The following is a 132242-nucleotide window of genomic DNA, read 5'->3' as shown; positions in this document are numbered from 1 at the left end:
GCATGCCCCAGTGGCCTAATGGATAAGGCACTGGCCTCCTAAGCCAGGGATTGTGGGTTCGAGTCCCATCTGGGGTGGCACAATCCTTCTTTGGCCCTTACATGTAGCATACCAACACACATTGTACTCTGATACAAATGACTTGGATTCTCATGGCTGCCAAAGGCTTTTAAAGTGGACCAGAACTCTTGCACAGGAAAGAAGGAAAACATAGAGAAATGCACCCTGTGTATGTATTTAGAGACTTTAGCCTGTCCCCCTCATTTGTGTCTAATCACTAGTTGTGGTGATCACCCTGGGTCACATGACTGCCAATGGCAGATAAGCTCATTTGAAAGCACAGCCTGTTAACAATATGTCTGCTTCCATCAGTCAGGAAGTAGAAACAGTGCAGATTTATCTTAGGATTTCTATTAGCTGTAACAAAGAAATGTTTCTTGTTTAAAGGTTGTTATGCTGTTGCGTATCTTTTAGAGCAGAAAGGACGTTCTGAGTTCAGGTCCACTTGAAATTCGACAAGGCTTTCAATGGGTATCCCACATCTCGTTACAAAAGGTCAAAGAAATGTAAAGTCACTATCATGTCACCACACTATGGAAAATCATAGCAAATCCACCTTCAAAATGCACTTCCTGCTGATTTTCACGGACCCACTTCAAAGCTAGATGCAACGCGCAATTGTGAACATCTCAATTGGCCGGCTCTGCTGTCATATATATTTATATCTTCTATAATAATAAATTCAATCTGTCATTTTGGGTGCTGTGTGTAAGATACGCCTTGCCCAGTAAATACCCCAGGGATTCCCTGCATCATGCCTGCATGTGTAGTCTGCCCAACTCAGCCGACTGCATTGCGACTCTGGAGGAGTGGCACCTGCTGGGGATAAAACATGACTTGAGATAGGTGTGCTTTTCCTTATTATCGCCTTATATGCAGTAGGAACATGCACATTTAGCAGCAGACCAGAATGATCTCACACCTTTTCAGAGGTATTCATGGCTTTCAAAGCCTGCTCTCATGGCCTATTCTCTCACCACCACAAAAAAAGTGTGATTGTGTGCTCCTAGTCTGTGTCAAGCCTCCATTGAAGTCCACTCACCTCTATGGAGATGATCTTAATAGTCACCTTGGCTTGCTGATTTGGACAAACGCTCCCTGTCTTCTACCGGTTTTCTTCTTAACAAACAATTGACTTGGTCTTATAATGATTTATGACATGTGCTTCATTTTAACGAGTTACGCATCACAGGCCAAGTGTCCTGGTGATAAAGGCACCTCCCCAACAGCAGCAACGGAGCTCCAGTGGCGCAATCGGTTAGCGCGCGGTACTTATAAGACAGTATCTGTTGAGCAATGCCGAGGTTGTGAGTTCGAGCCTCACCTGGAGCAGAGATAGTTGCCTTTTTGCTTCCTTTAATCACCTTTCTCCTATGACCCAAAACATTCAAGCCAAAGGGTGCCAGTATGCCACTGCTACACGCAGGAGCTGTCATTGCCCAACAAGGGAAGCTTGTTTTGAGTGAGGACCAAAAAGAATGAGACCAATGCTTTTGCTTGTTGAAGAGCAGTGGAGGAAGCTGGCAAGAGCTATATCACCTGCAAAATCCATGGCACAACACAAGGAAAAGAAGTACGTCCATTTGCAACTCATTTGCTGCAAGAGGCATTGTGCAGTCTCTGTGGAGCAAAAGCCTACTTGCTGCACTTCTACAGCATGCCCCAGTGGCCTAATGGATAAGGCACTGGCCTCCTAAGCCAGGGATTGTGGGTTCGAGTCCCATCTGGGGTGGCACATTCCTTCTTTGGCCCTTACATGTAGCATACCAACACACATTGTACTCTGATACAAATGACTTGGATTCTCATGGCTGCCAAAGGCTTTTAAAGTGGACCAGAACTCTTGCACAGGAAAGAAGGAGAACATAGAGAAATGCATCCTGTGTATGTATTTAGAGACTTTAGCCTGTCCCCCTCATTTGTGTCTAATCACTAGTTGTGGTGATCACCCTGGGTCACATGACTGCCAATGGCAGATAAGCTCATTTGAAAGCACAGCCTGTTAACAATATGTCTGCTTCCATCAGTCAGGAAGTAGAAACAGTGCAGATTTATCTTAGGATTTCTATTAGCTGTAACAAAGAAATGTTTCTTGTTTAAAGGTTGTTATGCTGTTGCGTATCTTTTAGAGCAGAAAGGACGTTCTGAGTTCAGGTCCACTTGAAATTCGACAAGGCTTTCAATGGGTATCCCACATCTCGTTACAAAAGGTCAAAGAAATGTAAAGTCACTATCATGTCACCACACTATGGAAAATCATAGCAAATCCACCTTCAAAATGCACTTCCTGCTGATTTTCACGGACCCACTTCAAAGCTAGATGCAACGCGCAATTGTGAACATCTCAATTGGCCGGCTCTGCTGTCATATATATTTATATCTTCTATAATAATAAATTCAATCTGTCATTTTGGGTGCTGTGTGTAAGATACGCCTTGCCCAGTAAATACCCCAGGGATTCCCTGCATCATGCCTGCATGTGTAGTCTGCCCAACTCAGCCGACTGCATTGCGACTCTGGAGGAGTGGCACCTGCTGGGGATAAAACATGACTTGAGATAGGTGTGCTTTTCCTTATTATCGCCTTATATGCAGTAGGAACATGCACATTTAGCAGCAGACCAGAATGATCTCACACCTTTTCAGAGGTATTCATGGCTTTCAAAGCCTGCTCTCATGGCCTATTCTCTCACCACCACAAAAAAAGTGTGATTGTGTGCTCCTAGTCTGTGTCAAGCCTCCATTGAAGTCCACTCACCTCTATGGAGATGATCTTAATAGTCACCTTGGCTTGCTGATTTGGACAAACGCTCCCTGTCTTCTACCAGTTTTCTTCTTAACAAACAATTGACTTGGTCTTATAATGATTTATGACATGTGCTTCATTTTAACGAGTTACGCATCACAGGCCAAGTGTCCTGGTGATAAAGGCACCTCCCCAACAGCAGCAACGGAGCTCCAGTGGTGCAATCGGTTAGCGCGCGGTACTTATAAGACAGTATCTGTTGAGCAATGCCGAGGTTGTGAGTTTGAGCCTCACCTGGAGCAGAGATAGTTGCCCTTTTGCTTCCTTTAATCACCTTTCTCCTATGACCCAAAACATTCAAGCCAAAGGGTGCCAGTATGCCACTGCTACACGCAGGAGCTGTCATTGCCCAACAAGGGAAGCTTGTTTTGAGTGAGGACCAAAAAGAATGAGACCAATGCTTTTGCTTGTTGAAGAGCAGTGGAGGAAGCTGGCAAGAGCTATATCACCTGCAAAATCCATGGCACAACACAAGGAAAAGAAGTACGTCCATTTGCAACTCATTTGTTACAAGAGGCATTGTGCAGTCTCTGTGGAGCAAAAGCCTACTTGCTGCACTTGTACAGCATGCCCCAGTGGCCTAATGGATAAGGCACTGGCCTCCTAAGCCAGGGATTGTGGGTTTGAGTCCCATCTGGGGTGGCACAATCCTTCTTTGGCCCTTACATGTAGCATACCAACACACATTGTACTCTGATACAAATGACTTGGATTCTCATGGCTGCCAAAGGCTTTTAAAGTGGACCAGAACTCTTGCACAGGAAAGAAGGAGAACATAGAGAAATGCACCCTGTGTATGTATTTAGAGACTTTAGCCTGTCCCCCTCATTTGTGTCTAATCACTAGTTGTGGTGATCACCCTGGGTCACATGACTGCCAATGGCAGATAAGCTCATTTGAAAGCACAGCCTGTTAACAATATGTCTGCTTCCATCAGTCAGGAAGTAGAAACAGTGCAGATTTATCTTAGGATTTCTATTAGCTGTAACAAAGAAATGTTTCTTGTTTAAAGGTTGTTATGCTGTTGCGTATCTTTTAGAGCAGAAAGGACGTTCTGAGTTCAGGTCCACTTGAAATTCGACAAGGCTTTCAATGGGTATCCCACATCTCGTTACAAAAGGTCAAAGAAATGTAAAGTCACTATCATGTCACCACACTATGGAAAATCATAGCAAATCCACCTTCAAAATGCACTTCCTGCTGATTTTCACGGACCCACTTCAAAGCTAGATGCAACGCGCAATTGTGAACATCTCAATTGGCCGGCTCTGCTGTCATATATATTTATATCTTCTATAATAATAAATTCAATCTGTCATTTTGGGTGCTGTGTGTAAGATACGCCTTGCCCAGTAAATACCCCAGGGATTCCCTGCATCATGCCTGCATGTGTAGTCTGCCCAACTCAGCCGACTGCATTGCGACTCTGGAGGAGTGGCACCTGCTGGGGATAAAACATGACTTGAGATAGGTGTGCTTTTCCTTATTATCGCCTTATATGCAGTAGGAACATGCACATTTAGCAGCAGACCAGAATGATCTCACACCTTTTCAGAGGTATTCATGGCTTTCAAAGCCTGCTCTCATGGCCTATTCTCTCACCACCACAAAAAAAGTGTGATTGTGTGCTCCTAGTCTGTGTCAAGCCTCCATTGAAGTCCACTCACCTCTATGGAGATGATCTTAATAGTCACCTTGGCTTGCTGATTTGGACAAACGCTCCCTGTCTTCTACCGGTTTTCTTCTTAACAAACAATTGACTTGGTCTTATAATGATTTATGACATGTGCTTCATTTTAACGAGTTACGCATCACAGGCCAAGTGTCCTGGTGATAAAGGCACCTCCCCAACAGCAGCAACGGAGCTCCAGTGGCGCAATCGGTTAGCGCGCGGTACTTATAAGACAGTATCTGTTGAGCAATGCTGAGGTTGTGAGTTCGAGCCTCACCTGGAGCAGAGATAGTTGCCTTTTTGCTTCCTTTAATCACCTTTCTCCTATGACCCAAAACATTCAAGCCAAAGGGTGCCAGTATGCCACTGCTACACGCAGGAGCTGTCATTGCCCAACAAGGGAAGCTTGTTTTGAGTGAGGACCAAAAAGAATGAGACCAATGCTTTTGCTTGTTGAAGAGCAGTGGAGGAAGCTGGCAAGAGCTATATCACCTGCAAAATCCATGGCACAACACAAGGAAAAGAAGTACGTCCATTTGCAACTCATTTGCTGCAAGAGGCATTGTGCAGTCTCTGTGGAGCAAAAGCCTACTTGCTGCACTTCTACAGCATGCCCCAGTGGCCTAATGGATAAGGCACTGGCCTCCTAAGCCAGGGATTGTGGGTTCGAGTCCCATCTGGGGTGGCACATTCCTTCTTTGGCCCTTACATGTAGCATACCAACACACATTGTACTCTGATACAAATGACTTGGATTCTCATGGCTGCCAAAGGCTTTTAAAGTGGACCAGAACTCTTGCACAGGAAAGAAGGAGAACATAGAGAAATGCATCCTGTGTATGTATTTAGAGACTTTAGCCTGTCCCCCTCATTTGTGTCTAATCACTAGTTGTGGTGATCACCCTGGGTCACATGACTGCCAATGGCAGATAAGCTCATTTGAAAGCACAGCCTGTTAACAATATGTCTGCTTCCATCAGTCAGGAAGTAGAAACAGTGCAGATTTATCTTAGGATTTCTATTAGCTGTAACAAAGAAATGTTTCTTGTTTAAAGGTTGTTATGCTGTTGCGTATCTTTTAGAGCAGAAAGGACGTTCTGAGTTCAGGTCCACTTGAAATTCGACAAGGCTTTCAATGGGTATCCCACATCTCGTTACAAAAGGTCAAAGAAATGTAAAGTCACTATCATGTCACCACACTATGGAAAATCATAGCAAATCCACCTTCAAAATGCACTTCCTGCTGATTTTCACGGACCCACTTCAAAGCTAGATGCAACGCGCAATTGTGAACATCTCAATTGGCCGGCTCTGCTGTCATATATATTTATATCTTCTATAATAATAAATTCAATCTGTCATTTTGGGTGCTGTGTGTAAGATACGCCTTGCCCAGTAAATACCCCAGGGATTCCCTGCATCATGCCTGCATGTGTAGTCTGCCCAACTCAGCCGACTGCATTGCGACTCTGGAGGAGTGGCACCTGCTGGGGATAAAACATGACTTGAGATAGGTGTGCTTTTCCTTATTATCGCCTTATATGCAGTAGGAACATGCACATTTAGCAGCAGACCAGAATGATCTCACACCTTTTCAGAGGTATTCATGGCTTTCAAAGCCTGCTCTCATGGCCTATTCTCTCACCACCACAAAAAAAGTGTGATTGTGTGCTCCTAGTCTGTGTCAAGCCTCCATTGAAGTCCACTCACCTCTATGGAGATGATCTTAATAGTCACCTTGGCTTGCTGATTTGGACAAACGCTCCCTGTCTTCTACCGGTTTTCTTCTTAACAAACAATTGACTTGGTCTTATAATGATTTATGACATGTGCTTCATTTTAACGAGTTACGCATCACAGGCCAAGTGTCCTGGTGATAAAGGCACCTCCCCAACAGCAGCAACGGAGCTCCAGTGGTGCAATCGGTTAGCGCGCGGTACTTATAAGACAGTATCTGTTGAGCAATGCCGAGGTTGTGAGTTTGAGCCTCACCTGGAGCAGAGATAGTTGCCCTTTTGCTTCCTTTAATCACCTTTCTCCTATGACCCAAAACATTCAAGCCAAAGGGTGCCAGTATGCCACTGCTACACGCAGGAGCTGTCATTGCCCAACAAGGGAAGCTTGTTTTGAGTGAGGACCAAAAAGAATGAGACCAATGCTTTTGCTTGTTGAAGAGCAGTGGAGGAAGCTGGCAAGAGCTATATCACCTGCAAAATCCATGGCACAACACAAGGAAAAGAAGTACGTCCATTTGCAACTCATTTGTTACAAGAGGCATTGTGCAGTCTCTGTGGAGCAAAAGCCTACTTGCTGCACTTGTACAGCATGCCCCAGTGGCCTAATGGATAAGGCACTGGCCTCCTAAGCCAGGGATTGTGGGTTTGAGTCCCATCTGGGGTGGCACAATCCTTCTTTGGCCCTTACATGTAGCATACCAACACACATTGTACTCTGATACAAATGACTTGGATTCTCATGGCTGCCAAAGGCTTTTAAAGTGGACCAGAACTCTTGCACAGGAAAGAAGGAGAACATAGAGAAATGCACCCTGTGTATGTATTTAGAGACTTTAGCCTGTCCCCCTCATTTGTGTCTAATCACTAGTTGTGGTGATCACCCTGGGTCACATGACTGCCAATGGCAGATAAGCTCATTTGAAAGCACAGCCTGTTAACAATATGTCTGCTTCCATCAGTCAGGAAGTAGAAACAGTGCAGATTTATCTTAGGATTTCTATTAGCTGTAACAAAGAAATGTTTCTTGTTTAAAGGTTGTTATGCTGTTGCGTATCTTTTAGAGCAGAAAGGACGTTCTGAGTTCAGGTCCACTTGAAATTCGACAAGGCTTTCAATGGGTATCCCACATCTCGTTACAAAAGGTCAAAGAAATGTAAAGTCACTATCATGTCACCACACTATGGAAAATCATAGCAAATCCACCTTCAAAATGCACTTCCTGCTGATTTTCACGGACCCACTTCAAAGCTAGATGCAACGCGCAATTGTGAACATCTCAATTGGCCGGCTCTGCTGTCATATATATTTATATCTTCTATAATAATAAATTCAATCTGTCATTTTGGGTGCTGTGTGTAAGATACGCCTTGCCCAGTAAATACCCCAGGGATTCCCTGCATCATGCCTGCATGTGTAGTCTGCCCAACTCAGCCGACTGCATTGCGACTCTGGAGGAGTGGCACCTGCTGGGGATAAAACATGACTTGAGATAGGTGTGCTTTTCCTTATTATCGCCTTATATGCAGTAGGAACATGCACATTTAGCAGCAGACCAGAATGATCTCACACCTTTTCAGAGGTATTCATGGCTTTCAAAGCCTGCTCTCATGGCCTATTCTCTCACCACCACAAAAAAAGTGTGATTGTGTGCTCCTAGTCTGTGTCAAGCCTCCATTGAAGTCCACTCACCTCTATGGAGATGATCTTAATAGTCACCTTGGCTTGCTGATTTGGACAAACGCTCCCTGTCTTCTACCGGTTTTCTTCTTAACAAACAATTGACTTGGTCTTATAATGATTTATGACATGTGCTTCATTTTAACGAGTTACGCATCACAGGCCAAGTGTCCTGGTGATAAAGGCACCTCCCCAACAGCAGCAACGGAGCTCCAGTGGCGCAATCGGTTAGCGCACGGTACTTATAAGACAGTATCTGTTAAGCAATGCCGAGGTTGTGAGGTCGAGCCTCACCTGGAGCAGAGATAGTTGCCCTTTTGCTTCCTTTAATCACCTTTCTCCTATGACCCAAAACATTCAAGCCAAAGGGTGCCAGTATGCCACTGCTACACGCAGGAGCTGTCATTGCCCAACAAGGGAAGCTTGTTTTGAGTGAGGACCAAAAAGAATGAGACCAATGCTTTTGCTTGTTGAAGAGCAGTGGAGGAAGCTGGCAAGAGCTATATCACCTGCAAAATCCATGGCACAACACAAGGAAAAGAAGTACGTCCATTTGCAACTCATTTGCTACAAGAGGCATTGTGCAGTCTCTGTGGAGCAAAAGCCTACTTGCTGCACTTCTACAGCATGCCCCAGTGGCCTAATGGATAAGGCACTGGCCTCCTAAGCCAGGGATTGTGGGTTCGAGTCCCATCTGGGGTGGCACAATCCTTCTTTGGCCCTTACATGTAGCATACCAACACACATTGTACTCTGATACAAATGACTTGGATTCTCATGGCTGCCAAAGGCTTTTAAAGTGGACCAGAACTCTTGCACAGGAAAGAAGGAAAACATAGAGAAATGCACCCTGTGTATGTATTTAGAGACTTTAGCCTGTCCCCCTCATTTGTGTCTAATCACTAGTTGTGGTGATCACCCTGGGTCACATGACTGCCAATGGCAGATAAGCTCATTTGAAAGCACAGCCTGTTAACAATATGTCTGCTTCCATCAGTCAGGAAGTAGAAACAGTGCAGATTTATCTTAGGATTTCTATTAGCTGTAACAAAGAAATGTTTCTTGTTTAAAGGTTGTTATGCTGTTGCGTATCTTTTAGAGCAGAAAGGACGTTCTGAGTTCAGGTCCACTTGAAATTCGACAAGGCTTTCAATGGGTATCCCACATCTCGTTACAAAAGGTCAAAGAAATGTAAAGTCACTATCATGTCACCACACTATGGAAAATCATAGCAAATCCACCTTCAAAATGCACTTCCTGCTGATTTTCACGGACCCACTTCAAAGCTAGATGCAACGCGCAATTGTGAACATCTCAATTGGCCGGCTCTGCTGTCATATATATTTATATCTTCTATAATAATAAATTCAATCTGTCATTTTGGGTGCTGTGTGTAAGATACGCCTTGCCCAGTAAATACCCCAGGGATTCCCTGCATCATGCCTGCATGTGTAGTCTGCCCAACTCAGCCGACTGCATTGCGACTCTGGAGGAGTGGCACCTGCTGGGGATAAAACATGACTTGAGATAGGTGTGCTTTTCCTTATTATCGCCTTATATGCAGTAGGAACATGCACATTTAGCAGCAGACCAGAATGATCTCACACCTTTTCAGAGGTATTCATGGCTTTCAAAGCCTGCTCTCATGGCCTATTCTCTCACCACCACAAAAAAAGTGTGATTGTGTGCTCCTAGTCTGTGTCAAGCCTCCATTGAAGTCCACTCACCTCTATGGAGATGATCTTAATAGTCACCTTGGCTTGCTGATTTGGACAAACGCTCCCTGTCTTCTACCGGTTTTCTTCTTAACAAACAATTGACTTGGTCTTATAATGATTTATGACATGTGCTTCATTTTAACGAGTTACGCATCACAGGCCAAGTGTCCTGGTGATAAAGGCACCTCCCCAACAGCAGCAACGGAGCTCCAGTGGCGCAATCGGTTAGCGTGCGGTACTTATAAGACAGTATCTGTTGAGCAATGCCGAGGTTGTGAGTTCGAGCCTCACCTGGAGCAGAGATAGTTGCCCTTTTGCTTCCTTTAATCACCTTTCTCCTATGACCCAAAACATTCAAGCCAAAGGGTGCCAGTATGCCACTGCTACACGCAGGAGCTGTCATTGCCCAACAAGGGAAGCTTGTTTTGAGTGAGGACCAAAAAGAATGAGACCAATGCTTTTGCTTGTTGAAGAGCAGTGGAGGAAGCTGGCAAGAGCTATATCACCTGCAAAATCCATGGCACAACACAAGGAAAAGAAGTACGTCCATTTGCAACTCATTTGCTGCAAGAGGCATTGTGCAGTCTCTGTGGAGCAAAAGCCTACTTGCTGCACTTCTACAGCATGCCCCAGTGGCCTAATGGATAAGGCACTGGCCTCCTAAGCCAGGGATTGTGGGTTCGAGTCCCATCTGGGGTGGCACATTCCTTCTTTGGCCCTTACATGTAGCATACCAACACACATTGTACTCTGATACAAATGACTTGGATTCTCATGGCTGCCAAAGGCTTTTAAAGTGGACCAGAACTCTTGCACAGGAAAGAAGGAGAACATAGAGAAATGCATCCTGTGTATGTATTTAGAGACTTTAGCCTGTCCCCCTCATTTGTGTCTAATCACTAGTTGTGGTGATCACCCTGGGTCACATGACTGCCAATGGCAGATAAGCTCATTTGAAAGCACAGCCTGTTAACAATATGTCTGCTTCCATCAGTCAGGAAGTAGAAACAGTGCAGATTTATCTTAGGATTTCTATTAGCTGTAACAAAGAAATGTTTCTTGTTTAAAGGTTGTTATGCTGTTGCGTATCTTTTAGAGCAGAAAGGACGTTCTGAGTTCAGGTCCACTTGAAATTCGACAAGGCTTTCAATGGGTATCCCACATCTCGTTACAAAAGGTCAAAGAAATGTAAAGTCACTATCATGTCACCACACTATGGAAAATCATAGCAAATCCACCTTCAAAATGCACTTCCTGCTGATTTTCACGGACCCACTTCAAAGCTAGATGCAACGCGCAATTGTGAACATCTCAATTGGCCGGCTCTGCTGTCATATATATTTATATCTTCTATAATAATAAATTCAATCTGTCATTTTGGGTGCTGTGTGTAAGATACGCCTTGCCCAATAAATACCCCAGGGATTCCCTGCATCATGCCTGCATGTGTAGTCTGCCCAACTCAGCCGACTGCATTGCGACTCTGGAGGAGTGGCACCTGCTGGGGATAAAACATGACTTGAGATAGGTGTGCTTTTCCTTATTATCGCCTTATATGCAGTAGGAACATGCACATTTAGCAGCAGACCAGAATGATCTCACACCTTTTCAGAGGTATTCATGGCTTTCAAAGCCTGCTCTCATGGCCTATTCTCTCACCACCACAAAAAAAGTGTGATTGTGTGCTCCTAGTCTGTGTCAAGCCTCCATTGAAGTCCACTCACCTCTATGGAGATGATCTTAATAGTCACCTTGGCTTGCTGATTTGGACAAACGCTCCCTGTCTTCTACCGGTTTTCTTCTTAACAAACAATTGACTTGGTCTTATAATGATTTATGACATGTGCTTCATTTTAACGAGTTACGCATCACAGGCCAAGTGTCCTGGTGATAAAGGCACCTCCCCAACAGCAGCAACGGAGCTCCAGTGGCGCAATTGGTTAGCGCGCGGTACTTATAAGACAGTATCTGTTGAGCAATGCCGAGGTTGTGAGTTCGAGCCTCACCTGGAGCAGAGATAGTTGCCCTTTTGCTTCCTTTAATCACCTTTCTCCTATGACCCAAACCATTCAAGCCAAAGGGTGCCAGTATGCCACTGCTACACGCAGGAGCTGTCATTGCCCAACAAGGGAAGCTTGTTTTGAGTGAGGACCAAAAAGAATGAGACCAATGCTTTTGTTTGTTGAAGAGCAGTGGAGGAAGCTGGCAAGAGCTATATCACCTGCAAAATCCATGGCACAACACAAGGAAAAGAAGTACGTCCATTTGCAACTCATTTGCTGCAAGAGGCATTGTGCAGTCTCTGTGGAGCAAAAGCCTACTTGCTGCACTTCTACAGCATGCCCCAGTGGCCTAATGGATAAGGCACTGGCCTCCTAAGCCAGGGATTGTGGGTTCGAGTCCCATCTGGGGTGGCACATTCCTTCTTTGGCCCTTACATGTAGCATACCAACACACATTGTACTCTGATACAAATGACTTGGATTCTCATGGCTGCCAAAGGCTTTTAAAGTGGACCAGAACTCTTGCACAGGAAAGAAGGAGAACATAGAGAAATGCATCCTGTGTATGTATTTAGAGACTTTAGCCTGTCCCCCTCATTTGTGTCTAATCACTAGTTGTGGCGATCACCCTGGGTCACATGACTGCCAATGGCAGATAAGCTCATTTGAAAGCACAGCCTGTTAACAATATGTCTGCTTCCATCAGTCAGGAAGTAGAAACAGTGCAGATTTATCTTAGGATTTCTATTAGCTGTAACAAAGAAATGTTTCTTGTTTAAAGGTTGTTATGCTGTTGCGTATCTTTTAGAGCAGAAAGGACGTTCTGAGTTCAGGTCCACTTGAAATTCGACAAGGCTTTCAATGGGTATCCCACATCTCGTTACAAAAGGTCAAAGAAATGTAAAGTCACTATCATGTCACCACACTATGGAAAATCATAGCAAATCCACCTTCAAAATGCACTTCCTGCTGATTTTCACGGATCCACTTCAAAGCTAGATGCAACGCGCAATTGTGAACATCTCAATTGGCCGGCTCTGCTGTCATATATATTTATATCTTCTATAATAATAAATTCAATCTGTCATTTTGGGTGCTGTGTGTAAGATACGCCTTGCCCAGTAAATACCCCAGGGATTCCCTGCATCATGCCTGCATGTGTAGTCTGCCCAACTCAGCCGACTGCATTGCGACTCTGGAGGAGTGGCACCTGCTGGGGATAAAACATGACTTGAGATAGGTGTGCTTTTCCTTATTATCGCCTTATATGCAGTAGGAACATGCACATTTAGCAGCAGACCAGAATGATCTCACACCTTTTCAGAGGTATTCATGGCTTTCAAAGCCTGCTCTCATGGCCTATTCTCTCACCACCACAAAAAAAGTGTGATTGTGTGCTCCTAGTCTGTGTCAAGCCTCCATTGAAGTCCACTCACCTCTATGGAGATGATCTTAATAGTCACCTTGGCTTGCTGATTTGGACAAACGCTCCCTGTCTTCTACCGGTTTTCTTCTTAACAAACAATTGACTTGGTCTTATAATGATTTATGACATGTGCTTCATTTTAACGAGTTACGCATCACAGGCCAAGTGTCCTGGTGATAAAGGCACCTCCCCAACAGCAGCAACGGAGCTCCAGTGGCGCAATCGGTTAGCGCGCGGTACTTATAAGACAGTATCTGTTGAGCAATGCCGAGGTTGTGAGTTCGAGCCTCACCTGGAGCAGAGATAGTTGCCCTTTTGCTTCCTTTAATCACCTTTCTCCTATGACCCAAAACATTCAAGCCAAAGGGTGCCAGTATGCCACTGCTACACGCAGGAGCTGTCATTGCCCAACAAGGGAAGCTTGTTTTGAGTGAGGACCAAAAAGAATGAGACCAATGCTTTTGCTTGTTGAAGAGCAGTGGAGGAAGCTGGCAAGAGCTATATCACCTGCAAAATCCATGGCACAACACAAGGAAAAGAAGTACGTCCATTTGCAACTCATTTGCTGCAAGAGGCATTGTGCAGTCTCTGTGGAGCAAAAGCCTACTTGCTGCACTTCTACAGCATGCCCCAGTGGCCTAATGGATAAGGCACTGGCCTCCTAAGCCAGGGATTGTGGGTTCGAGTCCCATCTGGGGTGGCACAATCCTTCTTTGGCCCTTACATGTAGCATACCAACACACATTGTACTCTGATACAAATGACTTGGATTCTCATGGCTGCCAAAGGCTTTTAAAGTGGACCAGAACTCTTGCACAGGAAAGAAGGAAAACATAGAGAAATGCACCCTGTGTATGTATTTAGAGACTTTAGCCTGTCCCCCTCATTTGTGTCTAATCACTAGTTGTGGTGATCACCCTGGGTCACATGACTGCCAATGGCAGATAAGCTCATTTGAAAGCACAGCCTGTTAACAATATGTCTGCTTCCATCAGTCAGGAAGTAGAAACAGTGCAGATTTATCTTAGGATTTCTATTAGCTGTAACAAAGAAATGTTTCTTGTTTAAAGGTTGTTATGCTGTTGCGTATCTTTTAGAGCAGAAAGGACGTTCTGAGTTCAGGTCCACTTGAAATTCGACAAGGCTTTCAATGGGTATCCCACATCTCGTTACAAAAGGTCAAAGAAATGTAAAGTCACTATCATGTCACCACACTATGGAAAATCATAGCAAATCCACCTTCAAAATGCACTTCCTGCTGATTTTCACGGACCCACTTCAAAGCTAGATGCAACGCGCAATTGTGAACATCTCAATTGGCCGGCTCTGCTGTCATATATATTTATATCTTCTATAATAATAAATTCAATCTGTCATTTTGGGTGCTGTGTGTAAGATACGCCTTGCCCAGTAAATACCCCAGGGATTCCCTGCATCATGCCTGCATGTGTAGTCTGCCCAACTCAGCCGACTGCATTGCGACTCTGGAGGAGTGGCACCTGCTGGGGATAAAACATGACTTGAGATAGGTGTGCTTTTCCTTATTATCGCCTTATATGCAGTAGGAACATGCACATTTAGCAGCAGACCAGAATGATCTCACACCTTTTCAGAGGTATTCATGGCTTTCAAAGCCTGCTCTCATGGCCTATTCTCTCACCACCACAAAAAAAGTGTGATTGTGTGCTCCTAGTCTGTGTCAAGCCTCCATTGAAGTCCACTCACCTCTATGGAGATGATCTTAATAGTCACCTTGGCTTGCTGATTTGGACAAACGCTCCCTGTCTTCTACCGGTTTTCTTCTTAACAAACAATTGACTTGGTCTTATAATGATTTATGACATGTGCTTCATTTTAACGAGTTACGCATCACAGGCCAAGTGTCCTGGTGATAAAGGCACCTCCCCAACAGCAGCAACGGAGCTCCAGTGGCGCAATCGGTTAGCGCGCGGTACTTATAAGACAGTATCTGTTGAGCAATGCCGAGGTTGTGAGTTCGAGCCTCACCTGGAGCAGAGATAGTTGCCCTTTTGCTTCCTTTAATCACCTTTCTCCTATGACCCAAAACATTCAAGCCAAAGGGTGCCAGTATGCCACTGCTACACGCAGGAGCTGTCATTGCCCAACAAGGGAAGCTTGTTTTGAGTGAGGACCAAAAAGAATGAGACCAATGCTTTTGCTTGTTGAAGAGCAGTGGAGGAAGCTGGCAAGAGCTATATCACCTGCAAAATCCATGGCACAACACAAGGAAAAGAAGTACGTCCATTTGCAACTCATTTGCTGCAAGAGGCATTGTGCAGTCTCTGTGGAGCAAAAGCCTACTTGCTGCACTTCTACAGCATGCCCCAGTGGCCTAATGGATAAGGCACTGGCCTCCTAAGCCAGGGATTGTGGGTTCGAGTCCCATCTGGGGTGGCACAATCCTTCTTTGGCCCTTACATGTAGCATACCAACACACATTGTACTCTGATACAAATGACTTGGATTCTCATGGCTGCCAAAGGCTTTTAAAGTGGACCAGAACTCTTGCACAGGAAAGAAGGAAAACATAGAGAAATGCACCCTGTGTATGTATTTAGAGACTTTAGCCTGTCCCCCTCATTTGTGTCTAATCACTAGTTGTGGTGATCACCCTGGGTCACATGACTGCCAATGGCAGATAAGCTCATTTGAAAGCACAGCCTGTTAACAATATGTCTGCTTCCATCAGTCAGGAAGTAGAAACAGTGCAGATTTATCTTAGGATTTCTATTAGCTGTAACAAAGAAATGTTTCTTGTTTAAAGGTTGTTATGCTGTTGCGTATCTTTTAGAGCAGAAAGGACGTTCTGAGTTCAGGTCCACTTGAAATTCGACAAGGCTTTCAATGGGTATCCCACATCTCGTTACAAAAGGTCAAAGAAATGTAAAGTCACTATCATGTCACCACACTATGGAAAATCATAGCAAATCCACCTTCAAAATGCACTTCCTGCTGATTTTCACGGACCCACTTCAAAGCTAGATGCAACGCGCAATTGTGAACATCTCAATTGGCCGGCTCTGCTGTCATATATATTTATATCTTCTATAATAATAAATTCAATCTGTCATTTTGGGTGCTGTGTGTAAGATACGCCTTGCCCAGTAAATACCCCAGGGATTCCCTGCATCATGCCTGCATGTGTAGTCTGCCCAACTCAGCCGACTGCATTGCGACTCTGGAGGAGTGGCACCTGCTGGGGATAAAACATGACTTGAGATAGGTGTGCTTTTCCTTATTATCGCCTTATATGCAGTAGGAACATGCACATTTAGCAGCAGACCAGAATGATCTCACACCTTTTCAGAGGTATTCATGGCTTTCAAAGCCTGCTCTCATGGCCTATTCTCTCACCACCACAAAAAAAGTGTGATTGTGTGCTCCTAGTCTGTGTCAAGCCTCCATTGAAGTCCACTCACCTCTATGGAGATGATCTTAATAGTCACCTTGGCTTGCTGATTTGGACAAACGCTCCCTGTCTTCTACCGGTTTTCTTCTTAACAAACAATTGACTTGGTCTTATAATGATTTATGACATGTGCTTCATTTTAACGAGTTACGCATCACAGGCCAAGTGTCCTGGTGATAAAGGCACCTCCCCAACAGCAGCAATGGAGCTCCAGTGGCGCAATTGGTTAGCGCGCGGTACTTATAAGACAGTATCTGTTGAGCAATGCTGAGGTTGTGAGTTCGAGCCTCACCTGGAGCAGAGATAGTTGCCCTTTTGCTTCCTTTAATCACCTTTCTCCTATGACCCAAAACATTCAAGCCAAAGGGTGCCAGTATGCCACTGCTACACGCAGGAGCTGTCATTGCCCAACAAGGGAAGCTTGTTTTGAGTGAGGACCAAAAAGAATGAGACCAATGCTTTTGCTTGTTGAAGAGCAGTGGAGGAAGCTGGCAAGAGCTATATCACCTGCAAAATCCATGGCACAACACAAGGAAAAGAAGTACGTCCATTTGCAACTCATTTGCTACAAGAGGCATTGTGCAGTCTCTGTGGAGCAAAAGCCTACTTGCTGCACTTCTACAGCATGCCCCAGTGGCCTAATGGATAAGGCACTGGCCTCCTAAGCCAGGGATTGTGGGTTCGAGTCCCATCTGGGGTGGCACAATCCTTCTTTGGCCCTTACATGTAGCATACCAACACACATTGTACTCTGATACAAATGACTTGGATTCTCATGGCTGCCAAAGGCTTTTAAAGTGGACCAGAACTCTTGCACAGGAAAGAAGGAAAACATAGAGAAATGCACCCTGTGTATGTATTTAGAGACTTTAGCCTGTCCCCCTCATTTGTGTCTAATCACTAGTTGTGGTGATCACCCTGGGTCACATGACTGCCAATGGCAGATAAGCTCATTTGAAAGCACAGCCTGTTAACAATATGTCTGCTTCCATCAGTCAGGAAGTAGAAACAGTGCAGATTTATCTTAGGATTTCTATTAGCTGTAACAAAGAAATGTTTCTTGTTTAAAGGTTGTTATGCTGTTGCGTATCTTTTAGAGCAGAAAGGACGTTCTGAGTTCAGGTCCACTTGAAATTCGACAAGGCTTTCAATGGGTATCCCACATCTCGTTACAAAAGGTCAAAGAAATGTAAAGTCACTATCATGTCACCACACTATGGAAAATCATAGCAAATCCACCTTCAAAATGCACTTCCTGCTGATTTTCACGGACCCACTTCAAAGCTAGATGCAACGCGCAATTGTGAACATCTCAATTGGCCGGCTCTGCTGTCATATATATTTATATCTTCTATAATAATAAATTCAATCTGTCATTTTGGGTGCTGTGTGTAAGATACGCCTTGCCCAGTAAATACCCCAGGGATTCCCTGCATCATGCCTGCATGTGTAGTCTGCCCAACTCAGCCGACTGCATTGCGACTCTGGAGGAGTGGCACCTGCTGGGGATAAAACATGACTTGAGATAGGTGTGCTTTTCCTTATTATCGCCTTATATGCAGTAGGAACATGCACATTTAGCAGCAGACCAGAATGATCTCACACCTTTTCAGAGGTATTCATGGCTTTCAAAGCCTGCTCTCATGGCCTATTCTCTCACCACCACAAAAAAAGTGTGATTGTGTGCTCCTAGTCTGTGTCAAGCCTCCATTGAAGTCCACTCACCTCTATGGAGATGATCTTAATAGTCACCTTGGCTTGCTGATTTGGACAAACGCTCCCTGTCTTCTACCGGTTTTCTTCTTAACAAACAATTGACTTGGTCTTATAATGATTTATGACATGTGCTTCATTTTAACGAGTTACGCATCACAGGCCAAGTGTCCTGGTGATAAAGGCACCTCCCCAACAGCAGCAACGGAGCTCCAGTGGCGCAATCGGTTAGCGCGCGGTACTTATAAGACAGTATCTGTTGAGCAATGCCGAGGTTGTGAGTTCGAGCCTCACCTGGAGCAGAGATAGTTGCCTTTTTGCTTCCTTTAATCACCTTTCTCCTATGACCCAAAACATTCAAGCCAAAGGGTGCCAGTATGCCACTGCTACACGCAGGAGCTGTCATTGCCCAACAAGGGAAGCTTGTTTTGAGTGAGGACCAAAAAGAATGAGACCAATGCTTTTGCTTGTTGAAGAGCAGTGGAGGAAGCTGGCAAGAGCTATATCACCTGCAAAATCCATGGCACAACACAAGGAAAAGAAGTACGTCCATTTGCAACTCATTTGCTGCAAGAGGCATTGTGCAGTCTCTGTGGAGCAAAAGCCTACTTGCTGCACTTCTACAGCATGCCCCAGTGGCCTAATGGATAAGGCACTGGCCTCCTAAGCCAGGGATTGTGGGTTCGAGTCCCATCTGGGGTGGCACATTCCTTCTTTGGCCCTTACATGTAGCATACCAACACACATTGTACTCTGATACAAATGACTTGGATTCTCATGGCTGCCAAAGGCTTTTAAAGTGGACCAGAACTCTTGCACAGGAAAGAAGGAGAACATAGAGAAATGCATCCTGTGTATGTATTTAGAGACTTTAGCCTGTCCCCCTCATTTGTGTCTAATCACTAGTTGTGGTGATCACCCTGGGTCACATGACTGCCAATGGCAGATAAGCTCATTTGAAAGCACAGCCTGTTAACAATATGTCTGCTTCCATCAGTCAGGAAGTAGAAACAGTGCAGATTTATCTTAGGATTTCTATTAGCTGTAACAAAGAAATGTTTCTTGTTTAAAGGTTGTTATGCTGTTGCGTATCTTTTAGAGCAGAAAGGACGTTCTGAGTTCAGGTCCACTTGAAATTCGACAAGGCTTTCAATGGGTATCCCACATCTCGTTACAAAAGGTCAAAGAAATGTAAAGTCACTATCATGTCACCACACTATGGAAAATCATAGCAAATCCACCTTCAAAATGCACTTCCTGCTGATTTTCACGGACCCACTTCAAAGCTAGATGCAACGCGCAATTGTGAACATCTCAATTGGCCGGCTCTGCTGTCATATATATTTATATCTTCTATAATAATAAATTCAATCTGTCATTTTGGGTGCTGTGTGTAAGATACGCCTTGCCCAGTAAATACTCCAGGGATTCCCTGCATCATGCCTGCATGTGTAGTCTGCCCAACTCAGCCGACTGCATTGCGACTCTGGAGGAGTGGCACCTGCTGGGGATAAAACATGACTTGAGATAGGTGTGCTTTTCCTTATTATCGCCTTATATGCAGTAGGAACATGCACATTTAGCAGCAGACCAGAATGATCTCACACCTTTTCAGAGGTATTCATGGCTTTCAAAGCCTGCTCTCATGGCCTATTCTCTCACCACCACAAAAAAAGTGTGATTGTGTGCTCCTAGTCTGTGTCAAGCCTCCATTGAAGTCCACTCACCTCTATGGAGATGATCTTAATAGTCACCTTGGCTTGCTGATTTGGACAAACGCTCCCTGTCTTCTACCGGTTTTCTTCTTAACAAACAATTGACTTGGTCTTATAATGATTTATGACATGTGCTTCATTTTAACGAGTTACGCATCACAGGCCAAGTGTCCTGGTGATAAAGGCACCTCCCCAACAGCAGCAACGGAGCTCCAGTGGCGCAATCGGTTAGCGAGCGGTACTTATAAGACAGTATCTGTTGAGCAATGCCGAGGTTGTGAGTTCGAGCCTCACCTGGAGCAGAGATAGTTGCCTTTTTGCTTCCTTTAATCACCTTTCTCCTATGACCCAAAACATTCAAGCCAAAGGGTGCCAGTATGCCACTGCTACACGCAGGAGCTGTCATTGCCCAACAAGGGAAGCTTGTTTTGAGTGAGGACCAAAAAGAATGAGACCAATGCTTTTGCTTGTTGAAGAGCAGTGGAGGAAGCTGGCAAGAGCTATATCACCTGCAAAATCCATGGCACAACACAAGGAAAAGAAGTACGTCCATTTGCAACTCATTTGCTGCAAGAGGCATTGTGCAGTCTCTGTGGAGCAAAAGCCTACTTGCTGCACTTCTACAGCATGCCCCAGTGGCCTAATGGATAAGGCACTGGCCTCCTAAGCCAGGGATTGTGGGTTCGAGTCCCATCTGGGGTGGCACATTCCTTCTTTGGCCCTTACATGTAGCATACCAACACACATTGTACTCTGATACAAATGACTTGGATTCTCATGGCTGCCAAAGGCTTTTAAAGTGGACCAGAACTCTTGCACAGGAAAGAAGGAGAACATAGAGAAATGCATCCTGTGTATGTATTTAGAGACTTTAGCCTGTCCCCCTCATTTGTGTCTAATCACTAGTTGTGGTGATCACCCTGGGTCACATGACTGCCAATGGCAGATAAGCTCATTTGAAAGCACAGCCTGTTAACAATATGTCTGCTTCCATCAGTCAGGAAGTAGAAACAGTGCAGATTTATCTTAGGATTTCTATTAGCTGTAACAAAGAAATGTTTCTTGTTTAAAGGTTGTTATGCTGTTGCGTATCTTTTAGAGCAGAAAGGACGTTCTGAGTTCAGGTCCACTTGAAATTCGACAAGGCTTTCAATGGGTATCCCACATCTCGTTACAAAAGGTCAAAGAAATGTAAAGTCACTATCATGTCACCACACTATGGAAAATCATAGCAAATCCACCTTCAAAATGCACTTCCTGCTGATTTTCACGGACCCACTTCAAAGCTAGATGCAACGCGCAATTGTGAACATCTCAATTGGCCGGCTCTGCTGTCATATATATTTATATCTTCTATAATAATAAATTCAATCTGTCATTTTGGGTGCTGTGTGTAAGATACGCCTTGCCCAGTAAATACCCCAGGGATTCCCTGCATCATGCCTGCATGTGTAGTCTGCCCAACTCAGCCGACTGCATTGCGACTCTGGAGGAGTGGCACCTGCTGGGGATAAAACATGACTTGAGATAGGTGTGCTTTTCCTTATTATCGCCTTATATGCAGTAGGAACATGCACATTTAGCAGCAGACCAGAATGATCTCACACCTTTTCAGAGGTATTCATGGCTTTCAAAGCCTGCTCTCATGGCCTATTCTCTCACCACCACAAAAAAAGTGTGATTGTGTGCTCCTAGTCTGTGTCAAGCCTCCATTGAAGTCCACTCACCTCTATGGAGATGATCTTAATAGTCACCTTGGCTTGCTGATTTGGACAAACGCTCCCTGTCTTCTACCGGTTTTCTTCTTAACAAACAATTGACTTGGTCTTATAATGGCGTCTAGTTAAAAATGGCGCCAGATACCGTTTTTATAAAAATGGCGCCTCATAGGAAATCATTGCCGAATGCTTATTTTCGTTTTTGACTATTAAAAAATGGCGCCGGTGTCTTAAACGATATTTTTCGTTTATGTGTATGTGTTGTCTATCTTTCCAAACGATATTTTTCGTGTAATGCAATCCATTTAATTAGAGCGTTATTTTACGGGCTAATTCTTTTCCCTTGATCTTACTTCTCTTTAAAAGTTCTTAAAAACGTTAATTTTCGTTCATTAATTCTTGTTACCTTTTTTTTTTTGTGCGCACTTTTAATGTATGTTTAATTCTGCACTCTTGTGTTTATGTGTTATAATGTTTTTTTAAATAATTAGGTAATCTAATCTAAATATATAGATCCATGAAGAAATGAATTTTTTATGTTGGAAATATTATCTTATTTATTGAAAATAAAAATTATTTTTCAATTCTAATGAGACTCGAACCTGCAAATTTAAAAGTCTTTGAACAGAAGCCATCAGACTTACCCACTGTACTACGTTGTTTTTTTTTTTTTTTACTTTTCATTTCCAGTACTTGTCTTCATCGTCATTATTCCAGAAATAGCACCATCTAGTGTTCAAATGAAATATCGTCCTAAATGGCATTGTATTGTTCCAAATAAATGTAGTATTCCCTATCAGTGTCAAATAAAATGTCTAATGAAAATTATTGTATGTATTTTTATTTTATTAATATCATAAAAAAATCCATATTCTACAGTAACAAGAGGGATAATTAATTATGTTAGCATTTATCATTACTTTTTAAATATGGGTCAGTACTTATGCATATGTTTCATTAATTATTTTATATGTGTTCTGATAATAAATTTGTAATCTATCAATAAAATGAAATAAGTGTACTATATGTGTAAAGTATCAATTTTAGTTCTAAAATTAAAAGGTATAATTTTTACTACCATTGAGATTTGAACTGGAAAATTTTAGAGTCTTTTCACATCAGCCCTCTGCCCTAACCAGTATACTACACCTTTTTGTTTACTATACCAGTTCATGTCTAATACTTGTTTTCATATTTTCTTCCCCTACAAATAGCACCCTCTACAGTTTAAATTAAATACTGACCTAAATTGTATTATTTCCACATGAATTGAGTATTGGCCAAAAATTGTAATTAAAATGTTTAATGTACACCAATTTTTATTTATTAGATAAATTAATATGTTCAGAAACAAAAAAAAAATTTAATGTTTCCAATAGGGCTAATGATCATAACTTACTAATATAGCAATATAATTGATGCTTCCTGACCTGCTCTTCCAAGTGATCGATGGCCCACCAGGGCAGGCTGCACCCACCGTAGTCTTCAACAAGCACAGTGATCTGCTCCCCTCCATCCCTCTTATCGCCCACAGCACTAGAGATGGCCCGAACAGTTTGCCGGCGAACGGTTCCCTGCGAGCTTCAGCGTTTTGCGTTTACGAACTTTTGGGGAAGTTTGGTTCTCACCATAATGCACCCTTAGTTGTCAACTTTGACCCTCTACATCACAGTCAGCAGGCCCAGTGTAGCCAATTAGGCTACACTAGCCCCTGGAGCCACCCCCCCCTAATAAAAGGCAGGCAGCGGCCATTACGCTCACTCGTGTGCCTGTGTTAGTGAGAGTAGGGCGAGCTGCTGCAGACTGTCTCTCATAGGGAAAGATTAGTTAGGCTTAGATTGTTCCTGGCTGCATACCTGTTCTGTGTACCCACCACTGCATACCTGTACTGTGAATCCACCCATGTTTGACAAGGCTACCTCTCTCTCCAAAACATTTCCCACACTCAGCACATGAATAGGGCTGCTCACCAGTCTGACATCTCTCATGTTTGACAAGGCTTCCTTTCTCTCCAAAACATTTCCCACGCTCAGCACATGAATAGGGCTTCTCACCAGTCTGACATCTCTCATGTATGACAAGGCTTCCTCTCTCTCCAAAGCATTTCCCACACTCAGCACATGAAAAGGGCTTCTCACCAGTCTGACATCTCTCATGTATGACAAGGCTTCCTCTCTCTCCAAAGCATTTCCCACACTCAGCACATGAAAAGGGCTTCTCACCAGTCTGACATCTCTCATGTTTGACAAGGCTTCCTATCTCTCCAAAACATTTCCCACACTCAGCACATGAATAGGGCTGCTCATCAGTCTGACATTTCTCATGTATGACAAGGCTTCCTCTCTCTCCAAAACATTTCCCACACTCAGCACATGAATAGGGCTGCTCACCAGTCTGACATCTCTCATGTATGACAAGGCTTCCTCTCTCTCCAAAACATTTCCCACACTCAGCACATGAATAGGGCTGCTCACCAGTCTGACATCTCTCATGTATGACAAGGCTTCCTTTCTGCCCAAAACATGTCCCACACTCAGCACACGAAAATGGTTTTTCACCAGTGTGAGATCTCTCAGGCCTGAAAAGATGTGATTTCCATAAAAAAGATTTCCCACATGTGGAACAGGAATGAGACCCTCCATCAGGGGGAGAGCTGTGCTGGGTATGGGGCCCTTCAGGGTTAGACAGGTGAAGGTGAGGGGAGTCTGGGAGAATATTTGGGGTAACCAGGATATCTGCAGGAGACTCTTGTCCAATGACATCATCATCCCTTGTACAGTCTGTGGAGACAGAGAGACGAGTCTCTTAGAGGTTCCTGATGCCTGGACTCCGCCCTGTTTTGCTCTCTGTCACAGTTTACTCCTCTTTATTTGTCCTCATCATGTCACCCTCCTCCACAGACTGCTGATCACTCCTCACATATGTCTCCTCTTCTTCCTCTTTACTTGTCCTCATGTCACCTTCCTCCACAGACTGCTGATCACTCCTCACATACATCTCTTCACAGAACAGGTATGCAGTGGCGGGTTCACTGAACAGAACAGGTATGCAGTGGCGGGTTCACTGAACAGTACAGGTATGCAGTGGTGGGTTCAACTGTTCTGTTCAGTGAACCCGCCACTGCATACTTGTACTGTTCAGTGAACCCGCCACTGCATACCTGTTCTGTTCAGTGAACCTGCCACTGTATACCTGTTCTGTTCAGTGAACCCGCCACTGTATACCAGTTCTGTTCAGTGAACCTGCCACTGCATACCTGTTTTGTTAAGTGAACACGCCACTGCATACCTGTTCTGTGAACCCATCATTGCATACCTGTACTGTTCAGTGAACCCGTCACTGCATACCTGTTCTGTTCAGTGAACCATATGGGCTGTAAATCCACCCAAACCTGCACTCTCGCCATGGTGCAAGCACCAGCCCATCACGGCAGTCACTACACAAACAGCTGTTTGCGGTGCGTTACACAGTGAGTTTGGTGTGTCGGTGTGAAGCAGTACCTTAATTACAGTACCTGATTGATGTATACACATGCAAGAAGTTTTAAAGCACTTTAGGCCTGTCATTTAGCATTCAATGTGATTTCTGCCCTTAAAACGCTGATTTGCGTCAATTCCACATTTTTTTCCGGGACTTTTGGCATGTATCCCACTACGCCATGCTCCCCTCCAGGTGTTAGACCCCTTGAAACATCTTTTCCATCACTTTTGTGGCCAGCATATTTTTTTTTTTTTTCAAAAGTTAGCATCCCCATTGAAGTCTATTGCGGTTTGCGCACTTTAACGCGAACTGAACCTTCCGCGGAAGTTTGCAAACCCGGTTCGCAAACCTTAAATCGGAGGTTTGGCCCATCCCTCATACCTGATTGCACCCAATTACCCATCAATCACTCATCAATCAGTCCCTGTCACTAGCTGTCCACGCTATTCTTTAGATTAGTCCCATAACTGCCCACTTGTGGCTCCTTATCACCCCCACACACCCGCACATCCTCCCTAGACCACCCCTCCGCACAAACACCACCCTCCCCCCACCCTGGGTACTGTACACATCTATCCTTCCCTATAATCACCTGTCAATAACTTATCAATCACCCGTCAATCAGCTATCAATCTACCCCTGTCACCACCTGTCATGGCTATCCATCTTATCATACACTAACCTGCACCCTGCTGGCGTCTGATCAACCATGCACACCCTCAGATATCCCGCAGACACGCTGTCATATCCCCGCACAAGTACATTGTTTACCTCTGTTGTCTCCTCTACACATCCAGTAATCACCCATCAATTACTCATCATTAATTACACCTTCACCACCTGTAACTGCTACTCATCAGATCAGACCATAAACCCCGCTCCCCGTTACCACATGTCACTACTACCCTTTGGATTATAAAATAATCTGCCCTTTGTGGTTAGTAAATCAGCCGCCACACCTTGCTCACTCGGCCACACCCTCACATCCCCCCCTAGATCCCCTTACGATAACCTCCCTAGTATATTGATTGCATCTATTCTCCCCTCCAATCACCTACTGATACATCCATGAAGAGGGCCGTTTCTTGTGCAGTGCGGGCATGGTGATCCATGGTGACCGCCCTGGCCGGAGACCGGTAAGTTTAAGAAAGGGTGCGCAGGCAGCAGTAGAAAACTGCTATGGAGTTGTTGAAGGTCGGTGCAGCATAATGCAAGAAGATTACAAGCTCAATCACCTACCTTGACTCTTCCTAGTCTGCCTGTGTTCAACGTCAAGTCATCATCACTTCAACACCGCGTGATGATACCTTATTTCCTGTAGCGTTACTGCAGGTTGTCAGTGCGCGCCGCCCATGGAGTAGTTTTTTTTTTTCTGTGCTCTCTTCATCATTGTGTTTTCATGCTCCCTGCTTGCTCCTGTATGAGCGGCTGGTCACTAGTAAGTAGGCAGATGTACTTGTGACCTGTACCTGTGTGACTAACCATAAAGACTAAGGGTTCTCAAGTCCACGGGGGAGGGGATGTTTGAAGTTCATACATTTTACGGCCTCGTCCTGGTTGCTATTTGGTATACCCGCTGCCCGGCATATATAGTAACTCCACAAGTGACCCAATTATATAAATAATATTCCTAAAAGGTATTCTGTTAAGAGTATTGTCAGTTAATATAAGATTATATTTTTGATCACATGAGAAATGTATTTCTTTATTATTTTTTCTCAAACTGTATATTTTCTCTAATTACTGCACAGAAATAATAACTACCATGAACTCCTCATACACTTACCTGAAAAACTTTTAGTGCATTTTATGTAATATTTGTTAAATTGTGGGGTTGCTATAGTGCCCTGACAATGTAGGGGCACAAAACCGTGAGTAGTAGTGTAGATAGCAAATTTATTAAAATTATCAGTGATTAGCAGGTTGTGCCACTTACTGTACCTAGTCTGCTTAAAAAAGTTCACCCATGTGGTATTTCTGTGCACAGGAGAAGTAGTATAATGGTTTTTTTGCATGTATTTTTGCACATACCCATGTTGTGCGGCTTAAATATGTCTGTTACCTTTTTATTTTTTAAAGTTACAATGATCAATCTTAAAATAGATATTTCTCATACCAATTGTGCATTTGTACAAAAATTTTTCAAAAAAGATTGTACTAATTCTCCAGAGTAGGGCAATAACACCTTTGTGTTATTGTTTTTCACCATAACTTTTGTAAGGGGCCCAAAGTCAAATGAGTACCTTTATTATTTCACCGTTAATTTTCATCAATTATGTTACAAGTGTACTCCTCACGGTGTCGGTCCCCTGAAATGCTAATGCAGTACAGGAAACCGACAAATGACCCCATTACATAAAGAAGACACCCCAACGTATTCCGTTACGAGTATGGTGACTTCATATAAAATTTCATGTTCTGTGACCAGTGTCAATAAATGTATTTATTTATTTATTTATTTTTTTAAATGATCAATAATCAGTCTTTGCTTTAGAAAAAAAAATGTAGGAACTCACCACAATTTTAACACACAATCTGTTGTTGTATTCTTTCCAAAATCAGGTCACTCATGGGTTTCATACACTGCCCATGCATTGTCGTGGGCCTAAAACGTTAGTAGTAGTTTATTAAAGAAATGCCTCCAAAAGACTTGTCAAATCCTAAATGTAATCATCGTACGTTGGCCCCTTTAGCGCACCGAGCCTGCAAAATAAGTCTCACATATCTGGTTTTTAGGGACTCTTGAGAAGTATTGTAATGTTTTTTGTGGTTTATTTTGACGACGATAACACATGTGTATCATTTTTGGACACCCTATGGGCTTTCAAGGTTTCCGAAGTACTTAGAGCACCTTTTCTATTCCTTACATATGTCACTGCTTCTTAGTGTATATTTCACCAATACTTAAATCTTGATTGTAGCTGCCCTGTGGGCAGTCCTCTACCTCTTTTTTTTCTTTTTAATTATTTAACATACGTTCAATTAATAAAATAATACATCTTATTTCAATTAACAGACATTGTTAATGTTACAGAATGACTCCATTATTGTTTATGTGATCATTGTTATTAAGAAATTAAAGAAATTTTTTTTTCATGGTTTAAACATTTATTCGTTACATTTCCGCTTGGTATGTCAACATTGTACAGAAATCAAGTTCATATTTTGCTTATTACATAAACTGACTATTCTGAATACCTCATTATTACATATAATGTGTTTCAGCTGACACTTTTTCAACTTATGTTTAATAACATAGGTATGTTACATAGATATAATCCATATCAATTTTGTAATGATTCTCTTTTTCTTACTTTTTTTTTTAAGAACACAACTATGGTTTACATACTAACCATGTACATTTGTAGAATTTCATTAAAAATAACATTTTTATTGTTCAATTTGATAAAAGTATAACTGTTTCAACATTGTAATATATTAGTGAAAAAATTAGTTTTGGCTTGGATACTACAATACAAAATTTTAAGTTGCTATTGCGGTACATCTTCTAGGTAGGCTTACTAGTTGCAACCGCTAACTTCACATTTATTTGTACTTAATGTTCACTATATAATACATAGAAATTTTTGGGTCATCTTTGTGACGTAGAAAAATGTGAATATTCTATGCAAGTGTATTCCATTTTTTTTCAAACGAATTTTAGAATTTTTACACATGTTGTGTATGTATACTCATATTTCACGTCTACTTTACGCCTTCATCACATCACGGCTGTATTACTGCAATGCCCTTTATGCTGGCCTCCTCAAAAATGACCTGCGTCTCCTTAAATTATTTCATAATCCTGCAGCCCGATTGCTAATAAACCAGCCTCGCCACTGTCACTTTACACCGATCATTCGCTCACTGCACTGGATACCAGTACATTGTAAAAGAATCTTCAAGATTTGACTGCTGACATTCAAATCCCTGCACAATCTGTGCCCTGGATATATGAAGGACTTGCTGAATCAGCACCACACCTCTCACAAACGCAGATCAGCAAGTTCTATAAACTCGTTACTTCCCAGAGTGCACCTCAAAACATCTGGAGATCGAGTCTTCTGTCATGATGACCCTACTCTTTTGAACTCCCTGCCACACCCAGTAAATACCGCACCATCCCTGGAGCTATTCAAATTCAGAATGAAAAGCCTCCTGTTTAGCATAGCATTTACACAATTTATAAAATTCTTCCTCTGTACCACGATGGTTGTAGCCATGCGTATTCGCTTTGAGTCCCATGGGTGAAAAGCACTATAGAAATGTTATTATTTTTCTTTGTTGATATTTCAAGGACTGTATTGGAAAGTTGGGTAACATCAGTTTTTTTGTTAAAGAAATTTTTTTTGGCGGTGTCCGTTGACATTTTTTCAACATTTTTTTTTTAATAATGATGCTCAAATACGGTACTTTAAAATAGTACTCATGCTGTATTGTTAGTCACGGGTTCGGTTGTAATTTACTATGACATGTCTTTCAATCTGTCTATAAAAACGTATTGCAACAAAAGCAATACATTATTTTGAGATGATGCAATTGGATTTTATTCATATGATATTCAAATTTTTGGGGTGCACACATGTGGTATGTAGTTTGTAGTCTAATAAATTATACACGTAATGTAATTTACAGGTATAATAGTCCTAATTGGAGCCACTTTGCAAAAAAAATTTGTGGACAATTTGCGCATAAGGAATGAATTTTAAGTTTTAGAAAGATAAATTAATTCTCCACAACGATAATAGCTTTGGTGTTTTATGTGGCAATGTTGTTTGCGGTGGTAAAAATAGTCAGGGCTCGAAAAAAAGAAAATATAACAATTGCAACTAGAGATATTTCAAAGACTAAATTAGTCGATGCTTATGTTGAGGGCAATTCCTCGAAGAAATTCAATGAAAGTGCGATGTGGGTATTCTTCCACAATTTTTTTAATTCTCTCGTTGCAATCCTTATATTTTCTTTTTTTCGGAGGAGCAGGTTCTCCCCTCAGGAACTGCTCCATCAAGGCATCTTTACCTTTTTGGATAGTCCGCAGGCCATCAACAAAGCGCCAAAAGGTGCTGTGTTCCACCGCCAATTCAGTACGGAATTGGCGATGGGCAGCTTCCACAACATTGTTTGTCCTATCCCGGCCAGCAAGGGTACGTTCATACACTGACCACCAACTTGGTCTGAATAGTGGTGTATGCAACGTACCCTCGGTGACACCATCATAGACCCGGCTAAACCACCGAATCACTGGTTGAAGCTCGGTACCAATTTCACAACTTAATGAATCTGTAGCTGGTTCAAGGTCATCAATTGGTACAAAAGCGAGCGCTGCAATCATGCGTACATGCAGAGCAAATTCTGCGTCTGCAATGTACAGACGATGCAGGCCCAAAGAGTCAATTTTTCTTTTTATATTCCGCGTCAGATGAAACAGACATCCATCAATGCTGCAGGAGGGGAAGCAAGCTCTAACAGCATTGATGGCCGCTATTTCAAAATCCGTGGAATAGTGTTCGGGGTTTAGTCCTGGCCACAGTTGGCGGATAGCGAGAAATAACTTGCGGTACGTACTTTGGAGTTTGTTCGGCAGCAAACAGTACATTAAGGGAACCACATAGTCTTCTCTTCTTGCCATAAGCACAAACACCTGCTTGAACAGTAGTGGTGTAATTTTAAAGGTACCATCACCGTAAAGAGATTTTACGGTATGTACCCAAGAGCTGATTGTGCTTCTGGCAAAAATGAGAATCCTATGTGGGTCCTCCGGGCCGGAATCATACTGCAAGAACAATTCATATTCATCCTCCGTCACCCAGTATATCTTATATTGATCTGGAATATGTAGATCGTGAAGACAAGTGAGTGCCGGAGGAGTCATATTAATTGTTTTGCGTATGTTCCGGATCATTTGTGTTAAAGAAGTCCGTGCAGGCAATAAACCTAACACGGCCGGAGTGACATTCCTTAATGCACTGTTTATTACTGCCGAAGGTACCTCCAAAGTCCTTTTCGCTCTTTCCTTGATGGCATTACGGACATTGGACACCAGAATTAATTCTGGTGTCGGTCCATGATTATGTTCCCTGACTATTTTTACCACCTGCCTTGTATGTCGTCTAGTGTGAACCCTACCTAAACATTTAGGCTCACAAGATTTCCTCTCACACCGCCAAAAAAGCTTTCTTCGATCCTTGCTCATTTTATCGAAGTAGTATACATAACCGTTGTGTGTGAGTTTTGATCCACCTTTATTACTATTTATAATGTTGCCTTGTCTTTCAGAGGTTTCCTAAAAAAATTAAATAAATAATTTAATTAATTCTAGCACTTAAATAACCAAAGTTTACAAATTGAATTACTTTTTACAAATAATGTAGTTGTGATACACGGTTTATTAAATGTATATTTACAGCGTGAAAAGGCAGCAGGTGAAGATTGTCATTTCATAATTTATTTGTTTATTTAATTAACACTTTTTCTTATTCAACAGCAAACTAAACATCTGTTCATGGTGCAAGGTGTCAGGCTCGCTGTTTAAACGCATACTGTAGTGGGGTCGGTGGAAAATGAGTTCAACTCACCTTGGCCTTCCAATGGTCCCCCGCAGACATCCTGTGCCCGTGCAGCCACTCACTGATGCTCCGTACCAACCTCCAGTTAATTTTGTGAATTTCAGACTTCAAAGTCTTTAAACTACTATGCCTGCGTTGCCGTGTGTCCTTGCTCCAGATGATTTCACCTGTAGCGTACTGCGAAAGTACAGACCATACTGCGCAAGCGCAATACACTCCTGATGACATCAGCGGGACCGAGGACACGGGAACGCACGCGCAGTGGTTTTCAAACTTTTTTGTTTGGAAATTCTAGAAGTGAACAGGATGAGGGGCTGGAGCGTTGGTCAGTGGCTGAGCGGGCACAGTATTTCTGGTGTGGAACATTACAAGCCCATGGTAAGTATAACTCATTTTCCCACAAGCCCCCTGCAGTATTCATTAACTTTTTCAAATTTATTAAAACTGTTACTCTACCTTATTCACACCCTTTTAATTGAATGCAGGAATACTTTACAGTTAAGTGTATTTTAACATTCCATATGTTTTTTAATAAATGTAGTTCATAATCATTATTATAGTAATGATTTAACCGTATGCAAGATAGAGATAATTTTAACAGTGCACATAACATACACCGTATTTATTTATAGTGTAATTTAAAATGATCATGTACACGGTATTCAGTTTATGAACTAACTAAAATATCATTAAAAACAGCAAAGTAATCTTTAATAATCTTCCTTGCATCTACCTAGCACAACTATAGATTTTTCTTGAATATATTTTTTACAGTTGAAAGCAGTGTTACTTATTTATAGAAAACAATTTTTTTCTACCATACTTTTTAAGTTACATGTCTCTCAATGGTACAGTGTGGACCAATCTATTCCATAACTTATATTTTATTAAATAACTCAGTAACCGTTAATTTGGACAACTACACTTTTTTAACTTTGCCTATTTATGCTATTGATTGAGCAATAGCTGTGTACGTGTACTTGTCTATCGATTTAGGAGTACTTGTATGGTCTTAGCGGATAGTGATTGCAAGTAGACAAGAACAGTGATTGCAAGCTATACATTTATCATCCAAAAACATTAATGTGGTGTGTGTGTGTTGAGTCCTTTTTTTTTTATATGTTGTGTGTGTTTTAATATTATTACTGTTTATGAAAACTACATTTATTGTTATATTTTTTAATATATGTATAATCAAATGTTAAGCATAAAAATTGAAATTATGTTCTCACCGCCATCTTGAAAAGGATCTTTAACGGGTTACACTTGAAGACGTTTGAAGTCGGCAGTTATTTTTCCAAAACTCAAGTGGATTCGATCTATGAAAGAAGTACATTTTAATTTTTGTTAAGTTACTAAACACATACCACTTTCAATACATTTATATCCAATAAAAATGGAACCAATGAATTCATTCCTGAAATACTGAAAAGTTTACCTGTAAATGATACATTAAAATCACCTATACGGTTACTCTGAGGCTAATTTCACACCAGGACGTTGCGTTACAGGGGGCGTTAAGGTCGCATAACGTCCCCCTAACTCAACGCCTGGTGGTGCTGGATCTGGATGTCAGAGTGAGCCGCGTTGTGCAGCTCACTCTGGCGTTAGTGATGCCGTGATGTGCATGTGCAAGCAGTCTGCCGCATCCAAAGTACGGCATGAAGAACGTTGTGTTGTGATGCAGCGTTACAATGTAACGCAACGTCGGCAATGTGAACAGCACCATTTAATTTTCACTACTGTGCGGTGGGCTGCGTCACCGGCTGCTCTAACGTGCGCCTGTAACGTCCCACTATGAAACATGCCTCAATCATAAAGGCAGATTTGTAATATGTAAAATATTACATACAATGCATAATTTTTTTTTTTTTTCATGTAAGATGATTGAAAAATTGAAAAATTTAAACTAATTAATGAAACACCAACTTTATGAGCATTGTTTTTCCTTTTTCTCCAAAATAAGGGAGATACAATCATTCATTTCGCTAGTCAAGATCAGACCAGGTTAGCTTACATGAACCGTTACCATTTTTTTTTTTTTTTAATACTTCTGTGTAATAACTTTAAGCATATATTGTCCGCACGCACTTTTCATGGGGGGCGGGGGTGTTCTACTTACCAGGTAACACTTCTCTGACAACTCAAAGGGTGCGGATAGCTTGAAACAAGGTACTTGTAGACTTCGGCGAGGATGAAGCAGATTGGGATCACAGTGAGAAGTCTCGTTGTCAAAGCTGTGTGGAGACACAAACATCAAAGAACACATCATTACACTTTCACTCGGTGTACATTACGCTTGTAACGTCAACCTGCAGGAAGAAGGTGGCAGAAAAAATGCAAGCACTTTTCATGGGGGGCGGGGGTGTTCTACTTACCAGGTAACAATTCTCTGAGAACTCAAAGGGTGCGGAGAGCGTCAACCAAGAGGCTTGTATACTTGGAAAAGGATGAAGCAGATGGCGATCACACGGTGAAGTGGCGCTGTGAAAGCTGTGTGGAGACACAAACATCAAAGAACACATCATTACACTTTCACTCGGGGTACATTACGTTTGTAACGTCAACCTGCAGGAAGAAGGTGGCAGAAAAAATGCAAGAACTTTTCATGGGGGGCGGGGGTGTTCTACTTACCAGCTAACACTTCTCTGACAACTCAAAGGGTGCGGATAGAGTGAACCAAGGGACTGGTAGACTTTCACAAGTATGAAGCAGATTGGGATCACAGTGAGAAGTCTCGTTGTCAAAGCTGTGTGGAGACACAAACATCAACATAGTACTTTTGTTAAAAATGTATAATTACCGATAGCGATGCTTGTGCACACCTAATTCTTAATAACTAAACTTTTGTGTTCAAGTAAACAGTTCATAGTCAAGGCAGTAACTTGGAAGAGCTTTGACTAAGGCATTGAATTAAATAGTAACCTAGGTATTGAGAAGGCAATGTTTCCAATATAGCCTTTTTTTTACTCTATCATAGCTCTCTTTCTTGTCGTGGCTCCCTCCCCACGTTTGAATCACCTGCCCAAAATTATTTTTTTTAGTCTTCATGCACTGTGTCCACAATAAGACTAGCGGCTCCGTAATGCGCATGCCTGAGCGTGATAGATAGCGTGATTAAGCATGCTCAGTACATTGCCTCACGTCTTTATGAGCACTCGGGCTCTATGAAGATTTCTGAAGCGTCCTTCGGCTGGATAAAGCAGTATTTCAATAATTTAATGAAATACTGCTAACGGGCATGCTAGCACTCGAACAAGGTGACCGGGAGAGTAGCAAGATGGCTATATAGGACACAGAGCATTCACTGTAATAGGTTCACTACATAGTACATTTTTAGACAACTTAATTCAATTTTCCATTTTAAAGCGAATATGAACTCTGAAATTATTTTGTTTTAAATCATTTGTATATAGCATGTTCTTTAGTGCCCATGCTACACATACGCTATTCCAAAGACAAATGAAGTATGATTATCTCCCATTAAGCACCACTGAAAATTTAAAAAAATGATAGGCTAGATAGTGTAATGGTTAAGGGCTCTGCCTCTGACACGTGAGTAAGACAGCACCTATTCAGCAGTAGACCTTACTCAAGTTTCACTAAAGTTATCCATGCACTGGTTGATTTCACATCCGATTCGACCAAGAGATATATCCCTCTCTGATCGAATCCGATCATAGAGGGATCGTATGTTTAGCTTTAATTTTGAACAGATTGTGATTCGATTACAGCTTGAAAAATTTCATAACCTGTTGTGGTGCTGCCCTCGCCGCTAAACACGCCCGCATACATTCCCTGCCTTGCAGGCGACACTCCAGGCCCCTGGTCACCGCTGCTCCGTCTGCGCTCTGGTCTCCAGGTCCAGTATTCTTTAAATTTCCTTTACTGGCAGGAAGTTGAAACTGTACACCGCCCTCTACTGTTTAAATTTCCTGCCGGGCAGGAGGAAGTGAAGCATGCCGGACCAGGAGACCAGAAGTGTAGATGGAGCAGCGTTGATAGGGGTGAGTTGCGCCTGCGGAGAAGGTAATATATGCGTGCTCTGTTAACCACTTCACAACCGCCTAACGCACAGGGGCGGACGGGAAGTGGAGCACGCAAGGAACAGCACACCCCCAGAGGCAGCGGTCCTTGTAGGGGCATGGGCAGAGTGAACGCATAATCCGTGACACGATCAAACGCCGACTCCTGTCTACGCTCACCCGCCGCAACATCCAAACCGGCCATACGTAAGCGCCGGCGTGATGTTAACACGACGATCGACGCATATAAAGTGTATACAAAGTGTATTATACAGGCTGCCTCCTGCCGTGGTGGTCCCAGTGTCCGAGGGACCACCAGGGCAGGCTGCAGCCACCATAATATGCACCCAAGCACACTGATCCCAACCCCCCCTGCCCCCTGATGTACCACAGCACCCCTCAGACCCCCCCCTGCCCAGCCCCCAGAACACTGTTTACACCCAATCACCCGCCTAATCAACCCTCAATCACTCCCTATCACTATTTGTCAACGCTACTTATTTTTTAAATACCTAAACTGCCCCCTGTGGACTCCTGATCACCCACCACCACCCCTCAAATTCTCCACAGATAACCCCCCCCCCCCACCCTGTGTACTGTATACCTCTATTCACCTAATCACCTGTCAATCACCTGTCAATCCCCATCAATCACCCCCTATCACCACCTGTCACTGTTACCCATCAACACAGACCCTAATCTGCCCCTTTCGGGCACCCAATCACCCGCCTACATGCTCAGATTGCCCTCAGAACCCCCTTATCAATTCGCAAGTGCATTACTTACATCGGTTCTTCCCTGTAATAACCCACTGATCACCTGTCAATCACCCACCGATCACCCACTTGACACTGCCACCCATCAATCACCCCCTGTCACTGGCACCCATCAATCAGCCCCTATCCTGCCCCTTGCGTGCAATCGGATCAACCACCATCACTAATGGGTCGCCCGCAGATGCAACGTAAGCTCACCTAACAAGTGAATTTTTTACATCTGTTTTCTCCTCCAAACACCCACTACTTACCCATCACTCACCCACAGTCACTGCTATCCATCAGATTAGACCCCTATCTGCCCCTAGTGTACTCAATTACCCGCCCACACCATCAGAACGCCCTCAGACCCCAGCCCTGATCACCTCGCCAGTGCATTGCTTGCATCTATTCCCCCCTCTAATCACACCTTGAGACATCCATCAATCACCTCCTGTGACCCCCTAAGCACACCTACCCATCAGATCAGGCCCTAATTTTGCCTGGTGTGGCCTCCTGATCACTTTGCCAAACACTCAGATTCCCCTCAGACCCCCTTCCGATCACCTCCCCAGTGCATTGATTGCATATAATTTCGCCTCTAATAACCCCCTGAGACACCCATCAATCACCACCTGTCACCCCCTTAGCACTCCTATCCGTCAGATCAGGCCCAATAAAACCGGTCATCTAAAAGTTCACTCTGCTTATGACTGTTTCCACAAAATTCGCCCCTCGTACACCAACTGTGATAAAAATTAGCAGATGCTTATACCCTTCAAAAGTCATTTAGAGACATTTGGTTTCCAGACTACTCAGGGTTTTGGGCCCGTTACATGCCAGGGCGGTATCGGAACCACACAAGTGACTTCATTTTAGAAAGAAGACACCCCAAGGTATTCTGTTAGGTTTGTGACGAGTTAGTTGAATTTCTTTGTTTTTTGTTAAAAGTTAGCGGAAATTGATTTTTATTGTATCCTTTTTCTAACATTGTCATTTTTTAATAACTTGTGAAGAAAAATTAAATCTTCTATCAACTCGAAATACACCAAACGGAATACCTTGGGGTGTCTTCTTTCTAAAATGTGGTCACTTGTGGGGTTCATATACAGCCCTGGCATTTTAGGGGCCCTAAACCGTGAGGATTAGTCTAGAAAACAAATGCCTCAAAAGGATTTGTGAATAGGACGTTGGTCCCCTTAGCGCACCTAGGCTGCAAAAAACTGTCACACATGTGGTATAGCCGTACTCAGAGGAAGTAGTATAATGTCTTTTGTGGTGTATTTTGACACATACCCATGCTTGGTGGCTGAAATATCTCTGTAAATGGTCAATTGTGTTAAAACTACATTAAACAATTGTCATTTACAGAGATATATTTCACACACAGCATCGCTATGTGTAAAAATACACCCCAAAACTCATTATACTACTTCTACTGAGTACGGCAATACCAGATAGGTGGCATTTTTTGGCAGCCTAGGTGCGCTAAGGGTCATAAAGTCCAATGAGCACTTTTAGGCTTTACAGGGGTGCTTACAAATTAGCAACCCCGAAAATGCAAGGCCAGTACACACACCCCACAAATGACCCCATTTTGGAAAGTAGACACTTCAAGGTATTCAGAGAGGGGCATGGTGAGTACTTGGCAGATTTTTTTTTTTTGGGGCGCAATGAATGTATGAAGAAAATGAAAATATTTTTTGGTTTGATTTGTCACAAAGCGTCATTTTCCGCTTAATTGTGAAAAAAATTAATATGTTCTATGAACTCACTATGCTTCTCACTGAATACTTTAGCATGTCTACTTTCCAAAATGAGTTCATTTGGGGGTTATTTATACTATCATGGAATTCTGGACCCTCTGGAAACATGACACGGGGCCATAAAACTCCTAGATGATTGAAAATACGAAAATTAAGTTTTTTGAACATAGTTTATACACGCTATAACGTTTACCAAAACCAATAAATATAAGCTGAATTTTTTTTTTTTTTAAAAAACATGTTGGTCAACATTTTTTGTGCTGCATGTATACAGAAATTTTACTTTATTTGAAAAATTTCAGAACACAAAGTTAAAAAATTCAGTATTTGTCAAAATTCTAGTATTTTTTGATGAATATACTAAAAAGTTGAAATCAGAGCAGCAATCAAATAACACCTAAAGAAAGCTATCTTAGTGATAAGAAAAGCAGCCAAAATTCATTTAGGTGGGAGGTTGTATGAGCGAGCGATAAACCGTGAATGCTGCAGTGGTCTGAATGGAATTAAAAATGCCAGTTCTTAAGGGGGGTAACGCCCACGGTCCTCAAGTGGTTAAGTTGGTCGTCGGGAACTGTAAGGCCGGTATCAACACACTCCCTACCCGGGGTGGACCAACGCTAATTTTCCTACTTGAGCGATCGAGGGGATAGGACAAAATGTATCAAAATTCGGCGTGTTGAGTCAACGGTGTGACAGCAGACTCGATCCCAGTGATAGTAACTGATGTCGATCTGGCGGGGATCGGTCTAGTGTACGGACAGCTAAACACTGCAAATGCCTATAGAGCGAATCCTAGTGATTGCAGCTCTGGCCCTTTGAGTCCAACAGGAGAAAAGCGCTATAGAAGTGTGTGTCTTTGCCTTGATTATATTTACTATAATGAACTATATGTATATTTCCAAACAGTTTTCAAAATATACATATAAAATCTTGTAGTAATTAATCTTTCAATTGATCAAATTAATTATTAAATTTACTATTAACTACATTAATTGTTTCATCCCACGATGAGATAAGTTAAGACAAAAAGAAAAAAGCGTTTTATTACAATTAAAATAAATGAAAAATTTTCATTTTATGATTACAATAAAAATACAAAAAAATTATCCAAAACATTAACATGTTAGGGTTGTGCAATATTATATTTCGCCACTGGATGGAGCTATTATTTAAAACAGTGGTAGGTAACTTTAGACCACGGTTGAGCAACGTAATAGACTACATTTGAAAAATTACATTTACAGCGTTAAAAATAATCTGCAACAAGTCTGAAAAAAGATTTATCTCTTAAATATAGCAGGGTCATGTGTGGCCCTGCAAAACCGCCGCTAGAACTGTGCAGAATGGTGTACCCTTTGCACACACGCAACAACCCCGCCTACGTTATTAAAGGGGATCTCCTCCTCGCGAGATAGTGAAAATGGCTTCCACCCTGCCTAATGGTTACACACTATTCGATTTTATGGTCAATTTCCTGCAAGAACGATTATTTTAAACATGATCCTTTTGTTTTCTTATCGTTTTCAGACCATTTTCCGATTGATTTCCGTGAACTTCAAAAAGAAATGGTTTGGAAAATGGTCTTAAACCGATCTGAAAGCAAATTAAACATGTTTAAAATAATCACTCTGGCAGTAAATAGACAGTAAAATCGAAAATTTTCTACCCGGGGTAGGCCTAGAAGCTCCGATGACAGAATGTGGATGGAGGCAAGGTAGAAAATCACCGACCTGTGTTAATGTGAAGCAAAATGTCCAACCAACTTGCTAGTACATTTTGCAGTCATGGATTTGTAATTTTAGGGACACACATTATTCCACGTGATAGCGACGTTGAACACGGGCAACACATGCTCCGGCTATGTCTTAGAGAAGAATCTACTTTTCTGCACGATTTGAATAGTCTTATTAATAATGTTCACCATTTTTATGTACAAAAAAAAAAAAAAATGGTATATAACGCCACGTGCACATTATGATCGCATTTAGCAATGCTAATAAAGAAAGATAAAAGAGTGAGAGAGAAAAGAAGATAGATATAAAAAGAGAGAAAAATTATGTTAATAGATTATTTTAATATCCTTTATGTGTGCAGTCCAATTCTATTTCACGTAATTCCCACGATTGCTTTACATACGGCTCCTATATTTATATTTGAAATTAATTTTTGGTAAAGATCAGTCACATGTTAAAAAAAAATCGTAATTTTATAGTACATTAATATGTTCAGGTGTTTGCAATTTAAAATAATACATTTACTACGAATAATCAAAAGATATACCTATATTGATCAGCCGTTTTGCTGTACTAACGTTCTGCATGTGCCGAATTCCCTCTTCGTTATGAATGTTGAGCATGTGTCCTATATAATTATTTAAATTTTAAGCCCTCTGATTGGTCATTGCTTATGTCTATGACAGTGCGTCACTGTACTGTAATTGTTCTTGCTTCGACGAATCAATTGTTATTTTATTAGAATTAGAACATTAATTTTGCATTTTAGCGGTATTTTAAAAAATGTGTGTGGTATATATTAACTTTTTTTTATATCTTTCAAATTTTACTATTTTGGACATGAGTGTTCTTCTACATAAAGTTTTCAATTCAAAATTTTAAGTAAGAATTATCAAATGGTTTCAATGACTTAAAAATTCATTAAATTCCTGGCTATATCCATTTTTAGAGCTACTCTAATAAATACGCAGCAAATATAAATCTATTGTTGGGCACCACCAATACTTTTATTTTAGCTGCGCATTTATTTAATTTTATGTAAAAATGGATATAGCCAGCAATTTAATATATATTTCAAAGGCAGGGAAAACTTTAGTATAATCCTTATTAAAGTTTTTAACGGAAATCTTTTTATTAAAAAACTATTATCTCAGCACGTCGTCACCGCTCTTCTACATTTTCGCGCCGATGGGTGGCATCGTTCTCGCGATAAGAAGCGAGAATATAAATAATAGCTGCGCACACGAAACCCCGCGGTTCCACAGTGCATCGGAGGTTTGTCAAGCGACTGCACGTTTGAACTGCGCAACAGGGCTGACCGCGCCCTGAAGACAATATAATGCACAGAAATAATACATTTGAACGGGCAAGAGACGACATGTTGGGGGACGCAGAGGAGGCAACTGTACAAAAAAAACAAGGTACATCAAAAGAGGCTAAAGTGCCATGTGGGCCCGCTACAGCCACCTGTTCCAATAGTAGTTCTGATGGTGAGGGTGCATCCCATTTAGAAAATTCAACACAACAGTTATCTGGAACAGATGAATCAAATTCATGGAACAGTGAGCATCAAACAGATATCGATCACAGTGATTTGTCCAATATATCTGATTATCGAGATCCTAATTTTTACCCATCAGAGGACGATATTGAAGAAATAGAGTCAGATTCTGAAGATGCCTATAGTGAACACAGTAATGGCCCATCTGATCCTGGGTCCAACAATGAAAGCAACAGTGAATCCGGATCGAGTGTTCAAATTGTTGGGGAGTTAGATTGTGATGGGAATCAAAATTCAACTGAACAGGATGTTGCAGGAAACCGTAAAAGAGCATATAAATTTACCAATAGACAAAATGAGGTGTTATGCGACCTAGTATGTCCATGTTTAACTTGGATTTCGACAAGAGACAAAAACAAGAATGAAAATGCTAGAAAAAAAGAACTGTGGGAAAATGTTGCTAAGCAGGTAAGTTTTTTTGTATCTGTTAATAATCTAGCTTATTATTTTAGTTTAAAGTGAACCTGTACTGAGTAAAATTGATTTGAATTAACACGAGGTAACTTCAAAAGAACATTAAATAGTAACCTTGTTATCAGTTCCTCTCAGAAGATCACCATTTTCTTCTTACAGTGATCCCTTCCAGCTCTGAGAACATTTTGTCAGAACTGAAATATATCAGTTGCTGTCAGTTATGTATCAGTAACTCTCAGTTACAACTGAGAGTATAACTGATGTGTGCATGTTTCCCTATGGCTCAAGTGGGCGATGTTACATTTTAACAGTGTGCTGACCTGGAAGCTGTTATAGGGTAATAGCCATTTTCAAAATGGAGGACGTAGAATTCCTTTGATCACAGTGAACAAACAGGACTTGCTTCTATCGGCGGCGCATCGACTCCTCTTCCCCGCCCCTCTCAATGAATGAAGACTGAGAATGGCGGATAAGACTCACAGATACGCCGATGATAAACACGCGTGAGGCAGGGATGTGGCGGATAGCCCTGCATGAAAGACAAATTAACCCCCGCTGCACGGAGGATATTTGGGGGGTCAGGGACCCCCCTTTATCCGCTGGATAGCAGAGAAGTAGCAGGGGAAGACATGACCCTGCTATGTATGCGGTATGAAGCAAGATTTATTATGGCTTCAGACTCTCTTGTAACTATCCTCAAACATGCATATCACGGATGGTTGTAATTTTAAAAACATGATATTCAAGTATGTATGTAGGTTTGTCTGTAAGATTTTTAAAATAATTTTAAACTCAATTACTATGAGATTGTATTGTTTCTTCTATTGCAGATATCAAGCATATCAAAAGTCCCAAGATCACCTTACAACTGCAAACGTCGGTTCCAGGACTGTCAACGAGCTGTTAAAGAAAAGATGGCACGAGAGAAACTATGTACAGTGGAGTTCTGTGAATGGGAAAATATCATGCGCAAAGCTATACTACGCAAACTTCGAACTACAAAGCGAAATGGTAATATTTCACCTATGTTAAAAAAAAACAGAGGTGTGATATAATTCTGTTAATGGGGCACAGAGGCTGGTTGTGCACACTAATACCAGCATCCGTTGCCACAATGTTCTGCCTCAATGTCCCCCCTGCGGCCCGCTATCCCCCCCCCCAGTGCTGGCGTCTATCATTGCGTCGCCAGCACAATGTTTACATAACCGCTGTCTGTCATCGTCGCTCCTCCTCCGTATCTGCGCTACCAGCCCTTGTCCCTTACCTCTCGCTGATAGGAGGGAAGTGACGCTTAAGGGGAGCGCAGAGGGGGGATTGAAGCTGACTCACAGCTCATTGATGAACATTGTGCAGTCGACACACTCTGTGTCGCCAGCACTGCGGGGGGGGGGGGGGTTTGGGGGGTTCGGAGCATTGCGCAGGTGGGACATGGAGGCAAACCATGGGGCGACGGAGGCTGGTCTTACTGTGCACAACCAGGGTCTGTGCCCCACTAGCATAAGTAAATCCCACCTAGGCTTACCTTTAAGTAATTTGATGTAAAATTTTACATGTGCATATATTGTATGTTTTTTTTGTTTGTTTTTTTGAAGTAGTTATGATAATGAAACAAAGCAATCTATGGATAATTATCAGTGCATTCATCCAGATCCAGGCTCCCAGGACGTCACTCTGTCTGCATCCAGCCGTTAGCTGGAGCTCCGACCTGGTCTCCAGGGAGGACGTCATTAAGACCCCGAGGTAGCTCTGTCAGTGGCGTATTTTGAAGGTTGCAGGCATGGATAGTGCTATGGGCACCATAGCACCCATGGGCGCCATGCCTGCCCCCGTTCTGTGCAGCCCGTTGTCTCCTTAGTGATGCTTTAGAGATCAGCGCTGCCCGCTGTCCCCGCTGCCTTGCCTTCCAGTAAGAAGTAGTGTTGTCCGGATCATGAACGATTCTGAGCTTTCATCCGAATCTATTTTGAGAGTCGAATCATCCGAATAATCAAAATGAGTGATTCGAATCTCAAAAGGGGCGGGGCCTGGAGCAAAACGCCCCCTCTCAGCGGGCAGCGGGGTCCTGGTAGGAAGCAGGGCAGAGATGGATCGGTCTGTTTGAGGGGACTCAGGGAAGCCAGCCTTGCATGGACAGGTAGAGGGGACATGGGTGCCACTGCCAGATATGTGTAGAGCACACATACTGGCTGAAATGTGCAGGTCATTACACGCTGGCTGTTCCTAGTTGTGCACAGTGTACACATTGGAAACTTTTGGCTCAGCTCAGTAAATTTGCATGCACTGTGTTAGTAAGGCAATATGATCCTCCTGCACTGCACTTATCTTCTGGGAATGCTTTCTTTCAATGTGCGACGTTTCCATTCAAGGTATACAGAGGAGCATATAGGTGAAATATATGTAAAGCATAAGATTGCAGCATGTGGGTATTGTGTCCAAACATTTATGATCTCTGCTCGTCCCTCCTCCCTTCTCTGTCCACTCCCTGCCCTCTGTCCATTAGAAATGGGAAGTTCTGATCTTTTCATTGATCCGGATGATTCTAATTGGATCATTGAAGAGATCCGGATCTTTTATCCGAATCTCTGATCATTTTACTAACGAAGCTTCGGGGTTGAAATGAGTAGCAGGAAAGGTCTTTCCCTGCAGTGGACAGACAAGGGGAGGGGGTGCACACACAGAGAAGGGGAGAAGATGGACAGAGGGCAGGGAGTGGACAGAGAAGGGAGGAGGGAATAGCATAGAGCATAAATGTTTTTTTTGCACACAATACCCACATGCTGCAATCATATGCTTTACATATATTTCACCTATATGTTCCTCTGTGTACTTTGAAAGCAAACGTCGCAGTGAAAGAAAGTATTCCCAGAAGTAAAGTGCAGCCGTTTAGTGCCAAGTGCAGGAGGATCATATTGCCTTTCAATCACAGTGCCTGCAAAGTTACTGAGCTTAGCCAAAAGCTTCAAATTTATTCACTGTGCACAACTACGGAACAGACAGCCTATAATGAGCAGCACGTTATAGCCAGTATGTGTGCTCTACACATATCTGGCAGTGGCACCGAGGTCCACTCTCTCTCATCTACCTGTCCCTGCAAGGCTGTCTCCTCTCCAACTCAGCGATCCATCTCAGCTCTGCTTTAGTGATGGGTCGTTCAAGAACAAGCCGGCTGTAAGATCCGGCTCTTAGCTGCGAACGACAAGAGCCGGCTCTCAGTTTTGAAAGAGCCGATGCCTCATCCGCCCCACACAGCTCTGCTTTGCTGTGTAATAAAGTGCGCTGAGGCATGTTGGGAGATGTAGTCCTCCTCTTGCAGCTTGTTGGAGTGTATGGGGCGGAGCAGTAGCAGGAGGGTTTTCACCAGTAAGAGAAGCAGTCTGGTTTTTTCATGGAGACGGGGGCGGGGCCTTTACTCCGATTCTGATTAGCGTCTGTTGATATTTAATGAAGAGCTGATTGAGAGCCGTAACAGCCGGCTCTTTAATGGGAGACAATTCTCCAAGAAGAGCCGCAATTCCCATCACTACTCTGCTTCCAGGATCCCGCTGCCAGCTGAGAGGGGGTGTTTCGCTCCTTGCCCCGCCCCTTTTTCCAATCCGAATCACTCATTTTGATGATTCGGATGAATAGACTGTCAAAATACATTCTGATCAAAGATCCGAATCGTTCATGATCCAGACAACAGTAACGTGCATAGTATGGTAGACAGCGTGATGGAGTGCTGGAAACAGAAGGTGCTGGTGTATGTATGTATGCAAAGTGTGCTGTATGTGTGAAAGTATATATGATATGTGTGTGAATATCTACTTGTGTGTTCATATGTTAGATCGGTGTGTAAATGGCTGTTTGTATGTGTGGACTGTATGTGTGCATATGTTGGATGTGTGTACAAATGCCTATTTGTATGTGTATGTTTGTATCTGACTGTGCATAGTATAAATGTATTGTGAGTGTATGTATGTGTATCTGTGTGTAAGTGTATGTGTGTCTTTGTGATGTGCATGTACACATATTATATATATATATATATATATCTATATCTATATATCTATATATGTCTCTATATATATATATATATATATATATATATATATATAGACGTTTCCACCCTTATGGGGCCCCTCCCTCCTCCCTTGTGTCCACTGTTGCACCGCTCCTTCACCCCCATATAGCATGGGCAATAAACCCCCACCCACTCCTTCAGTTTAGTGTGTTTAATACAATAACAGAAGTGTGCTCGCATGTGCCTATACTGTACCAGTACAGATAGTGAAGGCGCATACACACGTCATTTTTTTTTTCACCACGGGTCTTTGGACCCTTACAATATACAGTATATGTTGTCACTCTGTGCATGTACTGATCGTACACCAGCTGCAGTGTGTGCTGATCTCCGCTACCCCACAGTGTGTACAGTAGAAGCTGTAACTGTGTCTTTCTGTATTGTTCGTAAACCAGATGCAGTGTGTGCTGACCTCGGGTTAACCCCCCCCCCCCTTCCCCCCTCAAATGTGGGTACATTATAAGCTTTTAATTAACCCGACATCTATAACAGTGATAAAGGATGTTGTTTTTACAGGGAAGGGGGCTCTGACAGTGTGTGTGTTTGGGGGGGGGGGCTGCGAAATCTCATTGTTTGCCCTAGGCGCTATATTGCCCAAATACGCCCCTGATCTCTGTACTGTGACTGCACGAGTGCCAATGGCAATCATGCACAATTGATTAGTGATTCGTTCAGCAATCTCTGGTTCTTAAAGGCACTGAGAGCAGTGCATAAAACATGTAAAGTTGCATACCATTTGAACCTCTGTTTCTTCTTTTTACCAACAACGCATAAACAACTGGAATAACCCTTCTATTTTTCATAAATGTTGTAATCGAAAATTTACATTGTGGACGTACCGAAAACTGAAAGGCCTAGGCCGGAACTTTATAAATTTCATTGGAAAGAGAATAAAGAAAGCTCCAAAATGGTTTAAATCTTTACATTGTTTAAGTTGAACTTTGAGTCACTTTCAGTGCCCGTACATCAATGAATATGAAATGTTTAACTAACATTATATGTAAATTGTATCAATTTAAATAGGATGATAAAATTCAGTTTCTGTTTGTAAATTCAATTTTTGTTTAATTGTAAATTCAGATAATTCAAGAAAACAAGCGAAGAAAATCGTATCCAAAGAAAGAAAAATTAACCTTGACAGCAGTGAGGTTAAAAAAAATGGACAAAAGACAATGCAAGAGAAGGTAAAACCATCTTCTCTCAGTAGAAGAGATAAAGAGGGTAAGTGTGTACAATTTATGAATCTTGTGTGATCAATTACTTATTTGTACTTTAATGAACAGTGTAGGTGGTGTGTTATAAAAACAATTAAACTTACCTGGGCCTCTAATGTTACTCCGCAGACAACCGGTGCCCACGCAGCCACTCTCCGATGCTACGGTCCCCGCCTCCTGTTAACTTTAATAATTGAAAGTTAGGAAACTGGTGGATGTTGGTTGACATTCACTCGATCCCACCGATAATAACAGGAATATATTGCAAAAGCAGAGTATGTCTTGTAACTGCACAGTACGCTCCTGGCAACATAAGCGGTAGTGAGGACACGAAAAAGCAAGAGCAGTTGTTTGCATAGCTCAAACTCTTAAATTACACAAGTAAACTGGAGATGGTGGAGCGTAACGTGAGTGAGTGGCGGCGTGTGCACTGGATGTCTGCAGAGTATCATTTGAAGCCCCAGGTTTGGGTGGAGCTAAATGTAATGTACTCTGAGTCTGTGGGATAGCGTTTACACCCATGTTCAATAAACACATAAGAAAGCAGTGTTCCCACAATGATGTGTTGAAATGTGAGATTTGCATCTTATATCTCAGTCCATGACAAGAGTGTGTACTCTTTAAAGTGCTGTAGAAGTTGCAAGTGCTACATCAATACATAATAATGATATTTCAGGACTTTAAATTTCGGCTATGGCCGGGATTACATTGTTAGATCTGCCAATGAAATGATGAATAAATTATCTGTTAAGTGCTGCCTTCGATGCCAGTGCTATATAAATAACTTAAATTATTTATTGGACATTAGAGTATGACTTTAGTGGAATTGGATTGTATGCAAAATGTGTAGAAAATGTGAAGGCAACAGTATTAGCATACCATGTAAAAGTTTTAGCCAAAAAAATACAATCATAACCCTGAAACAAAATGCAGTCTATATGGACATCAAATAATAACTGCAACAACCTCTGAGAACTGAAATTAAACTACAATTATATATGACACCTGAAATGCAATTAGAGTTATTTTTTAAAAAGTTAAAGATAAATAAAACGCTTATTCCAACTCCGCACATGGTAAGTGAGACTAAAATTTCCTTATGCGTCCACAGAGTGTCATGCCAGGGACACCATGTGGGCTAAAGTGGGACATAACCTGGGACACATTGCAGCCTGGCAAATGGGAACCTTTTCACGGGTACATGTCACGGGTAAAATGCGATTTCTGGTCATAGTAATACAGCACACTTTGCAAATGAATGTAAAAAGATGGCAACTGTATTATACAGATTGCAGGTACACCATTAATTTTCCATGTTAAAGTTTGTAGGTTTTTGATGGCTGCAGGGGGTGGAATTTTGGAGGAGGGGTGTTGGTGTTCTTTGTCGTGGTGTGTTATGTAATTGTGTTAAAATTTAGGTTAATGCACTATGTAAGCCACTAATGTTGTTTCTAATTGCGATATTTTTTTTTCCAAGAAATTCAATTGATCCTATAGATTAGTGCTACACATAAAACAAAAACTTAAAAAAAAAAATTATTTTGTAAGCTTGTACTTTGACACACGTGATATACTAAAGATGGTTAGGTGTACATTACATATCATATCACTACATACGTGTGTAAGGGGACAGTGCTAGTAATAAAAATAAAGTAAAGTCCCGTGGATATTCTAACAACCCCCCTGAAGCTCTCATATGCCATCATAGTCAGTCAATGCTGCTCTAGTCACCCGCTGTCAGCTTGATGACATAATGAGGTGTAATGAAACATGTTTAAATTTTTTTAAGCTTTATGAAAATCTAATTAATAAATGTAGTTTAATGTATTTGGTTTTCATAAACTTATATTGATATATTATTCACAGAACATGTCCATGTTCCGAAAGCAAGTGTGTACTTAAAGTACTCATCGAAGATGAAAATAAGCAATGAAGAATCACGCTTTGAAGATGAAAGCATTGAAAACGCCATCAAGCTGAATTTGGTTACTACCGGAAAAGAAGATACCGGTATATTTCTTTTTTTTTTTTGTTGGGTGTACCTTGAATTTAAATAATTATCCAGGTTTCCTAAGCAGGAAAGTAGTTGGATTGCAAATGTTAAAGATAACCTAAAGTCAAAAGAAAAAATGAGATGACCTGACCTGGGGCTTCCATCAGCCCCCTGCAGCCGATTGGTGCCCTCGCAGATACGCTCCGATGCATCTTGACCCGCCGGCGACGACTTCCTGTTCCGCATTCTCCGGCCGACAGGCATGGGAACGCGAGTGATTGTTGGCGTTCCCAGCCTGTATATCGCCCCCTATGCTGCTATTGCGACCTCCTGGTTGCAATAGCAGCATAGGGGGCGATATAAAGGCTGGGAACGCAAACAATCACTCGCGTTCCCATGCCTGTCGGCCGGTGATTGCGAAACAGGAAGTCGTCGCCGGCGGGTCAAGATGCATCGGAGCGTATCTGCGAGGGCACCAATCGGCTGCAGGGGGCTGATGGAAGCCCCAGGTCAAGTCATCTCATTTTTTCTTTTGACTTTTGTTTATCTACAAAAATAAATGATATTTTGGTACTTAACCGTTAGCCGGGCGCATCCAGCAGGTGTCGACAAAACTCCTCCATCTTAGCCTAATTTCTAGGCCTCAAACAATATGTGAAGCACATACAGTACTTACTATTGAAGCACCAGTAATGTCTGTTAACGCTCTCAACGCGTATAACAGTCAAGATTAAAGGTGTTGTGTGTGTGATTAATCTTCCCTAAGGATTACGCTGCCGCACATGTTTACTCTAAAATTTGTATCCAATTACCCTGCTTCACATTACATTTCTACATGTGCAGATGCATTATTTGTAAGCTGTCCCAAAAATAAAAAGGGTGGCTGCATATTGCTTCCTGTTTATTTATTCCATCAATCTGCCTAAAAGCTATATTGTAATGTGCAGATGGTGGCTGATTGTAGCATAGGATCTGGACATTAGCTAAATTTTCAGTGCATAAATGAGTCATAAGTGCTTGATTACAATGATTTTAATCCAAACAGCCGTGTCGATGCTGGTAAGTTTAATAATATATTGGTTTGCAAAACTATTTGAGCCCCTTAAAGTTTTCAAAAATTTTTCACATTATGGACTCAAACATAAATCCATTTCATTGTAATTCCACATGAAAGACCTATAGAAACTGGTGTACACGAATACAGTGGAATACAAATCATACATAATTAAAAACATGTATTATTAATAATTAACTGATAAGTGGGTGTGCATAATTATTCAGCAACCTCAAATAACACTTTGTACAACCACCGTTTCCTGCAATTTCAGCTGCGAGTTTTTACGGTTATGTCTCTACCATATTTGCACATGTAGCGAATGAAATCCTTGCCCATTCTTCTTTTCAAAAAAGCTACAGCTCAGTCAGATTAAATGGACAGCATTTGTGAACATCAATTTTAACATCTTGACAATGAGTCTCCATTGGCTTTATATCTTGACTTTTGTTGGTCCATGGTAACACATGGTTTTGTTTTGTTTGAAAACAATCCATTCTTGTAATGGCTTTATGTTTAGGGTCGTGGTTCTGCTGGAAGGTGAACCAACGCCCCAGTCTCAAGTACCTATTACACTCCAAGAGCTTTTCTTTCACCATTTCACTGTATTGGGCTACATCCATCTTCCGAAAAACTCAGACCAGATTCCCTGTCCATGCTGAAGAAAAGCACTCACAGAACATAATGCTGACAACACCATATTTAGAAGTGTGGGTGTTGTGTTTCGAAAAATCTTAAATGTGCACTGTTAGTTCTCTGTCACACATATCTTTTTTAATTTTTTTAAAATAAAGTTCAATTTTGGTGTCATCTGAGCAGAGCACCTTCTTAAACATGTTTCATGTGTCCCCCACATGGCTTTTTGCAAACTGGCAACCGGAATTACTATGCTTTTCTGTTAACAATGCCTATCTTCTTCACACTGTGCCATCAAGCACAACTTTGTGCAGTGCATGATTAATAATTGTTCTACTCCCGAGATGTTGATTTCAGCAGCTCAAAAAGAGTCAACATGGTCGTGTTGACTGCATTTCTGATCAGTGCTCTGCGTGTTTGGCCTATGAGTTTAGGTGGACGGCAATGTATACATTTGTGACATACAAATTCCATTTGGGAACGTTTGCGTGATCAGTGCTCCGTAGGGTGTTCAAAACTTTGGCAATATTTGTTCTACCTACATCTGCTTTAAATTTAACCTTAACTTTATCCCTGACCGGTCTGTTGTGTTGTCTGCACTTCATGGTGTTGTTGGTCCTTATATTCTCTTACAACCTGTGAGTCCATCATAGAGCAGCTGTATTTGTTTTGACCTTAGATTACACTCAGGTGAACTTTGAACAATCATCAGTCAATGTATATGGGCAACTGACTGCAATCATAGTAAAGGGTATGAATAGCTAAGCACAACCCTCTGTGTAGTTATTGATTTTTAAACTATGTTGTGAATCATGTATGATTTTCTTTAGAGTTCTCATGTGTACACCACTATTTATCGGTCTTTGAGGTGGAATTGATGTATAGTTAATTGATGTTTGGAGCAGTTATGTTATCAAATTTGAAAATCTTCATGGTTGCCACTTTCTTTTTTTAGAAAACTTATATATATATATATATATATATTTATGTACTTTTGTAAAAATGTAACATTAGACACAAAAAATTATTAATACAATTGATAGCTATTTATACTCTATATCATTGTATTTGTCATGTAATTTTTCCAGAATTATCTTCAAAGGAAATGGTGTTGAAGAAACCGTTGAAAACATTGAGTGAAGATCAAGTAAGACAGGAGAAGAAAAAAGTGAACAATGACGACAAGATTTCAGAACATACTGATGAGTCAAGTGCATACAGCAACCGCACCGCAGTAGCCAAATACACAAAACCAAAAAATAAAAGTAAGGTGAAAAATGTTGCATTCAATACTGTAGATGACAGTACAAAACCAGGTAGTAGACAGAAGAAAGATTACAATAATGGTACAGTCAATGCCGTTAATGAAGGTACTACAACTAATTCAAATAGTGGGGTAGAATTAGATCAAGAAATGGGCACCATAAAAAAAAAAAGGAAAATCAATGAAGTTATTGACCATGAGAGGAAGATAGTTCCTAACAAGATCTTAAAAACGCGCCCAAAACGATCATGTACCACAAATTTTGCGTCTTACACAGATTTTGTGTATCCTCCCTCAGTAACCTTTGGAAAAAAGAAAGGCAAAACTCTGGAGAATAAAATGGTACATGAAAATGTGAAATCTAGTTACAAAGGGGAAGAGAATAAAATAAAAAGGGAGACAAAAGCAAACATGGAGACAAAGGACAATGTATGCACACATACACCATGTAACATGAAAGAATGTACACACAATAACAGTTCCAGCCAAGAAATAAGCCACACAAAGAACACAGAAGTTGAAAAAGAAACCTTGAGTTGCAGACAATTAGAAAATAGTGAAAACCTAGAAATCACAGAAAACGTACCTGTACAATTTCAGGGTGATTCAGAAAATCAATGCGAAAATATCGCAGATGCCAATACTTCAAATTTGAAGGTAGATTCAGTGCCAGAGTGTTCTGGTACATCAGAAACAATGCCAACCGGTTCCATTAGCGAACCATTGCTTGACCCACGTTTATTCGAGGAAGGTAATGAAGACCGTTGTCTGATGGAACAAATTTTGAGAAACTCTAAAACAGTGTATGAGTTCATTGAACTCGTAATTGATAACGTTAATCTATTGTTAGGGAAGCAAAATCAAATAATTGAGAATCAAGTCAAGATTCTCAAAAAAAAATATGGTGAGTAAAGATAGACACATTGTTTCATGTAAACTTTTCAATGACAATGTTATTTTTTTATTTTTACTTTAGTCATTGTAAGTTTATAGACTGTGCACGTTACAATTTTATAATTATAGACGTTGGCAACATTTAGAACACCAACTCACAACGTAACTTTAGTTGTATGTGACGTTGGATTATAAAAGTACGAGAGAATGGAGAAAAAAGATTTGAAGTGTAGCGCTTTTAGTTAGCTTCACTTGTAGATTTATGTACTTTTGTATACATTACATAAATGTTACAGATCAACCTTAAAGATGTTTTGAACAGCACAGGTGCATGAATAAAGTGTAGTAAAAACTATAATTTGACAGTGCAGGGAACAATATCTAGTACTGTACATTGCTCTGTTTACTTATCTATGTCATCGGTAATAAAAAGATAGGCTTCATGAGCATACATTATCATACAGTACATATTGCACACTTGTTATTTTTCTGCTTGATATGTTGAACATTAAAACTGCAGTCGGACAGTGCCTTAAAAAAATTTCACTGAAGCCCAAACTATCCAACTATAAAAAAAAAAAAATAGAGTTTTAAGAAATGATTCATCTGCATTTCGATGTGTGTAATAACCATTTGATAATAATACACTGCAAGATTATGTGAACTGAATAGTGAAAAAATTAGAAATCCATGTGCATATACAGTGCATAGCGAGTACAAAAAATTCCATTATTAATTTTTTTTTTCAAATAAAGGGATACTGTAGGGGGTCGGGGGAAATTGAGTTAAACTTACCACGGGGATTCAAACTGTACTCCACACACATCATATGCCTGTGCAGCCACTCACCGATGCTCCGTCAACGCCTCCGGTTCACTTCTTGAATTTCAGACCTTAATCTATGAAAAAAATTTACCCTACATTGTCATTTCCTCAATCCTGTCGATGTCACCAGGAGCTTACTAGCCAGACAAAGACCATAATGACCTTGCACAGTATGCTCCTGGTGACATCAGCGGTATCGAGGCCATGCCAATACAGACGCAGTGAGTTTCACACTTTAAAGTGTGAAATTCAAGAAGAAAACAGGCATGCATGGCTGGATCAACGGTGAGTGGATGCGCAGGCACAGGATGTCTACGGGGGAACGTTTGAAGAACCGGGTAAGTTTAACTAATTTTGAACCGGACCACACTACAGGATACCTTTAAAAAACAAGAAGTAACATATCAGAATTAACAATGGCACAATCAGACAGGAACTAATTACATGTTGATAATCAATGGTAACAACCTCAAATAATGTACCACCAAACGACAACTAAATGTCCTTACAGAAGTACATATAGCTCAAAAACATATTTTTTTTGAAGTTATTAAAACACTGTACTCACTTCATGTGTAACTGATTAATCTTTATGAACAAAAATTAAAATAAACATTTATATTTACTTTATGAAAATAACAAAAGGAATACAGGTTTGTTAATAGTGTAGTAGGCACAGTAGATATACATGTGTATGTGTTCTTATAAGATGTTGGTTAGGTTATACTATAAATAAAGATTACAAGACAGACCAATGAAACGCAAATTTCACCAACATTAGAAGAAATGACTACAAATCTGCATACAGGCATCACTCAAAAAGTTTATGTAGCAACTTTATCAAGTCACAACACGACCCCACGCCACTCCAGATAGTTCTCCCTTATTCCTAGCAAGTACAGTATTAGCTTCAGTTGGCTTGAGCGATATTTGGCAGGTCGCCAGTACAAAGGTGAGACTCCATATTTTACAAATGTATACATGAGCGGATCCATTGTTAACAAATAAAAAGAGAATTTATGCAAAGCATAAATCCTTTATTCAATAGTACTTATTAAACCATGTAATTGAGCCTCTACTTGGATTAGCACCTCAACAAATGCACATGTTTGTGCAGCTAATTGTATCGTCCTCATTGCAAGTATGGTGCATATAATTCCTGCATCGTTTGATCTAACAAGCATATAATTAACAGTGCTTGCGATCTGAGTAGATTAGTCTGTTAGAAAGACACAATTTATGTACACTATCATAGTGTTCAATGGTAATAGTACATGTACAATTATGAAGGTGAATTTGTGTTGAAGTGGAAGACATTATACACAACAAAAATAAATAGCGGTTTAGATTATCATTGTATTAAAAAATTCAATAAATTACGACATGTCCGCTACTGATTCAAGTGGAAGCAATTCTATGTAACATTATTAAATTGTCACCGATCCACAAGTTCCAGGTGGTCTCCGTTGCAGCGCCTGGCCAGGCAAGAGACCTGGTCGAGCTTCTTGTGCATTCCAATATGCGCATCACGACGGGGCACCGACGTCACAGGATGTCCTCCATTCTTTACTGTGCAGGCTCAGTACTTCTTTGACTGCACAGTACAGCACGGAGGACATACGATGACGTCAGCGCGACAACGTGAGTTGCATTTTTGAGTGCATAAGAAGCCCTAAATGGACGCAGGCCTGTCCAGGTCAGGCGCTCCACCGGATACCACCGGGAGCCTGTGGACAGGGCCGGATTTGTACTTTTTACCGCCCAAGGCCAATTATACCGTCTGTATGGTTGTTATCTCCGTGTGCCCCAATGAGAATTCTACTTACATTATTGGATGTCACAGACAATAACTATTTCAGTAATACGCATATAAATTATAAGTTATATTTTCCTTAAGAACTTTCACGTTATGTTTTCCATCTCATTAATGATGGACCCATTGTGCCACCATGTGAGTTAGGCTGAAGTGTACCTGCAGGATAGAGCTTACAGGTCTTGCAGGGAAGACACAAGTACAGGACAGAGTTCAAAGGTTAAAGCTGTCCTTGTAGATAGGGATGGCTGCATGGAACAGCTTTACTGTCCCTCACTGAGCCGCCCCTAAATTTCTGGTGCCCTAGGCCATGGCCTATGTGGCCTTGCCAGAAATCCGGCCCTGCCTGTGGAGCCTGTAGAGCTGCGGCGAGGGAACCTCCTCCCTTCAAAGGTGCATTAAGAAGCAACAGGTAAACGGATAGGAATTTTTAATGTTTGGGGATATGACCTGAACCTTGACTTTAAGAACAGAGACATAATCAGGGCCTACCAATTAAAAATAGATGATTGTATGCAGATACCTAAAGTGCAATTTATGACAATGGTCATTCATGCACTATATTATATTTCTGTATTGCAGATTTCAACCAAACCCCTAATTCCGCTACATGGTCTTTTAATACATTTAAGCTGAATAAATCAGCCATTAACATAAGATGTAAAACAGAAAAATATTGTAGTTGAAATCCAACAATAAGTAGCTTCAATAGGTCAGTGATGGCTAACCTTGGCACTCCAGCTGTGACAAAACTACAAATCACATCATGCCTCTGCCTCCCCGATTGATGCTGACAGCTGTAAGAGTATTGCAATGCCTCATTGGACTTGTAGTTCCACCACAGCTATAGTGCAGAGGTTAGCCATCACTGCAATAGGTGTGCTATTGGCTTGTTATTTACATTAATAGTAATGTGTGTATATTATCAATATCACTGCATCTAAGATAAACACTGTTCAACGATGGGTATACTGAGTCTGTACTTATTTGAAAATGTTGTACTATTGATTATTGACATTGTCATTGGTGTAGATTAGGAAACTTACAATGTATAACATTATGTTAAAGTGTAACAAACAAGCTGGAAAAGTTCTTTTATTCATTGCTGTGCATAACATCACAAGTGTAACATTTTTAGAAACGCACCGTTTAACAGTGATATTACTTTAGTACATTACTAAGTTACATTTTTTATGAAGGTTATGAAAGTGTGAACATTTTTTCTAGAAACATAATAGTGAAATGTTGAATAATACAACATACAGTATGCAAATCAAAAACACAATGTTTATTAGGTCCACACATAAAAATAAAAAAAATATGTTTGATACTGAGAGACAATAAAATAATCATTAGTAAACTGAGTCCAAAATAATTTAGAAATGTTAATTTTGATGTTGCAAAGCACTCAATATGTACTGTAAATGCAAAACAAACAACCGGTTAGCTAACATTATCTAAATAGTTCCTTGGTGAAGGCACTTTTGATAATCTGCGAAAGCTTTAATCTCACATAACGTAACTTTAGCAAACGTGAAAATTTATACGTAGAAGATTATTTAGACATCAGCATTCAAAAAAATCTGATGTAAAATAAACAATTCGGAAGCATATAAAAATTGATAAAAGATAATAGTAGACAAATGTAGTTAAACATTGGAGGTGAATTTCGAAGTAAGGAGAGGGAAGGCTATGGGGCTTATACCAACTTCTGTCTGTTCTCTAGTTGATTTGTATCCTGTGCTTGCTCATTTCCACCCCGGTGTACTCACTTCTAAAAAGTATATTTAGAAGTGTTGAGGAGCCGTGTCCTACAAAGGACGCTAGGCTCCATACTACACTGGATTTAGTGTGCAAGAAAGTGTGCTTACGCATGCGCAATACATGTCCAACCTTCTTCAGGAGCTGTAGAGCACAATGCAAAATTTACAATACTCATTCAGAGGGGTAAAGAGTTTTTTGAATAAATTTGTCCAAAAACTGCTAACGGTTCAGAAAGCACTGCAAAATTGGAATCAGGAAAGCAGCATGAAGGCTCTATAGGAACCAGAGTCGTCCATCTCCTTTAATAAGTATATTGAACATTGTTAAAAATTACGGTTAACAATTCACGGGTAATCCCACCATTAAAAGATGTATCATTAACATATAAGTGATATCATGCTGATAAATACTAGGTCATGCACATTGAAGCTGACAATGGTAGAATGTTTGAGCATTATTTCTCTCTTTATGAAACATATTTTTTATCTTTTTTTGATTAAACATATCGAAGTATTAGTTTCTTAAAAAAAATAAATAATTGAAAATACATAAAGTTTATTACAAATGCAACCCCTTCATACAGTAATGAAAATGTTAAGGACAGAGATTTAGAAGCAGTGATTATTAACTGTAAAATGAACAAATACTGTAATATCTTATTTGTACTGTGAACCATAATTTAACATGTACAGTTCATACTGGACCTAAAGACATTGTGAATGTGATATGCATAATTAATAAAAAAAAGTTAAGATTTTAAATGCTATTTGTTAATAGTACATTGTTAATAATAAAAAAATTCAATTAGAAAAAGTTTAGCATATTGCATTTATTTAATATGTGTGTATTGCCAATATACCGAACAATGAATATAAAATACATCATACATAGTTTGCAGAGCGTAATGATAAAAAGAAATACAAAAATTTCATAGCGTAAAACAAGGTTAAGTACTATACTACTTCCCAAGTGTTGAGACCAAAGAACTCAGAACTAATCCTAGTACATTGCTGTGTTGCTACTGTTATCCACTAGACTAGTTCACAGGTGTTGAGACCAAGGACCTCACACCTAACACTAGTACATTGATGTGTTGATACTATTATATTCTAGAATTGTTGACATGTGCTGAGACCTAGGATCTCACACCAAAGATTAGGATATTGTCAGAATGTTACCTGTTATGGATAGAGATCGGCCGAACCTCCGATTTTAGGTTTGCAAACCTGTTTCTCGAACTTCCGTGGAAGGTTCGGTTCGCGTTAAAGTTCGCGGACCGCAATAGACTTCAATGGGGATGCCAACTTTGAAAAAAAAATAATAATTATGCTGTCCACAAAACTGATGGTAAAGATGTTTCAAGGGGTCTAACACCTGGAGGGGGGCTTGGCGGAGTGGGATAGATGCCAAAAGTCCCCGGGAAAATTATGGATTTGACACAAAGCAGCGTTTTAAGGGCAGAAATCACATTGAATGCTAAATGACAGGCCTAAAGTGCTTGAAAACATCTTGCATGTGTATATATCAATCAGGTAGTGTAATTAAGGTACTGCTTCACACCGACACAAAAAACTCACTGTGTAACGCACCACAAACAGCTGTTTGTGTAGTGACTGCCGTGCTGGACTGGTGCACGCACCATGGAGAGAGTGAAGGTTTTGGTGGATTAACAGCCCATATGGTTCAATGAACAGAACAGGTATGCAGTGGCGGGTTCACTGAACAGTACAGGTATGCAGTGGCGGGTTCACAGAACAGGTATGCAGTGGTGGGGTCACTGAACAGAACAGGTATGCAGTGGCGGGTTCAATGAACAGAACACGTATGCAGTGTCGGGTTCACTTAACAGAACAATTATGCAGTGGCGTGTTCACTTAACAAAACAGGTATGCAGTGGCAGGTTCACTGAACAGAACTGGTATACAGTGGCGGGTTCACTGAACAGAACAGGTATACAGTGGCAGGTTCACTGAACAGAACAGGTATGCAGTGGCGGGTTCACTGAACAGTACAGGTATGCAGTGGCGGGTTCACTGAACAGAACAGTTGAACCCACCACTACATACCTGTACTGTTCAGTGAACCCGCCACTGCATACCTGTTCTGTTCAGTGAACCCGCCACTGCATACCTGTTCTGTGAAGAGATGTATGTGAGGAGTGATCAGCAGTCTGTGGAGGAGGGTGACATGATGAGGACAAATAAAGAGGAGTAAACTGTTACAGAGAGCAAAACAGGGCGGAGTCCAGGCATCAGGAACCTCTAAGAGACTCGTCTCTCTGTCTCCACAGACTGTACAAGGAATGATGATGTCATTGGACAAGAGTCTCCTGCAGATATCCTGGTTACCCCAAATATTCTCCCAGACTCCAAACACCTTCACCTGTCTAACCCTGAAGGGCCCCATACCCAGCACAGCTCTCCCCCTGCTGGAGGGTCTCATTCCTGTTCCACATGTGGGAAATGTTTTTTATGGAAATCACATATTTTCAGGCCTGAGAGATGTCACACTGGTGAGAAGCCCTTTTCATGTGCTGAGTGTGGGAAATGTTTTGGAGAGAGAGGAAGCCTTGTCATACATGAGAGATGTCAGACTGGTGAGCAGCCCTATTCATGTGCTGAGTGTGGGAAATGCTTTGGAGAGAGAGGAAGCCTTGTCATACATGAGAGATGTCAGACTGGTGAGCAGCCCTATTCATGTGCTGAGTGTGGGAAATGCTTTGGAGAGAGAGGAAGCCTTGTCATACATGAGAGATGTCAGACTGGTGAGCAGCCCTATTCATGTGCTGAGTGTGGGAAATGCTTTGGAGAGAGAGGAAGCCTTGTCATACATGAGAGATGTCACACTGGTGAGAAGCCCTTTTCATGTGCTGAGTGTGGGAAATGCTTTGGAGAGAGAGGAAGCCTTGTCATACATGAGAGATGTCAGACTGGTGAGCAGCCCTATTCATGTGCTGAGTGTGGGAAATGCTTTGGAGAGAGAGGAAGCCTTGTCATACATGAGAGATGTCAGACTGGTGAGCAGCCCTATTCATGTGCTGAGTGTGGGAAATGTTTTGGAGAGAGAGGAAGCCTTGTCATACATGAGAGATGTCAGATTGGTGAGCAGCCCTATTCATGTGCTGAGTGTGGGAAATGTTTTGGAGAGAGAGGAAGCCTTGTCATACATGAGAGATGTCAGATTGGTGAGCAGCCCTATTCATGTGCTGAGTGTGGGAAATGTTTTGGAGAGAGAGGAAGCCTTGTCATACATGAGTGATGTCAGAATGGTGAGCAGCCCTATTCATGTGCTGAGTGTGGGAAATGATTTGGAGAGAGAGGAAGCCTTGTCATACATGAGAGATGTCAGACTGGTGAGCAGCCCTATTCATGTGCTGAGTGTGGGAAATGCTTTGGAGAGAGAGGAAGCCTTGTCAAACATGAGAGATGTCACACTGGTGAGCAGCCCTATTCATGTGCTGAGTGTGGAAAATGTTTTGGAGAGAAAGGATACCTTATCATACATGAGAGATCTCACACTGGTGAGAAGCCGTATTCATGTGCTGAGTGTGGAAAATGTTTTGAACGTAAATCATTGCTTGTGAGACATTTGTGTTGAGTCTGGAAAATGGTTTGACCAGAAGTGTTCTTTTCCAGTGTTTCTTTTACTTGCATTTGCAGGTGTTTGTAAGCGTTGGTCCCTAGCATACCTCAAGCATCTTACAGGTTGTGGCATCTTACAGGTTAAACGCTCTGCTACCTTATATTATGTGTTTGTTGAGTTTACTTGGTGTTTAATAGGTATTTTGACAGGAAGCCAAAGGAACCTGGAACATTTCTTCTACTGTGCGGAGAGTATGGAGAGTGCTGGAGTGTGTGCTGCTCCCCCCAGGCCCCTGTAAGCCAAAATGCAAAGCAATATAACAGAAGGCAGTAGCTGGGATGGAAGCTGTGGCTCCCCTACAAAGTACTCGCAGCACACAGTCTGAGAACCACTGGTGTCAACTTTTCAAAGGTTTCAGAAAATTTGGTTACCTTATTTTTGGTCATAGAGTCTTCATGTTATCGATAGAAATATCTCTGTTATTTACATGCTTAGATAAGCTTTATAGGCAGCACGGTGGTGTAGTGGTTAGCACTCTTACCTTGCAGTGATGGGTCCCAAGTTGGAATCCTAGCCAGGTCAACATATGCAAGGAGTCTGTATGTTCTCTATGTGTCTGTGTGGGTTTACTCTAGGCAATACTGTTTCCTCCCACATCCCAAAAACATACCGATAAATTAATTGGCTTCACCGTAAATTGGCCCTAGACTACGCTACATATACTACGATACATATACTACTACACAATACATACATAGACCTATGACTATAGTAGGGAGTAGATTGTGAGCTCCTCTGAGGGACAGTAACAGACTATATACTCTGTACAGCGCTGTGGAAGATGTTGGCGCTATATGAACACTAAATAATAATAATAATACAGTGGCAGGTTCACTGAACAGAACAGGTATACAGTGGCGGGTTCACTGAACAGAACAGGTATGCAGTGGCGGGTTCACTGAACAGTACACGTATTCAGTGGCAGGTTCACTGAGCAGGTATGCAGTGGTGGGTTCACAGAACAGGTACGCAGTGGTGGGTTCACAGAACAGGTATGCAGTGGCGGGTTAACTGAACAGGTATGCAGTGGTGGGTTCACAGAACAGGTATGCAGTGGTGGGTTCACAGAACAGGTATGCAGTGGCGGGTTCACTGAACAGGTATGCAGTGGTGGGTTCACAGTACAGGTATGCAGTGGTGGGTTCAAAGAACAGGTATGCAGCCAGGAAAAAGCCAAGCCTAACTAATCTTTCCCTATGAGAAACTGTCTGCAGCAGCTCGGACTACTCTCACTAACACAGGCACACGAGTGAGCGTAATGGTCGCCGCTGCCTGCCTTTTATTAGGGGGGGGGGGGATCCAGGGGATAGTGTAGCCGAATTGACTACACTGGGCCTGCTGACTGTTATGTAGAGGGTCAAAGTTGACCCTCATGGTGCATTATGGGGAGAACCAAACTTCCGCATAAGTTCGCCTGCGGGAAACGAACGCAAACCACTGAAGTTCCCATGGAACCGTTCGCAAGCGAACCGTTCGGCCCAACTCTAGTGGAGGGGTCAGGTCCCGAGCGGGGTTGGTATTACTGCAGGAGCCATGGGGGAATGAACGGGAGGGCACGGATGGCGTCCTCAATGCATCTGGATTATGAAAAGGTGTTTAACTGTTTTCACATTTGTGGCCTCGGAAGTCCTTTAGAGTGCTGTGCAGTCTGCATAGGCGTGATTGCGGCTGCGCAGCTCCAGACCCTCCTCTCAACCCGTCATCAATATGCGTGCATACATTGGACTAATCGGGAGGAAGTGCTAGAGCTGCGCAGACGCAATCGCGTCTATGCGTAACGCGCAGCCGCAGAAATCTGTGTTGTCCATATTGAGGGGGGAATGACTTGAAAACACAACCCAGTCAGAGGGGTCGGGACTCGACCATGGAAATTATTAGTGCTGGAGCCATGGCGGAATTCACGGGAGGGTGCGGATGGCGTCCTCAATGGATATGGATTAATAAAAGGTATGTAACTTTTTTTAACATTTGTGGCCTATGAAGTCCTTTAAAAAATTTTATTTATTATTTTTTTTATTGGCTGAGTGTGGGAAATCTGAAAAAAAAATTGCGTGGGGTCCCCCCTCCAGAGCCTCTGTAACCCCTTGTCCCCCATGCAGGCTGGGATAGCCAGAATGCGGAGCCCCGTCCGACTGTGGCTTCTCAACCTGAGCTATACCACCCCGCATGGTCCATGATATGGGGGGCTCCGGGGGGGGGGAGGGGAGGCCGAGCATTCCACTACACCCACCGGAGCCCTTGTCCAATCCATGGACAAGGAGCTCTTCCCCACCTCCGGTACCCGAGGAGGAGGTGGGGGCGACGACTCCCTGGGGGGCGGTTCATGGTGGCATGTGGGAGTACCCTTTAAGAAGGGGACCACAGATGCCCATGCCATCCCAGGAGAAATGAGTATGGAGGTACAAAGTACCACTAACACATTTCAACAAAGGGTTAAATGAAATAAAAACACAAACACGAACAATGTCCTTTAATGTTCTTAATGAACCATAAATACTTACCTGTCCCTTTATATAAATTTACAACCCACAATTTCCACAATAATTGATCCAAGGAACTGTATCCTATTATGTTGCAATCTTCTATTAAGTTAATGGAAGATCTCCAAAGACCCCCACACACATAGCAGAGAATGCGTCTTTTCGGATGCATAGCTGCTAGCTCCCGCTGTCTCCCCCCACCTGCCTGCACCTGTCAACCCCCACCTAGGTTTGCACCCAGTGCACCCATGGGTGCGCTGGATGCAAACCTAGGTGGGGGTTGACAGGTGCAGGCAAGTGGGGAGAGACAGCAGCTGGAGCCAGCAAAATCACGACCTTCCATGGACGCATTGTCTGCTATACTAACGGCTCGTGAATGAACTGGATCGTTTTAATGAATCGGTTCTTTTTCTAAGAATCGAATATTTTTTTATTAATTTAAAAACAATTTTTTTAAAAAGTATAAGGTGTTTTGGAGAATAGTTTTATTCCTCTTCTTTACACTGTGTTTATTCACATTCAAAGTAATTTTAGTGTTGCTAGATTTTAAAGGGGCTTTGCAATTAACCATTAAAGTCGGCGGGGGTATATTTTTCCACGGTCAGAAGGATAATTTACATTGAAAATGTACAATTGATTTTCAAAGAAACTATAAGGTATTTTTGAAAAAAAAATGTACACTCTTGTACTAACTGAAAGATGTCAAGGTGTTAGAAACCTTGCAACTTTTTTTCAATCACTTTTGTCGGCAGCATAAATGTTTCTAGTTTTCAAACTTCACCTCACCATTGAAGTCTATTGCGGTTAGCGAAGTTCATGCGAACCGAACCTTCCACGGCAGTTCACATACAGGGTTCACAAACCAAAAATCACAGGTTCACAACATCGGATAGGTGATAGATAGGTGATTAGTAGGGAGAATATGTGAAAAGATTGGACTGGGGAGTTGATAAGAACGGGTGTGTGGTGATATGTGAGGTTGGGGGCTGGGGATTGGGTAGAAGCATGAGGCAGATTAGGGTGTAATGTGATGGGTAGTAGTGACGGGTAGTGACAGGGTTGCTTGATAGATGACAAGTAGGTGATTAGAAGGGAGAATATATGCGAACTGTGCACTACCGAGTTGATCAGAGGGGGTCTGGGGGGCTCTTTGAGGGTGTGGCTGCTGATTGGGTGAGCCCAAAGGGCAGTTTAGAGTCTGCTCTGATGGGTACCACTTACAAGTGGTAACAGGGGTAGATTGATGGATGATTGACGGGTGATTGACTGGTGATTATATTGAAGGATAGATGTATACAGTACACAGGGGGGGGGGGGGGCTGTGAAGAATCGGAGGGTGTGGGGGGTGATCAGAATACACCAGGGGACAGTTAAGGGCCTAATGTAAACAATAGCTTTAACAGATAGTCACAGGGCGAGAGTAATGGGTGATTATAGAGTGATTGGGTGAAAAAAAGGGTCTGAAGGGGTGGGCGGGGAGGGGGGGGGCGGCTGAAGGGTGCTTTGGGCGATCTGAGGGAAGGGGGTGGCAGGATCCGTTTGACTAGGGTGACTGAAGACTGCCAAGGTGGTCACTCGATCACTGGGACCACCAGGGCAGGCGGCAGACTGTATGAAACACGTATTATACATTACAAGGAGTATTATACGCATTACATGCAGCAATACAAGGGTAAAGAAACCGACGGCGCTTAAAAACAGCCAGCGGGTTGACGTCACGGATGGGCGGAACATATTGCCGGCGGATGCACACGCATCACAGGGCACAATCAACGGCTAAAAAGTGTCCAAGGACCCTAAGCTACTTGCCAAAACAGGGTCCTGGGACTGACACTTTTGCGGCGCAGTAGGCGAGTGGATACACACATTTGTTGATGAGAATGAAATGCACTTTTAATTAATAATCAATTATTCTTGACATACACTCTCATAGGGACATAAATTAAGATTAGTAGACAATTAGCTAGTTTGTGTGGTACTGATTTAACACAGGGGTATTGGAGTTTGGAAGATAATTATTATTTTGGTGGAAATATAGATAGTTAATGTGGTGGAGATTTAGTACAGGGGTAAAACATTGTACTTTGGTGAAATTTTTGAAACAGGTTTAGTTGCCGGTTCGAAACCAGTCAATGCTCTTGTTTTATTAGGATTACATTTTTATTTATAGATGCACTGCTATGTATACATTAAAAAAAGGAAACTGTAATAAAAAAAAAAAAGAGGATTAATTTTTTATTTTTTTTTATATCCCAGCTGCATAACGAATCTAACGTTGGAAAACGTGGAAAACGAAGTGGGATGACAGAATAAACATGAGAGACAAGCAATTACTGGCTAAACCAATAAAGAAAAATAACTGTAGTGATTAGTTAAAAAGAATCAGTACATCTATTTTTCATAAGTTTGCAGCCAGAAATTTCTTTTCTCTCATCTTCATGCGTCCCACTTCATTTTGTAAATTGTATGCGTTCTGCAGCTGTGATATTATAAAACAAACATTTTACTTCATGAAGAAATTATTTTATAAATAATATATAATTGTATAAGAAATCGTTAATTACTGTAAAAATAGAAGCAGTATCTAGATCTATTAAGGTAAAAAAAATTAGGACGGTCACAGGATTCGAACCTGTAAAATTCACATCACAGCCCAGCACTTTACCAGTGTGCTACAACTGCACTTCTCAAAACTACAGAACATTACTTACATATCCTTATGCGTCACAAAAGTATGCTAAACAGCGCCATCTACGGATCGAATATTTTAATACAAACCAAGCCGCCACAGCCATCATGATTCACAATCGTGTTGCAGTCAGCAGAAGAAAATAGAATAGCGCTTCACACTGTGGATGATGCAACACGCGTTCAGTTAAAGAAGGTGACACTATTTGAATTTGAAAACGAAATTTAACATTATTTCAATATAACGCTAAATATAAACGATAAATAACGTTCAAAAAGGGTAAAAGATAAAGCATAAAACGAAAAAAAAAATAATTCTAAAACGAAAAAAAAAAATTGATAAAAACGATATTTTTCGTTTAAAACACGTTAGCGTTCACTGTCTGGCGCCATTATTTGGCCGGCGCCATTTTTAACGGACCCGCTTATAATGATTTATGACATGTGCTTCATTTTAACGAGTTACGCATCACAGGCCAAGTGTCCTGGTGATAAAGGCACCTCCCCAACAGCAGCAACGGAGCTCCAGTGGTGCAATCGGTTAGCGCGCGGTACTTATAAGACAGTATCTGTTGAGCAATGCCGAGGTTGTGAGTTCGAGCCTCACCTGGAGCAGAGATAGTTGCCCTTTTGCTTCCTTTAATCACCTTTCTCCTATGACCCAAAACATTCAAGCCAAAGGGTGCCAGTATGCCACTGCTACACGCAGGAGCTGTCATTGCCCAACAAGGGAAGCTTGTTTTGAGTGAGGATGAGGACCAAAAAGAATGAGACCAATGCTTTTGCTTGTTGAAGAGCAGTGGAGGAAGCTGGCAAGAGCTATATCACCTGCAAAATCCATGGCACAACACAAGGAAAAGAAGTACGTCCATTTGCAACTCATTTGCTACAAGAGGCATTGTGCAGTCTCTGTGGAGCAAAAGCCTACTTGCTGCACTTCTACAGCATGCCCCAGTGGCCTAATGGATAAGGCACTGGCCTCCTAAGCCAGGGATTGTGGGTTTGAGTCCCATCTGGGGTGGCACAATCCTTCTTTGGCCCTTACATGTAGCATACCAACACACATTGTACTCTGATACAAATGACTTGGATTCTCATGGCTGCCAAAGGCTTTTAAAGTGGACCAGAACTCTTGCACAGGAAAGAAGGAGAACATAGAGAAATGCACCCTGTGTATGTATTTAGAGACTTTAGCCTGTCCCCCTCATTTGTGTCTAATCACTAGTTGTGGTGATCACCCTGGGTCACATGACTGCCAATGGCAGATAAGCTCATTTGAAAGCACAGCCTGTTAACAATATGTCTGCTTCCATCAGTCAGGAAGTAGAAACAGTGCAGATTTATCTTAGGATTTCTATTAGCTGTAACAAAGAAATGTTTCTTGTTTAAAGGTTGTTATGCTGTTGCGTATCTTTTAGAGCAGAAAGGACGTTCTGAGTTCAGGTCCACTTGAAATTCGACAAGGCTTTCAATGGGTATCCCACATCTCGTTACAAAAGGTCAAAGAAATGTAAAGTCACTATCATGTCACCACACTATGGAAAATCATAGCAAATCCACCTTCAAAATGCACTTCCTGCTGATTTTCACGGACCCACTTCAAAGCTAGATGCAACGCGCAATTGTGAACATCTCAATTGGCCGGCTCTGCTGTCATATATATTTATATCTTCTATAATAATAAATTCAATCTGTCATTTTGGGTGCTGTGTGTAAGATACGCCTTGCCCAGTAAATACCCCAGGGATTCCCTGCATCATGCCTGCATGTGTAGTCTGCCCAACTCAGCCGACTGCATTGCGACTCTGGAGGAGTGGCACCTGCTGGGGATAAAACATGACTTGAGATAGGTGTGCTTTTCCTTATTATCGCCTTATATGCAGTAGGAACATGCACATTTAGCAGCAGACCAGAATGATCTCACACCTTTTCAGAGGTATTCATGGCTTTCAAAGCCTGCTCTCATGGCCTATTCTCTCACCACCACAAAAAAAGTGTGATTGTGTGCTCCTAGTCTGTGTCAAGCCTCCATTGAAGTCCACTCACCTCTATGGAGATGATCTTAATAGTCACCTTGGCTTGCTGATTTGGACAAACGCTCCCTGTCTTCTACCGGTTTTCTTCTTAACAAACAATTGACTTGGTCTTATAATGATTTATGACATGTGCTTCATTTTAACGAGTTACGCATCACAGGCCAAGTGTCCTGGTGATAAAGGCACCTCCCCAACAACAGCAACGGAGCTCCAGTGGCGCAATTGGTTAGCGCGTGGTACTTATAAGACAGTATCTGTTGAGCAATGCCGAGGTTGTGAGTTCGAGCCTCACCTGGAGCAGAGATAGTTGCCCTTTTGCTTCCTTTAATCACCTTTCTCCTATGACCCAAACCATTCAAGCCAAAGGGTGCCAGTATGCCACTGCTACACGCAGGAGCTGTCATTGCCCAACAAGGGAAGCTTGTTTTGAGTGAGGACCAAAAAGAATGAGACCAATGCTTTTGCTTGTTGAAGAGCAGTGGAGGAAGCTGGCAAGAGCTATATCACCTGCAAAATCCATGGCACAACACAAGGAAAAGAAGTACGTCCATTTGCAACTCATTTGCTGCAAGAGGCATTGTGCAGTCTCTGTGGAGCAAAAGCCTACTTGCTGCACTTCTACAGCATGCCCCAGTGGCCTAATGGATAAGGCACTGGCCTCCTAAGCCAGGGATTGTGGGTTCGAGTCCCATCTGGGGTGGCACATTCCTTCTTTGGCCCTTACATGTAGCATACCAACACACATTGTACTCTGATACAAATGACTTGGATTCTCATGGCTGCCAAAGGCTTTTAAAGTGGACCAGAACTCTTGCACAGGAAAGAAGGAGAACATAGAGAAATGCATCCTGTGTATGTATTTAGAGACTTTAGCCTGTCCCCCTCATTTGTGTCTAATCACTAGTTGTGGTGATCACCCTGGGTCACATGACTGCCAATGGCAGATAAGCTCATTTGAAAGCACAGCCTGTTAACAATATGTCTGCTTCCATCAGTCAGGAAGTAGAAACAGTGCAGATTTATCTTAGGATTTCTATTAGCTGTAACAAAGAAATGTTTCTTGTTTAAAGGTTGTTATGCTGTTGCGTATCTTTTAGAGCAGAAAGGACGTTCTGAGTTCAGGTCCACTTGAAATTCGACAAGGCTTTCAATGGGTATCCCACATCTCGTTACAAAAGGTCAAAGAAATGTAAAGTCACTATCATGTCACCACACTATGGAAAATCATAGCAAATCCACCTTCAAAATGCACTTCCTGCTGATTTTCACGGACCCACTTCAAAGCTAGATGCAACGCGCAATTGTGAACATCTCAATTGGCCGGCTCTGCTGTCATATATATTTATATCTTCTATAATAATAAATTCAATCTGTCATTTTGGGTGCTGTGTGTAAGATACGCCTTGCCCAGTAAATACCCCAGGGATTCCCTGCATCATGCCTGCATGTGTAGTCTGCCCAACTCAGCCGACTGCATTGCGACTCTGGAGGAGTGGCACCTGCTGGGGATAAAACATGACTTGAGATAGGTGTGCTTTTCCTTATTATCGCCTTATATGCAGTAGGAACATGCACATTTAGCAGCAGACCAGAATGATCTCACACCTTTTCAGAGGTATTCATGGCTTTCAAAGCCTGCTCTCATGGCCTATTCTCTCACCACCACAAAAAAAGTGTGATTGTGTGCTCCTAGTCTGTGTCAAGCCTCCATTGAAGTCCACTCACCTCTATGGAGATGATCTTAATAGTCACCTTGGCTTGCTGATTTGGACAAACGCTCCCTGTCTTCTACCGGTTTTCTTCTTAACAAACAATTGACTTGGTCTTATAATGATTTATGACATGTGCTTCATTTTAACGAGTTACGCATCACAGGCCAAGTGTCCTGGTGATAAAGGCACCTCCCCAACAGCAGCAATGGAGCTCCAGTGGCGCAATCGGTTAGCGCGCGGTACTTATAAGACAGTATCTGTTGAGCAATGCCGAGGTTGTGAGTTCGAGCCTCACCTGGAGCAGAGATAGTTGCCCTTTTGCTTCCTTTAATCACCTTTCTCCTATGACCCAAAACATTCAAGCCAAAGGGTGCCAGTATGCCACTGCTACACGCAGGAGCTGTCATTGCCCAACAAGGGAAGCTTGTTTTGAGTGAGGACCAAAAAGAATGAGACCAATGCTTTTGCTTGTTGAAGAGCAGTGGAGGAAGCTGGCAAGAGCTATATCACCTGCAAAATCCATGGCACAACACAAGGAAAAGAAGTACGTCCATTTGCAACTCATTTGCTGCAAGAGGCATTGTGCAGTCTCTGTGGAGCAAAAGCCTACTTGCTGCACTTCTACAGCATGCCCCAGTGGCCTAATGGATAAGGCACTGGCCTCCTAAGCCAGGGATTGTGGGTTCGAGTCCCATCTGGGGTGGCACATTCCTTCTTTGGCCCTTACATGTAGCATACCAACACACATTGTACTCTGATACAAATGACTTGGATTCTCATGGCTGCCAAAGGCTTTTAAAGTGGACCAGAACTCTTGCACAGGAAAGAAGGAAAACATAGAGAAATGCACCCTGTGTATGTATTTAGAGACTTTAGCCTGTCCCCCTCATTTGTGTCTAATCACTAGTTGTGGTGATCACCCTGGGTCACATGACTGCCAATGGCAGATAAGCTCATTTGAAAGCACAGCCTGTTAACAATATGTCTGCTTCCATCAGTCAGGAAGTAGAAACAGTGCAGATTTATCTTAGGATTTCTATTAGCTGTAACAAAGAAATGTTTCTTGTTTAAAGGTTGTTATGCTGTTGCGTATCTTTTAGAGCAGAAAGGACGTTCTGAGTTCAGGTCCACTTGAAATTCGACAAGGCTTTCAATGGGTATCCCACATCTCGTTACAAAAGGTCAAAGAAATGTAAAGTCACTATCATGTCACCACACTATGGAAAATCATAGCAAATCCACCTTCAAAATGCACTTCCTGCTGATTTTCACGGACCCACTTCAAAGCTAGATGCAACGCGCAATTGTGAACATCTCAATTGGCCGGCTCTGCTGTCATATATATTTATATCTTCTATAATAATAAATTCAATCTGTCATTTTGGGTGCTGTGTGTAAGATACGCCTTGCCCAGTAAATACCCCAGGGATTCCCTGCATCATGCCTGCATGTGTAGTCTGCCCAACTCAGCCGACTGCATTGCGACTCTGGAGGAGTGGCACCTGCTGGGGATAAAACATGACTTGAGATAGGTGTGCTTTTCCTTATTATCGCCTTATATGCAGTAGGAACATGCACATTTAGCAGCAGACCAGAATGATCTCACACCTTTTCAGAGGTATTCATGGCTTTCAAAGCCTGCTCTCATGGCCTATTCTCTCACCACCACAAAAAAAGTGTGATTGTGTGCTCCTAGTCTGTGTCAAGCCTCCATTGAAGTCCACTCACCTCTATGGAGATGATCTTAATAGTCACCTTGGCTTGCTGATTTGGACAAACGCTCCCTGTCTTCTACCGGTTTTCTTCTTAACAAACAATTGACTTGGTCTTATAATGATTTATGACATGTGCTTCATTTTAACGAGTTACGCATCACAGGCCAAGTGTCCTGGTGATAAAGGCACCTCCCCAACAGCAGCAACGGAGCTCCAGTGGTGCAATCGGTTAGCGCGCGGTACTTATAAGACAGTATCTGTTGAGCAATGCCGAGGTTGTGAGTTCGAGCCTCACCTGGAGCAGAGATAGTTGCCCTTTTGCTTCCTTTAATCACCTTTCTCCTATGACCCAAAACATTCAAGCCAAAGGGTGCCAGTATGCCACTGCTACACGCAGGAGCTGTCATTGCCCAACAAGGGAAGCTTGTTTTGAGTGAGGACCAAAAAGAATGAGACCAATGCTTTTGCTTGTTGAAGAGCAGTGGAGGAAGCTGGCAAGAGCTATATCACCTGCAAAATCCATGGCACAACACAAGGAAAAGAAGTACGTCCATTTGCAACTCATTTGCTACAAGAGGCATTGTGCAGTCTCTGTGGAGCAAAAGCCTACTTGCTGCACTTCTACAGCATGCCCCAGTGGCCTAATGGATAAGGCACTGGCCTCCTAAGCCAGGGATTGTGGGTTTGAGTCCCATCTGGGGTGGCACAATCCTTCTTTGGCCCTTACATGTAGCATACCAACACACATTGTACTCTGATACAAATGACTTGGATTCTCATGGCTGCCAAAGGCTTTTAAAGTGGACCAGAACTCTTGCACAGGAAAGAAGGAGAACATAGAGAAATGCACCCTGTGTATGTATTTAGAGACTTTAGCCTGTCCCCCTCATTTGTGTCTAATCACTAGTTGTGGTGATCACCCTGGGTCACATGACTGCCAATGGCAGATAAGCTCATTTGAAAGCACAGCCTGTTAACAATATGTCTGCTTCCATCAGTCAGGAAGTAGAAACAGTGCAGATTTATCTTAGGATTTCTATTAGCTGTAACAAAGAAATGTTTCTTGTTTAAAGGTTGTTATGCTGTTGCGTATCTTTTAGAGCAGAAAGGACGTTCTGAGTTCAGGTCCACTTGAAATTCGACAAGGCTTTCAATGGGTATCCCACATCTCGTTACAAAAGGTCAAAGAAATGTAAAGTCACTATCATGTCACCACACTATGGAAAATCATAGCAAATCCACCTTCAAAATGCACTTCCTGCTGATTTTCACGGACCCACTTCAAAGCTAGATGCAACGCGCAATTGTGAACATCTCAATTGGCCGGCTCTGCTGTCATATATATTTATATCTTCTATAATAATAAATTCAATCTGTCATTTTGGGTGCTGTGTGTAAGATACGCCTTGCCCAGTAAATACCCCAGGGATTCCCTGCATCATGCCTGCATGTGTAGTCTGCCCAACTCAGCCGACTGCATTGCGACTCTGGAGGAGTGGCACCTGCTGGGGATAAAACATGACTTGAGATAGGTGTGCTTTTCCTTATTATCGCCTTATATGCAGTAGGAACATGCACATTTAGCAGCAGACCAGAATGATCTCACACCTTTTCAGAGGTATTCATGGCTTTCAAAGCCTGCTCTCATGGCCTATTCTCTCACCACCACAAAAAAAGTGTGATTGTGTGCTCCTAGTCTGTGTCAAGCCTCCATTGAAGTCCACTCACCTCTATGGAGATGATCTTAATAGTCACCTTGGCTTGCTGATTTGGACAAACGCTCCCTGTCTTCTACCGGTTTTCTTCTTAACAAACAATTGACTTGGTCTTATAATGATTTATGACATGTGCTTCATTTTAACGAGTTACGCATCACAGGCCAAGTGTCCTGGTGATAAAGGCACCTCCCCAACAACAGCAACGGAGCTCCAGTGGCGCAATTGGTTAGCGCGTGGTACTTATAAGACAGTATCTGTTGAGCAATGCCGAGGTTGTGAGTTCGAGCCTCACCTGGAGCAGAGATAGTTGCCCTTTTGCTTCCTTTAATCACCTTTCTCCTATGACCCAAACCATTCAAGCCAAAGGGTGCCAGTATGCCACTGCTACACGCAGGAGCTGTCATTGCCCAACAAGGGAAGCTTGTTTTGAGTGAGGACCAAAAAGAATGAGACCAATGCTTTTGCTTGTTGAAGAGCAGTGGAGGAAGCTGGCAAGAGCTATATCACCTGCAAAATCCATGGCACAACACAAGGAAAAGAAGTACGTCCATTTGCAACTCATTTGCTGCAAGAGGCATTGTGCAGTCTCTGTGGAGCAAAAGCCTACTTGCTGCACTTCTACAGCATGCCCCAGTGGCCTAATGGATAAGGCACTGGCCTCCTAAGCCAGGGATTGTGGGTTCGAGTCCCATCTGGGGTGGCACATTCCTTCTTTGGCCCTTACATGTAGCATACCAACACACATTGTACTCTGATACAAATGACTTGGATTCTCATGGCTGCCAAAGGCTTTTAAAGTGGACCAGAACTCTTGCACAGGAAAGAAGGAGAACATAGAGAAATGCATCCTGTGTATGTATTTAGAGACTTTAGCCTGTCCCCCTCATTTGTGTCTAATCACTAGTTGTGGTGATCACCCTGGGTCACATGACTGCCAATGGCAGATAAGCTCATTTGAAAGCACAGCCTGTTAACAATATGTCTGCTTCCATCAGTCAGGAAGTAGAAACAGTGCAGATTTATCTTAGGATTTCTATTAGCTGTAACAAAGAAATGTTTCTTGTTTAAAGGTTGTTATGCTGTTGCGTATCTTTTAGAGCAGAAAGGACGTTCTGAGTTCAGGTCCACTTGAAATTCGACAAGGCTTTCAATGGGTATCCCACATCTCGTTACAAAAGGTCAAAGAAATGTAAAGTCACTATCATGTCACCACACTATGGAACATCATAGCAAATCCACCTTCAAAATGCACTTCCTGCTGATTTTCACGGACCCACTTCAAAGCTAGATGCAACGCGCAATTGTGAACATCTCAATTGGCCGGCTCTGCTGTCATATATATTTATATCTTCTATAATAATAAATTCAATCTGTCATTTTGGGTGCTGTGTGTAAGATACGCCTTGCCCAGTAAATACCCCAGGGATTCCCTGCATCATGCCTGCATGTGTAGTCTGCCCAACTCAGCCGACTGCATTGCGACTCTGGAGGAGTGGCACCTGCTGGGGATAAAACATGACTTGAGATAGGTGTGCTTTTCCTTATTATCGCCTTATATGCAGTAGGAACATGCACATTTAGCAGCAGACCAGAATGATCTCACACCTTTTCAGAGGTATTCATGGCTTTCAAAGCCTGCTCTCATGGCCTATTCTCTCACCACCACAAAAAAAGTGTGATTGTGTGCTCCTAGTCTGTGTCAAGCCTCCATTGAAGTCCACTCACCTCTATGGAGATGATCTTAATAGTCACCTTGGCTTGCTGATTTGGACAAACGCTCCCTGTCTTCTACCGGTTTTCTTCTTAACAAACAATTGACTTGGTCTTATAATGATTTATGACATGTGCTTCATTTTAACGAGTTACGCATCACAGGCCAAGTGTCCTGGTGATAAAGGCACCTCCCCAACAGCAGCAATGGAGCTCCAGTGGCGCAATCGGTTAGCGCGCGGTACTTATAAGACAGTATCTGTTGAGCAATGCCGAGGTTGTGAGTTCGAGCCTCACCTGGAGCAGAGATAGTTGCCCTTTTGCTTCCTTTAATCACCTTTCTCCTATGACCCAAAACATTCAAGCCAAAGGGTGCCAGTATGCCACTGCTACACGCAGGAGCTGTCATTGCCCAACAAGGGAAGCTTGTTTTGAGTGAGGACCAAAAAGAATGAGACCAATGCTTTTGCTTGTTGAAGAGCAGTGGAGGAAGCTGGCAAGAGCTATATCACCTGCAAAATCCATGGCACAACACAAGGAAAAGAAGTACGTCCATTTGCAACTCATTTGCTGCAAGAGGCATTGTGCAGTCTCTGTGGAGCAAAAGCCTACTTGCTGCACTTCTACAGCATGCCCCAGTGGCCTAATGGATAAGGCACTGGCCTCCTAAGCCAGGGATTGTGGGTTCGAGTCCCATCTGGGGTGGCACATTCCTTCTTTGGCCCTTACATGTAGCATACCAACACACATTGTACTCTGATACAAATGACTTGGATTCTCATGGCTGCCAAAGGCTTTTAAAGTGGACCAGAACTCTTGCACAGGAAAGAAGGAAAACATAGAGAAATGCACCCTGTGTATGTATTTAGAGACTTTAGCCTGTCCCCCTCATTTGTGTCTAATCACTAGTTGTGGTGATCACCCTGGGTCACATGACTGCCAATGGCAGATAAGCTCATTTGAAAGCACAGCCTGTTAACAATATGTCTGCTTCCATCAGTCAGGAAGTAGAAACAGTGCAGATTTATCTTAGGATTTCTATTAGCTGTAACAAAGAAATGTTTCTTGTTTAAAGGTTGTTATGCTGTTGCGTATCTTTTAGAGCAGAAAGGACGTTCTGAGTTCAGGTCCACTTGAAATTCGACAAGGCTTTCAATGGGTATCCCACATCTCGTTACAAAAGGTCAAAGAAATGTAAAGTCACTATCATGTCACCACACTATGGAAAATCATAGCAAATCCACCTTCAAAATGCACTTCCTGCTGATTTTCACGGACCCACTTCAAAGCTAGATGCAACGCGCAATTGTGAACATCTCAATTGGCCGGCTCTGCTGTCATATATATTTATATCTTCTATAATAATAAATTCAATCTGTCATTTTGGGTGCTGTGTGTAAGATACGCCTTGCCCAGTAAATACCCCAGGGATTCCCTGCATCATGCCTGCATGTGTAGTCTGCCCAACTCAGCCGACTGCATTGCGACTCTGGAGGAGTGGCACCTGCTGGGGATAAAACATGACTTGAGATAGGTGTGCTTTTCCTTATTATCGCCTTATATGCAGTAGGAACATGCACATTTAGCAGCAGACCAGAATGATCTCACACCTTTTCAGAGGTATTCATGGCTTTCAAAGCCTGCTCTCATGGCCTATTCTCTCACCACCACAAAAAAAGTGTGATTGTGTGCTCCTAGTCTGTGTCAAGCCTCCATTGAAGTCCACTCACCTCTATGGAGATGATCTTAATAGTCACCTTGGCTTGCTGATTTGGACAAACGCTCCCTGTCTTCTACCGGTTTTCTTCTTAACAAACAATTGACTTGGTCTTATAATGATTTATGACATGTGCTTCATTTTAACGAGTTACGCATCACAGGCCAAGTGTCCTGGTGATAAAGGCACCTCCCCAACAGCAGCAACGGAGCTCCAGTGGTGCAATCGGTTAGCGCGCGGTACTTATAAGACAGTATCTGTTGAGCAATGCCGAGGTTGTGAGTTCGAGCCTCACCTGGAGCAGAGATAGTTGCCCTTTTGCTTCCTTTAATCACCTTTCTCCTATGACCCAAAACATTCAAGCCAAAGGGTGCCAGTATGCCACTGCTACACGCAGGAGCTGTCATTGCCCAACAAGGGAAGCTTGTTTTGAGTGAGGACCAAAAAGAATGAGACCAATGCTTTTGCTTGTTGAAGAGCAGTGGAGGAAGCTGGCAAGAGCTATATCACCTGCAAAATCCATGGCACAACACAAGGAAAAGAAGTACGTCCATTTGCAACTCATTTGCTACAAGAGGCATTGTGCAGTCTCTGTGGAGCAAAAGCCTACTTGCTGCACTTCTACAGCATGCCCCAGTGGCCTAATGGATAAGGCACTGGCCTCCTAAGCCAGGGATTGTGGGTTTGAGTCCCATCTGGGGTGGCACAATCCTTCTTTGGCCCTTACATGTAGCATACCAACACACATTGTACTCTGATACAAATGACTTGGATTCTCATGGCTGCCAAAGGCTTTTAAAGTGGACCAGAACTCTTGCACAGGAAAGAAGGAGAACATAGAGAAATGCACCCTGTGTATGTATTTAGAGACTTTAGCCTGTCCCCCTCATTTGTGTCTAATCACTAGTTGTGGTGATCACCCTGGGTCACATGACTGCCAATGGCAGATAAGCTCATTTGAAAGCACAGCCTGTTAACAATATGTCTGCTTCCATCAGTCAGGAAGTAGAAACAGTGCAGATTTATCTTAGGATTTCTATTAGCTGTAACAAAGAAATGTTTCTTGTTTAAAGGTTGTTATGCTGTTGCGTATCTTTTAGAGCAGAAAGGACGTTCTGAGTTCAGGTCCACTTGAAATTCGACAAGGCTTTCAATGGGTATCCCACATCTCGTTACAAAAGGTCAAAGAAATGTAAAGTCACTATCATGTCACCACACTATGGAAAATCATAGCAAATCCACCTTCAAAATGCACTTCCTGCTGATTTTCACGGACCCACTTCAAAGCTAGATGCAACGCGCAATTGTGAACATCTCAATTGGCCGGCTCTGCTGTCATATATATTTATATCTTCTATAATAATAAATTCAATCTGTCATTTTGGGTGCTGTGTGTAAGATACGCCTTGCCCAGTAAATACCCCAGGGATTCCCTGCATCATGCCTGCATGTGTAGTCTGCCCAACTCAGCCGACTGCATTGCGACTCTGGAGGAGTGGCACCTGCTGGGGATAAAACATGACTTGAGATAGGTGTGCTTTTCCTTATTATCGCCTTATATGCAGTAGGAACATGCACATTTAGCAGCAGACCAGAATGATCTCACACCTTTTCAGAGGTATTCATGGCTTTCAAAGCCTGCTCTCATGGCCTATTCTCTCACCACCACAAAAAAAGTGTGATTGTGTGCTCCTAGTCTGTGTCAAGCCTCCATTGAAGTCCACTCACCTCTATGGAGATGATCTTAATAGTCACCTTGGCTTGCTGATTTGGACAAACGCTCCCTGTCTTCTACCGGTTTTCTTCTTAACAAACAATTGACTTGGTCTTATAATGATTTATGACATGTGCTTCATTTTAACGAGTTACGCATCACAGGCCAAGTGTCCTGGTGATAAAGGCACCTCCCCAACAACAGCAACGGAGCTCCAGTGGCGCAATTGGTTAGCGCGTGGTACTTATAAGACAGTATCTGTTGAGCAATGCCGAGGTTGTGAGTTCGAGCCTCACCTGGAGCAGAGATAGTTGCCCTTTTGCTTCCTTTAATCACCTTTCTCCTATGACCCAAACCATTCAAGCCAAAGGGTGCCAGTATGCCACTGCTACACGCAGGAGCTGTCATTGCCCAACAAGGGAAGCTTGTTTTGAGTGAGGACCAAAAAGAATGAGACCAATGCTTTTGCTTGTTGAAGAGCAGTGGAGGAAGCTGGCAAGAGCTATATCACCTGCAAAATCCATGGCACAACACAAGGAAAAGAAGTACGTCCATTTGCAACTCATTTGCTGCAAGAGGCATTGTGCAGTCTCTGTGGAGCAAAAGCCTACTTGCTGCACTTCTACAGCATGCCCCAGTGGCCTAATGGATAAGGCACTGGCCTCCTAAGCCAGGGATTGTGGGTTCGAGTCCCATCTGGGGTGGCACATTCCTTCTTTGGCCCTTACATGTAGCATACCAACACACATTGTACTCTGATACAAATGACTTGGATTCTCATGGCTGCCAAAGGCTTTTAAAGTGGACCAGAACTCTTGCACAGGAAAGAAGGAGAACATAGAGAAATGCATCCTGTGTATGTATTTAGAGACTTTAGCCTGTCCCCCTCATTTGTGTCTAATCACTAGTTGTGGTGATCACCCTGGGTCACATGACTGCCAATGGCAGATAAGCTCATTTGAAAGCACAGCCTGTTAACAATATGTCTGCTTCCATCAGTCAGGAAGTAGAAACAGTGTAGATTTATCTTAGGATTTCTATTAGCTGTAACAAAGAAATGTTTCTTGTTTAAAGGTTGTTATGCTGTTGCGTATCTTTTAGAGCAGAAAGGACGTTCTGAGTTCAGGTCCACTTGAAATTCGACAAGGCTTTCAATGGGTATCCCACATCTCGTTACAAAAGGTCAAAGAAATGTAAAGTCACTATCATGTCACCACACTATGGAAAATCATAGCAAATCCACCTTCAAAATGCACTTCCTGCTGATTTTCACGGACCCACTTCAAAGCTAGATGCAACGCGCAATTGTGAACATCTCAATTGGCCGGCTCTGCTGTCATATATATTTATATCTTCTATAATAATAAATTCAATCTGTCATTTTGGGTGCTGTGTGTAAGATACGCCTTGCCCAGTAAATACCCCAGGGATTCCCTGCATCATGCCTGCATGTGTAGTCTGCCCAACTCAGCCGACTGCATTGCGACTCTGGAGGAGTGGCACCTGCTGGGGATAAAACATGACTTGAGATAGGTGTGCTTTTCCTTATTATCGCCTTATATGCAGTAGGAACATGCACATTTAGCAGCAGACCAGAATGATCTCACACCTTTTCAGAGGTATTCATGGCTTTCAAAGCCTGCTCTCATGGCCTATTCTCTCACCACCACAAAAAAAGTGTGATTGTGTGCTCCTAGTCTGTGTCAAGCCTCCATTGAAGTCCACTCACCTCTATGGAGATGATCTTAATAGTCACCTTGGCTTGCTGATTTGGACAAACGCTCCCTGTCTTCTACCGGTTTTCTTCTTAACAAACAATTGACTTGGTCTTATAATGATTTATGACATGTGCTTCATTTTAACGAGTTACGCATCACAGGCCAAGTGTCCTGGTGATAAAGGCACCTCCCCAACAGCAGCAATGGAGCTCCAGTGGCGCAATCGGTTAGCGCGCGGTACTTATAAGACAGTATCTGTTGAGCAATGCCGAGGTTGTGAGTTCGAGCCTCACCTGGAGCAGAGATAGTTGCCCTTTTGCTTCCTTTAATCACCTTTCTCCTATGACCCAAAACATTCAAGCCAAAGGGTGCCAGTATGCCACTGCTACACGCAGGAGCTGTCATTGCCCAACAAGGGAAGCTTGTTTTGAGTGAGGACCAAAAAGAATGAGACCAATGCTTTTGCTTGTTGAAGAGCAGTGGAGGAAGCTGGCAAGAGCTATATCACCTGCAAAATCCATGGCACAACACAAGGAAAAGAAGTACGTCCATTTGCAACTCATTTGCTGCAAGAGGCATTGTGCAGTCTCTGTGGAGCAAAAGCCTACTTGCTGCACTTCTACAGCATGCCCCAGTGGCCTAATGGATAAGGCACTGGCCTCCTAAGCCAGGGATTGTGGGTTCGAGTCCCATCTGGGGTGGCACATTCCTTCTTTGGCCCTTACATGTAGCATACCAACACACATTGTACTCTGATACAAATGACTTGGATTCTCATGGCTGCCAAAGGCTTTTAAAGTGGACCAGAACTCTTGCACAGGAAAGAAGGAAAACATAGAGAAATGCACCCTGTGTATGTATTTAGAGACTTTAGCCTGTCCCCCTCATTTGTGTCTAATCACTAGTTGTGGTGATCACCCTGGGTCACATGACTGCCAATGGCAGATAAGCTCATTTGAAAGCACAGCCTGTTAACAATATGTCTGCTTCCATCAGTCAGGAAGTAGAAACAGTGCAGATTTATCTTAGGATTTCTATTAGCTGTAACAAAGAAATGTTTCTTGTTTAAAGGTTGTTATGCTGTTGCGTATCTTTTAGAGCAGAAAGGACGTTCTGAGTTCAGGTCCACTTGAAATTCGACAAGGCTTTCAATGGGTATCCCACATCTCGTTACAAAAGGTCAAAGAAATGTAAAGTCACTATCATGTCACCACACTATGGAAAATCATAGCAAATCCACCTTCAAAATGCACTTCCTGCTGATTTTCACGGACCCACTTCAAAGCTAGATGCAACGCGCAATTGTGAACATCTCAATTGGCCGGCTCTGCTGTCATATATATTTATATCTTCTATAATAATAAATTCAATCTGTCATTTTGGGTGCTGTGTGTAAGATACGCCTTGCCCAGTAAATACCCCAGGGATTCCCTGCATCATGCCTGCATGTGTAGTCTGCCCAACTCAGCCGACTGCATTGCGACTCTGGAGGAGTGGCACCTGCTGGGGATAAAACATGACTTGAGATAGGTGTGCTTTTCCTTATTATCGCCTTATATGCAGTAGGAACATGCACATTTAGCAGCAGACCAGAATGATCTCACACCTTTTCAGAGGTATTCATGGCTTTCAAAGCCTGCTCTCATGGCCTATTCTCTCACCACCACAAAAAAAGTGTGATTGTGTGCTCCTAGTCTGTGTCAAGCCTCCATTGAAGTCCACTCACCTCTATGGAGATGATCTTAATAGTCACCTTGGCTTGCTGATTTGGACAAACGCTCCCTGTCTTCTACCGGTTTTCTTCTTAACAAACAATTGACTTGGTCTTATAATGATTTATGACATGTGCTTCATTTTAACGAGTTACGCATCACAGGCCAAGTGTCCTGGTGATAAAGGCACCTCCCCAACAGCAGCAATGGAGCTCCAGTGGCGCAATCGGTTAGCGCGCGGTACTTATAAGACAGTATCTGTTGAGCAATGCTGAGGTTGTGAGTTCGAGCCTCACCTGGAGCAGAGATAGTTGCCCTTTTGCTTCCTTTAATCACCTTTCTCCTATGACCCAAAACATTCAAGCCAAAGGGTGCCAGTATGCCACTGCTACACGCAGGAGCTGTCATTGCCCAACAAGGGAAGCTTGTTTTGAGTGAGGACCAAAAAGAATGAGACCAATGCTTTTGCTTGTTGAAGAGCAGTGGAGGAAGCTGGCAAGAGCTATATCACCTGCAAAATCCATGGCACAACACAAGGAAAAGAAGTACGTCCATTTGCAACTCATTTGCTGCAAGAGGCATTGTGCAGTCTCTGTGGAGCAAAAGCCTACTTGCTGCACTTCTACAGCATGCCCCAGTGGCCTAATGGATAAGGCACTGGCCTCCTAAGCCAGGGATTGTGGGTTCGAGTCCCATCTGGGGTGGCACATTCCTTCTTTGGCCCTTACATGTAGCATACCAACACACATTGTACTCTGATACAAATGACTTGGATTCTCATGGCTGCCAAAGGCTTTTAAAGTGGACCAGAACTCTTGCACAGGAAAGAAGGAAAACATAGAGAAATGCACCCTGTGTATGTATTTAGAGACTTTAGCCTGTCCCCCTCATTTGTGTCTAATCACTAGTTGTGGTGATCACCCTGGGTCACATGACTGCCAATGGCAGATAAGCTCATTTGAAAGCACAGCCTGTTAACAATATGTCTGCTTCCATCAGTCAGGAAGTAGAAACAGTGCAGATTTATCTTAGGATTTCTATTAGCTGTAACAAAGAAATGTTTCTTGTTTAAAGGTTGTTATGCTGTTGCGTATCTTTTAGAGCAGAAAGGACGTTCTGAGTTCAGGTCCACTTGAAATTCGACAAGGCTTTCAATGGGTATCCCACATCTCGTTACAAAAGGTCAAAGAAATGTAAAGTCACTATCATGTCACCACACTATGGAAAATCATAGCAAATCCACCTTCAAAATGCACTTCCTGCTGATTTTCACGGACCCACTTCAAAGCTAGATGCAACGCGCAATTGTGAACATCTCAATTGGCCGGCTCTGCTGTCATATATATTTATATCTTCTATAATAATAAATTCAATCTGTCATTTTGGGTGCTGTGTGTAAGATACGCCTTGCCCAGTAAATACCCCAGGGATTCCCTGCATCATGCCTGCATGTGTAGTCTGCCCAACTCAGCCGACTGCATTGCGACTCTGGAGGAGTGGCACCTGCTGGGGATAAAACATGACTTGAGATAGGTGTGCTTTTCCTTATTATCGCCTTATATGCAGTAGGAACATGCACATTTAGCAGCAGACCAGAATGATCTCACACCTTTTCAGAGGTATTCATGGCTTTCAAAGCCTGCTCTCATGGCCTATTCTCTCACCACCACAAAAAAAGTGTGATTGTGTGCTCCTAGTCTGTGTCAAGCCTCCATTGAAGTCCACTCACCTCTATGGAGATGATCTTAATAGTCACCTTGGCTTGCTGATTTGGACAAACGCTCCCTGTCTTCTACCGGTTTTCTTCTTAACAAACAATTGACTTGGTCTTATAATGATTTATGACATGTGCTTCATTTTAACGAGTTACGCATCACAGGCCAAGTGTCCTGGTGATAAAGGCACCTCCCCAACAGCAGCAACGGAGCTCCAGTGGTGCAATCGGTTAGCGCGCGGTACTTATAAGACAGTATCTGTTGAGCAATGCCGAGGTTGTGAGTTCGAGCCTCACCTGGAGCAGAGATAGTTGCCCTTTTGCTTCCTTTAATCACCTTTCTCCTATGACCCAAAACATTCAAGCCAAAGGGTGCCAGTATGCCACTGCTACACGCAGGAGCTGTCATTGCCCAACAAGGGAAGCTTGTTTTGAGTGAGGACCAAAAAGAATGAGACCAATGCTTTTGCTTGTTGAAGAGCAGTGGAGGAAGCTGGCAAGAGCTATATCACCTGCAAAATCCATGGCACAACACAAGGAAAAGAAGTACGTCCATTTGCAACTCATTTGCTACAAGAGGCATTGTGCAGTCTCTGTGGAGCAAAAGCCTACTTGCTGCACTTCTACAGCATGTCCCAGTGGCCTAATGGATAAGGCACTGGCCTCCTAAGCCAGGGATTGTGGGTTTGAGTCCCATCTGGGGTGGCACAATCCTTCTTTGGCCCTTACATGTAGCATACCAACACACATTGTACTCTGATACAAATGACTTAGATTCTCATGGCTGCCAAAGGCTTTTAAAGTGGACCAGAACTCTTGCACAGGAAAGAAGGAGAACATAGAGAAATGCACCCTGTGTATGTATTTAGAGACTTTAGCCTGTCCCCCTCATTTGTGTCTAATCACTAGTTGTGGTGATCACCCTGGGTCACATGACTGCCAATGGCAGATAAGCTCATTTGAAAGCACAGCCTGTTAACAATATGTCTGCTTCCATCAGTCAGGAAGTAGAAACAGTGCAGATTTATCTTAGGATTTCTATTAGCTGTAACAAAGAAATGTTTCTTGTTTAAAGGTTGTTATGCTGTTGCGTATCTTTTAGAGCAGAAAGGACGTTCTGAGTTCAGGTCCACTTGAAATTCGACAAGGCTTTCAATGGGTATCCCACATCTCGTTACAAAAGGTCAAAGAAATGTAAAGTCACTATCATGTCACCACACTATGGAAAATCATAGCAAATCCACCTTCAAAATGCACTTCCTGCTGATTTTCACGGACCCACTTCAAAGCTAGATGCAACGCGCAATTGTGAACATCTCAATTGGCCGGCTCTGCTGTCATATATATTTATATCTTCTATAATAATAAATTCAATCTGTCATTTTGGGTGCTGTGTGTAAGATACGCCTTGCCCAGTAAATACCCCAGGGATTCCCTGCATCATGCCTGCATGTGTAGTCTGCCCAACTCAGCCGACTGCATTGCGACTCTGGAGGAGTGGCACCTGCTGGGGATAAAACATGACTTGAGATAGGTGTGCTTTTCCTTATTATCGCCTTATATGCAGTAGGAACATGCACATTTAGCAGCAGACCAGAATGATCTCACACCTTTTCAGAGGTATTCATGGCTTTCAAAGCCTGCTCTCATGGCCTATTCTCTCACCACCACAAAAAAAGTGTGATTGTGTGCTCCTAGTCTGTGTCAAGCCTCCATTGAAGTCCACTCACCTCTATGGAGATGATCTTAATAGTCACCTTGGCTTGCTGATTTGGACAAACGCTCCCTGTCTTCTACCGGTTTTCTTCTTAACAAACAATTGACTTGGTCTTATAATGATTTATGACATGTGCTTCATTTTAACGAGTTACGCATCACAGGCCAAGTGTCCTGGTGATAAAGGCACCTCCCCAACAGCAGCAACGGAGCTCCAGTGGCGCAATCGGTTAGCGCGCGGTACTTATAAGATAGTATCTGTTGAGCAATGCCGAGGTTGTGAGTTCGAGCCTCACCTGGAGCAGAGATAGTTGCCTTTTTGCTTCCTTTAATCACCTTTCTCCTATGACCCAAAACATTCAAGCCAAAGGGTGCCAGTATGCCACTGCTACACGCAGGAGCTGTCATTGCCCAACAAGGGAAGCTTGTTTTGAGTGAGGACCAAAAAGAATGAGACCAATGCTTTTGCTTGTTGAAGAGCAGTGGAGGAAGCTGGCAAGAGCTATATCACCTGCAAAATCCATGGCACAACACAAGGAAAAGAAGTACGTCCATTTGCAACTCATTTGCTACAAGAGGCATTGTGCAGTCTCTGTGGAGCAAAAGCCTACTTGCTGCACTTCTACAGCATGCCCCAGTGGCCTAATGGATAAGGCACTGGCCTCCTAAGCCAGGGATTGTGGGTTCGAGTCCCATCTGGGGTGGCACAATCCTTCTTTGGCCCTTACATGTAGCATACCAACACACATTGTACTCTGATACAAATGACTTGGATTCTCATGGCTGCCAAAGGCTTTTAAAGTGGACCAGAACTCTTGCACAGGAAAGAAGGAAAACATAGAGAAATGCACCCTGTGTATGTATTTAGAGACTTTAGCCTGTCCCCCTCATTTGTGTCTAATCACTAGTTGTGGTGATCACCCTGGGTCACATGACTGCCAATGGCAGATAAGCTCATTTGAAAGCACAGCCTGTTAACAATATGTCTGCTTCCATCAGTCAGGAAGTAGAAACAGTGCAGATTTATCTTAGGATTTCTATTAGCTGTAACAAAGAAATGTTTCTTGTTTAAAGGTTGTTATGCTGTTGCGTATCTTTTAGAGCAGAAAGGACGTTCTGAGTTCAGGTCCACTTGAAATTCGACAAGGCTTTCAATGGGTATCCCACATCTCGTTACAAAAGGTCAAAGAAATGTAAAGTCACTATCATGTCACCACACTATGGAAAATCATAGCAAATCCACCTTCAAAATGCACTTCCTGCTGATTTTCACGGACCCACTTCAAAGCTAGATGCAACGCGCAATTGTGAACATCTCAATTGGCCGGCTCTGCTGTCATATATATTTATATCTTCTATAATAATAAATTCAATCTGTCATTTTGGGTGCTGTGTGTAAGATACGCCTTGCCCAGTAAATACCCCAGGGATTCCCTGCATCATGCCTGCATGTGTAGTCTGCCCAACTCAGCCGACTGCATTGCGACTCTGGAGGAGTGGCACCTGCTGGGGATAAAACATGACTTGAGATAGGTGTGCTTTTCCTTATTATCGCCTTATATGCAGTAGGAACATGCACATTTAGCAGCAGACCAGAATGATCTCACACCTTTTCAGAGGTATTCATGGCTTTCAAAGCCTGCTCTCATGGCCTATTCTCTCACCACCACAAAAAAAGTGTGATTGTGTGCTCCTAGTCTGTGTCAAGCCTCCATTGAAGTCCACTCACCTCTATGGAGATGATCTTAATAGTCACCTTGGCTTGCTGATTTGGACAAACGCTCCCTGTCTTCTACCGGTTTTCTTCTTAACAAACAATTGACTTGGTCTTATAATGATTTATGACATGTGCTTCATTTTAACGAGTTACGCATCACAGGCCAAGTGTCCTGGTGATAAAGGCACCTCCCCAACAACAGCAACGGAGCTCCAGTGGCGCAATCGGTTAGCGCGCGGTACTTATAAGACAGTATCTGTTGAGCAATGCCGAGGTTGTGAGTTCGAGCCTCACCTGGAGCAGAGATAGTTGCCCTTTTGCTTCCTTTAATCACCTTTCTCCTATGACCCAAAACATTCAAGCCAAAGGGTGCCAGTATGCCACTGCTACACGCAGGAGCTGTCATTGCCCAACAAGGGAAGCTTGTTTTGAGTGAGGACCAAAAAGAATGAGACCAATGCTTTTGCTTGTTGAAGAGCAGTGGAGGAAGCTGGCAAGAGCTATATCACCTGCAAAATCCATGGCACAACACAAGGAAAAGAAGTACGTCCATTTGCAACTCATTTGCTGCAAGAGGCATTGTGCAGTCTCTGTGGAGCAAAAGCCTACTTGCTGCACTTCTACAGCATGCCCCAGTGGCCTAATGGATAAGGCACTGGCCTCCTAAGCCAGGGATTGTGGGTTCGAGTCCCATCTGGGGTGGCACATTCCTTCTTTGGCCCTTACATGTAGCATACCAACACACATTGTACTCTGATACAAATGACTTGGATTCTCATGGCTGCCAAAGGCTTTTAAAGTGGACCAGAACTCTTGCACAGGAAAGAAGGAGAACATAGAGAAATGCATCCTGTGTATGTATTTAGAGACTTTAGCCTGTCCCCCTCATTTGTGTCTAATCACTAGTTGTGGTGATCACCCTGGGTCACATGACTGCCAATGGCAGATAAGCTCATTTGAAAGCACAGGCTGTTAACAATATGTCTGCTTCCATCAGTCAGGAAGTAGAAACAGTGCAGATTTATCTTAGGATTTCTATTAGCTGTAACAAAGAAATGTTTCTTGTTTAAAGGTTGTTATGCTGTTGCGTATCTTTTAGAGCAGAAAGGACGTTCTGAGTTCAGGTCCACTTGAAATTCGACAAGGCTTTCAATGGGTATCCCACATCTCGTTACAAAAGGTCAAAGAAATGTAAAGTCACTATCATGTCACCACACTATGGAAAATCATAGCAAATCCACCTTCAAAATGCACTTCCTGCTGATTTTCACGGACCCACTTCAAAGCTAGATGCAACGCGCAATTGTGAACATCTCAATTGGCCGGCTCTGCTGTCATATATATTTATATCTTCTATAATAATAAATTCAATCTGTCATTTTGGGTGCTGTGTGTAAGATACGCCTTGCCCAGTAAATACCCCAGGGATTCCCTGCATCATGCCTGCATGTGTAGTCTGCCCAACTCAGCCGACTGCATTGCGACTCTGGAGGAGTGGCACCTGCTGGGGATAAAACATGACTTGAGATAGGTGTGCTTTTCCTTATTATCGCCTTATATGCAGTAGGAACATGCACATTTAGCAGCAGACCAGAATGATCTCACACCTTTTCAGAGGTATTCATGGCTTTCAAAGCCTGCTCTCATGGCCTATTCTCTCACCACCACAAAAAAAGTGTGATTGTGTGCTCCTAGTCTGTGTCAAGCCTCCATTGAAGTCCACTCACCTCTATGGAGATGATCTTAATAGTCACCTTGGCTTGCTGATTTGGACAAACGCTCCCTGTCTTCTACCGGTTTTCTTCTTAACAAACAATTGACTTGGTCTTATAATGATTTATGACATGTGCTTCATTTTAACGAGTTACGCATCACAGGCCAAGTGTCCTGGTGATAAAGGCACCTCCCCAACAGCAGCAACGGAGCTCCAGTGGCGCAATCGGTTAGCGCGCGGTACTTATAAGATAGTATCTGTTGAGCAATGCCGAGGTTGTGAGTTCGAGCCTCACCTGGAGCAGAGATAGTTGCCTTTTTGCTTCCTTTAATCACCTTTCTCCTATGACCCAAAACATTCAAGCCAAAGGGTGCCAGTATGCCACTGCTACACGCAGGAGCTGTCATTGCCCAACAAGGGAAGCTTGTTTTGAGTGAGGACCAAAAAGAATGAGACCAATGCTTTTGCTTGTTGAAGAGCAGTGGAGGAAGCTGGCAAGAGCTATATCACCTGCAAAATCCATGGCACAACACAAGGAAAAGAAGTACGTCCATTTGCAACTCATTTGCTACAAGAGGCATTGTGCAGTCTCTGTGGAGCAAAAGCCTACTTGCTGCACTTCTACAGCATGCCCCAGTGGCCTAATGGATAAGGCACTGGCCTCCTAAGCCAGGGATTGTGGGTTCGAGTCCCATCTGGGGTGGCACAATCCTTCTTTGGCCCTTACATGTAGCATACCAACACACATTGTACTCTGATACAAATGACTTGGATTCTCATGGCTGCCAAAGGCTTTTAAAGTGGACCAGAACTCTTGCACAGGAAAGAAGGAGAACATAGAGAAATGCATCCTGTGTATGTATTTAGAGACTTTAGCCTGTCCCCCTCATTTGTGTCTAATCACTAGTTGTGGTGATCACCCTGGGTCACATGACTGCCAATGGCAGATAAGCTCATTTGAAAGCACAGCCTGTTAACAATATGTCTGCTTCCATCAGTCAGGAAGTAGAAACAGTGCAGATTTATCTTAGGATTTCTATTAGCTGTAACAAAGAAATGTTTCTTGTTTAAAGGTTGTTATGCTGTTGCGTATCTTTTAGAGCAGAAAGGACGTTCTGAGTTCAGGTCCACTTGAAATTCGACAAGGCTTTCAATGGGTATCCCACATCTCGTTACAAAAGGTCAAAGAAATGTAAAGTCACTATCATGTCACCACACTATGGAAAATCATAGCAAATCCACCTTCAAAATGCACTTCCTGCTGATTTTCACGGACCCACTTCAAAGCTAGATGCAACGCGCAATTGTGAACATCTCAATTGGCCGGCTCTGCTGTCATATATATTTATATCTTCTATAATAATAAATTCAATCTGTCATTTTGGGTGCTGTGTGTAAGATACGCCTTGCCCAGTAAATACCCCAGGGATTCCCTGCATCATGCCTGCATGTGTAGTCTGCCCAACTCAGCCGACTGCATTGCGACTCTGGAGGAGTGGCACCTGCTGGGGATAAAACATGACTTGAGATAGGTGTGCTTTTCCTTATTATCGCCTTATATGCAGTAGGAACATGCACATTTAGCAGCAGACCAGAATGATCTCACACCTTTTCAGAGGTATTCATGGCTTTCAAAGCCTGCTCTCATGGCCTATTCTCTCACCACCACAAAAAAAGTGTGATTGTGTGCTCCTAGTCTGTGTCAAGCCTCCATTGAAGTCCACTCACCTCTATGGAGATGATCTTAATAGTCACCTTGGCTTGCTGATTTGGACAAACGCTCCCTGTCTTCTACCGGTTTTCTTCTTAACAAACAATTGACTTGGTCTTATAATGATTTATGACATGTGCTTCATTTTAACGAGTTACGCATCACAGGCCAAGTGTCCTGGTGATAAAGGCACCTCCCCAACAGCAGCAATAGAGCTCCAGTGGCGCAATCGGTTAGCGCGTGGTACTTATAAGACAGTATCTGTTGAGCAATGCCGAGGTTGTGAGTTCGAGCCTCACCTGGAGCAGAGATAGTTGCCCTTTTGCTTCCTTTAATCACCTTTCTCCTATGACCCAAAACATTCAAGCCAAAGGGTGCCAGTATGCCACTGCTACACGCAGGAGCTGTCATTGCCCAACAAGGGAAGCTTGTTTTGAGTGAGGACCAAAAAGAATGAGACCAATGCTTTTGCTTGTTGAAGAGCAGTGGAGGAAGCTGGCAAGAGCTATATCACCTGCAAAATCCATGGCACAACACAAGGAAAAGAAGTACGTCCATTTGCAACTCATTTGCTGCAAGAGGCATTGTGCAGTCTCTGTGGAGCAAAAGCCTACTTGCTGCACTTCTACAGCATGCCCCAGTGGCCTAATGGATAAGGCACTGGCCTCCTAAGCCAGGGATTGTGGGTTCGAGTCCCATCTGGGGTGGCACATTCCTTCTTTGGCCCTTACATGTAGCATACCAACACACATTGTACTCTGATACAAATGACTTGGATTCTCATGGCTGCCAAAGGCTTTTAAAGTGGACCAGAACTCTTGCACAGGAAAGAAGGAAAACATAGAGAAATGCACCCTGTGTATGTATTTAGAGACTTTAGCCTGTCCCCCTCATTTGTGTCTAATCACTAGTTGTGGTGATCACCCTGGGTCACATGACTGCCAATGGCAGATAAGCTCATTTGAAAGCACAGCCTGTTAACAATATGTCTGCTTCCATCAGTCAGGAAGTAGAAACAGTGCAGATTTATCTTAGGATTTCTATTAGCTGTAACAAAGAAATGTTTCTTGTTTAAAGGTTGTTATGCTGTTGCGTATCTTTTAGAGCAGAAAGGACGTTCTGAGTTCAGGTCCACTTGAAATTCGACAAGGCTTTCAATGGGTATCCCACATCTCGTTACAAAAGGTCAAAGAAATGTAAAGTCACTATCATGTCACCACACTATGGAAAATCATAGCAAATCCACCTTCAAAATGCACTTCCTGCTGATTTTCACGGACCCACTTCAAAGCTAGATGCAACGCGCAATTGTGAACATCTCAATTGGCCGGCTCTGCTGTCATATATATTTATATCTTCTATAATAATAAATTCAATCTGTCATTTTGGGTGCTGTGTGTAAGATACGCCTTGCCCAGTAAATACCCCAGGGATTCCCTGCATCATGCCTGCATGTGTAGTCTGCCCAACTCAGCCGACTGCATTGCGACTCTGGAGGAGTGGCACCTGCTGGGGATAAAACATGACTTGAGATAGGTGTGCTTTTCCTTATTATCGCCTTATATGCAGTAGGAACATGCACATTTAGCAGCAGACCAGAATGATCTCACACCTTTTCAGAGGTATTCATGGCTTTCAAAGCCTGCTCTCATGGCCTATTCTCTCACCACCACAAAAAAAGTGTGATTGTGTGCTCCTAGTCTGTGTCAAGCCTCCATTGAAGTCCACTCACCTCTATGGAGATGATCTTAATAGTCACCTTGGCTTGCTGATTTGGACAAACGCTCCCTGTCTTCTACCGGTTTTCTTCTTAACAAACAATTGACTTGGTCTTATAATGATTTATGACATGTGCTTCATTTTAACGAGTTACGCATCACAGGCCAAGTGTCCTGGTGATAAAGGCACCTCCCCAACAGCAGCAACGGAGCTCCAGTGGTGCAATCGGTTAGCGCGCGGTACTTATAAGACAGTATCTGTTGAGCAATGCCGAGGTTGTGAGTTCGAGCCTCACCTGGAGCAGAGATAGTTGCCCTTTTGCTTCCTTTAATCACCTTTCTCCTATGACCCAAAACATTCAAGCCAAAGGGTGCCAGTATGCCACTGCTACACGCAGGAGCTGTCATTGCCCAACAAGGGAAGCTTGTTTTGAGTGAGGACCAAAAAGAATGAGACCAATGCTTTTGCTTGTTGAAGAGCAGTGGAGGAAGCTGGCAAGAGCTATATCACCTGCAAAATCCATGGCACAACACAAGGAAAAGAAGTACGTCCATTTGCAACTCATTTGCTACAAGAGGCATTGTGCAGTCTCTGTGGAGCAAAAGCCTACTTGCTGCACTTCTACAGCATGTCCCAGTGGCCTAATGGATAAGGCACTGGCCTCCTAAGCCAGGGATTGTGGGTTTGAGTCCCATCTGGGGTGGCACAATCCTTCTTTGGCCCTTACATGTAGCATACCAACACACATTGTACTCTGATACAAATGACTTAGATTCTCATGGCTGCCAAAGGCTTTTAAAGTGGACCAGAACTCTTGCACAGGAAAGAAGGAGAACATAGAGAAATGCACCCTGTGTATGTATTTAGAGACTTTAGCCTGTCCCCCTCATTTGTGTCTAATCACTAGTTGTGGTGATCACCCTGGGTCACATGACTGCCAATGGCAGATAAGCTCATTTGAAAGCACAGCCTGTTAACAATATGTCTGCTTCCATCAGTCAGGAAGTAGAAACAGTGCAGATTTATCTTAGGATTTCTATTAGCTGTAACAAAGAAATGTTTCTTGTTTAAAGGTTGTTATGCTGTTGCGTATCTTTTAGAGCAGAAAGGACGTTCTGAGTTCAGGTCCACTTGAAATTCGACAAGGCTTTCAATGGGTATCCCACATCTCGTTACAAAAGGTCAAAGAAATGTAAAGTCACTATCATGTCACCACACTATGGAAAATCATAGCAAATCCACCTTCAAAATGCACTTCCTGCTGATTTTCACGGACCCACTTCAAAGCTAGATGCAACGCGCAATTGTGAACATCTCAATTGGCCGGCTCTGCTGTCATATATATTTATATCTTCTATAATAATAAATTCAATCTGTCATTTTGGGTGCTGTGTGTAAGATACGCCTTGCCCAGTAAATACCCCAGGGATTCCCTGCATCATGCCTGCATGTGTAGTCTGCCCAACTCAGCCGACTGCATTGCGACTCTGGAGGAGTGGCACCTGCTGGGGATAAAACATGACTTGAGATAGGTGTGCTTTTCCTTATTATCGCCTTATATGCAGTAGGAACATGCACATTTAGCAGCAGACCAGAATGATCTCACACCTTTTCAGAGGTATTCATGGCTTTCAAAGCCTGCTCTCATGGCCTATTCTCTCACCACCACAAAAAAAGTGTGATTGTGTGCTCCTAGTCTGTGTCAAGCCTCCATTGAAGTCCACTCACCTCTATGGAGATGATCTTAATAGTCACCTTGGCTTGCTGATTTGGACAAACGCTCCCTGTCTTCTACCGGTTTTCTTCTTAACAAACAATTGACTTGGTCTTATAATGATTTATGACATGTGCTTCATTTTAACGAGTTACGCATCACAGGCCAAGTGTCCTGGTGATAAAGGCACCTCCCCAACAGCAGCAACGGAGCTCCAGTGGCGCAATCGGTTAGCGCGCGGTACTTATAAGATAGTATCTGTTGAGCAATGCCGAGGTTGTGAGTTCGAGCCTCACCTGGAGCAGAGATAGTTGCCTTTTTGCTTCCTTTAATCACCTTTCTCCTATGACCCAAAACATTCAAGCCAAAGGGTGCCAGTATGCCACTGCTACACGCAGGAGCTGTCATTGCCCAACAAGGGAAGCTTGTTTTGAGTGAGGACCAAAAAGAATGAGACCAATGCTTTTGCTTGTTGAAGAGCAGTGGAGGAAGCTGGCAAGAGCTATATCACCTGCAAAATCCATGGCACAACACAAGGAAAAGAAGTACGTCCATTTGCAACTCATTTGCTACAAGAGGCATTGTGCAGTCTCTGTGGAGCAAAAGCCTACTTGCTGCACTTCTACAGCATGCCCCAGTGGCCTAATGGATAAGGCACTGGCCTCCTAAGCCAGGGATTGTGGGTTCGAGTCCCATCTGGGGTGGCACAATCCTTCTTTGGCCCTTACATGTAGCATACCAACACACATTGTACTCTGATACAAATGACTTGGATTCTCATGGCTGCCAAAGGCTTTTAAAGTGGACCAGAACTCTTGCACAGGAAAGAAGGAAAACATAGAGAAATGCACCCTGTGTATGTATTTAGAGACTTTAGCCTGTCCCCCTCATTTGTGTCTAATCACTAGTTGTGGTGATCACCCTGGGTCACATGACTGCCAATGGCAGATAAGCTCATTTGAAAGCACAGCCTGTTAACAATATGTCTGCTTCCATCAGTCAGGAAGTAGAAACAGTGCAGATTTATCTTAGGATTTCTATTAGCTGTAACAAAGAAATGTTTCTTGTTTAAAGGTTGTTATGCTGTTGCGTATCTTTTAGAGCAGAAAGGACGTTCTGAGTTCAGGTCCACTTGAAATTCGACAAGGCTTTCAATGGGTATCCCACATCTCGTTACAAAAGGTCAAAGAAATGTAAAGTCACTATCATGTCACCACACTATGGAAAATCATAGCAAATCCACCTTCAAAATGCACTTCCTGCTGATTTTCACGGACCCACTTCAAAGCTAGATGCAACGCGCAATTGTGAACATCTCAATTGGCCGGCTCTGCTGTCATATATATTTATATCTTCTATAATAATAAATTCAATCTGTCATTTTGGGTGCTGTGTGTAAGATACGCCTTGCCCAGTAAATACCCCAGGGATTCCCTGCATCATGCCTGCATGTGTAGTCTGCCCAACTCAGCCGACTGCATTGCGACTCTGGAGGAGTGGCACCTGCTGGGGATAAAACATGACTTGAGATAGGTGTGCTTTTCCTTATTATCGCCTTATATGCAGTAGGAACATGCACATTTAGCAGCAGACCAGAATGATCTCACACCTTTTCAGAGGTATTCATGGCTTTCAAAGCCTGCTCTCATGGCCTATTCTCTCACCACCACAAAAAAAGTGTGATTGTGTGCTCCTAGTCTGTGTCAAGCCTCCATTGAAGTCCACTCACCTCTATGGAGATGATCTTAATAGTCACCTTGGCTTGCTGATTTGGACAAACGCTCCCTGTCTTCTACCGGTTTTCTTCTTAACAAACAATTGACTTGGTCTTATAATGATTTATGACATGTGCTTCATTTTAACGAGTTACGCATCACAGGCCAAGTGTCCTGGTGATAAAGGCACCTCCCCAACAACAGCAACGGAGCTCCAGTGGCGCAATCGGTTAGCGCGCGGTACTTATAAGACAGTATCTGTTGAGCAATGCCGAGGTTGTGAGTTCGAGCCTCACCTGGAGCAGAGATAGTTGCCCTTTTGCTTCCTTTAATCACCTTTCTCCTATGACCCAAAACATTCAAGCCAAAGGGTGCCAGTATGCCACTGCTACACGCAGGAGCTGTCATTGCCCAACAAGGGAAGCTTGTTTTGAGTGAGGACCAAAAAGAATGAGACCAATGCTTTTGCTTGTTGAAGAGCAGTGGAGGAAGCTGGCAAGAGCTATATCACCTGCAAAATCCATGGCACAACACAAGGAAAAGAAGTACGTCCATTTGCAACTCATTTGCTGCAAGAGGCATTGTGCAGTCTCTGTGGAGCAAAAGCCTACTTGCTGCACTTCTACAGCATGCCCCAGTGGCCTAATGGATAAGGCACTGGCCTCCTAAGCCAGGGATTGTGGGTTCGAGTCCCATCTGGGGTGGCACATTCCTTCTTTGGCCCTTACATGTAGCATACCAACACACATTGTACTCTGATACAAATGACTTGGATTCTCATGGCTGCCAAAGGCTTTTAAAGTGGACCAGAACTCTTGCACAGGAAAGAAGGAGAACATAGAGAAATGCATCCTGTGTATGTATTTAGAGACTTTAGCCTGTCCCCCTCATTTGTGTCTAATCACTAGTTGTGGTGATCACCCTGGGTCACATGACTGCCAATGGCAGATAAGCTCATTTGAAAGCACAGGCTGTTAACAATATGTCTGCTTCCATCAGTCAGGAAGTAGAAACAGTGCAGATTTATCTTAGGATTTCTATTAGCTGTAACAAAGAAATGTTTCTTGTTTAAAGGTTGTTATGCTGTTGCGTATCTTTTAGAGCAGAAAGGACGTTCTGAGTTCAGGTCCACTTGAAATTCGACAAGGCTTTCAATGGGTATCCCACATCTCGTTACAAAAGGTCAAAGAAATGTAAAGTCACTATCATGTCACCACACTATGGAAAATCATAGCAAATCCACCTTCAAAATGCACTTCCTGCTGATTTTCACGGACCCACTTCAAAGCTAGATGCAACGCGCAATTGTGAACATCTCAATTGGCCGGCTCTGCTGTCATATATATTTATATCTTCTATAATAATAAATTCAATCTGTCATTTTGGGTGCTGTGTGTAAGATACGCCTTGCCCAGTAAATACCCCAGGGATTCCCTGCATCATGCCTGCATGTGTAGTCTGCCCAACTCAGCCGACTGCATTGCGACTCTGGAGGAGTGGCACCTGCTGGGGATAAAACATGACTTGAGATAGGTGTGCTTTTCCTTATTATCGCCTTATATGCAGTAGGAACATGCACATTTAGCAGCAGACCAGAATGATCTCACACCTTTTCAGAGGTATTCATGGCTTTCAAAGCCTGCTCTCATGGCCTATTCTCTCACCACCACAAAAAAAGTGTGATTGTGTGCTCCTAGTCTGTGTCAAGCCTCCATTGAAGTCCACTCACCTCTATGGAGATGATCTTAATAGTCACCTTGGCTTGCTGATTTGGACAAACGCTCCCTGTCTTCTACCGGTTTTCTTCTTAACAAACAATTGACTTGGTCTTATAATGATTTATGACATGTGCTTCATTTTAACGAGTTACGCATCACAGGCCAAGTGTCCTGGTGATAAAGGCACCTCCCCAACAGCAGCAACGGAGCTCCAGTGGCGCAATCGGTTAGCGCGCGGTACTTATAAGATAGTATCTGTTGAGCAATGCCGAGGTTGTGAGTTCGAGCCTCACCTGGAGCAGAGATAGTTGCCTTTTTGCTTCCTTTAATCACCTTTCTCCTATGACCCAAAACATTCAAGCCAAAGGGTGCCAGTATGCCACTGCTACACGCAGGAGCTGTCATTGCCCAACAAGGGAAGCTTGTTTTGAGTGAGGACCAAAAAGAATGAGACCAATGCTTTTGCTTGTTGAAGAGCAGTGGAGGAAGCTGGCAAGAGCTATATCACCTGCAAAATCCATGGCACAACACAAGGAAAAGAAGTACGTCCATTTGCAACTCATTTGCTACAAGAGGCATTGTGCAGTCTCTGTGGAGCAAAAGCCTACTTGCTGCACTTCTACAGCATGCCCCAGTGGCCTAATGGATAAGGCACTGGCCTCCTAAGCCAGGGATTGTGGGTTCGAGTCCCATCTGGGGTGGCACAATCCTTCTTTGGCCCTTACATGTAGCATACCAACACACATTGTACTCTGATACAAATGACTTGGATTCTCATGGCTGCCAAAGGCTTTTAAAGTGGACCAGAACTCTTGCACAGGAAAGAAGGAAAACATAGAGAAATGCACCCTGTGTATGTATTTAGAGACTTTAGCCTGTCCCCCTCATTTGTGTCTAATCACTAGTTGTGGTGATCACCCTGGGTCACATGACTGCCAATGGCAGATAAGCTCATTTGAAAGCACAGCCTGTTAACAATATGTCTGCTTCCATCAGTCAGGAAGTAGAAACAGTGCAGATTTATCTTAGGATTTCTATTAGCTGTAACAAAGAAATGTTTCTTGTTTAAAGGTTGTTATGCTGTTGCGTATCTTTTAGAGCAGAAAGGACGTTCTGAGTTCAGGTCCACTTGAAATTCGACAAGGCTTTCAATGGGTATCCCACATCTCGTTACAAAAGGTCAAAGAAATGTAAAGTCACTATCATGTCACCACACTATGGAAAATCATAGCAAATCCACCTTCAAAATGCACTTCCTGCTGATTTTCACGGACCCACTTCAAAGCTAGATGCAACGCGCAATTGTGAACATCTCAATTGGCCGGCTCTGCTGTCATATATATTTATATCTTCTATAATAATAAATTCAATCTGTCATTTTGGGTGCTGTGTGTAAGATACGCCTTGCCCAGTAAATACCCCAGGGATTCCCTGCATCATGCCTGCATGTGTAGTCTGCCCAACTCAGCCGACTGCATTGCGACTCTGGAGGAGTGGCACCTGCTGGGGATAAAACATGACTTGAGATAGGTGTGCTTTTCCTTATTATCGCCTTATATGCAGTAGGAACATGCACATTTAGCAGCAGACCAGAATGATCTCACACCTTTTCAGAGGTATTCATGGCTTTCAAAGCCTGCTCTCATGGCCTATTCTCTCACCACCACAAAAAAAGTGTGATTGTGTGCTCCTAGTCTGTGTCAAGCCTCCATTGAAGTCCACTCACCTCTATGGAGATGATCTTAATAGTCACCTTGGCTTGCTGATTTGGACAAACGCTCCCTGTCTTCTACCGGTTTTCTTCTTAACAAACAATTGACTTGGTCTTATAATGATTTATGACATGTGCTTCATTTTAACGAGTTACGCATCACAGGCCAAGTGTCCTGGTGATAAAGGCACCTCCCCAACAACAGCAACGGAGCTCCAGTGGCGCAATCGGTTAGCGCGCGGTACTTATAAGACAGTATCTGTTGAGCAATGCCGAGGTTGTGAGTTCGAGCCTCACCTGGAGCAGAGATAGTTGCCCTTTTGCTTCCTTTAATCACCTTTCTCCTATGACCCAAAACATTCAAGCCAAAGGGTGCCAGTATGCCACTGCTACACGCAGGAGCTGTCATTGCCCAACAAGGGAAGCTTGTTTTGAGTGAGGACCAAAAAGAATGAGACCAATGCTTTTGCTTGTTGAAGAGCAGTGGAGGAAGCTGGCAAGAGCTATATCACCTGCAAAATCCATGGCACAACACAAGGAAAAGAAGTACGTCCATTTGCAACTCATTTGCTGCAAGAGGCATTGTGCAGTCTCTGTGGAGCAAAAGCCTACTTGCTGCACTTCTACAGCATGCCCCAGTGGCCTAATGGATAAGGCACTGGCCTCCTCCTAAGCCAGGGATTGTGGGTTCGAGTCCCATCTGGGGTGGCACATTCCTTCTTTGGCCCTTACATGTAGCATACCAACACACATTGTACTCTGATACAAATGACTTGGATTCTCATGGCTGCCAAAGGCTTTTAAAGTGGACCAGAACTCTTGCACAGGAAAGAAGGAGAACATAGAGAAATGCATCCTGTGTATGTATTTAGAGACTTTAGCCTGTCCCCCTCATTTGTGTCTAATCACTAGTTGTGGTGATCACCCTGGGTCACATGACTGCCAATGGCAGATAAGCTCATTTGAAAGCACAGCCTGTTAACAATATGTCTGCTTCCATCAGTCAGGAAGTAGAAACAGTGCAGATTTATCTTAGGATTTCTATTAGCTGTAACAAAGAAATGTTTCTTGTTTAAAGGTTGTTATGCTGTTGCGTATCTTTTAGAGCAGAAAGGACGTTCTGAGTTCAGGTCCACTTGAAATTCGACAAGGCTTTCAATGGGTATCCCACATCTCGTTACAAAAGGTCAAAGAAATGTAAAGTCACTATCATGTCACCACACTATGGAAAATCATAGCAAATCCACCTTCAAAATGCACTTCCTGCTGATTTTCACGGACCCACTTCAAAGCTAGATGCAACGCGCAATTGTGAACATCTCAATTGGCCGGCTCTGCTGTCATATATATTTATATCTTCTATAATAATAAATTCAATCTGTCATTTTGGGTGCTGTGTGTAAGATACGCCTTGCCCAGTAAATACCCCAGGGATTCCCTGCATCATGCCTGCATGTGTAGTCTGCCCAACTCAGCCGACTGCATTGCGACTCTGGAGGAGTGGCACCTGCTGGGGATAAAACATGACTTGAGATAGGTGTGCTTTTCCTTATTATCGCCTTATATGCAGTAGGAACATGCACATTTAGCAGCAGACCAGAATGATCTCACACCTTTTCAGAGGTATTCATGGCTTTCAAAGCCTGCTCTCATGGCCTATTCTCTCACCACCACAAAAAAAGTGTGATTGTGTGCTCCTAGTCTGTGTCAAGCCTCCATTGAAGTCCACTCACCTCTATGGAGATGATCTTAATAGTCACCTTGGCTTGCTGATTTGGACAAACGCTCCCTGTCTTCTACCGGTTTTCTTCTTAACAAACAATTGACTTGGTCTTATAATGATTTATGACATGTGCTTCATTTTAACGAGTTACGCATCACAGGCCAAGTGTCCTGGTGATAAAGGCACCTCCCCAACAGCAGCAACGGAGCTCCAGTGGCGCAATCGGTTAGCGCGCGGTACTTATAAGACAGTATCTGTTGAGCAATGCCGAGGTTGTGAGTTCGAGCCTCACCTGGAGCAGAGATAGTTGCCCTTTTGCTTCCTTTAATCACCTTTCTCCTATGACCCAAAACATTCAAGCCAAAGGGTGCCAGTATGCCACTGCTACACGCAGGAGCTGTCATTGCCCAACAAGGGAAGCTTGTTTTGAGTGAGGACCAAAAAGAATGAGACCAATGCTTTTGCTTGTTGAAGAGCAGTGGAGGAAGCTGGCAAGAGCTATATCACCTGCAAAATCCATGGCACAACACAAGGAAAAGAAGTACGTCCATTTGCAACTCATTTGCTGCAAGAGGCATTGTGCAGTCTCTGTGGAGCAAAAGCCTACTTGCTGCACTTCTACAGCATGCCCCAGTGGCCTAATGGATAAGGCACTGGCCTCCTAAGCCAGGGATTGTGGGTTCGAGTCCCATCTGGGGTGGCACATTCCTTCTTTGGCCCTTACATGTAGCATACCAACACACATTGTACTCTGATACAAATGACTTGGATTCTCATGGCTGCCAAAGGCTTTTAAAGTGGACCAGAACTCTTGCACAGGAAAGAAGGAAAACATAGAGAAATGCACCCTGTGTATGTATTTAGAGACTTTAGCCTGTCCCCCTCATTTGTGTCTAATCACTAGTTGTGGTGATCACCCTGGGTCACATGACTGCCAATGGCAGATAAGCTCATTTGAAAGCACAGCCTGTTAACAATATGTCTGCTTCCATCAGTCAGGAAGTAGAAACAGTGCAGATTTATCTTAGGATTTCTATTAGCTGTAACAAAGAAATGTTTCTTGTTTAAAGGTTGTTATGCTGTTGCGTATCTTTTAGAGCAGAAAGGACGTTCTGAGTTCAGGTCCACTTGAAATTCGACAAGGCTTTCAATGGGTATCCCACATCTCGTTACAAAAGGTCAAAGAAATGTAAAGTCACTATCATGTCACCACACTATGGAAAATCATAGCAAATCCACCTTCAAAATGCACTTCCTGCTGATTTTCACGGACCCACTTCAAAGCTAGATGCAACGCGCAATTGTGAACATCTCAATTGGCCGGCTCTGCTGTCATATATATTTATATCTTCTATAATAATAAATTCAATCTGTCATTTTGGGTGCTGTGTGTAAGATACGCCTTGCCCAGTAAATACCCCAGGGATTCCCTGCATCATGCCTGCATGTGTAGTCTGCCCAACTCAGCCGACTGCATTGCGACTCTGGAGGAGTGGCACCTGCTGGGGATAAAACATGACTTGAGATAGGTGTGCTTTTCCTTATTATCGCCTTATATGCAGTAGGAACATGCACATTTAGCAGCAGACCAGAATGATCTCACACCTTTTCAGAGGTATTCATGGCTTTCAAAGCCTGCTCTCATGGCCTATTCTCTCACCACCACAAAAAAAGTGTGATTGTGTGCTCCTAGTCTGTGTCAAGCCTCCATTGAAGTCCACTCACCTCTATGGAGATGATCTTAATAGTCACCTTGGCTTGCTGATTTGGACAAACGCTCCCTGTCTTCTACCGGTTTTCTTCTTAACAAACAATTGACTTGGTCTTATAATGATTTATGACATGTGCTTCATTTTAACGAGTTACGCATCACAGGCCAAGTGTCCTGGTGATAAAGGCACCTCCCCAACAGCAGCAACGGAGCTCCAGTGGCGCAATCGGTTAGCGCGCGGTACTTATAAGACAGTATCTGTTGAGCAATGCTGAGGTTGTGAGTTCGAGCCTCACCTGGAGCAGAGATAGTTGCCCTTTTGCTTCCTTTAATCACCTTTCTCCTATGACCCAAAACATTCAAGCCAAAGGGTGCCAGTATGCCACTGCTACACGCAGGAGCTGTCATTGCCCAACAAGGGAAGCTTGTTTTGAGTGAGGACCAAAAAGAATGAGACCAATGCTTTTGCTTGTTGAAGAGCAGTGGAGGAAGCTGGCAAGAGCTATATCACCTGCAAAATCCATGGCACAACACAAGGAAAAGAAGTACGTCCATTTGCAACTCATTTGCTGCAAGAGGCATTGTGCAGTCTCTGTGGAGCAAAAGCCTACTTGCTGCACTTCTACAGCATGCCCCAGTGGCCTAATGGATAAGGCACTGGCCTCCTAAGCCAGGGATTGTGGGTTCGAGTCCCATCTGGGGTGGCACATTCCTTCTTTGGCCCTTACATGTAGCATACCAACACACATTGTACTCTGATACAAATGACTTGGATTCTCATGGCTGCCAAAGGCTTTTAAAGTGGACCAGAACTCTTGCACAGGAAAGAAGGAGAACATAGAGAAATGCATCCTGTGTATGTATTTAGAGACTTTAGCCTGTCCCCCTCATTTGTGTCTAATCACTAGTTGTGGTGATCACCCTGGGTCACATGACTGCCAATGGCAGATAAGCTCATTTGAAAGCACAGCCTGTTAACAATATGTCTGCTTCCATCAGTCAGGAAGTAGAAACAGTGCAGATTTATCTTAGGATTTCTATTAGCTGTAACAAAGAAATGTTTCTTGTTTAAAGGTTGTTATGCTGTTGCGTATCTTTTAGAGCAGAAAGGACGTTCTGAGTTCAGGTCCACTTGAAATTCGACAAGGCTTTCAATGGGTATCCCACATCTCGTTACAAAAGGTCAAAGAAATGTAAAGTCACTATCATGTCACCACACTATGGAAAATCATAGCAAATCCACCTTCAAAATGCACTTCCTGCTGATTTTCACGGACCCACTTCAAAGCTAGATGCAACGCGCAATTGTGAACATCTCAATTGGCCGGCTCTGCTGTCATATATATTTATATCTTCTATAATAATAAATTCAATCTGTCATTTTGGGTGCTGTGTGTAAGATACGCCTTGCCCAGTAAATACCCCAGGGATTCCCTGCATCATGCCTGCATGTGTAGTCTGCCCAACTCAGCCGACTGCATTGCGACTCTGGAGGAGTGGCACCTGCTGGGGATAAAACATGACTTGAGATAGGTGTGCTTTTCCTTATTATCGCCTTATATGCAGTAGGAACATGCACATTTAGCAGCAGACCAGAATGATCTCACACCTTTTCAGAGGTATTCATGGCTTTCAAAGCCTGCTCTCATGGCCTATTCTCTCACCACCACAAAAAAAGTGTGATTGTGTGCTCCTAGTCTGTGTCAAGCCTCCATTGAAGTCCACTCACCTCTATGGAGATGATCTTAATAGTCACCTTGGCTTGCTGATTTGGACAAACGCTCCCTGTCTTCTACCGGTTTTCTTCTTAACAAACAATTGACTTGGTCTTATAATGATTTATGACATGTGCTTCATTTTAACGAGTTACGCATCACAGGCCAAGTGTCCTGGTGATAAAGGCACCTCCCCAACAGCAGCAACAGAGCTCCAGTGGCGCAATCGGTTAGCGCGCGGTACTTATAAGACAGTATCTGTTGAGCAATGCCGAGGTTGTGAGTTCGAGCCTCACCTGGAGCAGAGATAGTTGCCCTTTTGCTTCCTTTAATCACCTTTCTCCTATGACCCAAAACATTCAAGCCAAAGGGTGCCAGTATGCCACTGCTACACGCAGGAGCTGTCATTGCCCAACAAGGGAAGCTTGTTTTGAGTGAGGACCAAAAAGAATGAGACCAATGCTTTTGCTTGTTGAAGAGCAGTGGAGGAAGCTGGCAAGAGCTATATCACCTGCAAAATCCATGGCACAACACAAGGAAAAGAAGTACGTCCATTTGCAACTCATTTGCTGCAAGAGGCATTGTGCAGTCTCTGTGGAGCAAAAGCCTACTTGCTGCACTTCTACAGCATGCCCCAGTGGCCTAATGGATAAGGCACTGGCCTCCTAAGCCAGGGATTGTGGGTTCGAGTCCCATCTGGGGTGGCACAATCCTTCTTTGGCCCTTACATGTAGCATACCAACACACATTGTACTCTGATACAAATGACTTGAATTCTCATGGCTGCCAAAGGCTTTTAAAGTGGACCAGAACTCTTGCACAGGAAAGAAGGAAAACATAGAGAAATGCACCCTGTGTATGTATTTAGAGACTTTAGCCTGTCCCCCTCATTTGTGTCTAATCACTAGTTGTGGTGATCACCCTGGGTCACATGACTGCCAATGGCAGATAAGCTCATTTGAAAGCACAGCCTGTTAACAATATGTCTGCTTCCATCAGTCAGGAAGTAGAAACAGTGCAGATTTATCTTAGGATTTCTATTAGCTGTAACAAAGAAATGTTTCTTGTTTAAAGGTTGTTATGCTGTTGCGTATCTTTTAGAGCAGAAAGGACGTTCTGAGTTCAGGTCCACTTGAAATTCGACAAGGCTTTCAATGGGTATCCCACATCTCGTTACAAAAGGTCAAAGAAATGTAAAGTCACTATCATGTCACCACACTATGGAAAATCATAGCAAATCCACCTTCAAAATGCACTTTCTGCTGATTTTCACGGACCCACTTCAAAGCTAGATGCAACGCGCAATTGTGAACATCTCAATTGGCCGGCTCTGCTGTCATATATATTTATATCTTCTATAATAATAAATTCAATCTGTCATTTTGGGTGCTGTGTGTAAGATACGCCTTGCCCAGTAAATACCCCAGGGATTCCCTGCATCATGCCTGCATGTGTAGTCTGCCCAACTCAGCCGACTGCATTGCGACTCTGGAGGAGTGGCACCTGCTGGGGATAAAACATGACTTGAGATAGGTGTGCTTTTCCTTATTATCGCCTTATATGCAGTAGGAACATGCACATTTAGCAGCAGACCAGAATGATCTCACACCTTTTCAGAGGTATTCATGGCTTTCAAAGCCTGCTCTCATGGCCTATTCTCTCACCACCACAAAAAAAGTGTGATTGTGTGCTCCTAGTCTGTGTCAAGCCTCCATTGAAGTCCACTCACCTCTACGGAGATGATCTTAATAGTCACCTTGGCTTGCTGATTTGGACAAACGCTCCCTGTCTTCTACCGGTTTTCTTCTTAACAAACAATTGACTTGGTCTTATAATGATTTATGACATGTGCTTCATTTTAACGAGTTACGCATCACAGGCCAAGTGTCCTGGTGATAAAGGCACCTCCCCAACAGCAGCAACGGAGCTCCAGTGGCGCAATCGGTTAGCGCGCGGTACTTATAAGACAGTATCTGTTGAGCAATGCCGAGGTTGTGAGTTCGAGCCTCACCTGGAGCAGAGATAGTTGCCCTTTTGCTTCCTTTAATCACCTTTCTCCTATGACCCAAAACATTCAAGCCAAAGGGTGCCAGTATGCCACTGCTACACGCAGGAGCTGTCATTGCCCAACAAGGGAAGCTTGTTTTGAGTGAGGACCAAAAAGAATGAGACCAATGCTTTTGCTTGTTGAAGAGCAGTGGAGGAAGCTGGCAAGAGCTATATCACCTGCAAAATCCATGGCACAACACAAGGAAAAGAAGTACGTCCATTTGCAACTCATTTGCTGCAAGAGGCATTGTGCAGTCTCTGTGGAGCAAAAGCCTACTTGCTGCACTTCTACAGCATGCCCCAGTGGCCTAATGGATAAGGCACTGGCCTCCTAAGCCAGGGATTGTGGGTTCGAGTCCCATCTGGGGTGGCACATTCCTTCTTTGGCCCTTACATGTACCATACCAACACACATTGTACTCTGATACAAATGACTTGGATTCTCATGGCTGCCAAAGGCTTTTAAAGTGGACCAGAACTCTTGCACAGGAAAGAAGGAAAACATAGAGAAATGCACCCTGTGTATGTATTTAGAGACTTTAGCCTGTCCCCCTCATTTGTGTCTAATCACTAGTTGTGGTGATCACCCTGGGTCACATGACTGCCAATGGCAGATAAGCTCATTTGAAAGCACAGCCTGTTAACGATATGTCTGCTTCCATCAGTCAGGAAGTAGAAACAGTGCAGATTTATCTTAGGATTTCTATTAGCTGTAACAAAGAAATGTTTCTTGTTTAAAGGTTGTTATGCTGTTGCGTATCTTTTAGAGCAGAAAGGACGTTCTGAGTTCAGGTCCACTTGAAATTCGACAAGGCTTTCAATGGGTATCCCACATCTCGTTACAAAAGGTCAAAGAAATGTAAAGTCACTATCATGTCACCACACTATGGAAAATCATAGCAAATCCACCTTCAAAATGCACTTCCTGCTGATTTTCACGGACCCACTTCAAAGCTAGATGCAACGCGCAATTGTGAACATCTCAATTGGCCGGCTCTGCTGTCATATATATTTATATCTTCTATAATAATAAATTCAATCTGTCATTTTGGGTGCTGTGTGTAAGATACGCCTTGCCCAGTAAATACCCCAGGGATTCCCTGCATCATGCCTGCATGTGTAGTCTGCCCAACTCAGCCGACTGCATTGCGACTCTGGAGGAGTGGCACCTGCTGGGGATAAAACATGACTTGAGATAGGTGTGCTTTTCCTTATTATCGCCTTATATGCAGTAGAAACATGCACATTTAGCAGCAGACCAGAATGATCTCACACCTTTTCAGAGGTATTCATGGCTTTCAAAGCCTGCTCTCATGGCCTATTCTCTCACCACCACAAAAAAAGTGTGATTGTGTGCTCCTAGTCTGTGTCAAGCCTCCATTGAAGTCCACTCACCTCTATGGAGATGATCTTAATAGTCACCTTGGCTTGCTGATTTGGACAAACGCTCCCTGTCTTCTACCGGTTTTCTTCTTAACAAACAATTGACTTGGTCTTATAATGATTTATGACATGTGCTTCATTTTAACGAGTTACGCATCACAGGCCAAGTGTCCTGGTGATAAAGGCACCTCCCCAACAGCAGCAACGGAGCTCCAGTGGCGCAATCGGTTAGCGCGCGGTACTTATAAGACAGTATCTGTTGAGCAATGCCGAGGTTGTGAGTTCGAGCCTCACCTGGAGCAGAGATAGTTGCCCTTTTGCTTCCTTTAATCACCTTTCTCCTATGACCCAAAACATTCAAGCCAAAGGGTGCCAGTATGCCACTGCTACACGCAGGAGCTGTCATTGCCCAACAAGGGAAGCTTGTTTTGAGTGAGGACCAAAAAGAATGAGACCAATGCTTTTGCTTGTTGAAGAGCAGTGGAGGAAGCTGGCAAGAGCTATATCACCTGCAAAATCCATGGCACAACACAAGAAAAAGAAGTACGTCCATTTGCAACTCATTTGCTGCAAGAGGCATTGTGCAGTCTCTGTGGAGCAAAAGCCTACTTGCTGCACTTCTACAGCATGCCCCAGTGGCCTAATGGATAAGGCACTGGCCTCCTAAGCCAGGGATTGTGGGTTCGAGTCCCATCTGGGGTGGCACATTCCTTCTTTGGCCCTTACATGTAGCATACCAACACACATTGTACTCTGATACAAATGACTTGGATTCTCATGGCTGCCAAAGGCTTTTAAAGTGGACCAGAACTCTTGCACAGGAAAGAAGGAGAACATAGAGAAATGCATCCTGTGTATGTATTTAGAGACTTTAGCCTGTCCCCCTCATTTGTGTCTAATCACTAGTTGTGGTGATCACCCTGGGTCACATGACTGCCAATGGCAGATAAGCTCATTTGAAAGCACAGCCTGTTAACAATATGTCTGCTTCCATCAGTCAGGAAGTAGAAACAGTGCAGATTTATCTTAGGATTTCTATTAGCTGTAACAAAGAAATGTTTCTTGTTTAAAGGTTGTTATGCTGTTGCGTATCTTTTAGAGCAGAAAGGACGTTCTGAGTTCAGGTCCACTTGAAATTCGACAAGGCTTTCAATGGGTATCCCACATCTCGTTACAAAAGGTCAAAGAAATGTAAAGTCACTATCATGTCACCACACTATGGAAAATCATAGCAAATCCACCTTCAAAATGCACTTTCTGCTGATTTTCACGGACCCACTTCAAAGCTAGATGCAACGCGCAATTGTGAACATCTCAATTGGCCGGCTCTGCTGTCATATATATTTATATCTTCTATAATAATAAATTCAATCTGTCATTTTGGGTGCTGTGTGTAAGATACGCCTTGCCCAGTAAATACCCCAGGGATTCCCTGCATCATGCCTGCATGTGTAGTCTGCCCAACTCAGCCGACTGCATTGCGACTCTGGAGGAGTGGCACCTGCTGGGGATAAAACATGACTTGAGATAGGTGTGCTTTTCCTTATTATCGCCTTATATGCAGTAGGAACATGCACATTTAGCAGCAGACCAGAATGATCTCACACCTTTTCAGAGGTATTCATGGCTTTCAAAGCCTGCTCTCATGGCCTATTCTCTCACCACCACAAAAAAAGTGTGATTGTGTGCTCCTAGTCTGTGTCAAGCCTCCATTGAAGTCCACTCACCTCTATGGAGATGATCTTAATAGTCACCTTGGCTTGCTGATTTGGACAAACGCTCCCTGTCTTCTACCGGTTTTCTTCTTAACAAACAATTGACTTGGTCTTATAATGATTTATGACATGTGCTTCATTTTAACGAGTTACGCATCACAGGCCAAGTGTCCTGGTGATAAAGGCACCTCCCCAACAGCAGCAACGGAGCTCCAGTGGCGCAATCGGTTAGCGCGCGGTACTTATAAGACAGTATCTGTTGAGCAATGCCGAGGTTGTGAGTTCGAGCCTCACCTGGAGCAGAGATAGTTGCCCTTTTGCTTCCTTTAATCACCTTTCTCCTATGACCCAAAACATTCAAGCCAAAGGGTGCCAGTATGCCACTGCTACACGCAGGAGCTGTCATTGCCCAACAAGGGAAGCTTGTTTTGAGTGAGGACCAAAAAGAATGAGACCAATGCTTTTGCTTGTTGAAGAGCAGTGGAGGAAGCTGGCAAGAGCTATATCACCTGCAAAATCCATGGCACAACACAAGGAAAAGAAGTACGTCCATTTGCAACTCATTTGCTGCAAGAGGCATTGTGCAGTCTCTGTGGAGCAAAAGCCTACTTGCTGCACTCCTACAGCATGCCCCAGTGGCCTAATGGATAAGGCACTGGCCTCCTAAGCCAGGGATTGTGGGTTCGAGTCCCATCTGGGGTGGCACAATCCTTCTTTGGCCCTTACATGTAGCATACCAACACACATTGTACTCTGATACAAATGACTTGGATTCTCATGGCTGCCAAAGGCTTTTAAAGTGGACCAGAACTCTTGCACAGGAAAGAAGGAAAACATAGAGAAATGCACCCTGTGTATGTATTTAGAGACTTTAGCCTGTCCCCCTCATTTGTGTCTAATCACTAGTTGTGGTGATCACCCTGGGTCACATGCCTGCCAATGGCAGATAAGCTCATTTGAAAGCACAGCCTGTTAACAATATGTCTGCTTCCATCAGTCAGGAAGTAGAAACAGTGCAGATTTATCTTAGGATTTCTATTAGCTGTAACAAAGAAATGTTTCTTGTTTAAAGGTTGTTATGCTGTTGCGTATCTTTTAGAGCAGAAAGGACGTTCTGAGTTCAGGTCCACTTGAAATTCGACAAGGCTTTCAATGGGTATCCCACATCTCGTTACAAAAGGTCAAAGAAATGTAAAGTCACTATCATGTCACCACACTATGGAAAATCATAGCAAATCCACCTTCAAAATGCACTTCCTGCTGATTTTCACGGACCCACTTCAAAGCTAGATGCAACGCGCAATTGTGAACATCTCAATTGGCCGGCTCTGCTGTCATATATATTTATATCTTCTATAATAATAAATTCAATCTGTCATTTTGGGTGCTGTGTGTAAGATACGCCTTGCCCAGTAAATACTCCAGGGATTCCCTGCATCATGCCTGCATGTGTAGTCTGCCCAACTCAGCCGACTGCATTGCGACTCTGGAGGAGTGGCACCTGCTGGGGATAAAACATGACTTGAGATAGGTGTGCTTTTCCTTATTATCGCCTTATATGCAGTAGGAACATGCACATTTAGCAGCAGACCAGAATGATCTCACACCTTTTCAGAGGTATTCATGGCTTTCAAAGCCTGCTCTCATGGCCTATTCTCTCACCACCACAAAAAAAGTGTGATTGTGTGCTCCTAGTCTGTGTCAAGCCTCCATTGAAGTCCACTCACCTCTATGGAGATGATCTTAATAGTCACCTTGGCTTGCTGATTTGGACAAACGCTCCCTGTCTTCTACCGGTTTTCTTCTTAACAAACAATTGACTTGGTCTTATAATGATTTATGACATGTGCTTCATTTTAACGAGTTACGCATCACAGGCCAAGTGTCCTGATGATAAAGGCACCTCCCCAACAGCAGCAACGGAGCTCCAGTGGCGCAATCGGTTAGCGCGCGGTACTTATAAGACAGTATCTGTTGAGCAATGCCGAGGTTGTGAGTTCGAGCCTCACCTGGAGCAGAGATAGTTGCCCTTTTGCTTCCTTTAATCACCTTTCTCCTATGACCCAAAACATTCAAGCCAAAGGGTGCCAGTATGCCACTGCTACACGCAGGAGCTGTCATTGCCCAACAAGGGAAGCTTGTTTTGAGTGAGGACCAAAAAGAATGAGACCAATGCTTTTGCTTGTTGAAGAGCAGTGGAGGAAGCTGGCAAGAGCTATATCACCTGCAAAATCCATGGCACAACACAAGGAAAAGAAGTACGTCCATTTGCAACTCATTTGCTGCAAGAGGCATTGTGCAGTCTCTGTGGAGCAAAAGCCTACTTGCTGCACTTCTACAGCATGCCCCAGTGGCCTAATGGATAAGGCACTGGCCTCCTAAGCCAGGGATTGTGGGTTCGAGTCCCATCTGGGGTGGCACATTCCTTCTTTGGCCCTTACATGTACCATACCAACACACATTGTACTCTGATACAAATGACTTGGATTCTCATGGCTGCCAAAGGCTTTTAAAGTGGACCAGAACTCTTGCACAGGAAAGAAGGAAAACATAGAGAAATGCACCCTGTGTATGTATTTAGAGACTTTAGCCTGTCCCCCTCATTTGTGTCTAATCACTAGTTGTGGTGATCACCCTGGGTCACATGACTGCCAATGGCAGATAAGCTCATTTGAAAGCACAGCCTGTTAACAATATGTCTGCTTCCATCAGTCAGGAAGTAGAAACAGTGCAGATTTATCTTAGGATTTCTATTAGCTGTAACAAAGAAATGTTTCTTGTTTAAAGGTTGTTATGCTGTTGCGTATCTTTTAGAGCAGAAAGGACGTTCTGAGTTCAGGTCCACTTGAAATTCGACAAGGCTTTCAATGGGTATCCCACATCTCGTTACAAAAGGTCAAAGAAATGTAAAGTCACTATCATGTCACCACACTATGGAAAATCATAGCAAATCCACCTTCAAAATGCACTTCCTGCTGATTTTCACGGACCCACTTCAAAGCTAGATGCAACGCGCAATTGTGAACATCTCAATTGGCCGGCTCTGCTGTCATATATATTTATATCTTCTATAATAATAAATTCAATCTGTCATTTTGGGTGCTGTGTGTAAGATACGCCTTGCCCAGTAAATACCCCAGGGATTCCCTGCATCATGCCTGCATGTGTAGTCTGCCCAACTCAGCCGACTGCATTGCGACTCTGGAGGAGTGGCACCTGCTGGGGATAAAACATGACTTGAGATAGGTGTGCTTTTCCTTATTATCGCCTTATATGCAGTAGGAACATGCACATTTAGCAGCAGACCAGAATGATCTCACACCTTTTCCCTAGTGTTTGCCATGTCAGCGTACTGCTGGGCAAAGCCCCGCCTCCCTTTGCCCTGATAGGACAATAAATTAATAAAGCCCCTTAGACACCCCATACTGCCATTCCTTTTCATGTCCTCGCCTCCAGCAGGATAGATCCCTTACCTCCGCTATGCGGTCCCAGCAGCTTGGCTCCTCTGCTGTAGTCCACGTCCTCAGGTGGCTAAACGCCCCTAGGAGGAGTGGAGCCCCCTCTGGTACTCTCCGGGGCATATGTATAAGGACATCCTGCGACCACGTTGAACACCTAAAGGGTGTTGTGGATTCCCGGCAACTGTCAGGCGCAAGGGCATGTTAAAAAATTTTTGGACGCTACCCGCTATGCAGTATAGCGTCAGCGTGGCCTTAGCGTCCAAGAGAGGCGGAACTTCCGGGTCTCGCGCGCGCGCGCGCGAGAGTTCCTCTTCTTTTCTGATGCGGAGAGAGGGCGGAAGTGTTGCGGCGGCCATTTTGGTTATGGGCAGAGGCCGGAGATTTGCCGGCTGATCACTTCCGGAGCGGCAAGTTAAAGGCAGGAAGTGTAGGTAGCGTCCTGGTGGTGTCGGAGAGCGTCTTCCATTTGGAACCCTGGGGTGCATCTGACCAGGTAGGATCATGGATTATTTATGTAATTTTGAAAAAGGTTCTGTTTTCCAGAGGTACTTCTGGGGGAAAGTTCTTTGATTATTGGTGGCTGCGTAGGGAGTAGCTGTAAGGTAGTTGGATATAATTGTACTTGTGTTATGGTGGTGTAAGATTATGCTGCTCTGGGCTGTGTATTTGGTATTTTATTTTGGTTCTTGGTCATTGTTATGTGGACATAAACTATGAGGATAGTATAGATCTGTGTATGTATATAGGTATATATATATATATATGTATATGAACGGTTATGTATATTGCTGCCATATAGTGTATAGTGTCAGGATAGTTCCTGATGGCGCGCTATTTCTATTACAGTTGCTGTTATGGGAAAACATCAGGGAGAGTACCCTAAGACTAGATCTCGTTCCAAATCCAGATCAAAGTCTAAGTCAAATAGGTAAGGGTGGTAAGTATTTATTTGTGAGCTGAATGTCAATCTGTCATAAAACTGACGTATTATCGTCGTATTGACAGGTCGCATGAAGACTCAAAGACTAAAGAATCCTCTAGACGTCATGAGTCAAGAGAGAAGTCAGGGTCCCATACAGGGGGATCGAAGACACGAGATCCTTCCGCAAATACGTCCAGATCAAAAGAAAAGACTGAGGATAGTGTTAAAATAGTAAAATCTACTGAGCTTCGGATCCAGCAAGAGGAAAGGGGTTCATCAACTGAAAAGTCAGTTCAGGATCACTGCCCCGGTCCTTCGATAAGTACAGCTAGTCATGGGCAGTCAGGTCCTGACCCTGAGAAATGTTGGATCTGTGGAAGATCTTCTTTACCGAGCAAAAAAGTTTGTGAACTGTGTTATGCTGACATTGCTAAAGAAAACAGGGATGTTTCTTCCCTAATTAAGCAGGTAGTCAAGGATGCTGTATCAGAAATCTCGATTTCAAAGAAATCTCCCCGATTAGGGACGCCAGATTCTTCATCTCCGGAAAGGAATTCGTCAAATTCTGATTCTGATGATGAGGGGGTGGGATTTGATTTTACTCTAATTCCCCCATTTGTGTCAAGAGTGAAGGAGGCGATTGAGTGGGAAGAAGACTGCTCTTCGCCCCAAAATAAAAAGAGAAGATATTATAAGCATCTCAGTAAAGATAAGACCTTTTTTCCACTTATGGAGGAAATTAGGGAACTCATTCTGGAAGAATGGGAAAAAACTACTAAAAAGCCTTCCCTTAAAAACCGTTATCAAAAAATGTACCCCCTTTCGCAGAATAGTGAAGATTTAGTACAGTCTAATCCAATTGTGGATGCCTCTTTAATGAAAGTGGTTAGGAATGTGACGCTCCCGATGGAAGATTCCACTTTATTTAGAGACGTCTTAGATCGCCAAATAGATCAAGATCTTAAAAGAGCATACTTGTCGGCAGGAGAGGCAGCGAAGATTGCTATCACCTTGACCTCGGTAGCAAAGGCAATGAAAGTTTGGGTAGAAGACTTACAGAGGGCAGTGAAGAGAGCAAAGGATTTGGAAGACTTATCGTTTGCTTTTCAGGAATTGTCATTGACTGCAGATTTTGTGGGAGCTGCGAGCGTTGATCTAGTTCGAAGCTCTAGTAGGTCAATGTTATTTTCAGTAATGGCCAGAAGATGTCTATGGCTGAAGCCATGGGCAGCAGATCCAACGTCAAAACAGTCATGGGCAAAGATTCCGTTTGACGGGAAGTATCTTTTCGGCCAAAAGATGGATGCGGCGATTTCAAGAGTGACTGGAGGAAAATCCGGGCTATTGCCGCAAGATCGCAAATTTAGAAAACAGAGGTTCCCGCAATATAGGAAGCAGGTAGTCAATAAATTCACGGAAGCGAAGTCATATAAGCCTGGTAGGGACTACAGAAGAAATTGGAGATCAACCCAGACATTCCAAAAAGCCAATAGATCAAAGACCACTAATGCAGAAGGAGGTAAATCTTTTTGAGACGAGGCCCGCTCTAGATATCCCAGTAGGTGCAAGACTGCAATACTTCAAGGATGTCTGGGCGGGAAGTGTACAGAATATGTGGATAGTGGACACTGTGTCTTCAGGTCATCAGTGGACATTCAAGGAATATCCGCCAAGGGACCATATGATTGGGACAAAAATTCCAAAGACAAGGGAAAAAAGACTAATTCTAAAAGAATATGTGTCGAAAATGTTAGATCAAGAGGCGGTTTGTCCAGTTCCGCCTTCAGAAGAAGGTACAGGTTACTATTCTCCAATATTTCTCATAAAGAAGAAGTCAGGAAGCCTAAGACCCGTGTTGGATTTAAAGAAATTAAACAAATTCATTCAAATTCCAAGATTCAAAATGGAGACTCTGTCATCCATAATGATGTGTATGGGGCCAGGAGATTGGATGTCGTCCATAGATTTGAAGGACGCGTATTTTCACGTCCCGGTGCATCCAAAATTTCAGAAGTTTCTTCGGTTTGCGATAGGAGATCTGCACCTGCAATTCGTTTGTCTTCCATTTGGTCTCGCTACTTCTCCTCGAACGTTTTCAAAGGTGCTTCTTGCGGTAATTTCATTGTTACGTCTTCGGGGAATACGCGTCCTTCATTACTTGGACGACATCATTCTCCTGGCCTCATCAGAACAAATTCTGCTTCAGCACCAGGCAGTAGTAATAGAGACATTATCAGATTATGGTTGGATAATAAACCTAGAGAAAAGTCATCTTCGACCCTCACAAAGGATGCTATTTCTGGGGGCGATAATAGACACGGTACATCGCTCTATCTCTCTACCGGATGAAAAGATGATGAAAATTCAAACATCAGTTCAGAAGGTGATAACAAAGCGAGTGGTTCGAGCAAGGGAGTGTCAGAGTCTGTTAGGCCTCATGTCCTCAACTATTCTCATGGTGTCATGGGCCCATTGGCATTTGAGGCCATTCCAGTTGAACTTTCTGAAACAATGGGACACAGAGAGTATGAAACAGTGGATAGAGATTCCGGGGTCAGTAAAGAACTCTCTGAAATGGTGGTTGAGCAGTCACAATTTGATGAATTGTCGCAGCTTATTCCCTCCAGATTGGAAAATTGTTACGACAGATGCCAGTATTGTGGGATGGGGGGCAGTGCTAGAATCCCAACCAGCTCAGGGGGTTTGGAAGGAAGACTGTCATCAAGCCGTCTCCAATGTACTGGAACTCAGAGCAGCCCATCAAGCTCTATGTCATTTTCTGCCAGAGTTGAAAGGTCATTCAGTCCTTCTAAGAATGGACAATGTATCGGCAGTCTCATATGTGAAGAGACAAGGGGGGACGCACAGCGAAACCCTAATGATGGAGGTTGGTCCGATTATGCAACTGGCTCAGAAGTATTTCAGGGACATTTCGGCTATCTATCTGCCAGGACCACAGAACCAGCAGGCGGATTTTCTGTCTCGTCACCATCTAGACAACAACGAGTGGTCTCTGCATCCGAAAATTTTTCTCCAACTGGTGCGCAAATGGGGGTTACCCCAGATAGATTTGTTTGCCTCACGGAAAAATCACAAGACGCCCCTGTATTATTCAAGGTATCCAGACCAGCAGGCCCTGGGAGTGGATGCGTTGACACACAATTGGAGGTTCAGCAGGGCCTATGCCTTCCCGCCGACTCCGTTGATCTTCAGATTCCTGCAGAAGTTGAGTTACCTCAAAATGGAAGTGATAGCAGTACTGCCATATTGGCCAGCCAGGCCTTGGTTCCCACTACTTCTCCAGATGTCCAAGGAGGATCCATTACCACTGCCAATGATCAGGGATCTTTTGTCACAAGGACAAGTTCATCATGGCAATCTGAAACATCTACAGCTAATGGCCTGGAATTTGAGAGGGCTAGGCTACTAAGTACAGGTTGTACAGTGGAGGTGGTGGAGACGCTGCTCAGGGCCAAGAAGCCGTCAACGACGACCTCATACAACAGAGTATGGAAAGCCTTTCAGACCTTTTCCAACGAACAGGGACTATCATCAGACAATATAAAACCATGCGACCTGTTGTTATTTTTGCAAAAGGGTTTGAATCTGAATCTGTCATACTCAACTCTTAGGAGACAAGTATCGGCCATTTCTTCAGTATCAGGAATATCGTGGGCTGCCGAACCATTAGTTAAACAATTTTTTAAGGCTGCGATTAAATTGAGGCCTCCTATTAAACCAAGGTTTCCGAAGTGGGATTTGCCATTAATTTTAGACTTCCTGTCTTCATCTGCTGACTTCCAGAATGATAAAGCAACAATACAAAACCTATCATGGAAGACAGTATTCCTAATAGCCATTACTTCTGGAAGAAGAATATCGGAGCTGCAAGCATTGTCATGCAAGGAGCCTTATTTAATATTCTTTCAGGATAGAGTGGTATTATTTCCTGTACAGACGTTTCTTCCAAAGTGTTCTTCTCTTTTTCACTTTAATCAAGAGTGGACACTCCCATCATTTGCTTCGCAGGACGATCCCTCGAAGCCTCATTCTCTGGACATCCCATCGACTATTAAGGCATATTTGGAAGCAACAAGTCAAATTAGGGAATCTGACAGACTATTCATTATCCCAACAGGATACAGAAAGGGAAAAATGGCGTCCACAAGGACCTTGGCCTGTTGGGTTGTAAAGTTAATACAGATGGCATATAAGTCAAGAGACTTAGAGCCACCGCAGGACATTAACGCCCATTCAACAAGAAGTATATCTTCTTCGTGGGCAGCATTGAACAAAGTATCACTACTAACTGTATGTAAAGCTGCAAACTGGGCAACTGATCACACTTTTATAAAGCATTATTGTGTTGAGCCAGCCTCTCTATCAACTGTTGATTTTGGAAAGAAAGTTATTTCCTCTGCAACGAATAATGCTGTTTGATTTCAGTTCTATGTTTAGTATATTAAATTTCTGTTCAGCATACCCACCCTGATTTTGTCTAGTTATTGCCCAGCAGTACGCTGACATGGCAAACACTAGGGAAATGTAATGATCGCTGCTGCAGCAGCTGTTACTGGAAGTATTAGTGCTGCAGCTCAGGCAGTTCTGATCTATTTCCATGCAAGTTGCATAGCTTTGTCTGTCTTTCCCTGCTGTCAGCTTGTGACTGATTATCATTCACCTGTGTGGGAATCTGCATGTCTGCTCCCATTGGATGACCTCAGTATAAAGATCTGCTTCCTGCAGGGTTTCCTTGGGTTTTCATAGCTTCAGCTTAAGCCTGCCTTGCTGTCGCTTTAGCCCCCGATCGTGTTTATTGTTATAAAGATACTTTGCTGGTCTTTGCATCATATATTGGTTCATTGCCAATATATATGCATACCAGCACGTTTATTATTTTCCTTGTATTTGTGTTACGTTAATACATCAGTGTCGCTGATGTATACGTACACGAACTGTTTATATCCTGTGTGCAGTTAGTCAGCTTTCCAGCACGTTTTGGTAGGTTGCGCGTACCGTGACCACCCGTGCTGAGGTAGTTACCGTGCTCCTGGTTCTGTTTGTGGATTGCGTTCATCTCTGCGAAGAGATAACGAATCCTTCTGAATCCTGTTCTGTTACTGTTTGTGGATTGCGTTCATCTCTGCGAAGAGATAACGAATCCTTCTGAATCCTGTTCTGTTACCGTTTGTGGATTGCGTTCATCTCTGCGAAGAGATAACGAATCCTTCTGAATCCTGTTCTGTTACTGTTTGTGGATTGCGTTCATCTCTGCGAAGAGATAACGAATCCTTCTGAATCCTGTTCTGTTACCGTTTGTGGATTGCGTTCATCTCTGCGAAGAGATAGCGAATCCTTCTGAGTCCTGTTCCCTGTGTTACTCCATTCCTAGTCAGCGTTCCTGCTTATGTCATATATCGGTTCATTGCCGATATATACATATGTTAGTCAGACGTTACAAATAGTTTCATTGATAGCTGTAATTGTGATACGCTAGGAAAACATACTTATTGTATATTTATCTGTGTTACGTTTATCTATCTTAATCCTGCTATTTTCTGACTGTCCTGTCCTGTCTTTGTGAGGCACGCCATCGCCGCAGCGCATTGGCTGCCTCATTCCAGTCTGTCTGGTTTTGGACGCTTGCTGTCGCTAAGTAGCCGCTAGCTAGCAAGCGTTCATTCTGTCTACCTGTCCTGATCTCCTCAGTTCTGGTTTGTGCGCTCAGCGCTACTTTGCGCTGAGACGTTATAACGAAAGCATTGTTTGTGGCTGTCAGATCTGCACCGGCTCTGTGCGCCACAATCTCCTATTGCAGTCAGTCCTCCCCTCCACTATACTAGGGATAGCCTGTTTCCTGGTGCTAGTGTGTGTACCTCCTCCACGCCAGCTCATGCGTTGCATGCTGACTGTGGAGAATACACCACCAAGCCTAACATTATGAAAACCCCATTACCAATCCCCATTGTGGGGGGGATTCCCAGAAAGTATGACACTGTTAATTATGGTTCCTGTTCCTTTAAGAAATTTGAAGAACTTAGCTCTGAAACAGAAAATGAGTTTTTCTCTGAATGTGCCAGGTTCCTGACCAATCCTGATCTCCAAGCGACTCCTGTTTCAACCTGGGCACTCCAACTAAGTTATATTTTGTTTAAAGGGGAATTATTCCAGTGGGCATTTGATGTTCTCAATCATTCCGATTTGAAAGATAGACCGCTGGAATTTCTAGCGTTTGTGATCCATAACTGGTTGCGCATAGATCCATTGCCTTTTCCTCTTAATGAACTCCTAGCAGCAGGCCAATCAGCTGCTCCTTCAATTGCTTGCAAGAATGAGCAGCAAGCAGAAAGTGTTACTGATAATTTTCCTGCAGCTTTGAATAAATCACCAAAAACCGCAAGGTCAAAGGCAAAACGCAAACGTTCTAAGAAACGTGTCCAATCTGCAGAATCATTATCCTTAGCGACTGAGACCTATAATGAGATTCTGCCATTAACAGATAATGAAATGCAATTGTCTTTCAGGGGAGTTAAATGGACTTATGAAACTACTAATGAACTTTCCTCCCTGGCTAGGGAAAATAAAGATTTTTGTTTAAAAGAATTATCTGAGTATGATTATGATGAGATATTACAGAGTATTGAACAAATCAACTTATTTGTGAACCAAGGGAAGTTTGCATACACTACAGTTCAACATTTGCTACAGGTATTGGAGATTCTTAAGAATAAGGAATCTGCCAATCACCTGCTAATTAACCCTATACATGTGCCTGCCACAATCATATCTGCAAACCATGATCTGCCTGTTAAGTATGCATGGGATCCTCCATTCGAGAGGGGAGAGATGGAAGCCCTGGTCTGTGAATGGAAGAATGATTCAAGTTCATTTTGTCAATTTTACAGTGCAAAAAGTGAAATGGTATTGAACGCATGCATTAAGTCAGCCTATAACCTAATAGAGGCTGGTGTGTGTAGGTATGACCGTGTGGCTCCCTTGATTGATGTGTGGGAACTGATTTTGGATGATTTTTATGTGACTCCGAATTCGCAAATTTGGCGTTCTGACCCGCCTGCTTCAGCACCTTTGGCTGATTCAGCAGGTGATTCGGAGCTCTTTTTGTGTGAAATTGAAGTTCCTGCAATTCCACCCTGTACCAGGGATAACTCAGTGTTACTTCCCAGTAAAACAGAAGCCACTGATACATTCTTAACCTTGCCCTGCGCAAATTTCTCAGCAGAGAATCCAGAGGTCCTGCTGACTTCCGAGTCCAGTCTAGCCAGTACTCATGACTCTTTGTTTAGTGAAACAGACACCAGAAAAATCTTGCCTGTCTCTGCAAACACTTCTGCAGAAATTACCTGTGTTAATAAAGTTCAACTCCTGTCTGATCCAGCAGATGCCAGTAGGTGCACTGCATCAGTTTCCGAGTCCCAGCAATCCTGTCTAGTAAACTCAGAACCCCAGCATCTGAATTTTCCAATTTTACAAATGAATGGTGATTCAGATGCGCAAACATTGTGTCTTGATCTTCCTGTTTCTACACCTCGCTCTAGTTTCGTGAATAGCTCAGAGCATCTGCTATGTGAACCTGAAATCGCAGAATTATTACCTTGTTCAGAAAATTTTCCAATAAATTTGCCCTGTACCATGAATTGTGCAGTAGATCTCTCCAATGAAACTCAGGTCACAGAATCATTATGCTGTCCAGCAGGTGCTTCCATGGTTTTGCCCTGCAATATGGACTGTTCAGTGATCCTGTCCAGTGAAGCTGTGGTCGCAGAGTCTTATGCTTCACCCAGTACTTTGGATACTTTAAACCCTCTAGCAGAGGAGGCTGAAGCACTGCTTATCTCAGTTGGTGTTGCAGTAATATTCACTTGTCTAGCAGCTGTTTTGGAATTAAAGTCTGCTGTAATAAAACTTGATGAATTTCTGCCCAGCAAAGCAGAAGCCATTGAAATATTGTCCTCGTCAGCAAGTGTGTCAGATACCTTGCCCTGTACACAGTCTGATTTAACCAATGTTGAGTCCCTCTCCAGTGTTGTAACAGCCGAGGAACTCCAGCCCTGTCCTCTGAATGTTTCAGAAGTCTTGCCCTGTAACATGGATAATTCTGATTCTCTGGTCAAAATAATAGAAATCTCAGAATTTCAGTCCGGTCTGATGAGTGTTCCTGAAACCCAGCCCTGTATCCTGAAAGATTCTGGTTCTCTGGCCGCTGTGGCAGAGGTTCCAGAGTTCCCCTCCTGTCCAGGGAATTCCTCAGTTTTGCCTAGTCCAGTGGGGGCTGCTGCAATACTGACTTGTTCTGCAGCGCCTCATGAGCTCCAATCCAGTGTATTAAATGAGTCTCTGTCCAGTCCAGAGGTAGTTGTGGAGTCCCTGTCTGGTTCAGTGCATACATCAGAAGATTTGTCCTGTCTTGTTAGTGCCCCTGAATCTGATTTGTTACTGACTTTGCTGGAATCAGCGACATCTAAGTCTGATCCAGCATTCTCGTGTAAAAGTCCAGTAGTTGCGAAGTTTAGTCATGATGATTTTTTTTTGGCCAGTCCTGGTTTTGGTCCTGTCTTGGCTGACCCTGAGGCTCACAGTTCCTTGACATGCCCAGAGGTTTCTCTTGTGCCGGTGTGCCCAGATGTTCTTTGTGTGCCAGAATGCCCAAGTGTGTCTAAGGTGTTAGCGTGCTCTGATGCTTCCTTAGTGGGAACACGTTCTGATATTGCCAGTCTGCCTGCATGCCCAGAGATGGTTCTGGTCCCTGAAAGCCCTGATATTGATGTTTGTCCTTGTGGCCCTGACTCGGGAATTGCCCTAGGTTCCATAGGGGTTCTTGATAGTTCTCCATGTGAGCCTAAGGGGCATTCTGACCTATGGGGATCTCTTTGGAGCTTCAAGGTGTTCTGGGAGGTCTCTGAGAAAACTTGTCCTGGTGCCTTGGACTGGTTCAACAGTGGGTTTTGTGTTGGTAAAGACAGTACCGGTGGGCATTGCAAAGGCTTTGGCGTTTCTGAACTGTTCCTGGAAGGCGGTGGGTATCGCTCAGGGAGTTTCGGAGGGCTTTCTTCTGGAAATCATGGTTCTGATGGGTGTCACACTGGGGCTTGTAGTACTGATGGGCATGGTTCTGTAGGTTCTGGTTCTGATGGGTCCAGTCTTGTGGGGACTGATTCTGGAATTCGGTCTTGCCGGGCTGTCCCGGTCATCATGAATTATCAGTCAGACTGTTTTGTTGGAAATTTCAGTTTTGAAAAGCGTCTGGAATCCACTTTTAAAGGCGGGGGTACTGTAATGATCGCTGCTGCAGCAGCTGTTACTGGAAGTATTAGTGCTGCAGCTCAGGCAGTTCTGATCTATTTCCATGCAAGTTGCATAGCTTTGTCTGTCTTTCCCTGCTGTCAGCTTGTGACTGATTATCATTCACCTGTGTGGGAATCTGCATGTCTGCTCCCATTGGATGACCTCAGTATAAAGATCTGCTTCCTGCAGGGTTTCCTTGGGTTTTCATAGCTTCAGCTTAAGCCTGCCTTGCTGTCGCTTTAGCCCCCGATCGTGTTTATTGTTATAAAGATACTTTGCTGGTCTTTGCATCATATATTGGTTCATTGCCAATATATATGCATACCAGCACGTTTATTATTTTCCTTGTATTTGTGTTACGTTAATACATCAGTGTCGCTGATGTATACGTACACGAACTGTTTATATCCTGTGTGCAGTTAGTCAGCTTTCCAGCACGTTTTGGTAGGTTGCGCGTACCGTGACCACCCGTGCTGAGGTAGTTACCGTGCTCCTGGTTCTGTTTGTGGATTGCGTTCATCTCTGCGAAGAGATAACGAATCCTTCTGAATCCTGTTCTGTTACTGTTTGTGGATTGCGTTCATCTCTGCGAAGAGATAACGAATCCTTCTGAATCCTGTTCTGTTACCGTTTGTGGATTGCGTTCATCTCTGCGAAGAGATAACGAATCCTTCTGAATCCTGTTCTGTTACTGTTTGTGGATTGCGTTCATCTCTGCGAAGAGATAACGAATCCTTCTGAATCCTGTTCTGTTACCGTTTGTGGATTGCGTTCATCTCTGCGAAGAGATAGCGAATCCTTCTGAGTCCTGTTCCCTGTGTTACTCCATTCCTAGTCAGCGTTCCTGCTTATGTCATATATCGGTTCATTGCCGATATATACATATGTTAGTCAGACGTTACAAATAGTTTCATTGATAGCTGTAATTGTGATACGCTAGGAAAACATACTTATTGTATATTTATCTGTGTTACGTTTATCTATCTTAATCCTGCTATTTTCTGACTGTCCTGTCCTGTCTTTGTGAGGCACGCCATCGCCGCAGCGCATTGGCTGCCTCATTCCAGTCTGTCTGGTTTTGGACGCTTGCTGTCGCTAAGTAGCCGCTAGCTAGCAAGCGTTCATTCTGTCTACCTGTCCTGATCTCCTCAGTTCTGGTTTGTGCGCTCAGCGCTACTTTGCGCTGAGACGTTATAACGAAAGCATTGTTTGTGGCTGTCAGATCTGCACCGGCTCTGTGCGCCACAATCTCCTATTGCAGTCAGTCCTCCCCTCCACTATACTAGGGATAGCCTGTTTCCTGGTGCTAGTGTGTGTACCTCCTCCACGCCAGCTCATGCGTTGCATGCTGACTGTGGAGAATACACCACCAAGCCTAACAGGAAACTGGAAAACTGTGTACTCACCTTGGGTAGTTTTCCTTTCCTAGTGTTTGTCCATGTCAGCGTACGGCCCCGCCCTATGCTGTCGGCTCGATCTAGTAATACGGAATGGCAGTATGGGGTGTCTAAGGGGCTTTATTAATTTATTGTCCTATCAGGGCAAAGGGAGGCGGGGCTTTGCCCAGCAGTACGCTGACATGGACAAACACTAGGAAAGGAAAACTACCCAAGGTGAGTACACAGTTTTCCAGTTTCAGAGGTATTCATGGCTTTCAAAGCCTGCTCTCATGGCCTATTCTCTCACCACCACAAAAAAAGTGTGATTGTGTGCTCCTAGTCTGTGTCAAGCCTCCATTGAAGTCCACTCACCTCTATGGAGATGATCTTAATAGTCACCTTGGCTTGCTGATTTGGACAAACGCTCCCTGTCTTCTACCGGTTTTCTTCTTAACAAACAATTGACTTGGTCTTATAATGATTTATGACATGTGCTTCATTTTAACGAGTTACGCATCACAGGCCAAGTGTCCTGGTGATAAAGGCACCTCCCCAACAGCAGCTACGGAGCTCCAGTGGCGCAATCGGTTAGCGCGCGGTACTTATAAGACAGTATCTGTTGAGCAATGCCGAGGTTGTGAGTTCGAGCCTCACCTGGAGCAGAGATAGTTGCCCTTTTGCTTCCTTTAATCACCTTTCTCCTATGACCCAAAACATTCAAGCCAAAGGGTGCCAGTATGCCACTGCTACACGCAGGAGCTGTCATTGCCCAACAAGGGAAGCTTGTTTTGAGTGAGGACCAAAAAGAATGAGACCAATGCTTTTGCTTGTTGAAGAGCAGTGGAGGAAGCTGGCAAGAGCTATATCACCTGCAAAATCCATGGCACAACACAAGGAAAAGAAGTACGTCCATTTGCAACTCATTTGCTACAAGAGGCATTGTGCAGTCTCTGTGGAGCAAAAGCCTACTTGCTGCACTTCTACAGCATGCCCCAGTGGCCTAATGGATAAGGCACTGGCCTCCTAGGCCAGGGATTGTGGGTTCGAGTCCCATCTGGGGTGGCACAATCCTTCTTTGGCCCTTACATGTAGCATACCAACACACATTGTACTCTGATACAAATGACTTGGATTCTCATGGCTGCCAAAGGCTTTTAAAGTGGACCAGAACTCTTGCACAGGAAAGAAGGAAAACATAGAGAAATGCACCCTGTGTATGTATTTAGAGACTTTAGCCTGTCCCCCTCATTTGTGTCTAATCACTAGTTGTGGTGATCACCCTGGGTCACATGACTGCCAATGGCAGATAAGCTCATTTGAAAGCACAGCCTGTTAACAATATGTCTGCTTCCATCAGTCAGGAAGTAGAAACAGTGCAGATTTATCTTAGGATTTCTATTAGCTGTAACAAAGAAATGTTTCTTGTTTAAAGGTTGTTATGCTGTTGCGTATCTTTTAGAGCAGAAAGGACGTTCTGAGTTCAGGTCCACTTGAAATTCGACAAGGCTTTCAATGGGTATCCCACATCTCGTTACAAAAGGTCAAAGAAATGTAAAGTCACTATCATGTCACCACACTATGGAAAATCATAGCAAATCCACCTTCAAAATGCACTTCCTGCTGATTTTCACGGACCCACTTCAAAGCTAGATGCAACGCGCAATTGTGAACATCTCAATTGGCCGGCTCTGCTGTCATATATATTTATATCTTCTATAATAATAAATTCAATCTGTCATTTTGGGTGCTGTGTGTAAGATACGCCTTGCCCAGTAAATACCCCAGGGATTCCCTGCATCATGCCTGCATGTGTAGTCTGCCCAACTCAGCCGACTGCATTGCGACTCTGGAGGAGTGGCACCTGCTGGGGATAAAACATGACTTGAGATAGGTGTGCTTTTCCTTATTATCGCCTTATATGCAGTAGGAACATGCACATTTAGCAGCAGACCAGAATGATCTCACACCTTTTCAGAGGTATTCATGGCTTTCAAAGCCTGCTCTCATGGCCTATTCTCTCACCACCACAAAAAAAGTGTGATTGTGTGCTCCTAGTCTGTGTCAAGCCTCCATTGAAGTCCACTCACCTCTATGGAGATGATCTTAATAGTCACCTTGGCTTGCTGATTTGGACAAACGCTCCCTGTCTTCTACCGGTTTTCTTCTTAACAAACAATTGACTTGGTCTTATAATGATTTATGACATGTGCTTCATTTTAACGAGTTACGCATCACAGGCCAAGTGTCCTGGTGATAAAGGCACCTCCCCAACAGCAGCAACGGAGCTCCAGTGGCGCAATCGGTTAGCGCGCGGTACTTATAAGACAGTATCTGTTGAGCAATGCCGAGGTTGTGAGTTCGAGCCTCACCTGGAGCAGAGATAGTTGCCCTTTTGCTTCCTTTAATCACCTTTCTCCTATGACCCAAAACATTCAAGCCAAAGGGTGCCAGTATGCCACTGCTACACGCAGGAGCTGTCATTGCCCAACAAGGGAAGCTTGTTTTGAGTGAGGACCAAAAAGAATGAGACCAATGCTTTTGCTTGTTGAAGAGCAGTGGAGGAAGCTGGCAAGAGCTATATCACCTGCAAAATCCATGGCACAACACAAGGAAAAGAAGTACGTCCATTTGCAACTCATTTGCTACAAGAGGCATTGTGCAGTCTCTGTGGAGCAAAAGCCTACTTGCTGCACTTCTACAGCATGCCCCAGTGGCCTAATGGATAAGGCACTGGCCTCCTAAGCCAGGGATTGTGGGTTCGAGTCCCATCTGGGGTGGCACAATCCTTCTTTGGCCCTTACATGTAGCATACCAACACACATTGTACTCTGATACAAATGACTTGGATTCTCATGGCTGCCAAAGGCTTTTAAAGTGGACCAGAACTCTTGCACAGGAAAGAAGGAAAACATAGAGAAATGCACCCTGTGTATGTATTTAGAGACTTTAGCCTGTCCCCCTCATTTGTGTCTAATCACTAGTTGTGGTGATCACCCTGGGTCACATGACTGCCAATGGCAGATAAGCTCATTTGAAAGCACAGCCTGTTAACAATATGTCTGCTTCCATCAGTCAGGAAGTAGAAACAGTGCAGATTTATCTTAGGATTTCTATTAGCTGTAACAAAGAAATGTTTCTTGTTTAAAGGTTGTTATGCTGTTGCGTATCTTTTAGAGCAGAAAGGACGTTCTGAGTTCAGGTCCACTTGAAATTCGACAAGGCTTTCAATGGGTATCCCACATCTCGTTACAAAAGGTCAAAGAAATGTAAAGTCACTATCATGTCACCACACTATGGAAAATCATAGCAAATCCACCTTCAAAATGCACTTCCTGCTGATTTTCACGGACCCACTTCAAAGCTAGATGCAACGCGCAATTGTGAACATCTCAATTGGCCGACTCTGCTGTCATATATATTTATATCTTCTATAATAATAAATTCAATCTGTCATTTTGGGTGCTGTGTGTAAGATACGCCTTGCCCAGTAAATACTCCAGGGATTCCCTGCATCATGCCTGCATGTGTAGTCTGCCCAACTCAGCCGACTGCATTGCGACTCTGGAGGAGTGGCACCTGCTGGGGATAAAACATGACTTGAGATAGATGTGCTTTTCCTTATTATCGCCTTATATGCAGTAGGAACATGCACATTTAGCAGCAGACCAGAATGATCTCACACCTTTTCAGAGGTATTCATGGCTTTCAAAGCCTGCTCTCATGGCCTATTCTCTCACCACCACAAAAAAAGTGTGATTGTGTGCTCCTAGTCTGTGTCAAGCCTCCATTGAAGTCCACTCACCTCTATGGAGATGATCTTAATAGTCACCTTGGCTTGCTGATTTGGACAAACGCTCCCTGTCTTCTACCGGTTTTCTTCTTAACAAACAATTGACTTGGTCTTATAATGATTTATGACATGTGCTTCATTTTAACGAGTTACGCATCACAGGCCAAGTGTCCTGGTGATAAAGGCACCTCCCCAACAGCAGCAACGGAGCTCCAGTGGCGCAATCGGTTAGCGCGCGGTACTTATAAGACAGTATCTGTTGAGCAATGCCGAGGTTGTGAGTTCGAGCCTCACCTGGAGCAGAGATAGTTGCCCTTTTGCTTCCTTTAATCACCTTTCTCCTATGACCCAAAACATTCAAGCCAAAGGGTGCCAGTATGCCACTGCTACACGCAGGAGCTGTCATTGCCCAACAAGGGAAGCTTGTTTTGAGTGAGGACCAAAAAGAATGAGACCAATGCCTTTGCTTGTTGAAGAGCAGTGGAGGAAGCTGGCAAGAGCTATATCACCTGCAAAATCCATGGCACAACACAAGGAAAAGAAGTACGTCCATTTGCAACTCATTTGCTGCAAGAGGCATTGTGCAGTCTCTGTGGAGCAAAAGCCTACTTGCTGCACTTCTACAGCATGCCCCAGTGGCCTAATGGATAAGGCACTGGCCTCCTAAGCCAGGGATTGTGGGTTCGAGTCCCATCTGGGGTGGCACATTCCTTCTTTGGCCCTTACATGTAGCATACCAACACACATTGTACTCTGATACAAATGACTTGGATTCTCATGGCTGCCAAAGGCTTTTAAAGTGGACCAGAACTCTTGCACAGGAAAGAAGGAAAACATAGAGAAATGCACCCTGTGTATGTATTTAGAGACTTTAGCCTGTCCCCCTCATTTGTGTCTAATCACTAGTTGTGGTGATCACCCTGGGTCACATGACTGCCAATGGCAGATAAGCTCATTTGAAAGCACAGCCTGTTAACAATATGTCTGCTTCCATCAGTCAGGAAGTAGAAACAGTGCAGATTTCTCTTAGGATTTCTATTAGCTGTAACAAAGAAATGTTTCTTGTTTAAAGGTTGTTATGCTGTTGCGTATCTTTTAGAGCAGAAAGGACGTTCTGAGTTCAGGTCCACTTGAAATTCGACAAGGCTTTCAATGGGTATCCCACATCTCGTTACAAAAGGTCAAAGAAATGTAAAGTCACTATCATGTCACCACACTATGGAAAATCATAGCAAATCCACCTTCAAAATGCACTTCCTGCTGATTTTCACGGACCCACTTCAAAGCTAGATGCAACGCGCAATTGTGAACATCTCAATTGGCCGGCTCTGCTGTCATATATATTTATATCTTCTATAATAATAAATTCAATCTGTCATTTTGGGTGCTGTGTGTAAGATACGCCTTGCCCAGTAAATACCCCAGGGATTCCCTGCATCATGCCTGCATGTGTAGTCTGCCCAACTCAGCCGACTGCATTGCGACTCTGGAGGAGTGGCACCTGCTGGGGATAAAACATGACTTGAGATAGGTGTGCTTTTCCTTATTATCGCCTTATATGCAGTAGGAACATGCACATTTAGCAGCAGACCAGAATGATCTCACACCTTTTCAGAGGTATTCATGGCTTTCAAAGCCTGCTCTCATGGCCTATTCTCTCACCACCACAAAAAAAGTGTGATTGTGTGCTCCTAGTCTGTGTCAAGCCTCCATTGAAGTCCACTCACCTCTATGGAGATGATCTTAATAGTCACCTTGGCTTGCTGATTTGGACAAACGCTCCCTGTCTTCTACCGGTTTTCTTCTTAACAAACAATTGACTTGGTCTTATACAGGAAAATTGATACTTACCTTCGGTAATTTTCCTTTCCTGGTGCATCTCCATGTCGGCATACTGCTGGGTTAGCTCCTCCCCTCTAACCCCTATAGGACCAATCAAATTCTTATAAATATATGGTCCCTACCCCTCCAACGCATTCTCGTATATAGAACTCAGACACGCTGGACAAGGGTGGGACGTATGCCGACATGGAGATGCACCAGGAAAGGAAAATTACCGAAGGTAAGTATCAATTTTCCTGTTTCCCTGGTGCCTCCATGTCGGCATACTGCTGGGATTTGCATAGAATAACAAAACCAATCGGGTGGGTGCAAAAAGTAATTATTTATGAGAAGCAGACAAAACACTTCTGCCAAACTCTACTGAGGTCAGCAGGGCAGGATTCACTCTATAATGATTAATAAACGTGTTAGGCGATGACCAGTTTGCCGCTTTACATATGTTAACCAGCGAGATCCCTGCTGCCGCTGCCCAAGAGGAGGACATGCTCCTGGTTGAATGTGCTGAGGTACCGGAAGGTACTTCTGACCCTCTGGCTCTGTATGCAGACTTAATCAGACGAATTAACCATGCTGCAATCGTCCTGGTAGTAACCTCTTTCCCTTTTTTCGGTCCTGCTGGATTTATGAAAAGATGATCCGAGTCCCGAAATGTGCTTGTCATGTCCAAGTAATGTTTCAGACACCTTGACACATCCAATGGGTGTCCCCGTGGAAAACTTTCATCATCAGGAAAGGCCGGCAAGGTCCATTCTTGATTCAGATGTTTTATTGTTACCACTTTTGGCAAGAAGTGGGACATTGGTCTCAGTACCACTCGATCTTGAAAAAAGGTTAAGAAGGGATCCTTCCAACCCAAAGCCCTGATTTCCGATACTTTTCTGCCAGAAGATATGGCTATCAGAAAGGCTACTTTCAATGTCAGATTCCATATTGAACAGTTCTGAGGCGGTTCGAATAAGTCTGATGACAAATACTCCAATACTAGAGGGAGATCCCAGCTCGGACAAATCTTTTGTAGTGGAGGTCTCAACTTCATTAAGGCTTGAAAGTATTGCTGAATCATCTTGTGCGAAGCTAACTGAGAACTGACCAAGGCTGATATGGCTGACACTTGGACTCTAAGAGATCTTACTGTCAAACCTATGTCGAAGCCTGTCTGAAGGAACTCTAACACATGCGGTACTGAAGGGGAAAGATAACTAGTTTCCTTTTGTATTGAAAAGTCAATGAATTTTTTCCATATTCTGTAGTAAGTATTATTCGTAGATGATTTCCTTGCTTTAAGCAGTGTCTCTGTAACTGTTGAAGAAAATCCAGCCTGTATTAGCTTCCTCCTCTCAATCTCCATGCAGTCAATGACAATTTCTGCAGATGTTGATGCCGCACCTCCCCCTGTGTCAGAAGATCTGCTATCTGTGGCAATTTCCAGTGATCTGCCACCGACATCTTTATCAGTCGTGGAAACCACGGTCTTTTCGGCCAGTAAGGTGTTATTACTATAGCCTCCACTTTCTCCTTCTGTAGCCTGTTGAGGAATCTCAATATAAGCGGAGTTGGGGGAAAAGCATATATCATAGATGCTTTCCACGCCTGGGTCAGAGCATCCACTCCCTCTGACCTCTTGGAGGGAAACCTCGAAAAGAACCTGGGCAACTGGTAATTCACATCCGAGGCGAATAAATCCACCTGTGGCAGACCCCAACGCTGAACTAATGTCTTGAAGATCTCCGTCTTCAACTTCCACTCGTTGTTCAGCACTAGGTTCCTGGATAAGAAATCTGCTTGAGAGTTCTGTGTTCCGGGAATGTAAACCGCTCTCAATGCCACCAGGTTCTTCTCTGCCCACGTCATCAGGGGAGCTACTTCTTTCATCAAAGACCAACTTCTCGTTCCCCCTTGCTTCTGGACATAGGCTACTGCTGCCTTGTTGTCCATCTGAAGACATACAGCTCCTCCTTTCAGAAGATGCGCAAATGCTTGTGTTGCCATAAACGCCGCTCTCAACTCCAGAATATTGGACACCACATTCACTTGCGGCTGACTCCATA

General features: G+C 43.2%; 1 protein-coding gene and 84 non-coding genes across 85 annotated transcripts; 84 read left to right on the top strand and 1 right to left on the bottom strand.

Annotated features, from left to right (window-relative positions):
* Positions 1–4: 4 nt before the first annotated feature.
* On the top strand, positions 5–77 carry TRNAR-CCU (transfer RNA arginine (anticodon CCU)). The gene has a single exon. It is a non-coding gene; the product is annotated as a tRNA-Arg (tRNA).
* A 1222-nt stretch (positions 78–1299) lies between these two features.
* TRNAI-UAU (transfer RNA isoleucine (anticodon UAU)) lies at positions 1300–1392 on the top strand. Its single transcript is given in 2 exon segments — positions 1300–1337; positions 1357–1392. It is a non-coding gene; the product is annotated as a tRNA-Ile (tRNA).
* Positions 1393–1719: 327 nt separating this feature from the next.
* TRNAR-CCU (transfer RNA arginine (anticodon CCU)) lies at positions 1720–1792 on the top strand. Its single transcript has one exon. It is a non-coding gene; the product is annotated as a tRNA-Arg (tRNA).
* A 1222-nt stretch (positions 1793–3014) lies between these two features.
* On the top strand, positions 3015–3107 carry TRNAI-UAU (transfer RNA isoleucine (anticodon UAU)). The gene is given in 2 exon segments: positions 3015–3052; positions 3072–3107. It is a non-coding gene; the product is annotated as a tRNA-Ile (tRNA).
* A 327-nt stretch (positions 3108–3434) lies between these two features.
* Positions 3435–3507, top strand: TRNAR-CCU (transfer RNA arginine (anticodon CCU)). The gene has a single exon. It is a non-coding gene; the product is annotated as a tRNA-Arg (tRNA).
* Positions 3508–4729: 1222 nt separating this feature from the next.
* Positions 4730–4822, top strand: TRNAI-UAU (transfer RNA isoleucine (anticodon UAU)). The gene is given in 2 exon segments: positions 4730–4767; positions 4787–4822. It is a non-coding gene; the product is annotated as a tRNA-Ile (tRNA).
* Positions 4823–5149: 327 nt separating this feature from the next.
* On the top strand, positions 5150–5222 carry TRNAR-CCU (transfer RNA arginine (anticodon CCU)). The gene has a single exon. It is a non-coding gene; the product is annotated as a tRNA-Arg (tRNA).
* Positions 5223–6444: 1222 nt separating this feature from the next.
* TRNAI-UAU (transfer RNA isoleucine (anticodon UAU)) lies at positions 6445–6537 on the top strand. Its single transcript is given in 2 exon segments — positions 6445–6482; positions 6502–6537. It is a non-coding gene; the product is annotated as a tRNA-Ile (tRNA).
* A 327-nt stretch (positions 6538–6864) lies between these two features.
* On the top strand, positions 6865–6937 carry TRNAR-CCU (transfer RNA arginine (anticodon CCU)). The gene has a single exon. It is a non-coding gene; the product is annotated as a tRNA-Arg (tRNA).
* A 1222-nt stretch (positions 6938–8159) lies between these two features.
* TRNAI-UAU (transfer RNA isoleucine (anticodon UAU)) lies at positions 8160–8252 on the top strand. Its single transcript is given in 2 exon segments — positions 8160–8197; positions 8217–8252. It is a non-coding gene; the product is annotated as a tRNA-Ile (tRNA).
* Positions 8253–8579: 327 nt separating this feature from the next.
* On the top strand, positions 8580–8652 carry TRNAR-CCU (transfer RNA arginine (anticodon CCU)). The gene has a single exon. It is a non-coding gene; the product is annotated as a tRNA-Arg (tRNA).
* A 1222-nt stretch (positions 8653–9874) lies between these two features.
* TRNAI-UAU (transfer RNA isoleucine (anticodon UAU)) lies at positions 9875–9967 on the top strand. The gene is given in 2 exon segments: positions 9875–9912; positions 9932–9967. It is a non-coding gene; the product is annotated as a tRNA-Ile (tRNA).
* A 327-nt stretch (positions 9968–10294) lies between these two features.
* On the top strand, positions 10295–10367 carry TRNAR-CCU (transfer RNA arginine (anticodon CCU)). The gene has a single exon. It is a non-coding gene; the product is annotated as a tRNA-Arg (tRNA).
* A 1222-nt stretch (positions 10368–11589) lies between these two features.
* Positions 11590–11682, top strand: TRNAI-UAU (transfer RNA isoleucine (anticodon UAU)). The gene is given in 2 exon segments: positions 11590–11627; positions 11647–11682. It is a non-coding gene; the product is annotated as a tRNA-Ile (tRNA).
* Positions 11683–12009: 327 nt separating this feature from the next.
* TRNAR-CCU (transfer RNA arginine (anticodon CCU)) lies at positions 12010–12082 on the top strand. The gene has a single exon. It is a non-coding gene; the product is annotated as a tRNA-Arg (tRNA).
* A 1222-nt stretch (positions 12083–13304) lies between these two features.
* Positions 13305–13397, top strand: TRNAI-UAU (transfer RNA isoleucine (anticodon UAU)). Its single transcript is given in 2 exon segments — positions 13305–13342; positions 13362–13397. It is a non-coding gene; the product is annotated as a tRNA-Ile (tRNA).
* A 327-nt stretch (positions 13398–13724) lies between these two features.
* Positions 13725–13797, top strand: TRNAR-CCU (transfer RNA arginine (anticodon CCU)). The gene has a single exon. It is a non-coding gene; the product is annotated as a tRNA-Arg (tRNA).
* A 1222-nt stretch (positions 13798–15019) lies between these two features.
* Positions 15020–15112, top strand: TRNAI-UAU (transfer RNA isoleucine (anticodon UAU)). Its single transcript is given in 2 exon segments — positions 15020–15057; positions 15077–15112. It is a non-coding gene; the product is annotated as a tRNA-Ile (tRNA).
* A 327-nt stretch (positions 15113–15439) lies between these two features.
* On the top strand, positions 15440–15512 carry TRNAR-CCU (transfer RNA arginine (anticodon CCU)). The gene has a single exon. It is a non-coding gene; the product is annotated as a tRNA-Arg (tRNA).
* A 1222-nt stretch (positions 15513–16734) lies between these two features.
* TRNAI-UAU (transfer RNA isoleucine (anticodon UAU)) lies at positions 16735–16827 on the top strand. The gene is given in 2 exon segments: positions 16735–16772; positions 16792–16827. It is a non-coding gene; the product is annotated as a tRNA-Ile (tRNA).
* A 327-nt stretch (positions 16828–17154) lies between these two features.
* TRNAR-CCU (transfer RNA arginine (anticodon CCU)) lies at positions 17155–17227 on the top strand. Its single transcript has one exon. It is a non-coding gene; the product is annotated as a tRNA-Arg (tRNA).
* Positions 17228–18449: 1222 nt separating this feature from the next.
* On the top strand, positions 18450–18542 carry TRNAI-UAU (transfer RNA isoleucine (anticodon UAU)). Its single transcript is given in 2 exon segments — positions 18450–18487; positions 18507–18542. It is a non-coding gene; the product is annotated as a tRNA-Ile (tRNA).
* Positions 18543–18869: 327 nt separating this feature from the next.
* Positions 18870–18942, top strand: TRNAR-CCU (transfer RNA arginine (anticodon CCU)). The gene has a single exon. It is a non-coding gene; the product is annotated as a tRNA-Arg (tRNA).
* A 1222-nt stretch (positions 18943–20164) lies between these two features.
* TRNAI-UAU (transfer RNA isoleucine (anticodon UAU)) lies at positions 20165–20257 on the top strand. Its single transcript is given in 2 exon segments — positions 20165–20202; positions 20222–20257. It is a non-coding gene; the product is annotated as a tRNA-Ile (tRNA).
* Positions 20258–20584: 327 nt separating this feature from the next.
* On the top strand, positions 20585–20657 carry TRNAR-CCU (transfer RNA arginine (anticodon CCU)). The gene has a single exon. It is a non-coding gene; the product is annotated as a tRNA-Arg (tRNA).
* A 1689-nt stretch (positions 20658–22346) lies between these two features.
* LOC137562212 (zinc finger protein 300-like) lies at positions 22347–29224 on the bottom strand. The gene is made up of 3 exons (XM_068273544.1): positions 29178–29224; positions 23557–24251; positions 22347–22402 (listed from the first exon to the last, which is right to left on the bottom strand). The coding sequence occupies exons 1-3, from the start codon at positions 29222–29224 to the stop codon at positions 22347–22349; spliced, it is 798 nt and encodes a 265-aa protein (XP_068129645.1).
* A 37598-nt stretch (positions 29225–66822) lies between these two features.
* On the top strand, positions 66823–66915 carry TRNAI-UAU (transfer RNA isoleucine (anticodon UAU)). Its single transcript is given in 2 exon segments — positions 66823–66860; positions 66880–66915. It is a non-coding gene; the product is annotated as a tRNA-Ile (tRNA).
* Positions 66916–67248: 333 nt separating this feature from the next.
* On the top strand, positions 67249–67321 carry TRNAR-CCU (transfer RNA arginine (anticodon CCU)). Its single transcript has one exon. It is a non-coding gene; the product is annotated as a tRNA-Arg (tRNA).
* A 1222-nt stretch (positions 67322–68543) lies between these two features.
* TRNAI-UAU (transfer RNA isoleucine (anticodon UAU)) lies at positions 68544–68636 on the top strand. The gene is given in 2 exon segments: positions 68544–68581; positions 68601–68636. It is a non-coding gene; the product is annotated as a tRNA-Ile (tRNA).
* Positions 68637–68963: 327 nt separating this feature from the next.
* On the top strand, positions 68964–69036 carry TRNAR-CCU (transfer RNA arginine (anticodon CCU)). Its single transcript has one exon. It is a non-coding gene; the product is annotated as a tRNA-Arg (tRNA).
* Positions 69037–70258: 1222 nt separating this feature from the next.
* TRNAI-UAU (transfer RNA isoleucine (anticodon UAU)) lies at positions 70259–70351 on the top strand. Its single transcript is given in 2 exon segments — positions 70259–70296; positions 70316–70351. It is a non-coding gene; the product is annotated as a tRNA-Ile (tRNA).
* Positions 70352–70678: 327 nt separating this feature from the next.
* On the top strand, positions 70679–70751 carry TRNAR-CCU (transfer RNA arginine (anticodon CCU)). The gene has a single exon. It is a non-coding gene; the product is annotated as a tRNA-Arg (tRNA).
* Positions 70752–71973: 1222 nt separating this feature from the next.
* Positions 71974–72066, top strand: TRNAI-UAU (transfer RNA isoleucine (anticodon UAU)). The gene is given in 2 exon segments: positions 71974–72011; positions 72031–72066. It is a non-coding gene; the product is annotated as a tRNA-Ile (tRNA).
* Positions 72067–72393: 327 nt separating this feature from the next.
* On the top strand, positions 72394–72466 carry TRNAR-CCU (transfer RNA arginine (anticodon CCU)). Its single transcript has one exon. It is a non-coding gene; the product is annotated as a tRNA-Arg (tRNA).
* Positions 72467–73688: 1222 nt separating this feature from the next.
* On the top strand, positions 73689–73781 carry TRNAI-UAU (transfer RNA isoleucine (anticodon UAU)). The gene is given in 2 exon segments: positions 73689–73726; positions 73746–73781. It is a non-coding gene; the product is annotated as a tRNA-Ile (tRNA).
* Positions 73782–74108: 327 nt separating this feature from the next.
* On the top strand, positions 74109–74181 carry TRNAR-CCU (transfer RNA arginine (anticodon CCU)). The gene has a single exon. It is a non-coding gene; the product is annotated as a tRNA-Arg (tRNA).
* A 1222-nt stretch (positions 74182–75403) lies between these two features.
* TRNAI-UAU (transfer RNA isoleucine (anticodon UAU)) lies at positions 75404–75496 on the top strand. Its single transcript is given in 2 exon segments — positions 75404–75441; positions 75461–75496. It is a non-coding gene; the product is annotated as a tRNA-Ile (tRNA).
* Positions 75497–75823: 327 nt separating this feature from the next.
* TRNAR-CCU (transfer RNA arginine (anticodon CCU)) lies at positions 75824–75896 on the top strand. Its single transcript has one exon. It is a non-coding gene; the product is annotated as a tRNA-Arg (tRNA).
* Positions 75897–77118: 1222 nt separating this feature from the next.
* Positions 77119–77211, top strand: TRNAI-UAU (transfer RNA isoleucine (anticodon UAU)). The gene is given in 2 exon segments: positions 77119–77156; positions 77176–77211. It is a non-coding gene; the product is annotated as a tRNA-Ile (tRNA).
* A 327-nt stretch (positions 77212–77538) lies between these two features.
* On the top strand, positions 77539–77611 carry TRNAR-CCU (transfer RNA arginine (anticodon CCU)). The gene has a single exon. It is a non-coding gene; the product is annotated as a tRNA-Arg (tRNA).
* A 1222-nt stretch (positions 77612–78833) lies between these two features.
* Positions 78834–78926, top strand: TRNAI-UAU (transfer RNA isoleucine (anticodon UAU)). Its single transcript is given in 2 exon segments — positions 78834–78871; positions 78891–78926. It is a non-coding gene; the product is annotated as a tRNA-Ile (tRNA).
* A 327-nt stretch (positions 78927–79253) lies between these two features.
* On the top strand, positions 79254–79326 carry TRNAR-CCU (transfer RNA arginine (anticodon CCU)). Its single transcript has one exon. It is a non-coding gene; the product is annotated as a tRNA-Arg (tRNA).
* Positions 79327–80548: 1222 nt separating this feature from the next.
* On the top strand, positions 80549–80641 carry TRNAI-UAU (transfer RNA isoleucine (anticodon UAU)). Its single transcript is given in 2 exon segments — positions 80549–80586; positions 80606–80641. It is a non-coding gene; the product is annotated as a tRNA-Ile (tRNA).
* Positions 80642–80968: 327 nt separating this feature from the next.
* Positions 80969–81041, top strand: TRNAR-CCU (transfer RNA arginine (anticodon CCU)). Its single transcript has one exon. It is a non-coding gene; the product is annotated as a tRNA-Arg (tRNA).
* A 1222-nt stretch (positions 81042–82263) lies between these two features.
* Positions 82264–82356, top strand: TRNAI-UAU (transfer RNA isoleucine (anticodon UAU)). The gene is given in 2 exon segments: positions 82264–82301; positions 82321–82356. It is a non-coding gene; the product is annotated as a tRNA-Ile (tRNA).
* Positions 82357–82683: 327 nt separating this feature from the next.
* On the top strand, positions 82684–82756 carry TRNAR-CCU (transfer RNA arginine (anticodon CCU)). Its single transcript has one exon. It is a non-coding gene; the product is annotated as a tRNA-Arg (tRNA).
* A 1222-nt stretch (positions 82757–83978) lies between these two features.
* TRNAI-UAU (transfer RNA isoleucine (anticodon UAU)) lies at positions 83979–84071 on the top strand. The gene is given in 2 exon segments: positions 83979–84016; positions 84036–84071. It is a non-coding gene; the product is annotated as a tRNA-Ile (tRNA).
* Positions 84072–84398: 327 nt separating this feature from the next.
* On the top strand, positions 84399–84471 carry TRNAR-CCU (transfer RNA arginine (anticodon CCU)). The gene has a single exon. It is a non-coding gene; the product is annotated as a tRNA-Arg (tRNA).
* A 1222-nt stretch (positions 84472–85693) lies between these two features.
* Positions 85694–85786, top strand: TRNAI-UAU (transfer RNA isoleucine (anticodon UAU)). Its single transcript is given in 2 exon segments — positions 85694–85731; positions 85751–85786. It is a non-coding gene; the product is annotated as a tRNA-Ile (tRNA).
* Positions 85787–86113: 327 nt separating this feature from the next.
* Positions 86114–86186, top strand: TRNAR-CCU (transfer RNA arginine (anticodon CCU)). The gene has a single exon. It is a non-coding gene; the product is annotated as a tRNA-Arg (tRNA).
* Positions 86187–87408: 1222 nt separating this feature from the next.
* On the top strand, positions 87409–87501 carry TRNAI-UAU (transfer RNA isoleucine (anticodon UAU)). Its single transcript is given in 2 exon segments — positions 87409–87446; positions 87466–87501. It is a non-coding gene; the product is annotated as a tRNA-Ile (tRNA).
* A 327-nt stretch (positions 87502–87828) lies between these two features.
* TRNAR-CCU (transfer RNA arginine (anticodon CCU)) lies at positions 87829–87901 on the top strand. Its single transcript has one exon. It is a non-coding gene; the product is annotated as a tRNA-Arg (tRNA).
* A 1222-nt stretch (positions 87902–89123) lies between these two features.
* TRNAI-UAU (transfer RNA isoleucine (anticodon UAU)) lies at positions 89124–89216 on the top strand. The gene is given in 2 exon segments: positions 89124–89161; positions 89181–89216. It is a non-coding gene; the product is annotated as a tRNA-Ile (tRNA).
* A 327-nt stretch (positions 89217–89543) lies between these two features.
* On the top strand, positions 89544–89616 carry TRNAR-CCU (transfer RNA arginine (anticodon CCU)). The gene has a single exon. It is a non-coding gene; the product is annotated as a tRNA-Arg (tRNA).
* A 1222-nt stretch (positions 89617–90838) lies between these two features.
* Positions 90839–90931, top strand: TRNAI-UAU (transfer RNA isoleucine (anticodon UAU)). Its single transcript is given in 2 exon segments — positions 90839–90876; positions 90896–90931. It is a non-coding gene; the product is annotated as a tRNA-Ile (tRNA).
* Positions 90932–91258: 327 nt separating this feature from the next.
* On the top strand, positions 91259–91331 carry TRNAR-CCU (transfer RNA arginine (anticodon CCU)). The gene has a single exon. It is a non-coding gene; the product is annotated as a tRNA-Arg (tRNA).
* A 1222-nt stretch (positions 91332–92553) lies between these two features.
* Positions 92554–92646, top strand: TRNAI-UAU (transfer RNA isoleucine (anticodon UAU)). Its single transcript is given in 2 exon segments — positions 92554–92591; positions 92611–92646. It is a non-coding gene; the product is annotated as a tRNA-Ile (tRNA).
* A 327-nt stretch (positions 92647–92973) lies between these two features.
* TRNAR-CCU (transfer RNA arginine (anticodon CCU)) lies at positions 92974–93046 on the top strand. Its single transcript has one exon. It is a non-coding gene; the product is annotated as a tRNA-Arg (tRNA).
* Positions 93047–94268: 1222 nt separating this feature from the next.
* Positions 94269–94361, top strand: TRNAI-UAU (transfer RNA isoleucine (anticodon UAU)). Its single transcript is given in 2 exon segments — positions 94269–94306; positions 94326–94361. It is a non-coding gene; the product is annotated as a tRNA-Ile (tRNA).
* Positions 94362–94688: 327 nt separating this feature from the next.
* TRNAR-CCU (transfer RNA arginine (anticodon CCU)) lies at positions 94689–94761 on the top strand. The gene has a single exon. It is a non-coding gene; the product is annotated as a tRNA-Arg (tRNA).
* A 1222-nt stretch (positions 94762–95983) lies between these two features.
* On the top strand, positions 95984–96076 carry TRNAI-UAU (transfer RNA isoleucine (anticodon UAU)). Its single transcript is given in 2 exon segments — positions 95984–96021; positions 96041–96076. It is a non-coding gene; the product is annotated as a tRNA-Ile (tRNA).
* A 327-nt stretch (positions 96077–96403) lies between these two features.
* Positions 96404–96476, top strand: TRNAR-CCU (transfer RNA arginine (anticodon CCU)). Its single transcript has one exon. It is a non-coding gene; the product is annotated as a tRNA-Arg (tRNA).
* A 1222-nt stretch (positions 96477–97698) lies between these two features.
* Positions 97699–97791, top strand: TRNAI-UAU (transfer RNA isoleucine (anticodon UAU)). The gene is given in 2 exon segments: positions 97699–97736; positions 97756–97791. It is a non-coding gene; the product is annotated as a tRNA-Ile (tRNA).
* Positions 97792–98118: 327 nt separating this feature from the next.
* TRNAR-CCU (transfer RNA arginine (anticodon CCU)) lies at positions 98119–98191 on the top strand. Its single transcript has one exon. It is a non-coding gene; the product is annotated as a tRNA-Arg (tRNA).
* A 1222-nt stretch (positions 98192–99413) lies between these two features.
* Positions 99414–99506, top strand: TRNAI-UAU (transfer RNA isoleucine (anticodon UAU)). The gene is given in 2 exon segments: positions 99414–99451; positions 99471–99506. It is a non-coding gene; the product is annotated as a tRNA-Ile (tRNA).
* Positions 99507–101131: 1625 nt separating this feature from the next.
* On the top strand, positions 101132–101224 carry TRNAI-UAU (transfer RNA isoleucine (anticodon UAU)). The gene is given in 2 exon segments: positions 101132–101169; positions 101189–101224. It is a non-coding gene; the product is annotated as a tRNA-Ile (tRNA).
* A 327-nt stretch (positions 101225–101551) lies between these two features.
* Positions 101552–101624, top strand: TRNAR-CCU (transfer RNA arginine (anticodon CCU)). The gene has a single exon. It is a non-coding gene; the product is annotated as a tRNA-Arg (tRNA).
* A 1222-nt stretch (positions 101625–102846) lies between these two features.
* On the top strand, positions 102847–102939 carry TRNAI-UAU (transfer RNA isoleucine (anticodon UAU)). The gene is given in 2 exon segments: positions 102847–102884; positions 102904–102939. It is a non-coding gene; the product is annotated as a tRNA-Ile (tRNA).
* A 327-nt stretch (positions 102940–103266) lies between these two features.
* TRNAR-CCU (transfer RNA arginine (anticodon CCU)) lies at positions 103267–103339 on the top strand. Its single transcript has one exon. It is a non-coding gene; the product is annotated as a tRNA-Arg (tRNA).
* Positions 103340–104561: 1222 nt separating this feature from the next.
* On the top strand, positions 104562–104654 carry TRNAI-UAU (transfer RNA isoleucine (anticodon UAU)). The gene is given in 2 exon segments: positions 104562–104599; positions 104619–104654. It is a non-coding gene; the product is annotated as a tRNA-Ile (tRNA).
* Positions 104655–104981: 327 nt separating this feature from the next.
* On the top strand, positions 104982–105054 carry TRNAR-CCU (transfer RNA arginine (anticodon CCU)). The gene has a single exon. It is a non-coding gene; the product is annotated as a tRNA-Arg (tRNA).
* Positions 105055–106276: 1222 nt separating this feature from the next.
* Positions 106277–106369, top strand: TRNAI-UAU (transfer RNA isoleucine (anticodon UAU)). The gene is given in 2 exon segments: positions 106277–106314; positions 106334–106369. It is a non-coding gene; the product is annotated as a tRNA-Ile (tRNA).
* A 327-nt stretch (positions 106370–106696) lies between these two features.
* Positions 106697–106769, top strand: TRNAR-CCU (transfer RNA arginine (anticodon CCU)). Its single transcript has one exon. It is a non-coding gene; the product is annotated as a tRNA-Arg (tRNA).
* Positions 106770–107991: 1222 nt separating this feature from the next.
* TRNAI-UAU (transfer RNA isoleucine (anticodon UAU)) lies at positions 107992–108084 on the top strand. The gene is given in 2 exon segments: positions 107992–108029; positions 108049–108084. It is a non-coding gene; the product is annotated as a tRNA-Ile (tRNA).
* A 327-nt stretch (positions 108085–108411) lies between these two features.
* On the top strand, positions 108412–108484 carry TRNAR-CCU (transfer RNA arginine (anticodon CCU)). Its single transcript has one exon. It is a non-coding gene; the product is annotated as a tRNA-Arg (tRNA).
* A 1222-nt stretch (positions 108485–109706) lies between these two features.
* Positions 109707–109799, top strand: TRNAI-UAU (transfer RNA isoleucine (anticodon UAU)). Its single transcript is given in 2 exon segments — positions 109707–109744; positions 109764–109799. It is a non-coding gene; the product is annotated as a tRNA-Ile (tRNA).
* Positions 109800–110126: 327 nt separating this feature from the next.
* Positions 110127–110199, top strand: TRNAR-CCU (transfer RNA arginine (anticodon CCU)). The gene has a single exon. It is a non-coding gene; the product is annotated as a tRNA-Arg (tRNA).
* A 1222-nt stretch (positions 110200–111421) lies between these two features.
* On the top strand, positions 111422–111514 carry TRNAI-UAU (transfer RNA isoleucine (anticodon UAU)). The gene is given in 2 exon segments: positions 111422–111459; positions 111479–111514. It is a non-coding gene; the product is annotated as a tRNA-Ile (tRNA).
* A 327-nt stretch (positions 111515–111841) lies between these two features.
* Positions 111842–111914, top strand: TRNAR-CCU (transfer RNA arginine (anticodon CCU)). The gene has a single exon. It is a non-coding gene; the product is annotated as a tRNA-Arg (tRNA).
* A 13217-nt stretch (positions 111915–125131) lies between these two features.
* Positions 125132–125224, top strand: TRNAI-UAU (transfer RNA isoleucine (anticodon UAU)). The gene is given in 2 exon segments: positions 125132–125169; positions 125189–125224. It is a non-coding gene; the product is annotated as a tRNA-Ile (tRNA).
* Positions 125225–125551: 327 nt separating this feature from the next.
* TRNAR-CCU (transfer RNA arginine (anticodon CCU)) lies at positions 125552–125624 on the top strand. Its single transcript has one exon. It is a non-coding gene; the product is annotated as a tRNA-Arg (tRNA).
* A 1222-nt stretch (positions 125625–126846) lies between these two features.
* On the top strand, positions 126847–126939 carry TRNAI-UAU (transfer RNA isoleucine (anticodon UAU)). Its single transcript is given in 2 exon segments — positions 126847–126884; positions 126904–126939. It is a non-coding gene; the product is annotated as a tRNA-Ile (tRNA).
* Positions 126940–127266: 327 nt separating this feature from the next.
* Positions 127267–127339, top strand: TRNAR-CCU (transfer RNA arginine (anticodon CCU)). Its single transcript has one exon. It is a non-coding gene; the product is annotated as a tRNA-Arg (tRNA).
* A 1222-nt stretch (positions 127340–128561) lies between these two features.
* On the top strand, positions 128562–128654 carry TRNAI-UAU (transfer RNA isoleucine (anticodon UAU)). Its single transcript is given in 2 exon segments — positions 128562–128599; positions 128619–128654. It is a non-coding gene; the product is annotated as a tRNA-Ile (tRNA).
* Positions 128655–128981: 327 nt separating this feature from the next.
* TRNAR-CCU (transfer RNA arginine (anticodon CCU)) lies at positions 128982–129054 on the top strand. The gene has a single exon. It is a non-coding gene; the product is annotated as a tRNA-Arg (tRNA).
* Positions 129055–132242: the final 3188 nt, after the last annotated feature.

This window comes from Hyperolius riggenbachi, chromosome 3, assembly GCF_040937935.1.
Source record: "Hyperolius riggenbachi isolate aHypRig1 chromosome 3, aHypRig1.pri, whole genome shotgun sequence".
Classification (NCBI taxonomy): Eukaryota; Metazoa; Chordata; class Amphibia; order Anura; family Hyperoliidae; genus Hyperolius; species Hyperolius riggenbachi.
This window is presented reverse-complemented; position numbering and strand designations above follow the sequence as displayed.

Coding starts and splice junctions, on each gene's coding strand:
- LOC137562212 (XM_068273544.1), bottom strand. CDS start 29,224: ATGACAGAAGACTCGATCTCCAGATGTTTTGAGGTGCACTCTGGGAA. Junction 24,252..29,177: donor TTTGAGGTGCACTCTGGGAA/GTAACGAGTTTA, acceptor ACATCTTTTCAG/GCCTGAGAGATCTCACACTG. Junction 22,403..23,556: donor TGGGTGGATTCACAGTACAG/GTATGCAGTGGT, acceptor TTTGAACACTAG/ATGGTGCTATTTCTGGAATA.